We start from the raw sequence: 144,179 nt of genomic DNA, 5'->3' as shown, positions 1-144,179 counted from the left end.
TTACAGTAAAGAGTCCATAGTCTCACCGCTCTTACAGTAAAGAGTCCATAGTCTCACTGCTCTTATAGTAGAGTCCATAGTCGCACTGCTCTTACAGTAAAGAGTCCATATTCTCACTGCTCTTACAGTAAAGAGACCATAGTCTCACTGCTCTTACAGTAAAGAGTCTCATAGTCTCCCTGCTCTTACAGTAAACAGTCCATAGTCTCACTGCTCCTACGGTAAAGAGTCTCATAGTCTCTCTGCTCTTACAGTAAAGAGTCCATAGTCTCACTGCTCTTACAATAAAGAGTTTATAGTCTCACTGCTCTTACAGTAAAGAGTCCATAGTCTCACTGCTCTTACAGTATAGAGTCCATAGTCTCACTGCTCTTACATTTCAGAGTCCATAGTCTCACTGCTCTTACAGTAAATAGTACATAGTCTCACTGCTCTTACAGTAAAGAGTTTACAGTCTCACTGCTCTTACAGTATAGAGTCCATAGTCTCACTGCTCTTACAGTAAACAGTCTGTAGTCTCACTGCTCTTACAGTAAAGAGTCCATAGTCTCACTGCTCTTACAGTATAGAGTCCATAGTCTTACTGCTCTTACAGTAAAGAGTCTCATAGTCTCTCTGCTCTTACAGTAAAGAGTCCATAGTCTCACTGCTCTTACAGTAAAGTGTCCATAGTCTCACCGCTCTTACAGTAAAGAGTCCATAGTCTCACTGCTCTTACAGTAAAGAGTCCATAGTCTCACTGCTCTTACAGTATATACTCCATAGTCTCTCTGCTCTTACAGTAAAGAGTTCATAGTCTCACAGCTCTTACAGTAAAGAGTCCTTAGTCTCACTGCTCTTACAATAAAAAGTGTATAATCTCTCTGCTCTTACAGTAAACAGTCCATAGTCTCACTGCTCTTACAGTACAGAGTCCATAGTCTCACTGCTCTTACAGTAAAGAGTCCATAGTCTCACCGCTCTTACAGTAAAGAGTCCATAGTCTCACTGCTCTTATAGTAGAGTCCATAGTTGCACTGCTCTTACAGTAAAGAGTCCATATTCTCACTGCTCTTACAGTAAAGAGACCATAGTCTCCCTGCTCTTACAGTAAACAGTCCATAGTCTCACTGCTCTTACAGTAAAGAGTTCATAGTCTCACTGCTCTTACATTTCAGAGTCCATAGTCTCACTGCTCTTACAGTATAGAGTCTCATAGTCTCTCTGCTCTTACAGTAAAGAGTCCCTAGTCTCACTGCTCTTACAGTAAAGAGTCCATAGTCTCACTGCTCTTACAGTATAGAGTCCATAGTCTCACTGCTCTTACAGTAAACAGTCCATAGTCTCACTGCTCTTACAGTAAAGAGTCCATAGTCTCACTGCTCTTACAGTATAGAGTCCATAGTCTCACTGCTCTTACAGTAAAGAGTCCATAGTCTCACTGCTCTTACAGTAGAGACCTTAGTATCTCTACTCTTACAGTATAGAGTCCATAGTCTCACTGCTCTTACAGTAAAGAGTCTCATAGTCTCTCTGCTCTTACAGTAAAGAGTCCATAGTCTCACTGCTCTTACAGTAAAGAGTCCATAGTCTCACCGCTCTTACAGTAAAGAGTCCATAGTCTCACTGCTCTTACAGTAAAAAGTCCATAGTCTCACTGCTCTTACAGTATATAGTCCATAGTCTCTCTGCTCTTACAGTAAAGAGTTCATAGTCTCACTGCTCTTACAGTAAAGAGTCCATAGTCTCACTGCTCTTACAGTAAAGAGTCCATAGTCTCACTGCTCTTACAGTAAAGAGTCCATAGTCTCACTGCTCTTACAGTAAAGAGTCCATAGTCTCACTGCTCTTACAGTAAAGAGTCCATAGTCTCACCGCTCTTACAGTAAAGAGTCCTTAGTCTCACTGCTCTTACAAAAAAAAGTTTATAATCTCTCTGCTCTTACAGTAAACAGTCCATAGTCTCACTGCTCTTACAGTAAAGAGTCCATAGTCTCACCGCTCTTACAGTAAAGAGTCCATAGTCGCACTGCTCTTACAGTAAAGAGTCCATATTCTCACTGCTCTTATAGTAAAGAGACCATAGTCTCCCTGCTCTTACAGTAAAGAGTCCATAGTCTCACCGCTCTTACAGTAAAGAGTCCATAGTCGCACTGCTCTTACAGTAAAGAGTCCATATTCTCACTGCTCTTACAGTAAAGAGACCATAGTCTCCCTGCTCTTACAGTAAAGAGTCCATAGTCTCACTGCTCTTACAGTAAAGAGTTCATAGTCTAACTGCTCTTACATTTCAGAGTCCATAGTCTCACTGCTCTTACAGTATAGAGTCCATAGTCTCACTGCTCTTACAGTAAAGAGTCCATAGTCTCACTGCTCTTACAGTATAGAGTCCTTAGTCTCACTGCTCTTACAGTATAGAGTCCACAGTCTCACTGCTCTTACAGTAAAGAGTCCATAGTCTCACTGCTCTTACAGTATAGAGTCCATAGTCTCACTGCTCTTACAGTAAAGAGTCCATAGTCTCACTGCTCTTAGAGTAAAGAGTTCATAGTCTCACTGCTCTTACAGTAAAGAGTCCATAGTCTCACTGCTCTTACATTTCAGAGTCCATAGTCTCACTGCTCTTACAGTAAACAGTCCACAGTCTCACTGCTCTTACTGTATAGAGTCCATAGTCTCACTGCTCTTACAGTAAACAGTCCATAGTCTCACTGCTCTTACAGTAAAGAGTCCATAGTCTCACTGCTCTTACAGTATAGAGTCCATAGTCTCACTGCTCTTACAGTAAAGAGTCCATAGTCTCACTGCTCTTACAGTATAGAGTCCATAGTCTCACTGCTCTTACAGTAAGCAGTCCGTAGTCTCACTGCTCTTACAGTAAAGAGTCCATAGTCTCACTGCTCTTACAGTATAGAGTCCATAGTCTTACTGTTCTTACAGTAAAGAGTCTCATAGTCTCTCTGCTCTTACAGTAAAGAGTCCATAGTCTTACTGCTCTTACAGTAAAGAGTCTCATAGTCTTTCTGCTCTTACAGTAAAGAGTCCATAGTCTCACTGCTCTTACAGTAAAGAGTCCATAGTCTCACCGCTCTTACAGTAAAGAGTCCATAGTCTCACTGCTCTTACAGTAAAGAGTCCATAGTCTCACTGCTCTTACAGTATATAGTCCATAGTCTCTCTGCTCTTACAGTAAAGAGTCCATAGTCTCACTGCTCTTACAGTAAAGAGTCCATAGTCTCACCGCTCTTACAGTAAAGAGCCCATAGTCTCACTGCTCTTACAGTAAAGAGTTCATAGTCTCACTGCTCTTACAGTAAAGAGTCCATAGTCTCACTGCTCATACAGTATAGAGTCCATAGTCTCACTGCTCTTACAGTATAGAGTCCATAGTCTCACTGCTCTTATAGTAGAGTCCATAGTCGCACTGCTCTTACAGTAAAGAGTCCATAGTCTCACTGCTCTTACAGTAAAGAGTCCATAGTCTCACTGCTCTTACAGTAAAGAGACCATAGTCTCACTGCTCTTACAGTAAAGAGTCTCATAGTCTCCCTGCTCTTATAGTAAACAGTCCATAGTCTCACTGCTCTTACAGTAAAGAGTCTCATAGTCTCTCTGCTTTACAGTAAAGAGTCCATAGTCTCACTGCTCTTACAATAAAGAGTTTATAGTCTCACTGCTCTTACAGTAAAGAGTTCATAGTCTCACTGCTCTTACAGTATAGAGTCCATAGTCTCACTGCTCTTACATTTCAGAGTCCATAGTCTCACTGCTCTTACAGTAAATAGTACATAGTCTCACTGCTCTTACAGTAAAGAGTCCACAGTCTCACTGCTCTTACAGTATAGAAACATAGAAACATAGAATGTGTCGGCAGATAAGAACCATTTGGCCCATCTAGTCTGCCCAATATACTGAATACTATGGATAGCCCCCGGCCCTATCTTATATGAAGGATGGCCTTATGCCTATCCCATGCATGCTTAAACTCCTTCACTGTATTTGCAGCTACCACTTCTGCAGGAAGGCTATTCCATGCATCCACTACTCTCTCAGTAAAGTAATACTTCCTTATATTACTTTTAAACCTTTGCCCCTCTAATTTAAAACTGTGTCCTCTTGTGGTAGTTTTTCTTCTTTTAAATATGCTCTCTTCCTTTACCGAGTTGATTCCCTTTATGTATTTAGCAGTTTCTATCATATCCCCTCTGTCTCTTCTTTCTTCCAAGCTATACATATTAAGGTCCTTTAACCTTTCCTGGTAAGTTTTATCCTGCAATCCATGTACTAGTTTAGTAGCTCTTCTCTGAACTCTCTCTAGAGTATCTATATCCTTCTTGAGATATGGCCTCCAGTACTGCGCACAATACTCCAAGTGAGGTCTCACCAGTGTTCTGTACAGCGGCATAAGCACTTCACTCTTTCTACTGCTTATACCTCTCCCTATACATCCAAGCATTCTGCTGGCATTTCGTGCTGCTCTATTACATTGTCTTCCCACCTTTAAGTCTTCTGAAATAATTACTCCTAAATCCCTTTCCTCAGATACTGAGGTCAGGACTGTGTCAAATATTCTATATTCTGCCCTTGGGTTTTTACGCCCCAGGTGCATTATCTTGCACTTATCCACATTAAATTTCAGTTTCCAGAGTTCTGACCATTCTTCTAGTTTTCCTAAATCCTTTTCCATTTGGCGTTTCCCTCCAGGAACATCAACCCTGTTACATATCTTTGTGTCATCAGCAAAAAGACAAACCTTACCATCGAGGCCTTTTGCAATATCACTTATGAAGATATTAAACAAAATCGGTCCCAGTACAGATCCCTGCGGAACCCCACTGGTAACATTACCTTGTTTTGAATGTTCTCCATTGACTACAACCCTCTGTTGTCTGTCACTCAGCCACTGCCTAATCCACTCAACAATATGGGAGTCCATGCTCAATGACTGCAGTTTATTGATAAGTCTTCTATGTGGGACAGTGTCAAAAGCCTTACTAAAATCTAGATATGCGATGTCTACTGCACCTCCACCGTCTATTATTTTATTCACCCAGTCAAAAAAATCTATAAGATTTGTTTGACATGATCTCCCTGAAGTAAACCCATGTTGTTTTTCATCTTGCAATCCATGGGATTTTAGATGTTCCACAATCCTATCCTTTAATAGGGTTTCCATTAATTTGCCTACTATTGATGTCAGACTCACTGGTCTATAGTTGCTCGATTCCTCCCTACTACCTTTCTTGTGAATGGGCACGACATTTGCCAATTTCCAATCTTCCGGGACGACTCCTGTTACTAATGATTGGTTAAATAAATCTGTTAACGGTTTTGCCAGCTCACCACTAAGCTCTTTTAATAATTTTGGGTGTATCTCATCAGGCCCCTGTGACTTATCTGTCTTCACCTTAGACAGCAAACTTAGAACATCTTCCTCTGTAAAGATACATGCATCAAACGATTTAATAGTCATTCTTTCTAGTGGAGGTCCTTCTCCTTTTTCTTTTGTAAAAACTGAACAGAAGTATTCATTAAGGCAGTCGGCTAGCCCTTTATTCTCTTCTACATACCTTCCGTCCTTTGTTTTTAATTTAGTTATTCCTTGTTTTAATTTCCTTTTTTCATTTATATATCTGAAGAATGTCTTATCCCCTTTTTTCATAGACTGAGCTAGTTTTTCTTCTGCCTGCGCTTTAGAAGTTCTTATAACTTGCTTGGCCTCTCTCTGCCTAATCTTGTAGATTTCCTTATCTTCATTGCTCTGGGTTTTTTTATAATTACAAAATGCTAGCTTTTTATTTTTAATGATTTGGGCCACTTCTGCTGAGTACCACATTGGTCTCCTCCTTTTTTTGCTTTTACTGACAAGTCTAATGCAATTTTCTGTTGCCTTCAATAATGCACCTTTTAAGTAGTCCCATTTCTCCTGGACTCCATGTAATCCGTTCCAGTCTGATAAGGACTCATTTATGACTAATTTCATTTTTGAAAAGTCTGTTTTTCTAAAATCTAAAACTTTTGTTTTTGTGTGGTGGGACTCTTTCACAGTTCTTATATTAAACCACACTGACTGGTGATCACTAGATCCCAAGGTTTCGCCTACAATGACATCATATACCGAATCCCCGTTTGTGAATACCAAATCCAAAATGGCCTCCCTCCGGGTTGGCTCCTCAACCACTTGTTGTAGAGATAACCCCAGTAGGGAATTTAGAATATCTGTACTCCTGGTAGAACTTGCTATTTTGGTTTTCCAGTTTATATCTGGAAGATTGAAATCTCCCATAATGATAACGTCTCCTTTCATTGTCATTTTAGCTATTTCTTCAACTAGTAGATCATCTAGTTCTTTAACTTGACCAGGTGGTCTATATATCACACCTACACGAGTTACTGCATGGTTAGCAAACCATAGTCTCACTGCTCTTACAGTAAGCAGTCCGTAGTCTCACTGCTCTTACAGTATAGAGTCCATAGTCTTACTGTTCTTACAGTAAAGAGTCTCATAGTCTCTCTGCTCTTACAGTAAAGAGTCCATAGTCTTACTGCTCTTACAGTAAAGAGTCTCATAGTCTTTCTGCTCTTACAGTAAAGAGTCCATAGTCTCACTGCTCTTACAGTAAAGAGTCCATAGTCTCACCGCTCTTACAGTAAAGAGTCCATAGTCTCACTGCTCTTACAGTAAAGAGTCCATAGTCTCACTGCTCTTACAGTATAGAGTCCATAGTCTCACTGCTCTTACAGTAAAGAGTCCATAGTCTCACTGCTCTTACAGTAAGGAGTCCATAGTCTCACTGCTCTTACAGTACAGAGTCCATAGTCTCACTGCTCTTACAGTATAGAGTCCATAGTCTCACTGCTCTTACAGTAAAGAGTCCATAGTCTCTCTGCTCTTACAGTAAAGAGGTCATAGTCTCACTGCTCTTACAGTAAAGAGTCCTTAGTCTCACTGCTCTTACAATAAAAAGTTTATAATCTCTCTGCTCTTACAGTAAACAGTCCATAGTCTCACTGCTCTTACAGTAAAGAGTCCATAGTCTCACTGCTCTTATAGTAGAGTCCATAGTCGCACTGCTCTTACAGTAAAGAGTCCATATTCTCACTGCTCTTACAGTAAAGAGTCCATAGTCTCACCGCTCTTACAGTAAAGAGTCCATAGTCTCACTGCTCTTACAGTAAAGAGTCCATAGTCTCACTGCTCTTACAGTATATAGTCCATAGTCTCTCTGCTCTTACAGTAAAGAGTTCATAGTCTCACTGCTCTTACAGTAAAGAGTCCTTAGTCTCACTGCTCTTACAATAAAAAGTTTATAATCTCTCTGCTCTTACAGTAAACAGTCCATAGTCTCACTGCTCTTACAGTAAAGAGTCCATAGTCTCACCGCTCTTACAGTAAAGAGTCCATAGTCTCACTGCTCTTATAGTAGAGTCCATAGTCGCACTGCTCTTACAGTAAAGAGTCCATATTCTCACTGCTCTTACAGTAAAGAGTCCATATTCTCACTGCTCTTACAGTAAAGAGTCCATAGTCTCACTGCTCTTACAGTAAAGAGTCCATAGTCTCACTGCTCTTACAGTATATAGTCCATAGTCTCTCTGCTCTTACAGTAAAGAGTTCATAGTCTCACTGCTCTTACAGTAAAGAGTCCTTAGTCTCACTGCTCTTACAATAAAAAGTTTATAATCTCTCTGCTCTTACAGTAAACAGTCCATAGTCTCACTGCTCTTACAGTAAAGAGTCCATAGTCTCACTGCTCTTATAGTAGAGTCCATAGTCGCACTGCTCTTACAGTAAAGAGTCCATATTCTCACTGCTCTTACAGTAAAGAGTCCATAGTCTCCCTGCTCTTACAGTAAACAGTCCATAGTCTCACTGCTCTTACAGTAAAGAGTTCATAGTCTCACTGCTCTTACATTTCAGAGTCCATAGTCTCACTGCTCTTACAGTATAGAGTCTCATAGTCTCTCTGCTCTTACAGTAAAGAGTCCCTAGTCTCACTGCTCTTACAGTAAAGAGTCCATAGTCTCACTGCTCTTACAGTAAAGAGTCCACAGTCTCACTGCTCTTACAGTATAGAGCCCATAGTCTCATTGCTCTTACAGTATAGAGCCCATAGTCTCACTGCTCTTACAGTATAGAGTCCATAGTCTCACTGCTCTTACAGTATAGAGTCCATATTCTCACTGCTCTTACAGTATAGAGTCCATAGTCTTACTGGTCTTACAGTAAAGAGTCCATAGTCTCACTGCTCTTACAGTAGAGTCCATAGTCTCACTGCTCTTACAGTGTAGAGTTCATAGTCTCACTGCTCTTACAGTAAAGAGTCCATAGTCTCACTGCTCTTATAGTAAAGAGTCCATATTCTCACTGCTCTTACAGTAAAGACTCCATAGTCTCACTGCTCTTACAGTATATAGTCCATATTCTCACTGCTCTTACAGTAAAGAGTCCATAGTCTCACTGCTCTTACAATATATAGTCCATATTCTCACTGCTCTTACAGTAAAGAGTCCATAGTCTCACTGCTCTTATAGTAAACAGTCCATAGTCTCACTGCTCTTACAGTAAAGAGTCCATAGTCTCGCTGCTCTTACAGTAAAGAGTCCATAGTCTCACTGCTCTTACAGTATAGAGTCCATAGTCTCACTGCTCTTACAGTAAAGAGTCCATAGTCTCGCTGCTCTTACAGTAAAGAGTCCATGGTCTCGCTGCTCTTACAGTATAGAGTCCATAGTCTCACTGCTCTTACAGTAAAGAGTCCATAGTCTCACTGCTCTTACAGTGAAGAGTCCATTGTCTCACTGCTCTTACAGTAAAGAGTCCATAGTCTCACTGCTCTTACAGTAAAGAGTCCATAGTCTCACTGCTCTTACAGTAAAGAGTCCATAGTCTCACTGCTCTTACAGTAAAGAGTCCATAGTCTCACTGCTCTTACAGTAAAGAGTCCATAGTCTCACTGCTCTTACAGTAAAGAGTCCATAGTCTCACTGCTCTTACAGTAAAGAGTCCATAGTCTCACTGCTCTCACAGTAAAGAGTCCATAGTCTCACTGCTCTTACAGTAAAGAGTTCATAGTCTCACTGCTCTTACAGTAAAGAGTCCATAGTCTCACTGTTCTTACAGTATAGAGCCCATAGTCTCACTGCTCTTACAGTAAAGAGTCCATAGTCTCACTGCTCTTACAGTAAAGAGTCCATAGTCTCACTGCTCTTACAGTAAAGAGTCCATAGTCTCACTGCTCTTATAGTAAAGAGTCCATAGTCTCATTGCTCTTACAGTAAAGAGTCCATAGTCTAGCTGCTCTTACAGTAAAGAGTCCATAGTCTCACTGCTCTTGCAGTAAAGAGTCCATAGTCTCACTGCTCTTACAGTATAGAGTCCATAGTCTCACTGCTCTTACAGTAAAGAGTCCATAGTCTCACTGCTCTTACAGTAAAGAGTCCATAGTCTCACTGCTCTCACAGTAAAGAGTCCATAGTCTCACTGCTCTTACAGTAAAGAGTCCATAGTCTCACTGCTCTTACAGTAAAGAGTCCATAGTCTCACTGCTCTTACAGTATAGAGCCCATAGTCTCACTGCTCTTACAGTAAAGAGTCCATAGTCTCACTGCTCTTACAGTAAAGAGTCCATAGTCTCACTGCTCTTACAGTAAAGAGTCTATAGTCTCACTGCTCTTACAGTATATAGTCCATAGTCTCACTGCTCTTACAGTATAGAGTCCATAGTCTCACTGCTCTTACAGTAAAGAGTCCATAGTCTCACCGCTCTTACAGTAAAGAGTCCATAGTCTCACTGCTCTTACAGTAAAGAGTCCATAGTCTCACCGCTCTTACAGTAAAGAGTCCATAGTCTCACTGCTCTTACAGTAAAGACTCCATAGTCTCACTGCTCTTACAGTATATAGTCCATAGTCTCACTGCTCTTACAGTATAGAGTCCATAGTCTCACTGCTCTTACAGTAAAGAGTCCATAGTCTCACTGCTCTTACAGTATATAGTCCATAGTCTCACTGCTCTTACAGTATAGAGTCCATAATCTCACTGCTCTTACAGTAAAGAGTCCATAGTCTCACTGCTCTTACAGTAAAGAGTCCATAGTCTCACTGCTCTTACAGTATAGAGTCCATAGTCTCACTGCTCTTACAGTATAGAGTCCATAGTCTCACTCCTCTTACAGTAAAGGGTCCATAGTCTCACTGCTCTTACAGTATAGAGTCCATAGTCTCACTGCTCTTACAGTATAGAGTCCATAGTCTCACTCCTCTTACAGTAAAGAGTCCATAGTCTCACTGCTCTTATAGTAAAGAGTCCATAGTCTTACTGCTCTTACAGTAAAGAGTCCATAGTCTCACTACTCTTACAGTAAAGAGTCCATAGTCTCACTGCTCTTACAGTATAGAGTCCATAGTCTCACTGCTCTTACAGTATAGAGTCCATAGTCTCACTGCTCTTACAGTATAGAGTCCATAGTCTCACTGCTCTTACAGTAAAGAGTCCATAGTCTCACTGCTCTTACAGTAAAGAGTCCATAGTCTCACTGCTCTTACAGTATAGAGTCCATAGTCTCACTGCTCTTACAGTAAAGAGTCCATAGTCTCACTGCTCTTACAGTATAGAGTCCATAGTCTCACTGCTCTTACAGTATAGAGTCCATAGTCTCACTGCTCTTACAGTAAAGAGTCCATAGTCTCACTGCTCTTACAGTATAGAGTCCATAGTCTCACTGCTCTTACAGTATAGAGTCCATAGTCTCACTCCTCTTACAGTAAAGGGTCCATAGTCTCACTGCTCTTACAGTATAGAGTCCATAGTCTCACTGCTCTTACAGTATAGAGTCCATAGTCTCACTCCTCTTACAGTAAAGAGTCCATAGTCTCACTGCTCTTATAGTAAAGAGTCCATAGTCTTACTGCTCTTACAGTAAAGAGTCCATAGTCTCACTACTCTTACAGTAAAGAGTCCATAGTCTCACTGCTCTTACAGTATAGAGTCCATAGTCTCACTGCTCTTACAGTATAGAGTCCATAGTCTCACTGCTCTTACAGTATAGAGTCCATAGTCTCACTGCTCTTACAGTAAAGAGTCCATAGTCTCACTGCTCTTACAGTAAAGAGTCCATAGTCTCACTGCTCTTACAGTATAGAGTCCATAGTCTCACTGCTCTTACAGTAAAGAGTCCATAGTCTCACTGCTCTTACAGTATAGAGTCCATAGTCTCACTGCTCTTACAGTATAGAGTCCATAGTCTCACTGCTCTTACAGTATAGAGTCCATAGTCTCACTGCTCTTATAGTATAGAGTCCATATTCTCACTGCTCTTACAGTATAGAGTCCATAGTCTTACTGGTCATGGTCTTACCTTCTTGCTGTTCTCCTTCGTTTGACATGTGCTGGCGGCCATCTTGGTTTCTGGGTTTCTTGTAGCCTCCCACCCTGCGGCTCCTCCTTCCCACTGGGAGGAGCTGGATGCCTAGCTCATATATATAGGAGGTCTGTGGCTTCAGTTCCTTGCTTGGTCCTCCTGTGTTCACATGCTTCTGGACTGCTGCTGCTTCTGGTTCCTGATCCTGGTTTCGTCCGACTACCCTGCTGGTTCCTGATCCTGGTTTCGTCCGACTACCCTGCTGGTTCCTGATCCTGGCTTCGTCTGACTACCCTGCTGGTTCCTGATCCTGGCTTTGTCTGACTACCCTTCTGGTTCCTGACCTCTGGCTTCGCAAAGACTCTGCTTCGGTTTCGCCATCCGTTTGGACTTTTGCTTTACAGCTTTATTTTCAATAAAGCCTTCTTATTTTCACTTATCTCTGTTGTACGTCTGGTTCATGGTTCCGTGACATTAGGACCAAGCCATGAATTCTGACGGTACAGGGCCATCCTCGCTACCCACGCTGGTTGCCAGACTTGATCAGCAGGATCACCTGTTGGGTCGGTTCGCTGTGGCGTTGCAAACCTTGCTTGAACGCACGGCTCATTTCGCTCCCGTTGCCGATGGGTCGGTTGTCGCTCCTGGGCCCGCTCCTACTGCCGCTCCGGTTGTTGCGCCAGAGTCTACCCCGACACCTGTTGTTGCACCTGCGGTGTTTCGGGGTAGGACCGGTTCTGCCCCTCTTCCACAGCGCTTTGGGGGAGAGCCAACTCAGTGCCGAGGTTTCCTTAACCAGGTGGGCATTTATTTCGAGTTGCTGCCACATGCCTTTCCCACTGAGAGATCAAAGGTGGGCTTCTTGATCTCGCTGCTCTCGGACAAGGCCTTGGCCTGGGCCAGCCCTTTATGGGAGAACAACAATCCGGTGGTTGCCGAGTTTTCCGGTTTTGTTGCTTCTCTTCGGAAGGTATTCGATGTGCCGGCTCGTGCTGCCTCTGCTGCGAAGCTCCTTATGTCCATCAGACAGGGTTCACGATCCGTAGCTGAATACGCCATTGAGTTTCGTACCCTGGCAGCAGAGGTGGGCTGGAATAATGAGGCTCTGGTCGCTGCTTTCTCTCATGGTCTCTCGGATGCCTTGAAGGATGAGGTTGCAGCTAAGGACCTACCAGTGGAGCTCGAGTCTCTTATTTCTTTCCTGATTTTGATTGACACCAGACTCAGGGAGAGACCTTCCTTTAAGGAGAACCTGCGGAGGTCTTCTAACAGATTGGTGCCTACGTTTGCTGTCCCACCCGTGCCTCCCTCTCCTCCCACGCCTCCTGGGGATGACTTGTCTGGGGGTGAACCCCTGCAGCTGGGGTTTGCTCGCCTGTCCGAGGGGGAGAGGGTACTCCGGAGACGCGAGGGCCGATGCATGTACTGTGGTCTCGGTGGGCATTTTCGGTTGGCATGTCCGAACCGTCCGGGAAACGCTCGCACCTGAGATCCTGTCGGGGGCAGATCTTGGGTGGAGTCTCCTCGTCCCCGGTTTCCCGTGTTGACAAACCACTGATCACTGTTGTCCTCTCCTGGGTCGGGGGCTCGGTGACGACCCAGGCGTTGGTGGACTCTGGTGCTGGTGGTTTGTTCATTGATAATGTGTTCGCTGCTGCCAATTCCATTCCTCTGCAGGCTCGAGGTTCCCCACTGGCTCTTGAGGCGATAGACGGCAGACCCCTTCTGCCGCCACATGTGACTCATGAGACCCTTCCAGTGGGGATAGCCATTGGTGCCGTTCACAGAGAGTCGGTCTGCCTCCAGGTTATTTCGTCTCCACACTACTCGGTGGTCTTGGGGTACCCCTGGCTCCGGAAGCATAATCCGACTTTCGATTGGAGATCGGCCGAGATCCTCTCGTGGTCACCGCAGTGTGGGGCTAGTTGCATCCATGGGTCTGTCAAGTTGCTGTGTACTTCCTCGGACTCTCTGTTGCCTCCTGAATACGAGGAGTACCGGGATGTATTCGATAAGGTGCGCGCGGTTGCCCTACCTCCGCACCGCCCATACGATTGTGCCATAGAGTTACAATCTGGTGCCGTTCCTCCTCGTGGCAAAGTCTATCCACTGTCGGTAGCGGAGAATGAGGCCATGGAGGAGTACGTAAGGGAGGCGCTTTCACGCGGACACATTCGCAAATCCTCGTCCCCGGCAGGGGCTGGATTTTTCTTTGTGAAAAAGAAGGGCGGTGAGTTGAGGCCTTGCATCGATTACAGGGGTCTCAATCGCATCACGATCAAGAACGCTTACCCGATACCCTTGATTTCCGAGCTGTTCGATCGCCTTAAAGGGGCCACGGTCTTTACCAAACTCGACCTGAGGGCGGCATATAACCTGGTAAGGATCAAGGCGGGCGATGAGTGGAAGACCGCGTTTAACACCAGGACCGGTCATTATGAATCCTTGGTTATGCCCTTTGGGTTGTGCAATGCGCCCGCAGTCTTTCAGGAATTCATCAACGATGTTTTCCGTGACCTGTTGCAGCAGTGTGTGGTGGTCTATTTGGATGACATCTTGGTATATTCTGAATCCATGGAGGCCCACATTCTGGATGTCAGACGAGTGTTGCAACGGTTACGAGAGAACAAGCTGTTCGGTAAGCTTGAGAAATGCGAATTTCACCGATCCCAGGTAACCTTCTTAGGTTACATCATTTCCGCTGAGGGGTTCTCCATGGATCCTGAGAAGGTTTCGGCTGTCTTACAGTGGCCCCAGCCCAGTGGTCTTCGTTCCCTGCAGCGCTTTTTGGGCTTCGCCAATTATTATCGGAAGTTCATCAGGGACTTTTCCATGCTAGCCAAGCCTCTCACGGATCTGACCAGGAAGGGCAGTAATTCCCAGGTCTGGCCGCTCGAGGCCATCCGAGCTTTTGAGGCTCTAAAGTCCGCCTTTGTGTCGGCTCCGATTCTGTCGCATCCCAACCCTGGGTTGCCCTTTGTCCTCGAGGTGGACGCGTCTGAGACGGGAGTAGGCGCCCTTCTGTCTCAGCGTAGAACACCAGAGGGTCCTCTGCTTCCTTGTGGGTTTTACTCCCGGAAACTGTCTTCCGCGGAGTGCAACTATCATATTGGTGACAGGGAGTTATTGGCCATCGTGCAGGCCCTTAAAGAATGGAGGCACTTGCTCGAGGGTTCGGTGGTTCCGGTCCTCATCCTGACGGACCACAAGAATCTGACCTACCTTTCTGAGGCCAAGAGATTGACACCACGTCAGGCCAGATGGGCTCTGTTCTTGTCACGTTTTAATTACGTGGTCTCCTACCTACCCGGTTCCAAGAACATCAGGGCGGATGCCTTATCACGGCAGTACTCCGAGCTGTCCAGGGAGGAGTCGATTCCGACTTCGGTCATACCTCCGAATCAGATCTTGGCCGCCATTCGCACCAGCCTGACCTCTCCCCTGGGTGAGCAGATTTTGGCGGCTCAATCTGGTGCTCCCTCTGGGAGACCCAACGGCAGATGTTTTGTGCCTGAGGAGTTGCGCACTCGGTTGTTGCGAACCTACCATAACTCCAAGACCGCGGGGCATCCTGGAAAGAATCAGCTGTCCTGGGCTGTTTCACGTCTGTTCTGGTGGCCTTCCCTACGTTCCAACATCGCCGCATATGTAGCGGCATGCTCCGTTTGTGCCCAGAGTAAGTCCCCTCGGCACCTTCCGTTGGGCCTTCTGCAACCCATAGCCACCGGGGAGCGCCCATGGTCACACCTGGGGATGGATTTCATTGTGGACCTCCCTGCATCCCGAGGCCATACGGTCATTCTCATGATTGTGGATCGGTTTTCCAAAATGTGCCACTGTGTTCCTCTCAAGAAGTTACCCTCTGCACAAGAGTTGGCCACGATTTTTGCCAGGGAGGTCTTCCGGTTGCACGGTTTGCCCAAGGAGATTGTGTCGGATCGGGGGAGTCAGTTTGTGTCCAGGTTCTGGCGCGCCTTTTGCTCCCAGTTGGGGATTCATCTCTCCTTCTCCTCGGCCTACCACCCTCAGTCCAATGGGGCCGCAGAACGATCCAATCAGGCCTTGGAGCAATTCCTTCATTGCTATGTCTCCGATCACCAAGACAATTGGGTTGACCTCCTGCCTTGGGCTGAGTTTGCCAGGAACACGGCGGTGAACTCTTCCTCTGGGACGTCTCCCTTCATGGCCAATTATGGGTTCCAACCTGCCGTGTTACCGGAGGTATTCTCTCCCCAGGATATTCCGGCTGTGGAGGATCACCTTTCCGTCCTACGTGCTTCTTGGGTACTGATCCAGAAGTCCCTTGAGGTCTCTGCGCAGCGCCAGAGACTCCAGGCTGATCGCAGACGAGCGCCTGCTCCTTCCTACCAGGTCGGAGACCGTGTATGGTTGTCCACCCGCAACCTCAACCTTCGAGTGCCCACTCCCAAGCTGGCGCCTCGCTTTGTTGGTCCCTTCCGAGTGCTTCGCAGGGTAAACCCGGTAGCCTATGCCCTTGCGCTTCCTCCTGGCATGCGGATCTCCAACGTGTTTCATGTCTCCCTGTTGAAGCCACTGGTGTGTAATCGTTTCACTTCCTCGGTTCCTCGGCCTCGTCCGGTCCAAGTGGGTAATCGTGAGGAGTATGAGGTGAGCAATATCCTGGACTCACGCCTGGTCCGCGGTCGGGTGCAGTTTTTGGTCCATTGGCGTAGTTATGGTCCAGAGGAGCGTTCCTGGGTTCTCTCCGCAGATGTCCATGCTCCTGCCTTGCTCCGAGCCTTCCACGCACGCTTCCCTCAGAAACCGTTCTTTACTCCGCGGAGGAGGGGCCCTTGAGGGGGAGGTACTGTCATGGTCTTACCTTCTTGCTGTTCTCCTTCGTTTGACATGTGCTGGCGGCCATCTTGGTTTCTGGGTTTCTTGTAGCCTCCCACCCTGCGGCTCCTCCTTCCCACTGGGAGGAGCTGGATGCCTAGCTCATATATATAGGAGGTCTGTGGCTTCAGTTCCTTGCTTGGTCCTCCTGTGTTCACATGCTTCTAGACTGCTGCTGCTTCTGGTTCCTGATCCTGGTTTCGTCCGACTACCCTGCTGGTTCCTGATCCTGGTTTCGTCCGACTACCCTGCTGGTTCCTGATCCTGGCTTCGTCTGACTACCCTGCTGGTTCCTGATCCTGGCTTCATCTGACTACCCTTCTGGTTCCTGACCTCTGGCTTCGCAAAGACTCTGCTTCGGTTTCGCCATCCGTTTGGACTTTTGCTTTACAGCTTTATTTTCAATAAAGCCTTCTTATTTTCACTTATCTCTTGTTGTACGTCTGGTTCATGGTTCCGTGACACTCACTGCTGTTACAGTAAAGAGTCCATAGTCTCACTGCTCTTACAGTATAGAGTCCATAGTCTCACTGATCTTACAGTAAAGAGTCCATAGTCTCACTGCTCTTACAGTAAAGAGTCCATAGTCTCACTGCTCTTACAGTATAGAGCCCATAGTCTCACTGCTCTTACAGTATAGAGTCCATAGTCTCACTGCTCTTACAGTAAAGAGTCCATGGTCTCGCTGCTCTTACAGTAAAGAGTCCATGGTCTCGCTGCTCTTACAGTATAGAGTCCATAGTCTCACTGCTCTTACAGTATAGAGTCCATAGTCTCACTGCTCTTACAGTAAAGAGTCCATAGTCTCACTGCTCTTACAGTAAAGAGTCCATAGTCTCACTGCTCTTACAGTAAAGAGTCCATAGTCTCACTGCTCTTACAGTAAAGAGTCCATAGTCTCACTGCTCTTACAGTAAAGAGTCCATAGTCTCACTGCTCTTACAGTAAAGAGTCCATAGTCTCACTGCTCTCACAGTAAAGAGTCCATAGTCTCACTGCTCTTACAGTAAAGAGTCCATAGTCTCACTGCTCTTACAGTAAAGAGTCCATAGTCTCACTGCTCTTACAGTATAGAGCCCATAGTCTCACTGCTCTTACAGTAAAGAGTCCATAGTCTCACTGCTCTTACAGTAAAGAGTCCATAGTCTCACTGCTCTTACAGTAAAGAGTCCATAGTCTCACTGCTCTTATAGTAAAGAGTCCATAGTCTCATTGCTCTTACAGTAAAGAGTCCATAGTCTAGCTGCTCTTACAGTAAAGAGTCCATAGTCTCACTGCTCTTGCAGTAAAGAGTCCATAGTCTAGCTGCTCTTACAGTAAAGAGTCCATAGTCTCACTGCTCTTGCAGTAAAGAGTCCATAGTCTCACTGCTCTTACAGTATAGAGTCCATAGTCTCACTGCTCTTACAGTAAAGAGTCCATAGTCTCACTGCTCTTACAGTAAAGAGTCCATAGTCTCACTGCTCTTACAGTAAAGAGTCCATAGTCTCACTGCTCTTACAGTATAGAGCCCATAGTCTCACTGCTCTTACAGTAAAGAGTCCATAGTCTCACTGCTCTTACAGTAAAGAGTCCATAGTCTCACTGCTCTTACAGTAAAGAGTCTATAGTCTCACTGCTCTTACAGTATATAGTCCATAGTCTCACTGCTCTTACAGTATAGAGTCCATAGTCTCACTGCTCTTACAGTAAAGAGTCCATAGTCTCACCGCTCTTACAGTAAAGAGTCCATAGTCTCACCGCTCTTACAGTAAAGAGTCCATAGTCTCACCGCTCTTACAGTAAAGAGTCCATAGTCTCACCGCTCTTACAGTAAAGACTCCATAGTCTCACTGCTCTTACAGTAAAGAGTCCATAGTCTCACCGCTCTTACAGTAAAGAGTCCATAGTCTCACTGCTCTTACAGTATATAGTCCATAGTCTCACTGCTCTTACAGTATAGAGTCCATAGTCTCACTGCTCTTACAGTAAAGAGTCCATATTCTCACTGCTCTTACAGTAAAGAGTCCATAGTCTCACTGCTCTTACAGTATAGAGTCCATAGTCTCACTCCTCTTACAGTAAAGAGTCCATAGTCTCACTGCTCTTACAGTATAGAGTCCATAGTCTCACTGCTCTTACAGTATATAGTCCATAGTCTCACTGCTCTTACAGTATAGAGTCCATAGTCTCACTGCTCTTACAGTAAAGAGTCCATAGTCTCACTGCTCTTACAGTAAAGAGTCCATAGTCTCACTGCTCTTACAGTATAGAGTCCATAGTCTCACTCCTCTTACAGTAAAGAGTCCATAGTCTCACTGCTCTTACAGTATAGAGTCCATAGTCTCACTGCTCTTACAGTAAAGAGTCCATAGTCTCACTGCTCCTACAGTAAAGAGTCCATAGTCTCACTGCTCTTACAGTAAAGAGTCCATAGTCTCACTGCTCTTACAGTATATAGTCCATAGTCTCACTGCTCTTACAGTATAGAGTCCATAGTCTCACTGCTCTTACAGTAAAGAGTCCATAGTCTCACTGCTCTTACAGTAAAGAGTCCATAGTCTCACTGCTCTTACAGTATAGAGTCCATAGTCTCACTCCTCTTACAGTAAAGAGTCCATAGTCTCACTGCTCTTACAGTATAGAGTCCATAGTCTCACTGCTCTTACAGTAAAGAGTCCATAGTCTCACTGCTCCTACAGTAAAGAGTCCATAGTCTCACTGCTCTTACAGTAAAGAGTCCATAGTCTCACTGCTCTTACAGTATAGAGTCCATAGTCTCACTGCTCTTACAGTATAGAGTCCATAGTCTCACTGCTCTTACAGTAAAGAGTCCATATTCTCACTGCTCTTACAGTATAGAGTCCATAGTCTTACTGGTCTTACAGTAAAGAGTCCATAGTCTCACTGCTCTTACAGTAGAGTCCATAGTCTCACTGCTCTTACAGTGTAGAGTCCATAGTCTCACTGCTCTTACAGTAAAGACTCCATAGTCTCACTGCTCTTACAGTATAGAGTCCATAGTCTCACTGCTCTTACAGTAAAGAGTCCATAGTCTCACTGCTCTTACAGTATAGAGTCCATAGTCTCGCTGCTCTTACAGTAAAGAGTCCATAGTCTCACTGCTCTTACAGTAGAGTCCATAGTCTCACTGCTCTTACAGTATAGAGTCCATAGTCTCACTGCTCTTTAGTACAGAGTCCATAGTCTCACTGCTCTTACAGTAAAGAGTCTATAGTCTCACTGCTCTTACAGTATAGAGTCCATAGTCTCACTGCTCTTACAGTATAGAGTCCATAGTCTCACTGCTCTTATAGTATAGAGTCCATATTCTCACTGCTCTTACAGTAAAGAGTCCATAGTCTTACTGGTCTTACAGTAAAGAGTCCATAGTCTCACTGCTCTTACAGTAAAGAGTCCATAGTCTCACTGCTCTTACCGTAAAGAGTCCATAGTCTCACTGCTCTTACAGTAAAGAGTCCATAGTCTCACTGCTCTTACAGTATAGAGTCCATAGTCTCACTGCTCTTACAGTAAAGAGTCCATAGTCTCACCGCTCTTACAGTATAGAGTCCATAGTCTCACTGCTCTTACAGTAGAGTCCATAGTCTCACTGCTCTTACAGTAAAGAGTCCATAGTCTCACTGCTCTTACAGTAAAGAGTCCATAGTCTCACTGCTCTTACAGTAAAGAGTCCATAGTCTCACTGCTCTTACAGTAAAGAGTCCATAGTCTCACCGCTCTTACAGTAAAGACTCCATAGTCTCACTGCTCTTCCAGTATATAGTCCATAGTCTCACTGCTCTTACAGTATAGAGTCCATAGTCTCACTGCTCTTACAGTAAAGAGTCCATAGTCTCACCGCTCTTACAGTATAGAGTCCATAGTCTCACTGCTCTTACAGTAGAGTCCATAGTCTCACTGCTCTTACAGTAAAGAGTCCATAGTCTCACTGCTCTTACAGTAAAGAGTCCATAGTCTCACTGCTCTTACAGTAAAGAGTCCATAGTCTCACCGCTCTTACAGTAAAGACTCCATAGTCTCACTGCTCTTCCAGTATATAGTCCATAGTCTCACTGCTCTTACAGTAAAGAGTCCACAGTCTCACTGCTCTTACAGTAAACAGTCCATAGTCTCACTGCTCTTACAGTAAAGAGTCCATAGTCTCACTGCTCTTACAGTATAGAGTCCATAGTGTCACTGCTCTTACAGTATAGAGTCCATAGTCTCACTGCTCTTACAGTAAAGAGTCCATAGTCTCACTGATCTTACAGTAAGGAGTCCATAGTCTCACTGCTCTTACAGTAAAGAGTCCATAGTCTCACTGCTCTTACAGTATAGAGTCCATAGTCTCCCTGCTCTTACAGTAAAGAGTCCATAGTCTTCCCTGGTAAGGATCACTCTCGTTGTCTACTCACATTAGACAATTTTCCTTGGTTATTGTAGTTTTTGGGGTTCTGAGTTCCTTCTCTGGACTCCTGTCTCTCACAGATACGTTTACGAGACTGTTTGACAGTCAGTTCATATTCATATGTGTGCAATCAGCTGGAAACTGCAAGATTCATTTAGTTATAGCGGTAGTAGCCATAATGGCGGTCTACAAGTGTTAGTCTAGTCAACAATGATGGTCCTTCTCTGGATGATTCTGAGTTTCATCGCCCTCGAGCAGCCCATCATTCCCAGTACACGGGCTAATCCCACAGACCATTTCATCATCACAGGAACCTTTTTTCAAGACTGTGGAATTTTCTAGCTGCCACTTCAGAAAATCACCAACCAGCATACCATTCAGCTAATACAAAAGGATGATAAGAAATGGTAGCACAACACTGTAAGGCTCCATATAACAGGTTCATACAGAAGGGATACCACCTCAGAATGATCACCAAAGAACTTCTAGGCTGACCTAAGCACAGTGTCTTCAAGATTTTACTCCTCCCTGCACTTTCTCTGGATTCTCATCCCTCCCTGCACTTTCTCTGGATTCTCATCCCTCCCTGCACTTGGATTCTTATCCCTCCCTGCACTTTATCTGGATAATCACCCCTCCCTGCACTTTCTCTGGATTCTCATCCCTCCCTGCACTTTCTCTGGATTCTCATCCCTCCCTGCACTTTCTCTGGATTCTCATCCCTCCCTGCACTTTCTCTGGATTCTCATCCCTCCCTGCACTTTCTCTGGATTCTCATCCCTCCCTGCACTTTATCTGGATTCTCATCCCTCCCTACGCTTTATCTGGATTCTCACCCCTCCCTGCACTTTCTCTGGATTCTTATCCCTCCCTGCACTTTTTCTGGATTCTTATCCCTCCCTGCACTTTCTCTGGATTCTCATCCCTCCCTGCACTTTCTCTGGATTCTCATCCCTCCCTACGCTTTATCTGGATTCTCACCCCTCCCTGCACTTTCTCTGGATTCTCATCCCTCCCTGCACTTTTTCTGGATTCTTATCCCTCCCTGCACTTTCTCTGGATTCTCATCCCTCCCTGCACTTTATCTGGATTCTTATCCCTCCCTGCACTTTCTCTGGATTCTCATCCCTCCCTGCACTTTCTCTGGATTCTCATCCCTCCCTGCACTTGGATTCTTATCCCTCCCTGCACTTTCTCTGGATTCTCATCCCTCCCTGCACTTGGATTCTTATCCCTCCCTGCACTTTATCTGGATTATCACCCCTCCCTGCCCTTTCTCTGGATTCTCATCCCTCCCTGCACTTGGATTCTTATCCCTCCCTGCACTTTCTCTGGATTCTTATCCCTCCCTGCACTTTATCTGGATTCTTATCCCTCCCTGCACTTTATCTGGATTCTCATCCCTCCCTGCACTTTCTCTGGATTCTTATCCCTCCCTGCACTTTATCTGGATTCTTATCCCTCCCTGCACTTTATCTAGATTCTCACCCCTCCCTGCACTTTCCCTGGATTCTTATCCCTCCCTGCACTTTATCTGGATTCTCATCCCTCCCTGCACTTTATCTGGATTCTTATCCCTCCCTGCACTTTATCTGGATTCTCATCCCTCCCTGCACTTTCTCTGGATTCTTATCCCTCCCTGCACTTTCTCTGGATTCTCATCCCTCCCTGCACTTGGATTCTTATCCCTCCCTGCACTTTCTCTGGATTCTCATCCCTCCCTGCACTTGGATTCTTATCCCTCCCTGCACTTGGATTCTTATCCCTCCCTGCACTTTCTCTGGATTCTTATCCCTCCCTGCACTTGGATTCTTATCCCTCCCTGCACTTTATCTGGATTCTGATACCTCCCTGCACTTTATCTGGATTCTCATCCCTCCCTGCACTTTATCTGGATTCTCATCCCTCCCTGCACTTTCTCTGGATTCTCATCCCTCCCTGCACTTTCTCTGGATTCTCATCCCTCCCTGCACTTTCTCTGGATTCTCATCCCTCCCTGCACTTTCTCTGGATTCTTATCCCTCCCTGCACTTTATCTGGATTCTCATCCCTCCCTTCACTTTATCTGGATTCTCATCCCTCCCTGCACTTTCTCTGGATTCTCATCCCTCCCTGCACTTTATCTGGATTCTTATCCCTCCCTGCACTTTATCTGGATTCTCATCCCTCCCTGCACTTTATCTGGATTCTCATCCCTCCCTGCACTTTCTCTGGATTCTTTTCCCTCCCTGCACTTTAACTGGATTCTCATCCCTCCCTGCACTTTATCTGGATTCTCATCCCTCCCTGCACTTTATCTGGATTCTCACCCCTCCCTGCACTTTCTCTGGATTCTTATCCCTCCCTGCACTTTCTCTGGATTCTCATCCCTCCCTGCACTTTATCTGGATTCTCATCCCTCCCTGCACTTTATCTGGATTCTTATACCTCCCTGCACTTTCTCTGGATTCTCATCCCTCCCTGCACTTTCTCTGGATTCTCATCCCTCCCTGCACTTTATCTGGATTCTCATCCCTCCCTGCACTTTATCTGGATTCTTATACCTCCCTGCACTTTCTCTGGATTCTCATCCCTCCCTGCACTTTATCTGGATTCTCACCCCTCCCTGCACTTTATCTGGATTCTCATCCCTCCCTGCACTTTATCTGGATTCTCATCCCTCCCTGCACTTTCTCTGGATTCTTATCCCTCCCTGCACTTTCCCTGGATTCTTATCCCTCCCTGCACTTTCTCTGGATTCTTATACCTCTGTGTGCTATTTCTGGATTTTTCTTCCACTGTTGGAGATGTATTATTATGATATATAACTCCGGCTTGCAGCATCTTGCATTGCTTTTTTCTGGATATTTTATTGCTCGTAACCTCTAGGGGGTGCAGAGGTAGCGGTCACTTCTGGGCCCAGGGACCTAAAGAGGAAGTACGAAGGCTATGTGCTCCCATGGCCACAAAGCTCTGCGGGAAGGGGGGCCCAATCTGAACTTCTGCCCCAGGGCCCATGAGCGGATAGCTACGCTGTATCCTTCATTCTGATTGGCTTGTATCCAGGTTGATTCTCCTTGGTGCTCCCATCTCTCGCTCCGTCAGTACTCACTCTTCCCTCATTCTTCCTGTGCTGAGGCTAAGCGTGTCCTCTCTGCTGTTTTTTTGAGGCGTCTCTGAGACAGCCTTTCTGTGTGGAAATTGACCTGCCGTGAGGATTCTGAAATGTCAGTTCTTTTCTGCAGTTTTCACCTTTTTCAATGCAAAGGGTAAGATCTCCGGCAAAACCGCATGAAATCCGTACGAAAATCTGCAAGTAACGCCCAGGAGTTTTGGTGCGGATTTGGTGTAGAAACACACAGAAATCCGCCCGGAAATCTTTGGGGAGTTCCTGTAAATAGCCTTACCGGTCCGGTTACTAGAGGCACTTGTGCCTTGGTGCCTCCCACGCCTCATCACACTAGCATAGCCAGTCACCACGGTGCCCGTCCCCTGCCGGAGTGCAGCCTGTGACAGGCATCGGCTATGGCGCGGCACTATTTCATGGTAACCATTATATGATGGTCCACCGGCACAATCTGCCTCAGCATCATCCCCACACGAGCAAAGCTTCTCATACATCACAGGTCATGGACATGTGAGTGGGGGGTTCAGGGGTGACCTGCTATAGATCTGACCATGGTATTATGGGGACACTGGGCTGCAGCACCTATACACTGCATCAGGAGAATGATGAACATATGAGGGGGCCACAACCACCCAGGGCCCTTATGAGACCATTGTGACATAGATGTAACATTTGCTGAGAATTCCTGCTCTGAACGAGGGAGAGAGAGACACTCGTGAGCTCAGAGTCCAGCATCTCTAACCACGAAGAGCGGAAATGATTAATGATAATGTGAGAGCTTCCAACCACTTATCACTGGAGACACTTCTCCTCACGCCTCGTGTCGGTCTGCTGGCTGTGGACCATTATGTCTTTCTATAATTATGACACACGCCAAGAGCAATCTAAGACTCCTGTAAGACAGATGCCCTCACTCCTATGCTGAGCTGTGTGAATGGAGAGAACCTCTGCCTGGATGCTCCAAGTGGGCAGGACACTTACCACACACTGTAGTTCTGCACAGGCGCTGAAGAAAGAAAACAATCAGAAATGTTTTATTAACACCAATTGTAAAGCTGATTCAGGCTTCATCTTGGGACACCGTCTACCATAGCACCACAGATCCGGCCCCCTGTAATTAGTGATACTGGTACAGTCATTGTGTCCAAGAAGAGATGGACCGGATGTCTGTAGGACTATTCTATGACTGATGGCGTCTCCCACCGTCCCCTTTACGATTCAGAAACATGAGTAACTGTAAAATGTAGGGGCAGTGGGATCCAAGCTGGAGGTGCTTCATGGGATTGCCTTCTCACAAATGTATGGAAGACTAAGGGAGCAATGGGCATCATTCCAAAGATCACCAAACTCCATCTGGCCACAGTCCTCGCCTCCACCAAGACCATGGCCGAACCACTCATCCGGCTGATTATCATCCCAAAATCTGGAAAAGAGAAGCTTAATGAAGACCATGCTGAGCAAACTCTAAACTCTAAGCATAGGACCAAAATAACCCTCAGAACCAGTGGTAAAAAGGACAAAACATCAGGAACTTAACCCCATGACCAGGAAGTGAAGGTTAACTGTAGTGAGGGAAGAAAGTAAAAGATCGTACTTAGATGTAGAGTTATACAAAGTTCCATCCACCCATGTCCATTCTCCATCCACATCTGTCAATCCGATCCATGTAGATAATCCCCTTGTCAATGTGCTCATCGCATTCTATGTCAGCAGAAACCGAGAACATAGGATGAGAAATAAAAACTAAACATAGTCCTGTCCCATCACCTGAACCATGATCTCAAATAAGCTCCTTCTCCATATCTACTGATCTTATAGTAATCTATCCACCAACCACTGATCCCCCATATCTACTGATCTTATAGTCATCTATCCACCAACCACTGCTCCTTCTCCAGATCTACTGATCTTATAGTCATCTATCCACCAACCACTGTTCCTCCATATCTACTGATCTTATAGTCATCTATCCACCAACCGCTGCTCCTTCTCAATATCTACTGATCTTATAGTCATCTATCCACCAACCACTGCTCCTCCATATCTACTGATCTTATAGTCATCTATCCACCAACCACTGCTCCTCCAGATCTACTGATCTTATAGTCATCTATCCACCAACCACTGCTCCTCCATATCTACTGATCTTATAGTCATCTATCCACCAACCACTGCTCCTCCATATCTACTGATCTTATAGTCATCTATCCACCAACCGCTGCTCCTTCTCAATATCTACTGATCTTATAGTCATCTATCCACCAACCACTGCTCCTCCATATCTACTGATCTTATAGTCATCTATCCACCAACCACTGCTCCTCCATATCTACTGATCTTATAGTCATCTATCCACCAACCACTGCTCCTCCATATCTACTGATCTTATAGTCATCTATCCACCAATCACTGCTCCTCCATATCTACTGATCTTATAGTCATCTATCCACCAACCACTGCTCTTCCATATCTACTGATCTTATAGTTATCTATCCACCAACCACTGCTCCTCCATATCTACTGATCTTATAGTCATCTATCCACCAACCACTGCTCCTCCATATCTACTGATCTTATAGTCATCTATCCACCAACCACTGCTCCTTCTTCATATCTGCTGATCTTATAGTCATCTATCCACCAGCCGCTGCTCCTTCTCAATATCTGCTGATCTTATAGTCATCTATCCACCAACCACTGCTCCTCCATATCTACTGATCTTATAGTCATCTATCCACCAACCACTGCTCCTTCTCCAGATCTACTGATCTTATAGTCATCTATCCACCAACCACTGCTCCTTCTCCATATCTGCTGATCTTATAGTCATCTATCCACCAACCACTGCTCCTTCTTCATATCTGTTGATCTTATAGTCATCTATCCACCAACCACTGCCCCTCCATATCTACTGATCTTATAGTCATCTACCCACCAACCACTGTTCCCCTGTATCTAATGACGGTATAGTCATATATCCCACCCATCTCCATATCATACTGTGGTCTTGTCCTCGTTTTACCTGCTCCTCTTCATTGTTTATCACCACCAGATGTGCCTCTTGTTTTTCACAGTCTTTCTTGGCGTTTGACCAGGTCTTGAATTTCTTAGCGATATAGTAGCATTTCAGAGACTGATGTGTCCATCCTTTGCTGCACAGGGTTTCCTGGGATTCTGACGTTCATATATCTTTCATTAAATATTTGTAATTCCTTAGTACAGCACAATGTTACTGCAATGCCTGGTGGTGACCGGACAAATCAATATCTGTCACGGCTGTGTCATGGTCTGGTGTAGTGGACCATGACACTTTTGCCGTGCATGCTTGTTGCTGGTGGCAACATGTTGTTGTGCATGTTTTGACACTTCCCCTTTATGTTGTGTGTCCCTTCCCATCCTGGTGTGTTCGGGGTTAAGATGTGTGCTTGGTGGATCTGGGTGTGGCCTCTGGCTCTTCTTATACTGTGCTGTAAGCCTGAAGGTCAGTTGGTTGTTTGACTGCATATGTGTAGGAGCTCTGCTCCTGTCTGGATGTCTATGCTTACCTGTGTGAGGGCATCCTAGTTGGACATCGTTTGTCTCCCTGGTCTCCTTTCCCTTCCTCACCTGTGATGTTGGTGTGGTTCATGTTGGGGTTTAGTTGTCTATGTCTTGTCTGGTGTTCCATGTCAGGTCGGTTTGGTGTTGGGATCTGCATGGATGTTTGATATTTTCCCCAGTCTGTTGTTGAACCATAAGTCTGTTTGCAGTGCTGCCTGGAGCTTCCATGCATCTGGTGTTCGCACGGAGGTCCGGGTAGATGTTTAGCGCCGTCTTTCCATCTTTGCTGCGGCAGGTAAGTGTTGGTTGTTGCTAGTGTTCTGTTGTCACACTGTGTACTTACCTGCCATTCAGTTGCTGACTATGGTCTTTTCCCTTCTGTTATTAGGCCTGTGGGAGACTCCAATTTATCCGTGTCGTGGATGAATCGGCCGTCTTATTCCTGACTTCCATATTGCAGGGACCGATAGGGTCAGTAGGGCCCAGGTTCGAGAGTATGAGCCCCCTACCATCGAGGGCGGCTCATACAGTCAGGAGGTCAGGGATAGGATTAGGGAGGCTATAGGAGGTGACCTGCTCCCTATCCCTGTTTTCAGGCTTAGTAACAGTTCCCATTATACGGTGGGGGTTTCCCCACTCCCCATCCTGACAATATCAGTATGCCATATCTCCATGCTCCTGCGCACAGAGCTCTGCCTGCCCCCCCCCCCCCCCCCCCCCCAATGTGTCCTGTTCTGTGATCCCTCCTTCCTAATTAACCCCTCCACTGCTGTCGCTGGATGGCACCTATATTTCTAGGCTGCCTGTCAGGACCAGATGTCAGCTGTCTACAGGAAAGGTAAGTGTCCATGTGTAGAAATAGGTGTATAACTATGGGTATGTTCGGATGTGTGTATGTGTATGTATGTATAAGAGGGGATTGGATTCAGCTGTTATTTCAAGTCAAGAACATGATTTTATCTTGGGGACACAGAGGAAACTACCAGTTTTCTACTGTCTCCCCAAGGTCCATAAATGCATGCTGAGACCACCTGGTAGACCGATAGTCTCAGGTATAGGTTCTATATCTTCAAATTTGTCAAAATATATTGACGTACAGCTTCAACCGATTGTGAAAAAAACTAGCTCATATATTAAAGACACTACTCATATCATACAAACATTAGAAGAACTGACAGTAGAACCAGAGTGGATTATGGGAACACTCGATATACAATCTCTATATACCATAATCGATCACCAACAAGGGATGTCAGCGATTCGAGAACAAATAAAAAGAGATGGTATAATAGGCGAGAAACACACAGAGTTTATTATAGAGGGTATTGGGTACATTTTAGCCCACAACTATTTTTATTTTGAGGGCCAGTTTTACCTACAGAAATGTGGAACCGCCATGGGGACCAGATTCGCCCCGAGTTATGCAAATTTATTTTTTGCAGAATGGGAAGAAACCACCATCAAACCCAAACTCGGGGTGGATCTGGCCCTATGGCGTAGATTCATAGACGATATCATTTTTGTTTGGAAAGGCAATAGAGAGACACTGGAAATATTTCTGAATGAGCTAAATATTAACTCAATGAACCTAAAGTTCACCTCCAATATTATGGAAATGGTTGAATTCCTGGATCTAAAAATCAGGAAAGAGGGCAATAAATATATATGTAGTACATTTACCAAACCGACATCTAAAAATAGTTTTATTCAGTTCTCCAGCTGCCATCTGCCAAACTGGCTGATCAATATCCCTGTTGGCCAGTTTGGTAGAATTAAGAGAAATTGTACACAAGAAGGTGATTTTGAGATGGAAGCTGTAAAAATGAAGAATCAATTTTTAAATAGACAATACCCAGAGAAAATTTTAGACGAAGCATTAGAAAAAACAAGAAATAAAGATAGACAAACTTGGTTCCAGGAGAAAGAACTAACAAGTAAAAAGACACAAGAAGGAGGCATGATTAATACTAGAATGATACTTCCCTTCAGTAATAATTATAAGAGATTGCAGAAAATCATCAGAGCCCATTGGCATCATATTTTGAGTGATCGGGTGATCGGCCATTTAATGCCCACTGGGCCTCTTTTAACATTTACGAAAGCCCCTAACTTGGGACTTAAAATAGCCCCATCAATCAAAAAACCAACAAAACAGGTCAATACAACCATGGATACCTGGATCAATTTAAAAGGTTTTTTTAAATGTGGCAGGTGCATGGCCTGTAAGATCTCCCCGACACCGAGGAAAACATCAACAATTGCCTCCACACAGAATAGATATAAATGGGAGATAAAAGAATGTCTGACCTGCAATACCGCTGGTGTTGTCTACCTGATCCAATGCCCTTGTAAAAGACAGTATATAGGACGTACCAAACGCCCCCTGAAAACCAGACTGGCCGAACACATCTCTAATATCCGTAAGGGATATGAGAAACATTGTCTCTCAAGACATTATAGAGATGTTCACAATAAGGATCCGTCCAGTCTGGTTTTCACGGCATTGGAGAAGGTGGACATACACTGGCGTGGTGGGAACTACATCAAACAGATGTCTAGGATGGAATCAAGACGCATCTATGAGTTCGGATCTATGCTACCAGCCGGCTTAAATGCAGACCTCGAGATTTTTGGATTCTTGTAGGCTGGGTGCCCCATATCCGACTCACACGCCGCAGTTGGGTCGTTTATCGACACTGCGTCGTGGACTCGGTCTGGGGCCCCCAGCCCCCACACATCCAATTAATATGACATTCAATCAATATGTCTCTTGTTGCACATCTACTTCGCATTCATCTGTCATTCAATCAGCCCTGACCAGTGGAATTGACGATGATATAAAAGGGACATGGTTTTAACATAATGGTCGATCATGTCTCTGGGGTCCATACTAGATCCCCAATAAATATTCAGTCATGTTCTGTTGGACACATCCAATATGACATACCTATGTTTTATTTTATATAATTTTAAACGTTTTATGGAATTTTATGTATTTTATGTATTTATATTGAAATTATTCATAGTTTATCATATATGTTCACCTTTGGGATGGTCAGAACAAGAGATGACAAACTGAACTGACCTGGATATTATAGAAAACATTATTGTTAATGAAATAATTGCTCAAGATGTTTTATCTTTGTTAAACAATCAGATATAACAAAATGCTTTCTTACTTTAAGTTCACATGTAACAGCAGAATTGTATAGCACAGAAAACGCATATATGCTCAATAAAACCGCATGAATACCGCATGCAGAGAAATTGGAAAACGCATTCCAAAATGGAAATCCAGGAATCCACAATTTTGGTGTGACATTCAGGATATAAAAGGTGGAGGTCCACAGGTGTCAAGGCACCACTGAGGAAGGGAAGGCTAATTCCCGAAACGCGTCTGGGCCGGACACCTGTGAGCAGCACCTCCGTGATCATTAGCGTGGCCACGCTACTTCCAACTGCAGCCGCAGTCAACCCTATAGGAACAAACAAACACAGACCGAAGAGGTAACTTCTTTGTTCCAGCCGGAGGATTATCACACACGGACGCATCAAGTCCCGCTCCAACTCCCGCGTTAGTTCGGGACAAGCAGCGTGAACAGTGTGAAGCGTGATGCCGGTATTAACCTGCACCGCTTGCGACCGAGTCCACGACTAACCTGCACCGTCAGCCGTTTGTGTGAATAGGAAGGAAGGTAAGAACCATTCCTCCCCAAAGGATTGACTCTCATCGTAAGGTATGATCAATACCTATAGCTATTAAGCTTGTGTTTAATCCTACTGCACCGACAACCCTGCGGAGGAGACAAGCAATACTATCCTAACCATACCTTGGCTATTTATCTGTGCTTGATGTGTCCCATATATGGGATAAGGATTGACAATCATATTTGAGGATTGACACTTTGGAATTGACACTCTGACAGTGGATTTGTGCTTAGTCACCTGCTGTGGCAGTCCACACTGCTCGGATAATACAAACACTTCATTTTAAGTGTGGAAATTCAACATATTGATTCCCATTGGTGATTATAATTCATGTTATGTTTTATATTTGAATTGGTTTTATGACTAGTACATGTATCAATAAATTGATTTAATTAAATTTTATCAAGTCCAAGTGCTTGAGTGCTCACCCACTATCTTTTTATTTATTTACTATACAACCAGAGGGTGGGTGTCCCTCTATTTTGGGTTGGCAGCACCTGACTCCATAATCCGCTTGAAGTGAGCCACCATATTGTATTAATATATATATATATATATATTATAATTAGTGAGTGCGTGTATGACTGCGTCATTAAGTGGGGGGGCGTACAGAAATTTGCTGTGGGGCAGCGTGTGATTGATATGGGTATAGTGTGATATGTGCGCAGCGTGTGACTGATAAGGGTATCATCTGGAGTGTGATATGGGTGGAGTGTGTGATGAATATGTGTGGGGTGCGACAGGGCCGGTGTCAGCACCCAGCATACCCGGGCAAGTTCCGGGGCCCACTGCTCCTTGGGGGGCCCACTGAGCTGCTATGAGCACTTCCATCAATGACACTGCTGTCATTTCACTTACGCAGCACCCCTCTGGTGGGCCCTCTGATAGTCACATGGCTGCTGCAGAGCTTCAGACACGCCCCCTCTACACAGGACACGCCCCCTCTACACAGGACCTGCTGCCTGAGGAGAGAGACCGCAGGGCTGGAGCAGAAGTGTGAACACAGGTTGTCAGTGAGTCTGCACTGTGACTGTCTCTTCTCTGGGAGTCTGCGCTGTGACTGTCTCTTCTCTGGGAGTCTGCGCTGTGACTGTCTCTTCTCTGGGAGTCTGCGCTGTGACTGTCTCTCCTCCTGTGAGTCTGCGCTGTGACTGTCTCTCCTCTGGGAGTCTGCGCTGTGACTGTCTCTCCTCTGGGAGTCTGCGCTGTGACTGTCTCTTCTCTGTGGGAGTCTGCGCTGTGACTGTCTCTTCTCTGTGGGAGTCTGCGCTGTGACTGTCTCTTCTCTGTGGGAGTCTGCGCTGTGACTGTCTCTTCTCTGTGGGAGTCTGCGCTGTGACTGTCTCTTCTCTGTGGGAGTCTGCGCTGTGACTGTCTCTTCTCTGTGGGAGTCTGCGCTGTGACTGTCTCTTCTCTGTGGGAGTCTGCGCTGTGACTGTCTCTTCTCTGTGGGAGTCTGCGCTGTGACTGTCTCTTCTCTGTGGGAGTCTGCGCTGTGACTGTCTCTTCTCTGTGGGAGTCTGCGCTGTGACTGTCTCTTCTCTGTGGGAGTCTGCGCTGTGACTGTCTCTTCTCTGTGGGACAGGAGGGGGGAAGACTCTTCGAGCTGCTGCTGGATGCTGTTTCATGCTATGTAGTTGTCTTACTGCCTCACTAAGCAGTTTGCCTCCATGACACCTGCCCCCCCCCCCATATCCTGTCCTCTCTCCTCCTCATGGGGCCCCCGCCGTCTCCTTTCCTCCCTCATGTATCCAGAGCTCCTGTTCCACCCTCCGATCTTCTGTTGCTGCCCTGCACAGACCTCCTGCCCCTACTTCTTGTATGAATCCCCCTCAGAGCCCCTTCCACCTACTTGCTGTGTCCACTTCTCCTGTTTATCCAGGGCCCCGGGGCCCCTGTCTCACTCCTCTGCCTCTCATTATGGTGGCATCTGAACCGCATTCACCATAAGGACCTTCTAACGTCACGGGGTCATGTGACTGTGCCCCCCACCCTGTACTGTGCCCCCCACCCTGTACTGTGCCCCCCACCCTGTACTGTGCCCCCCAATACTCTGCATTGTGCCCTCTTACCACACCCTGTGCAGTGCCCCTAGTCATTCCCTGTACTGTGCCCTTTTATCCGGTCGCGGTACGGCGGTGTTATCCGGTCGCTGTGCGGCCATAACTGTAACCCTTTCCCTGCCCACGCCATCCTTTTTTAGACCTGGCATGAGCAGGAAAAATATGCAGATTGCGGTGCTAAGGAGCTTAGCGCCACAATCTGTGTCAGAAATGCACCGAACACGTATTTCTATATAATAAATGACCCCCTAATTGTATCATCATTCGGGGTAGGGCTAATCTCGTTATATTATATAGATCCTAGTGCATTATACTGCGCCCTGTATTTCCCAGTAGATAATGATCCTTGGGGGCACAGTCCTCACCCCGGACCCCCAGGACCAGGCAGCGCTCTGTCAGTACATGGCGGCCTCCCCTCCGCCGTGTACTGGGGCTGATTCTGACACTGGGTCCACGTCCTATTTGTACCGTCCGTTTAATGTCTGCGTTACCAGATGCCTCAGACTGATGGCGCACCGCGGCGTCCGGTCACCGTACAGTTCCATCGTAGAAAAAACTATTACGTTAACGTCTGCATTTTTTACTGGACTCTGCAGGATACAAAACCGTGGAGCGCTGCACATGTGTATACATCAAACCGCTAGGAAAAACGTGATGTGAACCCACTGGGGGAGGGGGGGGGACGTACTAAAAGGTTCAGTTCTAGCTCCATCCCTGCACGGCCCCTTCTCTCCCCGGCCCCGCGGTGACGTCATGACGTGGAGGAGAGAAGGAGCGCGGGGAGCTGCGGTAAGTGACTGACAGGACCGCCTGCGCTCCAGCAATAATGGGTATGTGAGGGGGCCACTGGGGGATCATTACACTGTGAGGGCCCTTACACAATATAATGACCCCCAGTGAACACCATACAGTATAATGACCCCCAGTCGCCCCCCATTCAATATAATGACCCCTAGTGACCACCATACAGTGGGGCCACTGGGGGTCATTATTCTGAATGGGGGGCGACTGGGGGTCATTATACTGTGTGAGGTGGCATTGAGGGGGTCATTATACTGTGTGAAGGGCCACTAGTGGTCATTATACTGTATAGGGGCCACTGGGGGTCATTATACTGTGTGGGAGCCCCAGGGGGACATGTAAGTGTAAAAAAAAAAGGCCTCAAGGGGGCCCACTGGGATTTATCGCCCAAGGGCCCACAGGACCCTGGGGTGCAATACAGGTAAATGTGTGATTCTGATGACTGGAACGTAGCACAGGTGTAAAGTGTTATTGACATTGGCGGGTGGGGTGTGATATGGGTGGCGTGAGACATCAACGGGATATATAATAAGATCGGTGGCGTGTGATATGGACTCACCATTTCTGTTTTCTAGGGAATCAGCCAATCTGCCCACAGCGCTGAGGACCCTCTGAACGTCGCTCTCCAGAGAACCTACTGTATAAATGAAGAAGAGGGAACATTACATAGCATGGAGGGGCCCCGGGGCCAAGCTCTCCCATCTGCCCTAATCCTGCCCTTCCCCATATAATAGGCCGCACAGTGTAATACAGAGGCCGCACGGTGTAATATCACACATGTAATACAGAGGCCGCACAGTGTAATATCACACATGTAATACAGAGGCCGCACAGTGTAATATCACACATGTAATACAGAGGCCGCACAGTGTAATATCACACATGTAATACAGAGGCCGCACAGTGTAATATCACACATGTAATACAGAGGCCGCACAGTGTAATATCACACATGTAATACAGAGGCCGCACAGTGTAATATCACACATGTAATACAGAGGCCGCACAGTGTAATATCACACATGTAATACAGAGACCGCACAGTGTAATATCACACATGTAATACGGAGGCCGCGCAGTGTAATATCACACATGTAATACAGAGGCCGCACAGTGTAATATCACACATGTAATACAGAGGCCGCACAGTGTAATATCACACATGTAATACAGAGGCCGCACAGTGTAATATCACACATGTAATACAGAGGCCGCACAGTGTAATATCACACATGTAATACAGAGGCCGCACAGTGTAATATCACACATGTAATACAGAGGCCGCACAGTGTAATATCACACATGTAATACAGAGACCGCACAGTGTAATATCACACATGTAATACAGAGGCCGCACAGTGTAATATCACACATGTAATACAGACACCGCACAGTGTAATATCACACATGTAATACAGAGACCGCACAGTGTAATATCACACATGTAATACAGAGACCGCACAGTGTAATATCACACATGTAATACAGACCGCACAGTGTAATATCACACATGTAATACAGACACCGCACAGTGTAATATCACACATGTAATACAGAGGCCGCACAGTGTAATATCACACATGTAATACAGAGGCCGCACAGTGTAATATCACACATGTAATACAGAGGCCGCACAGTGTAATATCACACATGTAATACGGAGGCCGCACAGTGTAATATCACACATGTAATACGGAGGCCTCACAGTGTAATATCACACATGTAATACAGAGGCCGCACAGTGTAATATCACACATGTAATACAGAGGCCTCACAGTGTAATATCACACATGTAATACAGAGGCCTCACAGTGTAATATCACACATGTAATACAGAGGCCGCACAGTGTAATATCACACATGTAATACAGAGACCGCACAGTGTAATATCACACATGTAATACAGAGGCCGCACAGTGTAATATCACACATGTAATACAGAGACCGCACAGTGTAATATCACACATGTAATACAGACGCCGCACCGTGTAATATCACACATGTAATACAGAGGCCGCACAGTGTAATATCACACATGTAATACAGAGGCCGCACAGTGTAATATCACACATGTAATACAGACGCCGCACAGTGTAATATCACCCATGTAATACAGAGGCCGCACAGTGTAATATCACACATGTAATACAGACGCCGCACAGTGTAATATCACCCATGTAATACAGAGGCCGCACAGTGTAATATCACCCATGTAATACAGAGGCCGCACAGTGTAATATCACACATGTAATACAGAGGCCGCACAGTGTAATATCACACATGTAATACAGAGACCGCACAGTGTAATATCACACATGTAATACAGAGACCGCACAGTGTAATATCACACATGTAATACAGAGGCCACACAGTGTAATATCACACATGTAATACAGAGGCCGCACAGTGTAATATCACACATGTAATACAGAGGCCGCACAGTGTAATATCACACATGTAATACAGAGACCGCACAGTGTAATATCACACATGTAATACAGAGACCGCACAGTGTAATATCACACATGTAATACAGAGGCCACACAGTGTAATATCACACATGTAATACAGAGGCCGCACAGTGTAATATCACACATGTAATACAGAGACCGCACAGTGTAATATCACACATGTAATACAGAGACCGCACAGTGTAATATCACACATGTAATACAGAGACCGCACAGTGTAATATCACACATGTAATACAGAGGCCACACAGTGTAATATCACACATGTAATACAGAGGCCGCACAGTGTAATATCACACATGTAATACAGAGGCCGCACAGTGTAATATCACACATGTAATACAGAGGCCGCACAGTGTAATATCACACATGTAATACAGAGGCCGCACAGTGTAATATCACACATGTAATACAGAGGCCGCACAGTGTAATATCACACATGTAATACAGAGGCCGCACAGTGTAATATCACACATGTAATACAGAGGCCGCACAGTGTAATATCACACATGTAATACAGAGGCCGCACAGTGTAATATCACACATGTAATACAGAGGCCGCACAGTGTAATATCACACATGTAATACAGAGGCCTCACAGTGTAATATCACACATGTAATACAGAGGCCGCACAGTGTAATATCACACATGTAATACAGAGACCGCACAGTGTAATATCACACATGTAATACAGAGGCCGCACAGTGTAATATCACACATGTAATACAGAGGCCGCACAGTGTAATATCACACATGTAATACAGAGGCCGCACAGTGTAATATCACACATGTAATACAGAGGCCGCACAGTGTAATATCACACATGTAATACAGACACCGCACAGTGTAATATCACACATGTAATACAGAGGCCGCACAGTGTAATATCACACATGTCATACAGAGGCCGCACAGTGTAATATCACACATGTAATACAGAGACCGCACTGTGTAATATCACACATGTAATATAGAGGCCGCACAGTGTAATATCACACATGTAATACAGAGACCGCACAGTGTAATATCACACATGTAATACAGAGGCCGCACAGTGTAATATCACACGTGTAATACAGAGGCCGCACAGTGTAATATCACACGTGTAATACAGAGACCGCACAGTGTAATATCACACATGTAATACAGAGACCGCACAGTGTAATATCACACATGTAATACAGAGACCGCACAGTGTAATATCACACATGTAATACAGAGGCCGCGCAGTGTAATATCACACATGTAATACAGAGGCCGCACAGTGTAATATCACACATGTAATACAGACGCCGCACAGTGTAATATCACACATGTAATACAGAGGCCGCACAGTGTAATATCACACATGTAATACAGAGGCCGCACAGTGTAATATCACACATGTAATACAGAGACCGCACAGTGTAATATCACACATGTAATACAGAGGCCGCACAGTGTAATATCACACATGTAATACAGAGGCCGCACAGTGTAATATCACACATGTAATACAGAGACCGCACAGTGTAATATCACACATGTAATACAGACACCGCACAGTGTAATATCACACATGTAATACAGAGACCGCACAGTGTAATATCACACATGTAATACAGACACCGCACAGTGTAATATCACACATGTAATACAGAGGCCGCACAGTGTAATATCACACATGTAATACAGAGGCCTCACAGTGTAATATCACACATGTAATACAGAGGCCGCGCAGTGTGATATCACACATGTAATACAGAGACCGCACAGTGTAATATCACACATGTAATACAGAGGCCGCACAGTGTAATATCACACATGTAATACAGAGGCCGCACAGTGTAATATCACACATGTAATACAGAGGCCGCGCAGTGTAATATCACACATGTAATACAGAGGCCGCACAGTGTAATATCACACATGTAATACAGAGGCCGCACAGTGTAATATCACACGTGTAATACAGAGGCCGCACAGTGTAATATCACACATGTAATACAGAGACCGCACAGTGTAATATCACACATGTAATACAGAGACCGCACAGTGTAATATCACACATGTAATACAGAGGCCTCACAGTGTAATATCACACATGTAATACAGAGGCCGCGCAGTGTAATATCACACATGTAATACAGAGGCCGCACAGTGTAATATCACACATGTAATACAGAGACCGCACAGTGTAATATCACACATGTAATACAGAGGCCGCACAGTGTAATATCACACATGTAATACAGAGGCCGCACAGTGTAATATCACACATGTAATACAGAGGCCGCACAGTGTAATATCACACATGTAATACAGAGGCCGCACAGTGTGATATCACACATGTAATACAGAGGCCTCACAGTGTAATATCACACATGTAATACAGAGGCCGCGCAGTGTGATATCACACATGTAATACAGAGGCCGCACAGTGTAATATCACACATGTAATACAGAGGCCGCACAGTGTAATATCACACATGTAATACAGAGGCCGCACAGTGTAATATCACACATGTAATACAGAGGCCGCACAGTGTGATATCACACATGTAATACAGAGGCCTCACAGTGTAATATCACACATGTAATACAGAGGCCGCACAGTGTAATATCACACATGTAATACAGACGCCGCACAGTGTAATATCACACATGTAATACAGAGGCCGCACAGTGTAATATCACACATGTAATACAGAGGCCGCACAGTGTGATATCACACATGTAATACAGAGGCCTCACAGTGTAATATCACACATGTAATACAGAGGCCGCGCAGTGTGATATCACACATGACTATGTTCATGTCTCCCCCGGTCGACCCCTCCCGTTACCTCTCGTTATTGCCGTCATTATCTTCTCCACAGACGAGCTAATGTCCTTCAGGTGTTTATCTGGGAATTAATATCACAAAAAACTCATTATTTCCCGGATGTCAGCTGACACCACGACCGTATGGCTATTTCAGTGTTTTGCGGTCCGTTTTTCACCGATCCGTTGTTACGTTTTTTTTTTCGTTGTTTCCATTTCTGTTACGTTTTTATCTGTTCCGTTTTTACATATTTCATATACAGTAATTACATAGAAAAAATTGGGCTGGGCATAAAATTTTCAATAGATGGTTCTGCAAAAAAACTGAACGGATACGGAAGACATAGGACTCCTGCACACAACAGTTTTTTTTCCCCCCGTTTACTGGCCGTTTTTTGCGTTCCTTATACGGAACCATTCATTTCAATTGTTCCGCAAAAAAAAAACGGAATGTACTCCGTATGCATTCAGTTTCCGTATTTCCGTTTTTCTGTTCCGTTTAAAGATAGAACATGTCCTATAATTGCCCGCAAATCACGTTCCGTGGCTCCATTCAAGACAATGGGTCCGCAAAAAAAACGGAACACATACGGAAATGCATCCGTATGTCTTCCGTTTCCGTTCCGTTTTTGGCGGAACCATCTATTGAAAATGTTATGCCCAGCCCAATTTTATCTATGTAATTACTGTATACTGTATATGCCAAACGGAACAGAAACGGAAACACAACGGAAACAAAAAACGGAACAACGGATCCATGAAAAACGGACCGCAAAACACTGAAAAAGCCATACGGTCGTGTGCAGGAGGCCATACGGATGCATTTTCGTATGTGTTTTTTTTTTTTTTTTACGGACCCATTGAAATGAAAGGTTCTGTATACGGAACGCACAAAACGGCCCGTAAACAGAAAAAAAAAACTGTTATGTGAAAGAGGCCTTGGGCTTCATACACACGACCGTTGGCGTCTGTGTGCGTCCCGCAATTTGCGGAACGGCCCGGACATCCATTAATATAACTGCCTATTCTTGTCCGCAAAACGCGGAACAAAGCAACAGATGCGGACAGTACACCCGAGCCGCAAAAACTGTGGCTCAGATGCGGACCAAAACTACGGCCGCGTGCATGAGGCCTTATATATATATATTTAGGCCGGGAACAAACTGAGGCCGCGGACACACCAACACTGAGGCCGCGGACACACCAACACTGAGGCCGCGGACACACCATCCGCCACACGCTTATATCTCTCACTCATCCTCTTCAGATTACCCTGAATCTTTTGCCAAATAGATGACAAAGACGAGGAAAATCTCTCCTCATCAGGTAAACCAGAAGACCCCTCTGCAGAGAATGTCTCAAACTGCGGATGGAACCCATATGCACCAAAAAATGGTGACTTATCAGAGGACTCCTGGCGACGGTTATTTAAAGCAAACTCAGCAAGGGACAAAAAAGAACACCAATCCTCCTCATTCTCTGCCACAAAACAGCGCAGATATGTCTCCAGATTCTGATTGACGCGCTCTGTCTGACCATTCGACTGCGGGTGAAAAGCAGAAGAGAACGACAACTGAACCCCCAAGCGAGAACAGAAAGCCTTCCAGAATCTGGAAACAAACTGCGAGCCCCTATCAGAGACTATGTCTGAAGGAATGCCATGCAATTTAACAATGTGATCAATAAATGCCTGCGCCAGTGTTTTAGCGTTGGGCAACCCAGGAAAAGGAATAAAATGCGCAATTTTGCTAAAATGGTCCACTACCACCAGAATCACAGTCTTCCCTGAGGAACGAGGCAGGTCCCTAATGAAGTCCATGGACAGATGCGTCCAAGGACGGGAAGGAATGGGTAATGGAAGGAGAAAACCTGATGACGACCACCCCTTCAGCCAAAATGGGACCCGGGTCTTCAAAGTTCCCCCCTCCCGGAAAACAAGGTGACAGGGCATCCGCCTTCACATTTTTAACCCCAGGGCGGATCGTGACCACAAAATTAAAACTGGAAAAGAATAAAGACCATCTGGCCTGTCTCGGGTTCAGACGCTTGGCCGATTCCAAGTAGGCCAGATTCTTATGGTCTGTGAACACGGTAATAGGGTGTCTGGCTCCCTCTAACCAATGGCGCCATTCCTCAAAAGCTAACTTGATGGCCAACAACTCCCTATCTCCCACATCGTAATTTCCCTCTGCAGAGGAGAGTTTCCTTGAGAAAAAGGCACACAGTCGCCATTTGGCAGGAGAGGGACCCTGAGACAAGACCGCACCCACACCCACCTCAGAAGCGTCCGCCTCAACTATGAAGTGTAGAGAAATATCAGGTTGTACCAAGATGGGAGCAGAAGCAAAACTCTCTTTGATAATAGAAAAGGCCTTAAGCGCTTCTACCGACCAGGAGAAAAAATCTACCCCATTTTTAGGCATATCAGTGAGTGGCTTAACAACAGAGGAATAATTCAAAATGAACTTTCTGTAATAATTGGCAAAACCCAAAAACCGCATCAGCGCCTTCTGATTCTCAGGAAGCTCCCGATCAAGCACAGCGCGGACCTTCTCAGGGTCCATGAGAAAACCAGAAGCGGAGAGAAGAAAACCCAGAAATTGAATCTCCGGAACCGCAAACACACATTTTTCCAGTTTAGCGTACAATTTATTCTCCCGCAGAATGAGCAAGACCTGATGTAGGTGGTCCCGATGAGTCTTGAATAAAAATCTAAATGTCATCTAGATACACCAGTACAAATTTCCCCATTAAATGATAAAAAATGCTGTTCACAAAATGTTGGAAGACGGCTGGAGCATTCATCAAACCAAAGGGCATAACCAAATTCTCGAAATGACCCTCAGGGGTATTGAAGGCCCTCTTCCATTCGTCCCCTTCCCTGACCCTGACTAGGTTGTATGCCCCTCTTAGATCCAACTTAGAAAAAACTTTAGCCACAACTTAGAAAAAACTTTAGCCCCAACAATCTGGTTAAACAGGTCTGGGATCAGAGGAAGCGGATATGGGTCACGAATCGTGATACGGTTCAGCTCCCTGAAATCCAGACAAGGTCTTAAAGAACCATCTTTTTTCTTAACAAAAAAACCCAGCGGCAACAGGTGACTTCGAGGGTCGGATGTGTCCCTTTCTCAGGCTCTCAGAGATATAAGTACGCATAGCGACTCTTTCAGGTTGGGAGAGATTGTATAAACGTGATTTTGGCAGCTTGGTGCCTGGGATGAGATAAATAGGGCAGTCGTACTCCCGGTGAGGGGGCAACTCCTGGACACCACTCTCGGAAAACACATCCGAAAATTCAGAGAGAAAAGATGGTACAGTCTTGGTAGAAACCTCTGAAAGAGACGCCGTGAGGCAATTCTCTCTGCAAAACTCACTCCAACCATTTATTTGCCTTACTTGCCAATCAAGGGTGGGGTTATGTTTAGTGAGCCAGGGTAGCCCCAACACTAGAGGAGTAGGTAATCAGCTTAGGACGAAACATGACATATCCTCAACATGAGTGTCACCCACAGTCAAACGGATATTGTGAACTATGCCCTTTAACGATCTTTAAGAAAGTGGAGCGGAATCGATAGCAAAAACAGGTATATCCTTTTCCAAAGTGCATACCTGGAAACCATGTGTTATAGCAAATTGATTATCAATGAGATTGACAGCTGCTCCACTATCTACAAAACTCTCACAATGTTCTTGCTGTCTAGCGCCACCCTGGCAGGTAGGACAAAACGGGAACTACAAGCAAACGGCAAACCTTCAATTTCCGCATTAACCTTGCCAATAGTAGCAAATGGAAAGTTTTTAGAGGGGTTTTTTCTTTTTGTTTCTTTATTATCCTCAGAAAACTCCATGAATCTCCTAGAGGGGCAAACATTTGCCAAATGATTTATACCCCCACAACAGAAACAAACCCTCCTCTGAGAGCTGAATCCTCTACTATCAGAGGCAAGCAAACCCAGCTGCATGGCCTCCTCCTCAGAGGGGATTGAGAGAGACTGAGACCCCTGCGCACTGAATGAGATAGCCCCACTGTCCTTGGACTGAATATGACATGAAGGAGTAGTCTCTCCTCTCTCTCTCTAAGACGCCTGTCAATACGAACAGCTAGAGACATGGCAGACTCCAACGAGGCTGGTCTCTCATGAAAGGCAAATGCATCTTTCAATCCCTCCGAAAGACCATGGCAAAATTGACTTCGGAGTGCAGCATCGTTCCAACCAGTATCAGCTGCCCATCTCCGAAATTCAGAACAATATATCTCTGCGGACTGTTTACCCTGGCATAAAAGACGCAGTTTAGATTCAGCCAGAGCAATACGATCCGGGTCATCATATATCTGCCCCATGGCTACAAAAAATTCATCCACCGATCGGAGGGGCCGTGCCCCCACCGGCAGCGAAAAGGCCCAAGACTGAGCGTTATCCCTGAGCAGCGAGATGATGATCCCCACCCTCTGCTCCTCATCACCAGAGAAATGGGGAAGTAGGCGAAAATGGAGTTTGCAAGCCTCTCTAAAGCGAACAAAATTCTCACTACCCCCGGAGAACGTATCCGGAAGCGAGATCTTAGGCTCAGAACAAACTCCATGAACGCAAGCAGAACCGGTCACCTGAAACTGAGAGACAGTTTTACGGAGATCTGCTTCCTCCAGTGAAAGACCCTGCATGCGGTCAATCAAGGCTGAAACCGGATCCATGCTTAAGACAGTATTGGCGGTTTATAATGTCACGGATGGTGTTGCAGGAAACAATAAGTAACAGATAAAGATCCGACTGACTTGATCTTAAACTAAGGAACATAAGGGTGAGCCCTTTAAAAGCTTTAGAGCTCTCCCTGACTGCTCAGCCCATGCAAAGATCTCTATGATAGATAATTGCATGCCCTCGTGCCTCGACTGTGTGACACCTGAAAACCCTATAATAGTGAGGGGACACGACCACCGGCTCCCTACACTTAATACGGAGGTAGTCAGGGTCACCTAGGATCAAGCCAACAGGAAAACACAAATAAATGAACAGACTTATCTGTAAAGGCAGCAGTTACAACATCTAGCAGTGAACACAATCCAGGAAGTTGTATAAACCGCAAAGTGATGCAGTATGGGAGGGAATATAAAGGGAGGCAATCACTGCTAATAGATGACAGCTGAGAGAGGGAAACGAGATGACAAAACGAAAGCAAAACAAAAGAACCTCAAGCAAGAGGTACTGAAGAACGTCTGTCAGAACTTCTCAGATATCTGGCGGTGACAGATGCACTTAGGTCAGGGACGCACTTAGGTCAGGGATGCACTTAGGTCAGGGACGGCTCTGCTGCAGCCGGACACTTCCTCTGCCAGTCAGGGGAATGTCAGCTCCAGTAAGCAGGAGAGCAGGGCAGACGGGTGCTGGTAATGGTTGACTCCATTATTAGGAAACAGATAGGGCGATCTGTCACAAAGACCGGGATCAGCCAACGCTGTGCTGTCTTCCTGGCTCTAGAGTTGGACACATCGCGGATCGGGTTGACAGATTACTGGGAGGGGCTGGAGAAGACCCAGCGGTCACGGTCCATATCGGAACCAATGACAAAGTTAGAGGAAGGTGGAGAGTCCTTAAAAATTATTTCGGGGATTTAGGTCAAAAGCTTAGGGCAAGGACCTCAAAGGTGACTCCGAAATACGACCGGTACCACGAGCCACACAAGAAAAGCAGCGGGAGATTAGGGAGGGGAACTAGTGGCTCCAGAACTGGTACAGGAAGGAGGGGTTTGGGTTCCTGGAGAACTGGGCCGACTTCTCTGTACAGGCTCCATCGTAGGAATGGGCTGCACCTCAATGGGGAAGAAGATGGCTAGAAGGTTGGAGGAGAGTTTAAACTAGGGACTGGGGGGAGGGGAACTATGTTATAGGAGGGGAAGTTAGTGGAGAGATAGACCAGGGGCGAGCTAGTGGGACTGGGGGGGTAATTACATTATAGGAGGGGAAGATATTGCAGATAGAGACTGGGGAGGAAGGGGGGGTAATGGGACTGGGGGAGAAATGGAAGGAGGGACTAGAACAGCTCAGAAGGAAAGGTGTAGGGTAAAAAATATACATAAACCTCTCAAATGTATGTATACTAATGGCAGAAGCCTGACTAATAAACCGGGGAACTGGAATTAGTGATGTGTGAGGAGTAGGGATGAGCGAACCCGAACTGTATAGTTCGGGTTCGTACCAAATTTTGGGGTGTCCGTGACACGTACCCGAACCCGAACATTTTCGTAAAAGTTCGGGTTCGGTGTTCGGCGCTTTCTTGGCGCTTTTTGAAAGGCTGTGTATCGGACCGTTTCAGCAGACAAGGGGTTAAAATCCGTTTAGGCGATGTGCCCCTTTCTGAGAGACAGGCCCAGCTACTGCAGAACACTAATGTCCCGAACTGGATACAAAGTAGCACTCCAACCTGGAACCTCACGAATAGCTGCTAGCAGACGAACAGGAATCAGCTTACACTTCTGGCAATCAGTCTCTAACAGCATACAGTGGATCCCCCCAATAACGAGACAAGGCTCCGTGTTGAGGGTCAAGCAGTGGTCTGAGGTGCTGGCACACCCAGCCTGGTTTTTATTACAGTTGTTTGCAAATACAGGTCCGCCCACAGGGAGGTATAAAACAACCAAGCCCATCTGGTGTACACGCCCCTAGGGGACCAGAATGAAGACTTGTGACATAGGACAGATATGCAGCACTGTAGGATACACAGAGACAATACATCCCCACAATGCATCATGGTTTCCTCCTCTCTGCCCTGGAGACACCCGAGGCGTAATCCAATTATCTCTCAGGACAAAGAGAAATCGCCAATACACATGTTGGAACAACAGGACAGACATCACCATTTAAACACACAATGGGACAATGGCACAATAGAAACACACCCAGCATTTTCCTCCCAAGCTGACAAGTTACACTTATTATAAATTGTTACAACTTTGTGAGTTTACATTGGCCATACATATAACTTACATCAATTTAAACAGTATAACTTGGGGACAAACCTATCCAAAATTCACATGAATCGGTTCAGGGGTTTAAAAGTTAGTATGGGCCATAATCCTGAGGCAAGAGGCTGATAAACAGGCCTCTCCAAAACCCAGTGGCGAGGTTGGTTTCGCCACACATCTCCCCCCCCCAGGGAAGACTAACCAGATACCTGACCTCACGCCGGTCGGTACCTGAGTTAGTCTGGCAGCCCACCCACAACCCAATACTGGACCTGTTGCATTTGGTAGCCTGTCTCTGTCCAGTGAGTCCACCAAGGTTATGTTGGAAGCTGGTACTCCCGGTCTCTGTGTTGCTCCCTGGCTTAGAGTCTGGTTGTTGGAGGGGGAGACCGACTGTCTCTACCCCCTGTGCTGTAAGTGCAGAGACCACGGTCCCATCTGCACTGTTGTGGGGGTTACTGTCTCCCCCTGGTGCGTTAATGTCACAGCCAGACAGTGTTAAGTGCTGTTTATGTATTTATGATTATCTCTTTTCTGGATCCAGGTGACCCTGACTCCCTCCGTGTCAGTGTAGGGAGCCGGTGGTCGTGTCCCCTCACTATTGTAGGGTCTTCAGGTAATAGATAGCCGAGGAACGTGGATATGCGCCCATCCACCTTTGGGGTGTTCGCATAGGCTGAGCAGTGAGGGAGAGCGGCAGATCTATTGCAGGGGTCTCCCTTTGTTCCTTAGTTGTGGATCCAGAGAGACATTGTTTATATGGTTTTGTCTTGTTTCCTGTACACCATCCGTGACATTATCAGCCGCCAAAACCGTCTCAAGCATGGATCCGGTTTCACTTTTGGCTGAACGCTTTCAGGGTCTTGCTTTGGAGGTAGCTGATCTCCGTAAGACTTTTTCTCAGTTTCAAGTGACCGGTTCAGCTTGCGTTCATGGAGTTTGTGCTGAGCCTAAGATCTCGCTCCCGGATACGTTCTCCGGGGGTAGTGAGAATTTTGTGCGTTTTAGAGAGGCTTGCAAACTCCATTTTCGCCTTCTTCCCCATTCTTCTGGTGATGAAGAACGGAGGGTGGGGATCATTATATCACTGCTCAGGGGTAACGCTCAGTCCTGGGCCTTTTCGCTGCCGGAGGGGGCACGGCCCCTCCGTTCAGTGGATGAATTCTTTTTAGCCCTGGGTCAGATATATGATGATCCGGATCGTATTGCTCTGGCTGAGTCTAGACTACGTCTGTTATGCCAGGGTAAACAATCCGCAGAGATATACTGCTCAGAATTTCGGAGATGGGCAGCAGATACGGGTTGGAATGATGCTGCACTCCGAAGTCAATTTTGCTATGGTCTTTCAGAGGGATTGAGAGATGCATTTGCCTTTCATGAGAGACCTACCTCCTTGGATTCTGCTATGTCTCAGGCTGTTCGTATTGACAGGCGTCTTAGAGAGAGAGGAGAGATCTCTCCTTCCTGTCATACTCAGTCCCGGGACAGTGCAGCGGTCTCATTCTGTGCACAGGGGTCTCAGTCGCTGTCAGCCCCTTCTCAGCAGGAGTCCATGCAGTTGGGGTTGATTGCCTCTGACAATAGAAGATTCAGCCCGCATGGGAGGGTTTGTTTTTGTTGTGGAGGTATAAATCATCTGGAAAATGTTTGTCCCTCAAGGAGATTCAGGCAGTTTTCTGGGAGTAATAAAGAGACAAAAAGGAAAAAATCTTTTAAAAATGTTCCGTCTGTTACTATTGGCAGGGTTGAGGCGGAAATTGAAGGTTTTCCGTTTGCTTGTAGTTCCCGTTTTGTCCTGCCTGCTAGGGTGGCGCTAGAGAGCAAGAGCATTTTTTGTGAGATTTTTGTGGATAGTGGAGCAGCTGTCAACCTCATTGATAATCAATTTGCAATAACTCATGGTTTCCAGGTGTGCACTTTGGGAAAGGATATTCCTGTTTTTGCTATTGATTCAGCTCCACTTTCTCAGAAATCATTAAAGGGCATAGTTCACAATATCCGTTTAATTGTGAGTGACGCTCATGTTGAGGATGTGTCATGTTTCGTCCTTAGCGGTTTGCCTACTCCTCTAGTGTTGGGGCTACCCTGGCTCACTAAACATAACCCCACCATTGATTGGCAAGCGAGGCAAATAAATGGTTGGAGTAACTTTTGCAGAGAGAATTGCCTCATAACATCTGTTTCTGAGGTTTCTACTAAAACTGTACTACCTTTCCTCTCTGAATTTTTGGATGTCTTCTCTGAGAGTGGAGTTCAGGATTTGCCCCCGCACAGGGAGTACGATTGCCCTATTAATCTCATCCCAGGTGCCAAGCTGCCTAAATCTCGTTTATACAATCTCTCCCAACCTGAGAGGGTCGCTATGCGGGCTTATATCTCTGAGAGTCTGAGAAAAGGACACATACGACCCTCGAAGTCACCTGTTGCCGCTGGTTTTTTCTTTGTTAAGAAAAAAGATGGTTCTTTAAGACCTTGTCTGGATTTCAGGGAGCTGAACAGTATCACTATTCGTGATCCTTATCCGCTTCCTCTGATCCCGGACCTGTTTAACCAGGTTGTTGGGTCTAAAGTCTTTTCCAAATTAGACCTAAGAGGGGCATACAACCTGGTCAGGGTCAGAGAAGGAGACGAATGGAAGACGGCTTTCAATACCCCTGAGGGCCATTTTGAGAATTTGGTTATGCCTTTTGGTTTGATGAATGCCCCAGCCGTTTTTCAGCATTTCGTCAACAGCATTTTTTATCATTTAATGGGAAAATTTGTATTGGTGTATTTGGATGACATTTTGATTTTTTCTCCTGATTTCAAGACTCATAAGGAACACTTACGTCAGGTCTTGCTCATCCTGCGGGAGAATAAATTATACGCGAAACTGGAAAAATGTGTGTTTGCGGTTCCAGAGATCCAATTTCTGGGGTTTCTTGTCTCCGCTTCTGGTTTTCGCATGGACCCCGAGAAGGTCCGCGCTGTGCTTGAGTGGGAGCTTCCTGAGAATCAGAAGGCGCTGATGCGTTTTTTGGGCTTTGCTAATTATTACAGGAAATTTATTTTGAATTATTCCTCTGTTGTTAAACCACTCACTGATATGACCAGAAAGAGGGGAGATTTTTCTTCCTGGTCGGTAGAGGCGCGTAAGGCCTTTTCTAATATCAAGGAGAGTTTTGCTTCCGCTCCCATCCTAGTACAACCTGATATTTCGTTACCCTTCATAGTTGAGGTTGATGCTTCTGAGGTAGGGGTGGGTGCGGTCTTGTCTCAGGGTTCCTCTCCTGCCAAATGGCAACCGTGTGCCTTTTTCTCGAAGAAACTCTCCTCCGCAGAGAGAAATTATGATGTGGGAGATAGGGAATTGTTGGCATTCAAGTTGGCTTTTGAGGAATGGCGCCATTGGCTAGAGGGAGCCAGACACCCTATTACCGTGTTTACTGACCATAAAAATCTGGCCTACTTGGAGTCAGCCAAGCGTCTGGACCCGAGACAGGCCAGATGGTCTTTGTTCTTTTCAAGGTTTAATTTTGTTGTTACGTTCCGCCCTGGGGTTAAGAATGTGAAGGCAGATGCCCTGTCACGTTGTTTTCCGGGAGGTGGGAATTTTGAAGACCCGGGTCCCATTTTGGCTGAAGGTGTGGTGGTCTCTGCTCTTTTTCCTGAATTGGAGGCAGAGGTGCAGGCAGCCCAGTCAGAAGCTCCTGATCTTTGTCCTCCTGGGAGGTTGTTTGTGCCTCTCGCTTTGAGACACAAGATTTTTAAAGAACACCACGATACGGTCCTTGCTGGGCACCCGGGGGCAAGAGCCACACTGGATCTCATTGCTCGGAGATTCTGGTGGCCTGCGCTTCGTAAGTCGGTTGAGGGTTTTGTGGCAGCTTGCGAGACTTGCGCTCGTGCCAAGGTCCCTCATTCACGGCCATCAGGTCCTCTCCTTCCTTTGCCCATTCCTTCCCGTCCTTGGACACATCTGTCCATGGACTTCATAACGGACTTGCCTCGTTCCTCGGGAAAGTCTGTGATTCTGGTGGTGGTGGACCGTTTTAGCAAAATGGTGCATTTTATCCCTTTTTCTGGTTTGCCCAATGCTAAGACGCTGGCGCAGGCATTTATTGACCACATTGTCAAATTGCATGGGATTACTTCAGACATAGTCTCTGATAGGGGCACGCAGTTTGTTTCCAGATTCTGGAAGGCTTTCTGTTCTCGCTTGGGGGTTCGGTTGTCATTCTCTTCTGCTTTCCATCCGCAGTCGAATGGCCAGACAGAGCGCGTCAATCAGAATCTGGAGACATATCTGCGCTGTTTTGTGGCGGAGAATCAGGAGGATTGGTGTTCTTTTTTGTCCCTTGCTGAGTTTGCTTTAAATAACCGTCGTCAGGAGTCCTCTGATAAGTCACCATTTTTTGGTGCATATGGGTTTCATCCGCAGTTTGGGACTTTCTCGGGAGAGGGCTCTTCTGGTTTGCCTGATGAGGACAGATTCTCCTCGTCTTTGTCATCTATTTGGCAAAAGATTCAGGATAATCTAAAGAGCATGAGTGAGAGATATAAGCGTGTGGCGGATAAGAGACGTGTGCCTGGTCCGGACCTGAATGTTGGTGATCTGGTGTGGTTGTCTACCAAGAATATCAAATTGAAGGTTCCTTCCTGGAAGTTGGGTCCTAGGTTTATTGGGCCTTACAAGATCCTGTCTGTCATCAATCCTGTTGCCTACCGTCTTGATCTTCCTCAGACTTGGAAGATCCATAATGTTTTTCATAAGTCCTTATTAAAACCTTATGTTCAACCTATTGTACCCTCGCCTTTGCCTCCTCCTCCGATTATGGTTGATGGAAATCTTGAATTTCAGGTCTCTAGGATTGTGGATTCTCGTCTTGTCCGCGGTTCCCTCCAGTACCTCGTTCATTGGGAGGGTTATGGTCCTGAGGAGAGGATGTGGGTCCCAGTGACGGACATTAAGGCCTCTCGTCTCATCAGGGCTTTCCATAGGTCCCATCCTGATAAGGTGGGCTCTGAGTGTCCGGAGTCCACTCCTAGAGGGAGGGGTACTGTCACAGCCAGACAGCTGAGAAGCGCTCATAGGAGCTTTTCAGATCCTCCTCCTTGAATTTCTTTGTTTTGGTTTAGTTTCTCATCTCGTTAGTCTATCTCAGCTGTCATGCAGTCTGACTGATTGCTACCCTTTAAATTCCTCCCCATAATGCAGTAGTGTGCGGCTGATACAACTTCCTGGAGTGTGTGTGCATGCTGTTCCCAGTTCCCAGTTCCCAGTCGCCTGCAAGTTAAGTGCTGTTTATGTATTTATGATTATCTCTTTTCTGGATCCAGGTGACCCTGACTCCCTCCGTGTCAGTGTAGGGAGCCGGTGGTCGTGTCCCCTCACTATTGTAGGGTCTTCAGGTAATAGATAGCCGAGGAACGTGGATATGCGCCCATCCACCTTTGGGGTGTTCGCATAGGCTGAGCAGTAAGGGAGAGCGGCAGGTCTATTGCAGGGGTCTCCCTTTGTTCCTTAGTTGTGGATCCAGAGAGACATTGTTTATATGGTTTTGTCTTGTTTCCTGTACACCATCCGTGACAGTTAAGCTGCCACTGGGGAGAGGGGGTAACAAGCTCCTCTCCCATACATACTTCCAGCCGCTGGGGAGGGCGACCGACCGTCTCCGCTCCCAATACAGTGTCCTGCTGCTGGGGAAAGGAGACTGGGCTCTCTATTCCCTGCTGGACACTCTGCCGCTGGGGAATGGAGACTGGGCTCCCAATTCCCAAAAAATCACTCTGCTGCTGGGGGGCAGGAACAACTACCTCTGCCCCCTGTAACTCAGCCTGCCGCTGGGGAGGGAGGACGCTGCTCTCCTCTCCCTGCATTTCACACTGCCTTCCCGGCATATCACTCTGCTGCTGGGGGGCAGGAACAACTACCTCTGCCCCCTGTAACTCAGCCTGCCGCTGGGGAGGGAGGACGCTGCTCTCCTCTCCCTGCACTTCACACTGCCTTCCCGGCATATCACTCTGCTGCTGGGGGGCAGGAACAACTACCTCTGCCCCCTGTAACTCAGCCTGCCGCTGGGGAGGGAGGACGCTGCTCTCCTCTCCCTGCACTTCACACTGCCGCTGGGGAATGGAGACTGGGCTCCCAATTCCCTGCAATTCACACTGCCGCTGGGGAATGGAGACTGGGCTCCCAATTCCCTGCTGGACACTCTGTCGCTGGGGAGAGGAGACTGAGCTCCCTCTGTCCCGCAACTGTAACTTCCGATGGAGGTCCACCCAACGTGGCAGCTGACCATCACCTTCTGCCCGGTATAGTAGGGTCTTGAACACTAGACTCCTCACGAACTTCACGTATTTCTCAGCTGGATTGGGTACGAAGAAGTTCAGCCGCAACCACATCATACGGTCAAATTCCTCCACAGAGTATCTGTACTCCACTGCTGGTTCCATCCTGGTGCTTTTAGGGTCGCTGTACTGAGACATGAGTTGCCCTTAAGTTGTAAAATCCAAAGAAATGGTGTCTCCTGTAGCTGTCCTTTTGGCTGTAGGAACGATCCCGCCACTGCCACCAATGTAACAGACCGTTTCAGCAGACAAGGGGTTAAAATCCGTTTAGGCGATGTGCCCCTTTCTGAGAGACAGGCAAAGCTACTGCAGAACACCAATGTCCCGAACTGGATACAAAGTAGCACTCCAAACTGGAACCTCACGAATAGCTGCTAGCAGACGAACAGGAATCAGCTTACACTCCTGGCAATCAGTCTGTAACAGCATACAGCGGATCCCCCCAATAACGAGACAAGGCTCCGTGTTGAGGGTCAAGCAGTGGTCTGAGGTGCTGGCACACCCAGCCTGTTTTTTATTACAGTTGTTGCAATTACAGGTCCGCCCACAGGGTATCACGGTCGGCGTGGCTATCACATACGTGACACAGAGGGAGGGAACGAGGAAGCCCTGCCCAAGTGAGAGGGAAGATGGTGACCCCTGACTCACCTGGCGGCTGGCACCTGGCTGCCCTGACGTCCCTAGACGGGTTCCTCACCCGTACGCCGATCACGTGCCTAAAGCCCTGGCTTTCCCTGAGCTGAGCCCTAGGTAGTGAACAGGGCGATGGGAACACTAGTCCGCACCACTAACTCTAAGGGAAATCAGACAACACGGACTCAACATATATTCCCAGGTGGGTGACGACAGGAGACAACAATAAGCCCAACAGGGATCCGGAGGGTAGCTCTCAGGAACGACAACCAGGATAACCACTCCAGTGGGTCAGTATAGATGTCCAGGCAGGAAGCTCTATAACTGGCAACTAGAGAAGTGTGAGGGGAGAATATAAGGAGGTAGGGAGTGGCAGACAAGAAACAGCTGAGGAGGAGAAGCTACGGATCCCTGAGAGAGACAAAAAGGATAGCAAGGCAAACACAGAAAACAATCACTAAGAAACAACGTGATCTTTAGATATAGAGCGCGCAGCCACCCGCTGCGACTTCCTGACCCCGGGTATAACGGAGTCAGACGTGGCTCTTGATACCCTCGTGACAGTACCCCCCCTTTCACGAGGGGCCTCCGGACACTCAGGACCAGGTCTCTCCGGATAAGAGGCATGGAAAGTCTGAATTAACCTGTTGGCGTTTACCTCTGACGCTGGAACCCACATTCTTTCCTCGGGACCGTAACCCCTCCAATGCACCAGATACTGAAGAGAGCGGCGGACCCGACGAGAATCAACAATTCTGGCTATTTGAAACTCCAGATTACCAGCCACAATGACAGGAGGAGGTGGCAGCGGCGATGGTTCTAGAGGTGGAACATACTTCTTGAGTAACGATTTATGGAAGACGTTATGGATCTTAAAAGTCTGAGGTAGCTCCAGGCGAAAAGCCACAGGGTTAATGACGGCTACTATTTTATAGGGACCAATGAACCTAGGACCCAGTTTCCAAGAAGGAACCTTCAACTTAATATTCCTAGTAGACAACCACACATAGTCATTCACTCCTAGGTCCGGACCTGGCGACCGTTTCTTATCGGCCATGCATTTATATTTACCACTCATCTTTTTCAAGTTAACTTGCACCTTCTGCCATACCGATGAAAGAGATGAAGAAAACCTTTCCTCTTCGGGAACCCCAGAAGACCCCCCCTCTTTGAAAGTACAAAATTGGGGATGAAAACCGTATGCACCAAGGAATGGTGACTTGCCAGTGGACTCCTGATAATGATTATTTATGGCAAACTCAGCTAACGGTAAATATGATGACCACAACTCTTGGTTTTCAGACACAAAACACCTTAAATATGTTTCTAGGTTTTGGTTGGTACGCTCAGTCTGTCCATTCGACTGAGGATGGAAAGCTGAGGAAAAGGACAAGTGAACCCCCAAACGGGAACAAAAAGCTTTCCAAAACTTAGAAATAAACTGGGTTCCCCGATCCGAAACCACATCGGAAGGGACCCCGTGAAGATTCACGATTTCACTGATAAACACCTGAGCGAGAGTTTTAGCATTAGGAAGTGCGGGTAGCGCAATAAAGTGTACCATTTTGCTAAACCTGTCTACTACTACCAAGATAACAGTTTTACCCGCCGACAACGGTAAGTCAGTGATGAAATCCATTGACAGATGTGTCCATGGCCTATTGGGGATGAAAAGTGGCAATAAAGACCCTGCTGGACGTGTATGAGAGACTTTCGCGCATGCACAAGTAGAACAAGTAGACACGAAATCCATTACATCCTGACGCAACCTTGGCCACCAAAAACGACGAGATAAAAGCTCCAAGGTTGCTTTACTACCCGGGGGTCCAGCAAGTGCCAAATTATGATGTTCTTTTAATAATTCAAGACGCAGGTTTAACGGTACAAACAATTTCTCTGAGGGGCAAGAGGCCGGGGCGTCCCCCTGGGCCTCTAACACCTTTCCCTCTAGAACAGAGTGTACAGCAGAGACAACCACTCCTCTTTGTAAAATAGGTACCGGATCACAAACATTACCCCCTCCAGGGAAACTACGAGATAATGCGTCTGCCTTGGTATTTTTTGCCCCAGGACGATAGGTGATTACAAAGTTAAATCTGGTAAAGAATAGCGACCACCTAGCTTGTCTAGGGGTGAGGCGCTTAGCCGATTCTAGGTACAGAAGGTTCTTGTGATCCGTAATCACCGTGACGGGGTGGATTGCTCCCTCTAAGAAGTGACGCCACTCTTCAAGCGCCAGTTTAATCGCCAACAATTCCCTATTTCCAATATCATAATTCTTCTCCGCAGAAGATAATTTTTTGGAAAAGAAAGCGCAAGGACGCCATTTGCCAGGAGACGGACCCTGAGACAATACAGCTCCCACTCCCACCTCTGACGCATCTACCTCGACAATAAAAGGCTGGGAGACATCAGGTTGAATTAGAACAGGTGCCGAGGTAAACCTCTCCTTTAGAGAGGAAAATGCATCTTTAGCGGCGTCAGACCATTTGGAAAAATCCGTCCCCTTCCTAGTCATATCGGTAAGGGGTTTAACGATCACAGAATAATTTTTAATGAACTTTCTATAGAAATTAGCGAAACCCAAAAACCGTTGTAGGGCTTTAAGGTTCTCAGGAAGATCCCAATCTAAAATTGCCTGGACCTTCCCAGGATCCATACGGAAACCTGAAGCAGATAATAGATATCCCAGGAACTGTAATTCCTGAACAGCGAAGACACATTTTTCAATTTTCGCATATAATTTATTCGTCCGTAGGACCTGCAGTACTTGCCTGACATGCACCTCATGTGTTTTCAGATCAGCCGAATAAATTAAGATATCATCTAGGTATATGACTACAAACCTGCCGATGAGATGACTAAAAATATCATTAACGAAATGTTGGAAGACAGCAGGAGCATTGGTCAGACCGAAAGGCATAACTAGATTTTCATAATGCCCCTCAGGGGTGTTAAACGCTGTCTTCCACTCATCCCCTTCCCTGATACGAATCAGATTGTAGGCCCCCCTAAGATCAAGTTTGGAGAACCACCTAGCACCCGCAATCTGATTAAAAAGGTCAGGAATGAGAGGAAGAGGGTATGGGTCTCGGATGGTTATCTGGTTTAGCTCACGGAAATCTAGGCAAGGACGCAGGCCCCCATCTTTCTTTTTAACAAAGAAAAACCCTGCAGCCACGGGTGAAGAAGAGGGTCTGATGTGTCCCTTAGCCAGACTTTCGGAGATATAATCTTTCATGGCTTGTCTCTCCGGACCCGAAAGATTATATAACCTGGTCTTGGGTAATTTTGCCCCGGGAATCAGGTTAACCGGGCAATCATAAGGACGATGAGGTGGTAACTTCTGACAACCCTTTTCAGAAAAAACGTCCTCAAAGTCCGAAATAAATGTAGGTAGGGAAGCTATGGAGGCGACTAAGCAATTGTTATTTAGGTAATTCTCTCTGCAATGCTCACTCCACTCCAATATCTCCCTGGCCTGCCAATCCACCACTGGATTGTGCGCTACCAACCAGGGAAGACCCAATACCACAGGAGAGGGAAGGCCCTCCAGAACGTAACATGCAAGACACTCATTATGGTGGTCCCCTACCCGAAGGTGTAAATTACGAACAATGTGGGTGAGGTTTCTCTGAGACAGAGGAGCAGAATCTATAGCGAATACGGGAATAGGTCTCTGCAGCGTACAGAGAGACAAACCCATAGTGCGGGCAAAATGGGCATCTATCAAGTTTACCCCTGCTCCACTGTCTAGAAAAACAGAAATAGACTCCGTCTTAACACCAAAAACAATGACCGCTGGTAACACAAATTGAGATGTTCGTATGGAGGAAACGTATACCCCCCGGCTGACATCCTCCGCACAGCCCGGGGTTAGTAGTTTTCCGACTGTCTTTTGTTTTTGAGAAAGGAGGGACAGACATTAATGAAATGACCCCTCCCCCCACAGAAAAAACAAGCCCCCCCCCTGCGGCGAACCTCAGGAGGACGGACCTGACGAGAAGTTCCGCCTAGCTGCATAGGCTCATCTAAGTCAGTACAGGCTGACTGTTGCTTGGGAGAGGTAACCAATTGCTCCGGAATTTTCGATTTCTCCCTAAGACGTCTATCTATTCTGATAGAGAGGGACATAACAGCATCCAGGGAAAGGGGGGTCTCATACAGCGCCAGAGCATCCTTAACCCTTTCAGATAACCCAGAGCAGAACTGACTCCTGAGAGCCGGGTCGTTCCACTGAGTATCCGTAGCCCACCTACGGAACTCTGAGCAATATTCCTCTGCTGACCGATCTCCCTGTAGGAGTCTCCGTAACTTCGACTCAGCCAGGGCGACTCGGTCAGGGTAACGAGAACGCCCAGGATTGCGGATCCCCCTGAAGCAGGGAAATGACAATCCCTACCCGCTGTTCTTCATGACCTGAGGAGTAAGGGCGCAACTTAAAATATAATTTGCAGGCCTCACGGAACGTCGCAAATTTGTCCCTTCCCCCAGAAAATCTGTCGGGAAGAGCAACCTTGGGTTCAGTGACAACCTGGTTACCCGTAGCAACCGCTGGGGGTGCGGTCTGCTGCATTTGCTGCTGTTGTTGGAGAACAGACGCCTTCAATCCTGCCACCTCCAAAGACAGGCCTTGAAGCTGTTCTGCCAAGGCATCAATAGGATCCATATTGGATTCTAAGTAGAGAGAGGGAAAAAAAAACAACAAACAAAAAATTAAAAATTTTTATTTATTTTTTTTTTTCTCAAAAAGTAAGGGCCAGTTATAATATCACGGTCGGCGTGGCTATCACATACGTGACACAGAGGGAGGGAACGAGGAAGGCCCTGCCCAAGTGAGAGGGAAGATGGTGACCCCTGACTCACCTAGCGGCTGGCACCTGGCTGCCCTGACGTCCCTAGACGGGTTCCTCACCCGTACGCCGATCACGTGCCTAAAGCCCTGGCTTTCCCTAAGCTGAGCCCTAGATAGTGAACAGGGCGATGGGAACACTAGTCCGCACCACTAGCTCTAAAGGAAAACACCAAGGGGAGGACAGACAATACAGACTCAACATATAATCCCAGGTGGGTGACGACAGGAGACAACAATAAGCCCAACAGGGATCCGGAGGGTAGCTCTCAGGAACGACAACCAGGATAACCACTCCAGTGGGTCAGTATAGATGTCCAGGCAGGAAGCTCTATAACTGGCAACTAGAGAAGTGTGAGGGGAGAATATAAGGAGGTAGGGAGTGGCAGACAAGAAACAGCTGAGGAGGAGAAGCTACGGATCCCTGAGAGAGACAAAAAGGATAGCAAGGCAAACACAGAAAACAATCACAAAGAAACAACGTGATCTTTCGATATAGAGCGCGCAGCCACCCGCTGCGACTTCCTGACCCCGGGTATAACGGAGTCAGACGTGGCTCTTGATACCCTCGTGACACAGGGAGGTGTAAAACAACCAAGCCCATCTGGTGTACACGCCCCTAGGGGACCAGAATGAAGACTGTGACATAGGACAGATATGCAGCACTGTAGGATACACAGAGACAATACATCCCCACAATGCATCATGGTTTCCTCCTCTCTGCCCTGGAGACACCCGAGGCGTAATCCAATTATCTCTCAGGACAAAGAGAAATCGCCAATACACATGTGGATATAACAGGACAGACATCACCATTTAAACACACAATGGGACAATGGCACAATAGAAACACACCCAGCATTTCCTCCCAAGCTACACTTATTATAAATTGTTACAACTTTGTGAGTTTACATTGGCCATACATATAACTTACATCAATTTAAACAGTATAACTTGGGGACAAACCTATCCAAAATTCACTTGAATCGGTTCAGGGGTTTAAAAGTTAGTATGGGCCATAATCCTGAGGCAAGAGGCTGATAAACAAGCCTCTCCAAAACCCAGTGGCGAGGTTGGTTTCGCCACAGGCTGAAAAGCAGCCAATCAACAAGCGTCATACTACTTGCCCCAAGAGGCCGTCACAGCCTTGCCTACTATTGGCATGGCTGTGATTGGCCAGTGCAGCATGTGACCCAGCCTCTATATAAGCTTGGGTCACGTAGCGCTGCACGTCACTCTGCTGATACAAGCGTAGGGAGAGGTTGCTGCTGCGACGTTAGGGCGAGATTAGGCAGATTAACTCCTCCAAAAGACTTAAGTCAGTGATCGATCTACAGCTGTGGATCATTGAAGTGCTGATATTGAATTGCTCACTGTTTTTAGGCTGCCCAGAGCGTTTTTCAGTCACTTTTTTCTGGGGTGATCGGCGGCCATTTTGTGGCTTGCTTGTGCGCCAGCACAAGCTATCACCAAGTGCATTTAACCATCAATAGTGTGGTTATTTTTTGGCCATATACTACATCAGGGGCAAGCTGAGCCTGTCACCCATCGCCTAAAAAATAGTCCTCACATTTATATTAATCCAAATCTGTCATTACTGTTTTAGCTGGTCAAGTTATTTTTAGTGACCATCAAAGCACAGTTTTTGTTCTGGGTTGAAAAACTATTCCCAAATTTGCAATTCTCAAAATTAGTGGTTTCTGCTGTATCAGGCCTACTTTAAATCTATCCCTAAAAGGGTATATTAGATTCAAGGTGCCGATAGGGTAATTCTCAAGAACTTCACACACACGCTACAGTGCAGATCCAAGTCTAATTCTGTCCGTAAACGTATACCTGTCATCCAGCGCCTAAAAAATAGGCCTCAAATTTATATTCAGCTAAATCTGTCATTACTGCTGTGCCTGTATTAGTGTAATACGGTACCTAAATAGATAGCCAGATAGTGTTAGGTGTCTGTAAAAAAAGGCCTGAATTTGAATTCAATACATTGGCCCGAATAATATTTTTCTTATTGTGGTGAACGGTAACAATGAGGAAAACATGTAGTAAGGGACACGGACGTGGACATGGTCGTGGTGGTGTTAGTGGACCCTCTGGTGCTGGGAGAGGACGTGGCCGTTCTGCCACAGCCACACGTCCCAGTGTACCAACTACCTCAGGTCCCAGTAGCCGCAAGAATTTACAGGGATATTTTGTGGGGCCGAATGCCGTTCTAAGGATGGTAAGGCCTGAGCAGGTACAGGCATTAGTCAATTGGGTGGCCGACAGTGGATCCAGCACGTTCACATTATCTCCCACCCAGTCTTCTGCATTAAGCGCACAGATGGCGCATGAAAACCAAGCCCATCAGTCTGTCACATCACCCCCATGCATATCAGGGAAACTGTCTAAGCCTCAAGTTATGCAGCAGTCTCTTATGCTGTTTGAAGACTCTGCTGCCAGGGTTTCCCAAGGGCATCCACCTAGCTCTTCACCAGCGGTGGAAGAGATAGAATGCACTAACGCACAACCACTTATGTTTCCTGATGATGAGGACATGGGAATACCACCTCAGCACGTCTCTGATGATGACGAAACACAGGTGCCAACTGCTGCGTCTTTCTGCAGTGTGCAGACTGAACAGGAGGTCAGGGATCAAGACTGGGTGGAAGATGATTCAGGGGACGATGAGGTCCTAGACCCCACATGGAATGAAGGTCGTGCCACTGACTTTCACAGTTCGGAGGAAGAGGCAGTGGTGAGACCGAGCCAACAGTGTAGCAAAAGAGGGAGCAGTGGGCAAAATCAGAACACCCGCCGCCAAGAGACTCCGCCTGCTACTGACCGCCGCCATCTGGGACCGAGCACCCCAAAGGCAGCTTCAAGGAGTTCCCTGGCATGGCACTTCTTCAAACAATGTGCTGACGACAAGACCCGAGTGGTTTGCACGCTGTGCCATCAGAGCCTGAAGCGAGGCATTAACGTTCTGAACCTTAGCACAACCTGCATGACCAGGCACCTGCATGCAAAGCATGAACTGCAGTGGAGTAAACACCTTAAAAACAAGGAAGTCACTCAGGCTCCCCCTGCTACCTCTTCTGCTGCTGCCGCCTCGGCCTCTTCTGCTGCTGCCGCCGCCTCGGCCTCTTCCTCCGCCTCTGGAGGAACGTTGGCACCTGTCGCCCAGCAAACATGGGATGTACCACCAACACCACCACCTGCGTCACCAAGCATCTCAACCATGTCACACGGCAGCGTTCAGCTCTCCATCTCACAAACATTTGAGAGAAAGCGTAAATTCCCACCTAGCCACCCTCGATCCCTGGCCCTGAATGCCAGCATTTCTAAACTACTGGCCTATGAAATGCTGTCATTCAGGCTGGTGGACACACACAGCTTCAAACAGCTCATGTCGCTTGCTGTCCCACAGTATGTTGTTCCCAGCCGGCACTACTTCTCCAAGAGAGCCGTGCCTTCCCTGCACAAACAAGTGTCCGATAAAATCAAGTGTGCACTGCGCAACGCCATCTGTGGCAAGGTCCACCTAACCACAGATACGTGGACCAGTAAGCACGGCCAGGGACGCTATATCTCCCTAACTGCACACTGGGTAAATGTAGTGGCGGCTGGGCCCCAGGCGGAGAGCTGTTTGGCGCACGTCCTTCCGCCACCAAGGATCGCAGGGCAACATTCTTTGCCTCCTGTCTCCTCCTCCTCCTACTCAGCTTCCTCCTCCTCTTCTTCCACCTGCTCATCCAGTCAGCCACACACCTTCACCACCAACTTCAGCACAGCCCGGGGTAAACGTCAGCAGGCCATTCTGAAACTCATATGTTTGGGGGACAGGCCCCACACCGCACAGGAGTTGTGGGGGGGTATAGAACAACAGACCGACGAGTGGTTGCTGCCGGTGAGCCTCAAGCCCGGCCTGGTGGTGTGCGATAATGGGCGAAATCTCGTTGCAGCTCTGGGACTAGCCGGTTTGACGCACATCCCTTGCCTGGCGCATGTGCTGAATTTGGTGGTGCAGAAGTTCATTCGCAACTACCCCGACATGTCAGAGCTGCTGCATAAAGTGCGGGCCGTCTGTTCGCGCTTCCGGCGTTCACACCCTGCCGCTGCTCGCCTGTCTGCGCTACAGCGCAACTTCGGCCTTCCCGCTCACCGCCTCATATGCGACGTGCCCACCAGGTGGAACTCCACCTTGCATATGCTGGACAGACTGTGCGAGCAGCAGCAGGCCATAGTGGAGTTTCAGCTGCAGCACGCACGGGTCAGTCGCACTGCGGATCAGACCCACTTCACCACCAATGACTGGTCCTCCATGCGAGACCTGTGTGCCCTGTTGCGCTGTTTCGAGTACTCCACCAACATGGCCAGTGGCGATGACGCCGTTATCAGCGTTACAATACCACTTCTATGTCTCCTTGAGAAAACACTTAGGGCGATGATGGAAGAGGAGGTGGCCCAGGAGGAGGAGGAGGAAGAGGGCTCATTTTTAGCACTTTCAGGCCAGTCTCTTCGAAGTGACTCAGAGGGAGGTTTTTTGCAACACCAGAGGCCAGGTACAAATGTGGCCAGACAGGGCCCACTACTGGAGGACGAGGAGGACGAGGAGGAGGTGGAGGAGGATGAGGATGAAGCATGTTCACAGCGGGGTGGCACCCATGCAGCTCGGGCCCATCACTGGTGCGTGGCTGGGGGGAAACACAGGACGATGACGATACGCCTCCCACAGAGGACAGCTTGTCCTTACCTCTGGGCAGCCTGGCACACATGAGCGACTACATGCTGCAGTGCCTGCGCAACGACAGCAGAGTTGCCCACATTTTAACGTGTGAGGACTACTGGGTTGCCACCCTGCTGGATCCCCGGTACAAAGACAATGTGCCCACCTTACTTCCTACACTGGAGCGTGATAGGAAGATGCGCGAGTACAAGCGCACGTTGGTAGACGCGCTACTGAGAGCATTCCCAAATGTCACAGGGGAACAAGTGGAAGCCCAAGGCGAAGGCAGAGGAGGAGCAAGAGGTCGCCAACGCAGCTGTGTCACGGCCAGCTCCTCTGAGGGCAGGGTTAGCATGGCAGAGATGTGGAAAAGTTTTGTCACCACGCCACAGCTAACTGCACCACCACCTGATACGGAACGTGTTATCAGGAGGCAACATTTCACTAACATGGTGGAACAGTACCTGTGCACACCCCTCCACGTACTGACTGATGGTTCGGCCCCATTCAACTTCTGGGTCTCCAAATTGTCCACGTGGCCAGAGCTAGCCTTTTATGCCTTGGAGGTGCTGGCCTGCCCGGCGGCCAGCGTTTTGTCTGAACGTGTATTCAGCACGGCAGGGGGCGTCATTACAGACAAACGCAGCCGCCTGTCTACAGCCAATGTGGACAAGCTGACGTTCATAAAAATGAACCAGGCATGGATCCCACAGGACCTGTCTATCCCTTGTGCAGATTAGATATTAACTACCTCCCCTTTACCATATATTATTCTACTCCAGGGCACTTCCTCATTCAATACTATTTTTAATTTCATTTTACCATTATATTGCGGGGCAACCCAAAGTTGAATGAACCTCTCCTCTGTCTGGGTGCCGGGGCCTAAATGTGTGACAGTGGCCTGTTCCAGTGGTGGGTGACGTGAAGCCTGATTCTCTGCTATGACATGAAGACAGATTCTGTGCTGACATGAAGCCAGATTCTCTGTTACGGGACCTCTCAGCTCTGCCTGGGTGCCTGGGCCTAAATGTGTGACAGTGGCCTGTTCCAGTGGTGGGTGACATGAAGCCTGATTCTCTGCTATGACATGAAGCCTGATTCTGCGCTGACATGAAGCCTGATTCTCTGTTACGGGACCTCTCTCCTCTGCCTGGGTGCCGGGGCCTAAATATGTGACAGTGGCCTGTTCCAGTGGTGGGTGACAAGAAGCCTGATTCTCTGCTATGACATGAAGACTGATTCTGCGCTGACATAAGGCCAGATTCTCTGTTACGGGACCTCTCTCCTCTGCCTGGGCCTAAATGTGTGACAGTGGCCTGTTCCAGTGGTGGGTGACATGAAGCCTGATTCTCTGCTATGACATGAAGACAGATTCTCTGCTGACATAAGGCCAGATTCTCTGTTACGGGACCTCTCTCCTCTGCCTGGGTGCCTGGGCCTAAATGTGTGACAGTGGCCTGTTCCAGTGGTGGGTGACGTGAAGCCTGATTCTCTGCTATGACATGAAAACAGATTCTGTGCTGACATAAGGCCAGATTCTCTGTTACGGGACCTCTCTCCTCTGCCTGGGTGCCGGGGCCTAAATGTGTGACAGTGGCCTGTTCCAGTGGTGGGTGACGTGAAGCCTGATTCTCTGCTATGACATGAAGACAGATTCTCTGCTGACATAAGGCCAGATTCTCTGTTACGGGACCTCTCTACTCTGCCTGGGTGCCTGGGCCTAAATGTGTGACAGTGGCCTGTTCCAGTGGTGGGTGACGTGAAGCCTGATTCTCTGCTATGACATGAAGACAGATTCTGTGCTGACATAAGGCCAGATTCTCTGTTACGGGACCTCTCTCCTCTGCCTGGGTGCCTGGGCCTAAATGTGTGACAGTGGCCTGTTCCAGTGGTGGGTGACGTGAAGCCTGATTCTCTGCTATGACATGAAGACTGATTCTGTGCTGACATGAAGCCAGATTCTCTGTTACGGGACCTCTCTCCTCTGCCTGGGTGCCGGGGCCTAAATATGTGACAGTGGCCTGTTCCAGTGGTGGGTGACAAGAAGCCTGATTCTCTGCTATGACATGAAGACTGATTCTGCGCTGACATAAGGCCAGATTCTGTGTTATGGGACCTCTCTCCTCTGCCTGGGCCTAAATGTGTGACAGTGGCCTGTTCCAGTTGTGGGTGACATGAAGCCTGATTCTCTGCTATGACATGAAGACAGATTCTCTGCTGACATAAGGCCAGATTCTCTGTTACGGGACCTCTCTCCTCTGCCTGGGTGCCTGGGCCTAAATGTGTGACAGTGGCCTGTTCCAGTGGTGGGTGACGTGAAGCCTGATTCTCTGCTATGACATGAAGACAGATTCTGTGCTGACATAAGGCCAGATTCTCTGTTACGGGACCTCTCTCCTCTGCCTGGGTGCCGGGGCCTAAATGTGTGACAGTGGCCTGTTCCAGTGGTGGGTGACGTGAAGCCTGATTCTCTGCTATGACATGAAGACAGATTCTGTGCTGACATAAGGCCAGATTCTCTGTTACGGGACCTCTCTCCTCTGCCTGGGTGCCTGGGCCTAAATGTGTGACAGTGGCCTGTTCCAGTGGTGGGTGACGTGAAGCCTGATTCTCTGCTATGACATGAAGACAGATTCTGTGCTGACATAAGGCCAGATTCTGTGTTACGGGACCTCTCTCCTCTGCCTGGGTGCCTAGGCCTAAATGTGTGACAGTGGCCTGTTCCAGTGGTGGGTAACGTGAAGCCTGATTCTCTGCTATGACATGAAGACTGATTCTGTGCTGACATGAAGCCAGATTCTCTGTTACGGGACCTCTCTCCTCTGTCTGGGTGCCGGGGCCTAAATATGTGACAGTGGCCTGTTCCAGTGGTGGGTGACATGAAGCCAGATTCTCTGCTATGGCATGAAGAGACTGATTCTCTGCTGACATGAAGCCAGATTCTTTGCTATGGCATGAAGAGACTGATTCTCTGCTGACGTGAAGCCAGATTCTCTGCTATGGGACCTCTGTCCAATTGATATTGGGTCATTTTTATTTTTTTTATTTTTATTTTAATTCATTTCCCTATCCACATTTGTTTGCAGGGGATTTACCTACATGTTGCTGCCTTTTGCAGCCCTCTGGCTCTTTCCTGGGCTGTTTTACAGCCTTTTTAGTGCCCAAAAGTTCGGGTCCCCATTGACTTCAATGGGGTTCGGGTTCGGATCCCGAACCCGAACATTTCCGGGAAGTTCGGCCGAACTTCTCGAACCCGAACATCCAGGTGTTCGCTCAACTCTATCAGTGATACCTGCACGTCCCATGATTGGAGACAGGATCCCTCAAACAGCACCGTTTCCGGATATATCGCTGACAAGGTGTGATGAGGAGCGCGCTGCAGTATGGTGTCCAGAGTAAAGTGGTAGAGATATATGGCTCCAAAAGGACGGTTTAAATGGGCTGCCGGAAGGAGGGGGGCATGGAGCTTATTGCGTCACTGAAGCCAATTCCTCCAATGATGATCAGTGATGTGGTATGATGCCGTATCAAGTAGGTCGCGTGACTGTTGTCAAGTGCAATGTTGTGATATACCACATGATCATTTCTGTAAGGTCCTCTATACACCATCGGAAGCAAAATCAGAGAAGTGGACGAGCTGGGTGAGTTTTATTTATATATATATAAATAATACGTTTAATATATGAGTAGCAGGATGATGTAGCTGGCCAGCTAAGACCTGCCCTAGGTTGCTAATATAGCTTATATGTGTATACAGCTAGACCTGTCCTAGGCTGCTAACATAGCTTATATGTGTATACAGCTAGACCTGTCCTAGGTTGTAGTATAGCTTATATGTGTATACAGCTGGACCTGCCAATAACCTTATTACAGTTCCTATGTTTGTGTGTTAAAGACAAAAGCAGAGTTATTTACAGTGACTTCATGTTTGGATGTCATATAACTGTTATATATTGTGTTCACAGAAGCAGAAAAAGATAATATGCCTTTAAGATTCATTTTGTAATGTAAGGTAAGCTCAGTGACACAGCAGAAACAACAGAAAGCATAGTGTTAATCTGTTGTTGCTGGGCAGGAGTCTAGACCAATCACAGCCAGCTTCTTACACACAGCAGGAGTCTTGGCCAATCCAAGCCAATCTAACACTCCGCCTGTGTGGGAAATTCCTCTAGCTGGAATCATTACACCAGAGAAGAGGAGCTGAACAGACATTCACTCCACTAAGAGCTGTGTTTTATGGAAGCAAGAGGCCAAAATAGGTATAATGTTCCTATTGTTAATGTAGTGATTAGAACTGTATTCTGAACTAGTTATAAGTTTATTTACAGTTCCACCAAACAAATTGAAAATTGCATACAAACTGCGAACTGCTCCTACTAGATCATAAGCAATTGTATAGAGCAAACTGCAAACCAAGTTGAGCAAGCAGAACTATTAGTTAGACCTCAGATATACAGTACAGACCAAAAGTTTGGACACACCTTCTCATTCAAAGAGTTTTCTTTATTTTCATGACTATGAAGGCATCAAAACTATGAATTAACACATGTGGAATTATATACATAACAAACAAGTGTGAAGAAACTGAAAATATGTCATATTCTAGGTTCTTCAAAGTAGCCACCTTTTGCTTTGATTACTGCTTTGCACACTCTTGGCATTCTCTTGATGAGCTTCAAGAGGTAGTCCCCTGAAATAGTCTTCCAACAGTCTTGAAGGAGTTCCCAGAGATGCTTAGCACTTGTTGGCCCTTTTGCCTTCACTCTGCGGTCCAGCTCACCCCAAACCATCTCGATTGGGTTCAGGTCCGCTGACTGTGGAGGCCAGGTCATCTAACGCAGCACCCCATAACTCTCATTCATGGTCAACTAGCCCTTACTTTCAAAGTTTTCCCAATTTTTCGGCTGACTGACTGACCTTCATTTCTTAAAGTAATGATGGCCACTCGTTTTTCTTTACTTAGCTGCTTTTTTCTTGCCATAATACAAATTCTAACAGTCTATTCAGTAGGACTATCAGCTGTGTATCCACCTGACTTCTCCTCAATGCAACTAATGGTCCCAACCCCATTTATAAGGCAAGAAATCCCACTTATTAAACCTGACAGGGCACACCTGTGAAGTGAAGACCATTTCAGGGGACTACCTCTTGAAGCTCATCAAGAGAATGCCAAGAGTGTGTGTGGCGAAAATAACCTCGCCACTGGGTTTTGGAGGGGCCTGGTTGCCAGCCTCTTGCCCCAGGATTATGGGCCCTCTCATCAGCCCATGCAAAACTTAAACCCCATGGCGATTTGACTGTTTGTGGCATCTGAGCGCTCAGATCCAAGCTATCTGGGGACATGTGGGGTTTTGAGGTGTGTGACAGAACCATCTATCTGTGTAATTGTATTGTATGTTATGTGATGGTACCCAGATAGCTAATTTTATTGTATTTGTGTATTCTGAGTGCTATTCACCTAATGATATGCACTCAGACTTGAGCTATCTGGGAATATGTTAAATGTCTGTGTTTGCTGTGAGGGTGTGACATTGTGTGTTTGGGTGGTGATTCCTGTCCTGTTGTCCGCACTTGTGTATTGGTGATTTCCCTTTGTCCTTAGAGATAATTGAATTACTCCTCGGGTGTCTCCAGGGCAGAGAGGAGGAAACCATGATGCATTGTGGGGATGTGTTGTGTCTGTGTATCCTGAGTGCTACGTATCTGTCCTGTGTCACAGTCTTCCATCTGATCCCCTAGGGGCGTGTACACCAGATGGGGACCTGCATAAATACGGGCAGGTAGCCCTCAATAAAGAGTTCCTGTGTTTACACTCAACATAGAGCCTCGTCTCATGTGTGTGGGGATTGCTATACTTGTATACTCTCCTGGCTATTACTCCTAGCTCTTGTATGAGCTGTTCCTGGTTCCTGTGGTGGTATCGGTGTCGAGCGGAGTGCTTGGAGTCCTCGGGAGGCACTGGGAGCATTTATCAACGAAGGTACCCGGTCAGGGTGCTAGGAGATCCTTTACATTGGTGGCAAGCGGCGGGATCGTTCCCACAGCCAGAAGGACAGCTACAAGAGACACCATTCCATGGATTTTACAATTTGAGTGCAACGCATGTCCCAGTACAGCGACCCTGACAGCACCAGAATGGAAACAGCAGTGGAGTACAATGAGGGTGTCATGGATGACCGAGATGCAGTCCGCAAAGGCATCTGGTACCAGGTAGTGGGTATTGTGGAGTATATGCGGGACGAGAGACTCCCCACGGAAGACCAGCGGTTGCAGAAGCGAGTAGCCCTGCGGCTGCCCTTCCTGGGAGAGCAGCCCCGGGAGGAATGGGTAAAGGAATTGGAACTCCTAGCATGGCAGGAGCTATGGCTGGAAGATGCCTACCAGGCGATCTGGTGGTATGGGGCACAGTACCTACCCATGACAGCTGAGCATGACAAGCCGGAGGGAGAGGAGTTTGATGGTCCTGGCTTATTATGGGAGACTTTTTCAGAGCTGGAGTTTGGGAGCCCTACACAAGCCCGGTTCCGTGATCTCTTGGAATGGAGGGAGAGCAGGTATGACTGGGACGACACTCATGAGATTGAACAGGACCTGGTCCACCTGGTGACCCGGGAGATGGAGCTGGAACAGGGCTACCAACAGCTGTTCCACTCCAGTGAGAAGGCTCAGCAGGAGAGCAGAGTATCAGACCCAGGTCCAGAGCCCTTCAGCTGGGAGGATATTGTGTATGTTTACAGGGAAGAACCCCAGGTGGCCGGTGGAGATGGGACCCAGGTCTCTCCACCGGTCCTGCAGGGAATTGGGAGCCCAGTCTCCATTCCCCAGCGGCAGGCGGAGTTACAGGGGGCAGAGACAGTCAGTCCTGTCCCCCAGCGGCAGAGTGTCATACAGGGAACAAAGAGCCCAGTCTCCTTTCCCCAGCAACAGGACACTGTATTGGGAGCGGAAACAGTCGGTCTCCCTCCCCAGAGGCTGGAAGTATGTATGGGAGAGGAGCTTGTTACCCCCTCTCCCTATTGGCAGTGTGAATTGCAGGGAATTGGGAGCCCAGTCTCCATTCCCCAGCGGCTGGGTGATTTACAGGGAATTGGGAGCCCAGTCTCCATTCACAAGCGGCCGTGTGATTTATTGGGAATTGGGAGCCCAGTCTCCATTCCCCAGCGGCCGTGTGATTTATTGGGAATTGGGAGCCCAGTCTCCATTCCCCAGCGGCAGGCGGAGTTACAGGGGGCAGAGACAGTCGGTCCTGTCCCCCAGCAGCAGAGGGTCCAGCAGGGAATAGAGAGCCCAGTCTCCTTTCCCCAGCGGCCGTGTGATTTATTGGGAATTGGGAGCCCAGTCTCCATTCCCCAGCGGCAGGCGGAGTTACAGGGGGCAGAGACAGTCGGTCCTGTCCCCCAGCGGCAGAGTGTCCAGCAGGGAATAGGGAGCCCAGTCTCCTTTCCGCAGCAACAGGACACTGTATTGGGAGCGGAGGCGATCAGTCGCCCTCCCCAGCGGCTGGAAGTATGTATGGGAGAGGAGCTCGTTACCCCCTCTCCCCAGCGGCAGCTTAATGCACCAGCGGGAGACAGTAAGCCCCACAACAGTGCAGATGGGACCGTGGTCTCTGCACTTACAGCACAGGGGGTAGGGACAGTCGGTCTCCCCCTCCAGCAGCAGAGCTGGGTATCCAAAGGGGAGACAGTCGGTCTCCCCCTCCAACAACCAGGCTCCAACCAGGCTTCTTCCGTGGTAGCGCTGGCACCAGGGCAGAGTACCGCTGATCCCTGCCCACAAAGCAACCTCCACTCCAAGCCAGGGAGCAACACAGAGACCGGAAGTACCAGCTACCAACATAACCTTGGTGGACTCACTGGACAGAGACAGGCTACCAAATTCAACAGGTCCAGTATTTGGTTGTGGGTGGGCTGCCAGACTAACTCAGGTACCGACGGGCATGAGGTCGGGTATCTGGTTAGTCTTCCCTGGGAGGGGGAGATGTGTGGCGAAACCAACCTCGCCACTGGGTTTTGGAGGGGCCTGGTTGCCAGCCTCTTGCCCCAGGATTATGGGCCCTCTCATCAGCCCATGCAAAACTTAAACCCCATGGCGATTTGACTGTGTTTGTGGCATCTGAGCGCTCAGATCAAAGCCATATGGGGACATGTGGGGTTTTGAGGTGTGTGACAGAACCATCTGTCTGTGTAATTGTATTGTATGTTATGTGATGGTACCCAGATAACTAATTTTATTGTATTTGTGTATTCTGAGTGCTATTCACCTAATGATATGCACTCAGACTTGAGCTATCTGGGGATATGTTAAATGTCTGTGTTTGCTGTGGGGGTGTGACATTGTGTGTTTGGGTGGTGATTCCTGTCCTGTTGTTCCCACATGTGTATTGGTGATTTCCCTGAGAGATAATTGGATTACTCCTCAGGTGTCTCCAGGGCAGAGAGGAGGAAACCATGATGCATTGTGGGGATGTGTTGTGTCTGTGTATCCTGAGTTGCTACGTATCTGTCCTGTGTCACAGTCTTCATTCTGGTCCCCTAGGGGCGTGTCCACCAGATGGGGACCTGCATAAATACGGGCGGGTAGCCCTCAATAAAGTATTCCTGTTTTTACACTCAACACAGAGCCTCGCCTCATGTGTGTGGGAATTGCTATACGTCAAAGAAAAAAATAAGGGGTTGGGTCAGCACAACCTGCTGCAGGTGCAGATCACTATGGCGAAATACATATACAAACGGAAAATGCAAATGTGATCGCACACTACATCCAGCACTCTGCCCTCCATGCTGGATGAGACATTGGTTTATATTTTGGCCAAAGCATAGTAAGCCACTCACCGCGTCAAGGCTGTCTCATGAGTGGTCCCTAACTCTTGTTCCTACCTGTTCATGGGCCATGACAGCCACATAAAATCCAGGGAATGCAGGTCAGCATGCAAGCCAAGTACACTTTGCTTGTAACCCCGTCCGGTGCCATTACAGCTTTCATCGGATCCAGGGATGCAAGTACCAACATGCATGCTGAACCTACCATATACTTCTCCTGGAGCCAGATGGCCAATGGTAGGTTCTATACAAGCAGACTCAGTTTTATACTGACTTTAAAACCAGCCTCAAGGACAGATTAACTGGTCAGGTGTGCAATGACTCCAAGGAGATCGCCACGCCTCCAATATATACTACAAAGAAAAAAATAAGGGGTTGGGTCAGCACAACCTGCTGCAGGTGCAGATCACTATGGCGAAATACATATACAAACGGAAAATGCAAATGTGATCGCACACTACATCCAGCACTCTGCCCTCCATGCTGGATGAGACATTGGTTTATATTTTGGCCAAAGCATAGTAAGCCACTCACCGCGTCAAGGCTGTCTCATGAGTGGTCCCTAACTCTTGTTCCTACCTGTTCATGGGCCATGACAGCCACATAAAATCCAGGGAATGCAGGTCAGCATGCAAGCCAAGTACACTTTGCTTGTAACCCCGTCCGGTGCCATTACAGCTTTCATCGGATCCAGGGATGCAAGTACCAACATGCATGCTGAACCTACCATATACTTCTCCTGGAGCCAGATGGCCAATGGTAGGTTCTATACAAGCAGACTCAGTTTTATACTGACTTTAAAACCAGCCTCAAGGACAGATTAACTGGTCAGGTGTGCAATGACTCCAAGGAGATCGCCACGCCTCCAATATATACTACAAAGAAAAAAATAAGGGGTTTGGTCAGCACAACCTGCTGCAGGTGCAGATCACTATGGCGAAATACATATACAAACGGAAAATGCAAATGTGATCGCACACTACATCCAGCACTCTGCCCTCCATGCTGGATGAGACATTGGTTTATATTTTGGCCAAAGCATAGTAAGCCACTCACCGCGTCAAGGCTGTCTCATGAGTGGTCCCTAACTCTTGTTCCTACCTGTTCATGGGCCATGACAGCCACATAAAATCCAGGGAATGCAGGTCAGCATGCAAGCCAAGTACACTTTGCTTGTAACCCCGTCCGGTGCCATTACAGCTTTCATCGGATCCAGGGATGCAAGTACCAACATGCATGCTGAACCTACCATATACTTCTCCTGGAGCCAGATGGCCAATGGTAGGTTCTATACAAGCAGACTCAGTTTTATACTGACTTTAAAACCAGCCTCAAGGACAGATTAACTGGTCAGGTGTGCAATGACTCCAAGGAGATCGCCACGCCTCCAATATATACTACAAAGAAAAAAATAAGGGGTTGGGTCAGCACAACCTGCTGCAGGTGCAGATCACTATGGCGAAATACATATACAAACGGAAAATGCAAATGTGATCGCACACTACATCCAGCACTCTGCCCTCCATGCTGGATGAGACATTGGTTTATATTTTGGCCAAAGCATAGTAAGCCACTCACCGCGTCAAGGCTGTCTCATGAGTGGTCCCTAACTCTTGTTCCTACCTGTTCATGGGCCATGACAGCCACATAAAATCCAGGGAATGCAGGTCAGCATGCAAGCCAAGTACACTTTGCTTGTAACCCCGTCCGGTGCCATTACAGCTTTCATCGGATCCAGGGATGCAAGTACCAACATGCATGCTGAACCTACCATATACTTCTCCTGGAGCCAGATGGCCAATGGTAGGTTCTATACAAGCAGACTCAGTTTTATACTGACTTTAAAACCAGCCTCAAGGACAGATTAACTGGTCAGGTGTGCAATGACTCCAAGGAGATCGCCACGCCTCCAATATATACTACAAAGAAAAAAATAAGGGGTTGGGTCAGCACAACCTGCTGCAGGTGCAGATCACTATGGCGAAATACATATACAAACGGAAAATGCAAATGTGATCGCACACTACATCCAGCACTCTGCCCTCCATGCTGGATGAGACATTGGTTTATATTTTGGCCAAAGCATAGTAAGCCACTCACCGCGTCAAGGCTGTCTCATGAGTGGTCCCTAACTCTTGTTCCTACCTGTTCATGGGCCATTGCTATACGTGTATACTCTCCTGGCTATTACTCCTAGCTCTTGTAAGAGCTGTTCCTGTTCCTGGTTCCTGTGGTGGTATCGGTGTCGAGCGGAGTGCTTGGAGCCCTCGGGAGGCACTGGGAGCATTTATCAACGGAGTTACCCGGTCGGGGTGTCAGGAGATCCGTTACAGTGTGCAAAGCAGTAATCAAAGCAAAAGGTGGCTACTTTGAAGAACCTAGAATATGACATATTTTCAGTTGTTTCACACTTGTTTGTTATGTATATAATTCCACATGTGTTAATTCATAGTTTTGATGCCTTCAGTGTGAATCTACAATTTTCATAGTCATGAAAATAAAGAAAACTCTTTGAATAAGAAGGTGTGTCCAAACTTTTGGTCTGTACTGTACCTCTCAGAGAGATCATAAAGTGCTTAAAGCGGACCTTTCACTTGTAAAAACTATGTGAACTAAGTATGCTGCCATGTAGAGCGGCGCCCGGGGATCTCACTGCACTTACTATTATCCCCGGGCGCCGCTCCGTTCTCCCGTTATGCCCTCCGGTACCTTTGCTCCTTAAGTTATAGTAGGCGGTGTCTTCCCTTGTCCTGTGGGCGTCTCCTTCTCCTAGGCTGCAGTGCTGGCCAATCGCAGCGCACAGCTCACAGCCTGGGAGGTTTTTCTCAAATCCGGGTCTGCATGGCCACGGGGAGCGCCAGAGGGAGGACTGAACTACGAGTACTCCTACCCCTCTTAGGACCACAGCCACCATTCCCATCCTCCAATCCCCCTCCTAGGCTCGCTGCATTAGTATCTACGATCCAAAACCCTTTGGTTTTAGCTGTCTGTAGACATCACTGACTGTCTATGGTCACACATCCCTGACCATTATCACCATGGGTGCTTACCACGCTGTGTGGTCCCCACCATTATTGCAGATGATTCTCACCACTTGGGTCACTCTTACCATGTACTGACAGATGCTCTATGTCGGATCTTACTGCCGCACTCAGATTCTGAATCTTGAAGTTCTTCTCAGTCTGGTTGACTGCATGTTCTATAAGAGAAGGACAATCAGTGTTCGCACCCTCATTGAGAGACCTTCTCAGGGTGAATTGGGAGAGGGGGCAGTGAATGGGCACAGTTAGTACTGGTCAACCACTTGACTCTCTAGTGCACCATCTTTCCCAGGTTAGATCTGTTCTGTTCAGTCTGGGATGTGCCTCACCGGTAGTACATGTCCCAGTGGTTGTGTGATGAGGCCCGGATCACAACCACCGATCTGCCATATAAGAGCCTAGACTACATCACCTCAGAGGTCAGTGACAAAGAAAGAGCGGCTCAGCTCTGCTACTAAGGTCCTGCGGTGTAGATGTAGGGGCGTTTTGTATGTGCATAGTGTGAGTGCATAGGTCAGAGAGTGTTGTGTAGTGCGAGTGTGCAGGAGACTGTGTGTTGTGTAGTGTCAGTGTGCAGGAGACTGTGTGTTGTGAAGTGTGAGTGTGCACTGTGTAGTGTGAGTGTGCAGGAGAGTGTGTGTTGTGAAGTGTGAGTGTGCGCTGTGTAGTGTGAGTGTGCAGGAGAGTGTGTGTTGTGTAGTGTCAGTGTGCAGGAGAGTGTGTGTTGTGTAGTGTCAGTGTGCAGGAGAGTGTGTGTTATGTAGTGCGAGTGTGCAGGAGAGTGTGTGTTGTGTAGTGTCAGTGTGCAGGAGAGTGTGTGTTGTGTAGTGCGAGTGTGCAGGAGAGTGTGTGTTGTGTAGTGTCAGTGTGCAGGAGAGTGTGTGTTGTGTAGTGCGAGTGTGCAGGAGAGTGTGTGTTGTGTAGTGTGAGTGTGCAGGAGAGTGTGTGTTGTGTAGTGTGAGTGTGCAGGAGAGTGTGTGTTGTGTAGTGTGAGTGTGCAGGAGAGTGTGTGTTGTGTAGTGTGAGTGTGCAGGAGAGTGTGTGTTGTGTAGTGTGAGTGTGCAGGAGAGTGTGTGTTGTGGAGTGTGAGTGTGCAGGAGAGTGTGTGTTGTGTAGTGTGAGTGTGCAGGAGAGTGTGTGTTGTGGAGTGTGAGTGTGCAGGAGACTGCATTGTGTAGTGTGAGTGTGCAGGAGAGTGTGTGTTGTGGAGTGTGAGTGTGCAGGAGAGTGTGTGTTATGTAGTGTCAGTGTGCAGGAGAGTGTGTGTTGTGTAATGCGAGTGTGCAGGAGAGTGTGTGTTATGTAGTGCGAGTGTGCAGGAGAGTGTGTGTTGTGTAGTGTGAGTGTGCAGGAGAGTGTGTGTTGTGGAGTGTGAGTGTGCAGGAGAGTGTGTGTTGTGTAGTGTCAGTGTGCAGGAGAGTGTGTGTTATGTAGTGCGAGTGTGCAGGAGAGTGTGTGTTGTGTAGTGTGAGTGTGCAGGAGAGTGTGTGTTGTGTAGTGTGAGTGTGCAGGAGAGTGTGTGTTGTGGAGTGTGAGTGTGCAGGAGACTGCATTGTGTAGTGTGAGTGTGCAGGAGAGTGTGTGTTGTGGAGTGTGAGTGTGCAGGAGAGTGTGTGTTGTGTAGTGTGAGTGTGCAGGAGAGTGTGTGTTGTGTAATGCGAGTGTGCAGGAGAGTGTGTGTTATGTAGTGCGAGTGTGCAGGAGAGTGTGTGTTGTGTAGTGTGAGTGTGCAGGAGAGTGTGTGTTATGTAGTGTGAGTGTGCAGGAGAGTGTGTGTTGTGTAGTGTGAGTGTGCAGGAGAGTGTGTGTTGTGTAGTGTGAGTGTGCAGGAGAGTGTGTGTTGTGTAGTGTCAGTGTGCAGGAGAGTGTGTGTTGTGTAGTGTGAGTGTGCAGGAGAGTGTGTGTTGTGTAGTGTGAGTGTGCAGGAGAGTGTGTGTTATGTAGTGTGAGTGTGCAGGAGAGTGTGTGTTGTGTAGTGTGAGTGTGCAGGAGAGTGTGTGTTGTGTAGTGTCAGTGTGCAGGAGAGTGTGTGTTGTGTAGTGTGAGTGTGCAGGAGAGTGTGTGTTATGTAGTGTGAGTGTGCAGGAGAGTGTGCGCTGTGTAGTGTGAGTGTGCAGGAGAGTGTGCGCTGTGTAGTGTGAGTGTGCAGGAGAGTGTGTGTTGTGTAGTGTGAGTGTGCAGGAGAGTGTGCGCTGTGTAGTGTGCAGGAGAGAGTGTGTTGTGTGCTGTGTAGTGTGCAGGAGAGTGTGTGTAGTGTTAGTATGAGTACTATTACTCCCTCTCCATGGTCTCCCGCTAGCCCACAATGTGCTCGGAATACTCAACTTTCCTGACGTACGCACGCCGTGACCTGATGCGCTGTGTGACGTCAGGCGCAGAGCAGTGCGGAACGATGGAGTGTCGGCGGTGCCCCTGCTGGAAACGTAAGTTGGTGACACCGAGGGGGTGGGGGCGCGACTAAGGCCGGGCGCCTGGAGTGCACAGCATCAAAGCAACCAATGACGCTGTGCACTCTGTGTCAGGAGGAGGGCAGGCTGGGCTTTCATGGACCGTGCGTCTGTGGTTTAACTGAAGAGTGGCCCGGCCTTAGGGGAGAGATGATGGCACAAGGGGAGCAGAGACGATGGCACAAGGGGGCAGAGATGATGGCACAAGGGGGAGAGATGGCACAAGGGGGAGAGATGGCAGAAGGGGAGCAGAGACTATGGCACAAGGGGGCAGAGACGATGGTACAAGGGGGAGAGATGATGGCACAAGGGGAGCAGAGACGATGGCACAAGGGGGAGAGACAATGGTACAAGGGGGGAGAGACAATGGCACAAGGGGGGAGAGACAATGGCATGAGGGGGAGTGGAGCTGATGGCACTGAGGTGGGGGAGAGCTGATGGCACTGGGGTGGGGGAGAGCTGATGGCACTGGGGTGGGGGAGAGCTGATGGCACTGGGGTGGGGGAGAGCTGATGGCACCGGGGGATAGTGGAGCTGAAGGTACTGGGTGGGGGAGAGCTGATGGCACTGCGGTGGGGGAGAGCTGATGGCACTGGGGTGGGGGAGAGCTGATGGCACTGGGGTGGGGGAGAGCTGATGGCACTGGGGGATAGTGGAGCTGAAGGTACTGGGTGGGGGAGAGCTGATGGCACTGGGGTGGGGGAGAGCTGATGGCACTGGGGGATAGTGGAGCTGATGGCACTGGGGTGGGGGAGAGCTGATGGCACTGGGGGATAGTGGAGCTAAAGGTACTGGGTGGGGGAGAGCTGATGGCACTGCGGTGGGGGAGAGCTGATGGCACTGGGGTGGGGGAGAGCTGATGGCACTGGGGTGGGGGAGAGCTGATGGCACTGGGGTGGGGGAGAGCTGATGGCACTGGGGGAGTGGAGCTGAAGGTACTAGGTGGGGGAGAGCTGATGGCACTGGGGTGGGGGAGAGCTGATGGCACTGGGGTGGGGGAGAGCTGATGGCACTGGGGTGGGGGAGAGCTGATGGCACTGGGGTGGGGGGAGAGCTGATGGCACTGGGGGAGTGGAGCTGAAGGTACTAGGTGGGGGAGAGCTGATGGCACTGGGGGATAGTGGAGCTGAATGCACTGAGGTAGGGAGAGCTGAAGACACTGGGGGAACGGAGCTGATGGAACTGGGGGATAGTGGAGCTGATGGCACTGGGGTGGGGGAGAGCTGATGGCACTGGGGGAGTGGAGCTGAAGGTACTGGGTGGGGAGAGCTGATGGCACTGGGGGATAGTGGAGCTGAATGCACTGAGGTGGGGAGAGCTGAAGACACTGGGGGAACGGAGCTGATGGAACTGGGGGATAGTGGAGCTGATGGCACTGTGGTGGGAGACAGCTGATGGCACTGAGGGGGACGAACGGTGTTGGGGACTGATGGCAGGTGGTCTGATGAGTTTTTATAAAGGAAAACAGTCTATTAATTCATTTTTTCTTATTAGAGTACTCGATTAATCATAAAAATAATCGGTAGAATACTCGATTACTAAAACAATCCTTTACTGAAGCCCTATTGTGTAGTGTGAATATACAGGTGAGAGTATGCTTTGGATCTCAAAAACTGACCGTCTTGTCTTTCCTCATCTACTAACCCACCTAAACTCGATATTTTAATTTCGGTCTGCAGCACTGCCATAACTCCGGGGCAGCACGCCTGCTGTCTTGGGGTCATGTTTGACTCGGATCTTTCCTTTGTTCTCCATATCAATCACTTGCTCGTTGTTGTAATATCTCCAGAATCCGCCCTTTTCTTACAGTAGAAACGGCCAAAACTCTTGTTTTTGCCTTGATTCATTATCGTCTTGACTACTGTAATTTATTACTAATTGGTCTCTCTCTCAATAACCTCTCCCCCTTCAGTCTGTCCTAAATGCTGCAGCCAGGCTCCTCTATCCATCCAACCGCTGCACTGATGCTACTAGTCTGTGCCAGTCACTTCACTGGTCGCCCATCCACCACAGAATACATTTCAAACTTCTCACCCACAAAGCTCTCCACAGTGCTGCACCTCCATACATCTCCTCCCTCATCTCCATCTACCACCCTACCCGTGCTCTCCACAGTGCTGCACCTCCATACATCTCCTCCCTCATCTCCATCTACCACCCTACCCGTGCTCTCTACAGTGCTGCACCTCCATACATCTACTCCCTCATCTCCATCTACCACCCTACTCGTGCTCTCCACAGTGCTGCTCCTCCACAGCACTCCTCCCTCATCTCCATCTACCACCCTACTCGTGCTCTCCACAGTGCTGCACCTCCATACATCTCCTCCCTCATCTCCATCTACCACCCTACTCCTGCTCTCCACAGTGCTGCGCCCCCATACATCTCCTCCCTCATCTCCATCTACCACCCTACTCGTGCTCTCCACAGTGCTGCACCTCCATACATCTCCTCCCTCATCTCCATCTACCACCCTACTCGTGCTCTCCACAGTGCTGCGCCCCCATACATCTCCTCCCTCATCTCCATCTACCACCCTACTCGTGCTCTCCTCAGTGCTGCACCTCCATACATCTCCTCCCTCATCTCCATCTACCACCCTACTCGTGCTCTCCACAGTGCTGCTCCTCCACAGCACTCCTCCCTCATCTCCATCTACCACCCTACTCGTGCTCTCCACAGTGCTGTACCTCCATACATCTCCTCCCTCATCTCCATCTACCACCCTACTCGTGCTCTCCACAGTGCTGCACCTCCATACATCTCCTCCCTCATCTCCATCTACCACCCTACTCGTGCTCTCCACAGTGCTGCGCCCCCATACATCTCCTCCCTCATCTCCATCTACCACCCTACTCGTGCACTCCACAGTGCTGTACCTCCATACATCTCCTCCCTCATCTCCATCTACCACCCTACTCGTGCTCTCCTCAGTGCTGCACCTCCATACATCTCCTCCCTCATCTCCATCTACCACCCTACTCGTGCTCTCCACAGTGCTGTACCTCCATACATCTCCTCCCTCATCTCCATCTACCACCCTACTCGTGCACTCCACAGTGCTGTACCTCCATACATCTCCTCCCTCATCTCCATCTACCACCCTACTCGTGCTCTCCTCAGTGCTGCACCTCCATACATCTCCTCCCTCATCTCCATCTACCACCCTACTCGTGCTCTCCACAGTGCTGTACCTCCATACATCTCCTCCCTCATCTCCATCTACCACCCTACTCGTGCTCTCCACAGTGCTGCACCTCCATACATCTCCTCCCTCATCTCCATCTACCACCCTACTCGTGCACTCCACAGTGCTGTACCTCCATACATCTCCTCCCTCATCTCCATCTACCACCCTACTCGTGCTCTCCACAGTGCTGCACCTCCATACATCTCCTCCCTCATCTCCATCTACCACCCTACTCGTGCTCTCCACAGTGCTGCACCTCCATACATCTCCTCCCTCATCTCCATCTACCACCCTACTCCTGCTCTCCACAGTGCTGTACCTCCATACATCTCCTCCCTCATCTCCATCTACCACCCTACTCGTGCTCTCCACAGTGCTGCACCTCCATACATCACCTCCCTCATCTCCATCTACCACCCTACTCCTGCTCTCCACAGTGCTGCGCCCCCATACATCTCCTCCCTCATCTCCATCTACCACCCTACTCGTGCTCTCCACGGTGCTGCACCTACATACATCTCCTCCCTCATCTTCATCTACCACCCTACCCCTGCTCTCCTCAGTGCTGCACCTCCATACATCTCCTCCTTCATCTCCATCTACCACCCTACCCCTGCTCTCCACAGTGCTGCACCTCCATACATCTCCTCCCTCATCTCCATCTACCACCCTACTCCTGCTCTCTACAGTGCTGCACCTCCATACATCTCCTCCCTCATCTCCATTTACCACCCTACTCGTGCTCTCCACAGTGCTGCGCCCCCATACATCTCCTCCCTCATCTCCATCTACCACCCTAATCGTGCACTCCACAGTGCTGTACCTCCATACATCTCCTCCCTCATCTCCATCTACCACCCTACTCGTGCTCTCCACAGTGCTGCGCCCCCATACATCTCCTCCCTCATCTCCATCTACCACCCTACTCGTGCACTCCACAGTGCTGTACCTCCATACATCTCCTCCCTCATCTCCATCTACCACCCTACTCGTGCTCTCCTCAGTGCTGCACCTCCATACATCTCCTCCCTCATCTCCATCTACCACCCTACTCGTGCTCTCCACAGTGCTGTACCTCCATACATCTCCTCCCTCATCTCCATCTACCACCCTACTCGTGCACTCCACAGTGCTGTACCTCCATACATCTCCTCCCTCATCTCCATCTACCACCCTACTCGTGCTCTCCTCAGTGCTGCACCTCCATACATCTCCTCCCTCATCTCCATCTACCACCCTACTCGTGCTCTCCACAGTGCTGCACCTCCATACATCCCCTCCCTCATCTCCATCTACCACCCTACTCCTGCTCTCCACAGTGCTGTACCTCCATACATCTCCTCCCTCATCTCCATCTACCACCCTACTCTTGTTCTCCACAGTGCTGCACCTCCATACATCTCCTCCCTCATCTCCATCTACCACCCTACTCGTGCTCTCCACAGTGCTGCGCCCCCATACATCTCCTCCCTCATCTCCATCTACCACCCTACTCGTGCTCTCCACAGTGCTGCGCCCCCATACATCTCCTCCCTCATCTCCATCTACCACCCTACTCGTGCTCTCCACGGTGCTGCACCTCCATACATCTTCTCCCTCATCTCCATCTACCACCCTACCCCTGCTCTCCACAGTGCTGCACCTCCATACATCTCCTCCCTCATCTCCATTTACCACCCTACTCGTGCTCTCCACGGTGCTGCACCTCCATACATCTCCTCCCTCATCTCCATCTACCACCCTACTCGTGCTCTCTACAGTGCTGCACCTCCATACATCTCCTCCCTCATCTCCATTTACCACCCTACTCGTGCTCTCCACAGTGCTGCGCCCCCATACATCTCCTCCCTCATCTCCATCTACCACCCTACTCATGCTCTCCGCGGTGCTGCACCTCCATACATCTCCTCCTCATCTCCATCTACCACCCTACTTGTGCTCTCCACAGTGCTGCACCTCCATACATCTCCTCCTTCATCTCCATCTACCACCCTACCCCTGCTCTCCTCAGTGCTGCACCTCCATACATCTCCTCCCTCATCTCCATCTACCGCCCTACCCCTGCTCTCCTCAGTGCTGCACCTCCATACATCTCCTCCCTCATCTCCGTCTACCACCCTACCCCTGCTCTCCACAGTGCTGCACCTCCATACATCTCCTCCCTCATCTCCATCTACCACCCTACCCCTGCTCTCCTCAGTGCTGCACCTCCATACATCTCCTCCCTCATCTCCATCTACCACCCTACTTGTGCTCTCCATAGTGCTGCACCTCCATACATCTCCTCCCTCATCTCCGTCTACCACCCTACTCGTGCTCTCCACAGTGCTGCACCTCCATACATCTCCTCCCTCATCTCCATCTACCACCCTACCCCTGCTCTCCTCAGTGCTGCACCTCCATACATCTCCTCCCTCATCTCCGTCTACCACCCTACCCCTGCTCTCCACAGTGCTGCACCTCCATACATCTCCTCCCTCATCTCCATCTACCACCCTACCCCTGCTCTCCACGGTGCTGCACCTCCATACATCTCCTCCCTGATCTCCATCTACCACCCTACTCCTGCTCTCCACAGTGCTGCACCTCCATACATCTCCTCCCTCATCTCTGTCTACCACCCTACCCCTGCTCTCCTCAGTGCTGCACCTCCATATACAGTCTTGTGAAAAAATTAGGACACCCTTTGAAAGCATGTGGTTTTTTGTAACATTTTTAATAAATGGTTATTTCATCTCCGTTTCAACAATACAGAGAGATTAAAGTAATCCGACTAAACAAAGAAAACTGAAGAAAAGTCTTTTCAAGATCTTCTGTAAATGTCATTCTACAAAAATGCCTATTCTAACTGAGGAAAAAGATAGGACACCCTTGCCCCTAATAGCGAGTGTTACCTCCTTTGGCTGAAATAACTGCAGTGAGACGGTTCTTGTAGCCATCTACCAGTCTTCGACATCGGTCTGAGGAAATTTTACCCCACTCCTCAATGCAGAACTTTTTCAGCTGTGAGATGTTTGAGGGGTTTCTTGCACGTACAGCCCTTTTCAAGTCACCCCACAGCATCTCAATGGGATTCAAATCTGGACTTTGACTTGGCCATTCCAGGACTCTCCATTTCTTCTTTTTCAGCCAATCTTTGGTTGATTTACTAGTATGTTTTGGGTCATTGTCATGTTGCATGGTCCAGTTCCGCTTCAGCTTTAATTTTCTAACTGATGGTCTCACATGTTCTTCAAGCACCTTCTGATACACAGTAGAATTCATCGTGGATTCTATGATGGTGAGCTGACCAGGTCCTGCTGCAGCAAAGCAGCCCCAAACCATGACACTTCCACCTCCATGCTTCACAGTTGGTATGAGGTTCTTTTCTTGGAATGCTGTGTTTGGTTTACGCCAAACATGTCCTCTGCTGTTGTGTCCAAATAATTCAATTTTGGACTCATCTGTCCAAAGAACATTATTCCAGAAGTCCTGGTCTTTGTCAACTTTATCGCTGGCAAATGTCAGTCTGGCCTCGATGTTTCTCTTGGAAAGCAAAGGTTTCCTCCTTGCACACCTCCCATGCAAGTTAAACTTGTACAGTCTCTTTCTGATTGTAGAGGCATGTACTTCTACATCAACAGTAGCCAGAGCCTGCTGTAGTTCTCGAGATGACACTTTAGGGTTTTTGGATACCTCTTTTAGCATCTTGCGGTCTGCTCTTGGGGTGAACTTGCTGGGGCGACCAGTCCTGGGCATGTTGGCAGTTGTTTTGAAAGCCCTCCACTTGTAGACTATCTTCCGGACAGTGGAATGGCTGATTTCAAAATCTTTTGAGATCTTTTTAAATCCCTTCCCAGACTCATAGGCTGCTACAATCTTTTTTCTGAAGTCCTCTGACAGCTCTTTTGCTCTCACCATGGTGCTCACTCTCACTTCAACAGTCAGGAGCACACCAAACTAAATGTCTGAGGTTTAAATAGGGCAAGCCTCATTCAACATGCAGAGTAACGATCTACTAATTATGTGCACCTGGTGTGATATACCTGTGTGAGATCTGAGCCAATTTAAGAGGGAATACATGTGAGGGTGTCCTATCTTTTTCCTCAGTTAGAATAGGCATTTTTGTAGAATGACATTTACAGAAGATCTTGAAAAGACTTTTCTTCAGTTTTCTTTGTTTAGTTGGATTACTTTAATCTCTCTGTATTGTTGAAACGGAGATGAAATAACCATTTATTAAAAATGTTACAAAAAACCACATGCTTTCAAAGGGTGTCCTAATTTTTTCACATGACTGTATCTCCTCCTCATCTCTGTCTACCATCAAACAAAATGAAGTACAGACTCCAGCCTGGATACAAGATGAGATACGCCCTCTAGCCTGGATGCAAGATGAGATATAGCCTCTAGCCTGGATACAAGATTAGATAGGGCCTGTAGCCTGGCTACAAGATAAGACATGGCCTCTAGCCTAGATACAAGATGAGATACAGCCTCTAGCCTGGACACAAGATGAGATACGGCCTTTAGCTTGGATGCAAGATGAAATACGGCCTCTAGCCTGGATATAACATGAGATATGTCCTCTAAGCAGAATACAAGATGAAATACAGCCTCTAGCCTTGATACAATCTGCCTTTTGCCCTCTCTACTCTACAGAAACTGCCCTTATTAATGTGTCTATCGATCTCCTGACAGCAAAAAGGAATGGCGACTATTCTCTATTGATTCTTATGGATCTCTCTGCAGCGCTTGATATGGAAGACCATACACTCCTCCTCACACTACTCCAGTCAATTGGCCTTAAGGGCACTGCTCTCTGCTGGTGACCTTCCTATCTCTATGTCTGTTCCTTTAGTGTATCATTCGTTGTTGGGGTTCCTCAGGGTTCAGTCTAGGGTCCTCTACGCTTCTGACTTTGGATTTCAGTACCATCTGTATGTTGACTACACCCAACTTTACATGTGTATTGAGTGTGTGTGTATTGTGAGTGTGTGCTTTGAAGTGTTTATTTTTGTACTCACGTGACACAACCACAAGGATGACGATGAGGAGCAGGACACAGAGTGTAGACAGGGCACAAAGGAGGATGGATGAAGGTTGTCGGATCCATTGTCTTAGTATTATCACAGCTGCAGGGAACAGATAGACAGGTGAGCTGACAATATGACCAGGCAGAAGATTCAGGGGTTTACATAACTGGATGACATCGGTGCCCCCTTAGTAAAGGGCTTAACAACCCACATCTACAGTTGTTGCCATGTCCACTTAACCCAGAAAGAAAGAAAAAATAGAGGCAGCATCCCAGATAGTGAAAAAAGATTGGTGTTTTTAATCCATCAATAGCAATCAAGTGACTGACAGCCCAGATTCATGCAATGTTTTGGCTATTCCTTAGTCTTCTTGAAGCAAGAAGGCTAAGGAATAGCCGTAACATTTCACAGTACCCCTGCTCCAGGGCACTACAGCTATCACCATTTTTACATGTCTTCTTTTCTCTAGCAGCTAAGATCTAATTTACCATTTGGGCAACCTCCACATGTCTCCTGTCCTCCAGCAGCCCAGATCTAAGCTAGCATCACCTCTACATTTCTTCGTCTTGTGTCCTTCAGGAGCTGAGATTTAGGCTACATCCTTCAGATGCTAAGATCTAAGCTAACATCACCACCACCTCCATGTCTCCTGTCCTCCAGCAGCTGAGATTTAAGCTAGTACCACTTCTACATGTCTTCTGTCTTCCAGGAGCAGAGATCTAAGCTACCACCACCATATTTCCTTCTTTCTCTCAGTCACTCTTACCTTTTCCCTTGTTTCGGAATGTGGAGAATGCGTCATCTTGGCGATCATGGAAGGCTTCGAATTCATGGTCCATGTCCTGTGAGAGGAATGACAGGCTAGTAGCTGTAGATGTCTTGGTAGTTGGAAGATGATGTCCAGGTGGGTGACAGGATAAATGGAGGAAGGCAATGGCTAGGCTATATAGATATTCAGTTTCCAGACTGGGGAGAGTAGTTCTTATTTTTATTGTCTATTGAAATGATGGATTGTACTGAGGTACCCGGTGCCAATGAGGAAGTGTGTGGAAGGAGATCATTAGGTTTGGAAGAGGTCGGACAATATGACTGGTTTCCTAGTGAGATCTGTCTCCTGCAAACACACCATTCAAGCAAGGTTGGTTTTATCTAAGTTACAGACCATTTATAAGTGTGTGATTCTGCCCACTAGAGACTGTAACTGCCAAGCTGTGTGCAGACTAGAAGCTTTAACCACCATGCTGTGTACCCACTAGAGACAGGAGCTACCAAGCAGTGTTCCCACTAGAGACTGCAACTGCCAAGCTGTGTGCAGACTAGAAGCTTTAACCACCAAGCTGTGTACCCACTAGAGATAGTAACTGACAAGCTATGTGTCCACTATAGACAATAACTGCCAAGCTGTGTGCCTACTAGAGACTGTAACTGCCAAGCAGTGTTCCCACTAGAGACAGTAACTGTCAAGCTGTGTGCAGATTAGAGACAGGAGCTACCAAGCAGTGTTCCCACTAGAGACAGTAACTGACAAGCTGTGTGCAGACTAGAGACAGTAACTACCAAGCTGTGTACCCACTAGAGACAGGAGCTACCAAGCTGTGTACCCACGAGAGACTGTAACTGCCAAGCTTTATGCAGACTAAAAGCTTTAACCACCAATCTGTGTGCCCACTAGAGACAATAACTGCCAAGCTGTGTTCCCACTAGAGACTGTAACTGCCAAGATGTGTGCCTACTAGAGACTGTAACTGCCAAGCTGTGTACCCACTAGAGACAGGAGCTGCCAAGCTGTGTGCCAACTAGAGACTCTAACTGCCAATTTGTGTGCCCACTAGACAGAGTAACTGTCAAGCTGTGTGTCCACTACAGACTGTAACTGCCAAGCTGTGTGCCCACTAGACACAGTAACTGCCAAGCTGTGTGCCCACTAGACACAGTAACTGCCAAGCTGTGTGCCCACCAGACACAGTAACTGCCAAGCTGTCTTTTCACTAGAGAATGTAACTGCCAAGCTGTGCCCACTAGAGACTGTAACTGCCAAGCTGTGTGTCCACTAGACACAGTAAATGCCAAGCTGTATGTCCACTAGAGACTGTAACTGCCAAGCTGTGTGTCCACTAGAGACTGTAACTGCCAAGCTGTTCCCACTAGAGACTGAAACTGCCAAGCTGTGTGTCCACTAGAGACTGTAACTGCCAAGCCGTGTGTCCACTAGAGACTGTAACTGCCAAGCTGTGTGTCCACTAGAGACTGTAACTGCCAAGCTGTGTGTCCACTAGAGACTGTAACTGCCAAGCTGTGTGCCCACTAGAGAGAGTAACTGCCAAGCTGTGTGCCCACTAGAGAGAGTAACTGCCAAGCTGTGTTCCCACTAGATACAGTAACTGCCAAGCTGTGTGCCCACTAGATACAGTAACTGCCAAGCTGTGTGCTCATTAGAGACAGTTTCTGCCAAACTGTGTGCTCACTAGAGACAGGGTTGCGGGTTTAGGGGGATATCAATGTTAAATATTGTACTTTCAAAATCCTTTTGTACTCTGGAATGCTTCGGCACGGGGTGGTTACTGACATTTTTGTATGCTATGAAAACTCAATAAAAATGATTTGATGTAAAAAAAAAGAGACAGTAACTGCCAAGCTGTGTGTCCACTAGACACAGTAAATGCCAAGCTGTATGTCCACTAGAGACTGTAACTGCCAAGCTGTGTGTCCACTAGAGAGAGTAACTGCCAAGCTGTGTGCCCACTAGAGAGAGTAACTGCCAAGCTGTGTTCCCACTAGATACAGTAACTGCCAAGCTGTGTGCCCACTAGATACAGTGACTGTCAAGCTGTGTGCTCATTAGAGACAGTTTCTGCCAAACTGTGTGCTCACTAGAGACAAGGTTGCAGGTTTAGGGGGATATCAATGTTAAATATTGTACTTTCAAAATCCTTTTGTACTCTGGAATGCTTCGGCACGGGGTGGTTACTGACATTTTTGTATGCTATGAAAACTCAATAAAAATGATTTGATGTAAAAAAAAGAGACAGTAACTGCCAAGCTGTGTGCCCACCAGAGACTGTTACTGCCAAGCTGTGTGCCCACTAGAGACTGTAACTGCCTCAATAAGTGCCCCTCGTTGGAACTATTCTGCTTGCTGCCTCAGAGAGAGTGTTGTTCCTCCGAAGTGTGCCGTGCCCACCTCCATTACTGTGTCAATGATCTGGATGTGGATCTTCCAGATGCCATCTGGACCTGGTTTAATCCCTCACGTTTACCTCTTTACATTCAGGTTACACTTAGGACGCATTTGAATTGTAATAGTTCTTATGTTGTCAAAAGGAGTTAATGTGCAGAGTGCAATCTCCAGTACATAGGGTGCACCTCGCGACCCCTGAAGAAAAGCGTCGGTGAACACATCACAGGCGCACGTTCAGACCATCCAGTTCCCAGTCAGAGACTGTCAGGTGCATCCTTGCACTTTACACACTCACCAGGGCAATGCTGGCAGGCAGAAGTGAGTCAGCCAGCGGGAGGTGGAGACCTGAGGGAGTTACTGGATTTTTCCTTTGCAATCAGTTAGACGTTATGGAATGAACTATATGGACTTGTATCATCATCATTAGTGTCTTTTGTGTTTGCAGCATTCAGACTCCAGAATGCGGCCACCATTGCTGCTGGGGTAAGTGGGTGAATATGTAATTGAAGTGAGAACCTTTGTGACATCATCACATGAGTAAGCTCGTGGATTCACTTTCAAATATTTGGCCACAATTAAGGACACATTGAATGTCCGAAACGCGTCAGCTCTTTAATAATGTGCACACTTTTAAAACTTTTTAATGGAAGATACGCTTGTTGGACTTCTTTTCCTATGGATCATTTTTGAGGTTGGTTAGGTTCAGGGGGTTAGGTGGTTGGAACTGGAGTTTGAGGGGTGGTGGGTAGGGATTAACTAAAGATCCAAGATAGAAGTGGTTGGGTGGATTACCTGAAGCTCAGGGCTGCAGATGGTTGGTTAGGTTAGCTGGAGTTCTGGAACAGAAGTAGTTGGGTAGTTATCGGAGTTAGATGGTTGGGCAGATTATCAGACATTCATGGGTGAAGGTGATTGGGTAATTTAGCTAGAGATCCAGAATGGAGGTGGTCTGGTAGGTAAACCAAAGTTTGAGGGATGTGGTGGATAGTTATCTGGAGATCCAAGATGGAAGTGGTTGGGTCGATTACCTGAAGTTCAGGGCTGCAGTTGGTTTGGTAGTTTTCAGAATGGAAATATTTGGGTAGGTTAAGTGAAGGCTGATGGTTGGGTACATTACCTGAAGTTCAGAAGGAAGGTGGTTGGGTAGGTCTCCTGGCATTTCAGGGAGTAGATTACCTGAAGTTCAGGAGGGAGGTGGTTGGGTAGGTTTCCTGGTGTTTCAGAGAGTTGATTACCTGAAATTCAGGAGGAAGGTGGTTGGGTAGGTTGTCTGGTGTTTTAGGGAGTAGATTACCTGAAGTTCAGGAGGGTGGAGGTTGGGTAGGTTTTCTGGCGTTTCAGAGAGTTGATTACCTGAAATTCAGGATGGAGGTGGTTGGATAGGTTTCCTGGCATTCAGGGAGTAGGTTACCTGGAGTTCAGGAGGGAGGTGGTTGGGAGGTTAGATGGCATTCAGGGCAAGTGCAGTGGATGGCAAGGTCACCTGGAATCCAGCCTAAATGGGTATTCTGGTTTCATGAATTTGATGGTATGTCCTCAGGATAGGTCTTCAATTTCAGATTGGTAGAGGTCAGCTGGCCTGAAGAGGACGCAGTCCCTGGTCAGTGGGGGTGCAGAGGGTTAGACCTCCAGGCTTACATTGGTGACCTATTCTGAGGAAATGTTATCAATTTCATGAAACCAGAATTCCCCTTAAACACTTATTACAGCCATATTACCAAAAAACAAAAACACACATGTATAATTATGACATATTTTATTAAATGACATCATAAAAGACAACATATATATAAATAATTGAAAGTATGAATAAATATATAGCAGCAATGCAGTTAGCGCTGCGAATAAGCAGCTCCCCAGTAGGTACACAAGGTAAAAAAATCCCCCCTCAGGAGTAATCATTATGGCTTAACAGCAAAGTGCATGAAAGACATAAGGGACTCCTCCAAAACCGAAGGAGGAAGTCCATTTCAAATGATACAGGTAAAAACGGCAAAGGTTACATAAGCCAAAAGGGTAAAAGAGATAAAGGCATGGGAAACCAATTGCATATATTACAACGCCAAATAACAACAAATACCGGATCAATACCTGATAGTGTAGAATGAGGAGATAAAGCCTAAACCTCTAGGGAGCGCACCCCGACGCGCGTTTCGCTCCACTTTCTCAAGGGGCATGTCTAACCTGTCTTCCTGATCTTCTAATACCCGTGTTACAGGACATTGTAAGGAACATGGACACATGTACTGCTGTCACTAAAGATTTGGTAAAGCTCATGAGAGAACTATCATCTGCAGAAAACTATGATGAAGTTAAAGTAAGAAGTAGAATGAACGAGCTTTTTATGACAGACTATGCTAGGTCCTTGGGTGGAACCACAAAGGAAAAGGAAGCTGAAAAGGATGCACAACGCCATCAAATGGAAGCTGAAATGGAGGCCCAGCACCATCAGATGGAAGCTGAATTGAAAAGTCTGGAAAGGCAAAAAGAAGTTAAGATCATAGAAGCCAGACTCAGAGTACACGAAGGGGATATGAATCAGAGTCGTCATAGGTTCAAATCTGTACTAAGTGAAGAAGCAGACTCCTACTTTCCTACATACTGCCAGGAGAATGGAAGGAAAGCTCCAGCACTTAGTGAGGAAATAAGTCATTACCCTTCCATCCCTGCTCAGAAAGACAAAGAGAGGCCTAGTCCAGTGTTAGGAAAAAGGTGTGAATTTACCCTCTATCTCTACCGGAAAAGAAGAAGAAAGGGAGTCACCTAATTCAGAACTAAGTGAGAAAATAAAATCGGATGATTCTATTCCTAGATGTCACGGCAATGCTCAGGAGAGTGTTACAACCATTGTCCCAGCAAGACCACAGAGAACAGTCCTCGCTAGACTTCCCGTTCCGGAACCCACTGTATTTCCAGGAGACGTACTGAAGTTCATAGAGTGGAAGGCAAGTTTCGAAATAATCATTGACCATCATTGCTTCAGTCCAATCGACAAGTTATTCTACCTTCAGAGATATGTTGGTGGAGAAGCCAAGGAAGTTTTTGAAGGTAACTTCTATAGAAAAGACGAAGAAGCCAACAAACAAGCTTGGGAAAAATTGAATTCAAGATATGGTCATGCTTTCTTAGTACAAAGAGCTTTTAGAGAGAAACTGAATAACTGGACTAAAATAGGTCCTAAAGAGCACTTCAGACTCCGAGTACGGTGACTTCCTGCAAGCATGCAGCAATGCCATCCCACATACTGCATACTGAAAATTGCGACCAAATTCAGCAAGTGAACTATTAGTTAGACCTCAGATATACCTCTCAGAGAGATCATAAAGTGCTTAAAGGGGTTGGCCACCAGAAGTATAAAAAACAATAAAGTGCTTAAAGGAGTTGGCCACCAGAAGTATAAAAAACAATAAAGTGCCCAGACAATAACTAAAGCCAAGAGGAATTTGTATCCTGACAGATATACTGTATATATACAGTTGTGTTCAAAATTATTCAACCCCCAATGCTGTAAAGGGTTTTAGGGAATTTAGTGTACATTTGTAATTGTGTTCAGAATGAAATCTTACAAGGACTTTTTAAAGAACCAAATGCAACTAAAATGACATCAATTGTTTTTGTAATACAGTATTAAATGCTTTTTTTTGTGATTTCTTCATTGACACATTTATTCAGCCCCTTAAAGACTACCACTCTTAAGAACAGAGGTTCATTCAAGTGTTTTCGATCAGGTATTGTAAACACCTGTGGATGTCAAGGAGCAGCAATCAAGCATAATAAGCCCCAATTAGGCCGATGTAAAAGGACTGTGATACTCAGCTCCTTCTAGACATTTACTGGTGTGTTTACAAACATGGTGAAGTCAAGAGAATGGTTCAGGAAGACAAGAGAAGAGGTGATTTCTCTTCACAGGAAGGGCAATGGCTATAAGAAGATGCAAAGATGTTAAACATACCAAGAGACACCATAGGAAGCATCATTCGCAAATTCAAGGCAAAGGGCACTGTTGAAACGCTACCTGGTCGTGGCAGAAAGAAGATGCCGACTTCGACTGCTGTGCGCTACCTGAAGCGCAAAGTGGAGAAAAGTCCCCGTGTGACTGCTGAGGAACTGAAGAAAGATCTGTCAGATGTGGGCACTGAAGTTTCAGCTCAGACAATAAGGCGCACACTGCGTAATGAAGGCCTCCATGACAGAACTCCCAGGCGCACCCCCTTGCTGTCTCCAAAGAATAAGAAGAGTCGACTGCAGTATGCCAAAAGTCATGTGGACAAACCACAAAAGTGTTCTGTGGACTGATAAAACTAAATGAGAACTGTTTGGGCTCATGGATCAACGCTATGTTTGGAGGAGGAAGAACAAGGCCTATGAAGAAGAGAACACCTTGCCTACTGTGAAGCATGGCGGGGGGTCAAACATGCTTTGGGGCTGTTTTGCTTCTACAGGTACAGGGAAGCTTCAGCGTGTGCAAGGTACCATGAATTCTCTTCAGTACCAGGAGATATTGGATGAAAATGTCATGCAGTCCGTCACAAACCTGAGGCTTGGGAGACGTTGGACCTTCCAACAGGACAATGATCCCAAGCATACCTCCAAGTCCACTAGAGCATGGCTGCAGATTAAAGGCTGGAACATTGTGAAGTGGCCATCGCAGTCACCAGACTTAAATCCGATTGAGAACCTCTGGTGGGACTTAAAGAAAGCAGTTGCAGCGGGCAAGCCTAAGAGTGTGACTGAACTGGAGGCTTCTGCCCATGAAGAATGGGCGAAGATACCCGTAGATCGCTGCAAGACACCTGTGTCAAGCTATGCTTCACGTGTAAAAGCTGTTATAACTGGAGAAGGATGTTGTACTAAGTACTAAGATTGAATGTCACTTGGGGGTTGAATAAAACTGATAATGATGTGAGCACAGAAAAGACATTTGTGGTTATTTCATTATAAATGTTATGTTATATTTGTCTGACTTACAAGATGAAATGATCAAAATCAATGTCAAACTGGGGCCAAAACACTCCATTTCAGTGGGGGTTGAATAATTTCTAACACAACTGTATATCATTCGGCAGAGCGTGCTCCCATTAATGAGAGGCGGTGTGGGCGGAGCAGCTGCAAAGTGAAAGTAAAAATCCCAGCATGCATCACAGCAAGCGTCTCCGGGGGAGCGGTCACATGACATCTCTGCTCCTTGTGATGTCATAGAGACACCAGCACCTCAGGTGTCCTCTCATCAGTGCTTTAGCATACCTCCCAACTTTAGAATAGAAGGAAGAGGGACACTACGTGCCCAAGGCTACTTTCACACTCCGTCATGGATCTGCAAAAACGGTTCTGTTACCATAATATAACCGCATGCATCCGTCATAAACGGATCCATTTGTATTAGGTCTTCTATAACCATAACGGATCCATCTTGAACACTATTGAAAGTGAATGGGGGACGGATCCGTTGTCTATTGTGCCAGAGAAAACGGATCCGTCCCCATTGACTTACATTGTGTGCCAGGACGGATCCGTTTGGCTCATTTTCATCAGGCGGACAGCGTTTTGGTGTCCGCCTCCAAAGCGGAATGGTGACGGATCGGAGGCAAACTGATGCATTCTGAGCGGATCCTTTTCCATTCAGAATGCATTAGGGCAAAACGGATCCATTTTCGACATACCTCCCCCAGTACCAGGACCGCCACTGAAATCCGGGACTGTCCTGCCGGATACTGGAAGGAGGTATGGCATTAGGCCTCATGCACATGATCATAGCCTGCCTGTGCCTGTATTGTGGCCAGCGAACAGGGGGTCTGCAATATACAGGCACCAGCCGTGTGATGGGTCGGAAGTCCGAAAGATACGGTGTGGTGCGGAATGGAAGCGCAGATCGGAAACCTATGGAGAGCCTTCATGGGCTCCGCACTGCGAAAAAGTACTGTCGGATGCAGATTGCAGACCCCCCGCTGATTCTCCCAGGTGAATACTAATGAGCGCTTCCATTATGGAAGCGCTTATTAGTACCAAAAGACCAGGAAGTGATGAACGCTCTGTACTCACCACTTCCTGGTCCTCGGCTGTCGGCTGTGAGGCGCTCTGTGACCTCACGCTGTGCGCGCCAGTTCAGAGCACAGTCGACTGAGGAGAAAGAAAATTGCAGGCGGCGTCCAGGAGCAGGAGAGGTAAGTGGATTTTTATTTTATAAAAAATGTGGCTGCTGGGGGCATAATGGGGGCTAATTGGAGGCATATGGGGGCTAATTGGAGGCATATGGGGGCTATGGGGCTAATTGGAGGCATATGGGGGCTAATTGGAGGCATATGGGGGCTATGGGGCTAATAGGAGGCATATGGGGCTAATTGGAGGCATATGGGGGCTAATTGGAGGCATCATGGGGGCTAATTAGACTATTAGAGGCATATGGGGGCTAATGAGGCATATGGGGCATAATGGGGGCTAATTAGAGACATAATGGGGGCTAATTAGGCATATGGGGGCTAATAAGAGGCATAATGGCTTATAATAGGGGCTAATGAGGCATAATTGCTTATAATGTGGGCTAATGAGGCATAAGGGCTGATATGGGGGCTAATGAGAGGCATAAAGGCTGATACGGGAGTGATGAGAGGCATAATGGGGGCTAATGAGAGGCATAATAACAGTGTCTTCCACAGATGCCCCATAACAGTGTGTCTTCCACAGATGCCCCCATAACAGTGTGTCATCCACAGATATCCCATAACAGTGTGTCATCCACAGATGCCCCATAACAGTGTGTCTTCCACAGATGCCCCCATAACAGTGTGTCTTCCACAGATGCCCCATAACAGTGTGTCTTCCACAGATGCCCCATAACAGTGTGTCATCCACAGATGCCCCATAACAGTGTGTCTTCCACAGATGCCCCATAACAGTGTGTCTTCCACAGATGCCCCCATAACAGTGCGTCATCCACAGATGCCCCCATAACAGTGTGTCTTCCACAGATGCCCCATAACAGTGTGTCTTCCACAGATGCCCCATAACAGTGTGTCTTCCACAGATGCCCCCATAACAGTGTGTCTTCCACAGATGCCCCATAACAGTGTGTCTTCCACAGATGCCCCATAACAGTGTCTTCCACAGATGCCCCCATAACAGTGTGTCTTCCACAGATGCCCCATAACAGTGTGTCTTCCACAGATGCCCCATAACAGTGTGTCTTCCACAGATGCCCCATAACAGTGTGTCTTCCACAGATGCCCCATAACAGTGTGTCTTCCACAGATGCCCCCATAACAGTGTGTCTTCCACAGATGCCCCCATAACAGTGTGTCTTCCACAGATGCCCCATAACAGTGTGTCTTCCACAGATGCCCCATAACAGAGTGTCTTCCACAGATGCCCCCATAACAGTGTGTCTTCCACAGATGCCCCCATAACAGTGTGTCTTCCACAGATGCCCCATAACAGTGTGTCTTCCACAGATGCCCCATAACAGTGTGTCTTCCACAGATGCCCCATAACAGTGTGTCTTCCACAGATGCCCCATAACAGTGTGTCTTCCACAGATGCCCCCATAACAGTGTGTCTTCCACAGATGCCCCCATAACAGTGTGTCTTCCACAGATGCCCCATAACAGTGTGTCTTCCACAGATGCCCCATAACAGTGTGTCTTCCACAGATGCCCCATAACAGTGTGTCTTCCACAGATGCCCCATAACAGTGTGTCTTCCACAGATGCCCCATAACAGTGTGTCTTCCACAGATGCCCCATAACAGTGTGTCTTCCACAGATGCCCCATAACAGTGTGTCTTCCACAGATGCCCCATAACAGTGTGTCTTCCACAGATGCCCCATAACAGTGTGTCATCCACAGATGCCCCATAACAGTGTGTCTTCCACAGATGCCCCCATAACAGTGTGTCATCCACAGATGCCCCCATAACAGTGTGTCTTCCACAGATGCCCCATAACAGTGTGTCTTCCACAGATGCCCCATAACAGTGCGTCATCCACAGATGCCCCATAACAGTGTGTCTTCCACAGATGCCCCATAACAGTGTGTCTTCCACAGATGCCCCCATAACAGTGTGTCATCCACAGATCCCCCATAAGTGTGTCATCCACAGATGCCCCCATAACAGTGTGTCTTCCACAGATGCCCCCATAACAGTGTGTCTTCCACAGATGCCCCATAACAGTGTGTCTTCCACAGATGCCCCATAACAGAGTGTCTTCCACAGATGCCCCCATAACAGTGTGTCTTCCACAGATGCCCCCATAACAGTGTGTCTTCCACAGATGCCCCATAACAGTGTGTCTTCCACAGATGCCCCATAACAGTGTGTCTTCCACAGATGCCCCATAACAGTGTGTCTTCCACAGATGCCCCCATAACAGTACGCCTGCGCACTGACGAGAGACAGAAAGAAGGGGAAAGAATCCGCGGAAGCAAGCAGAGGAGGTACAGCAGACGACTGAATAGCTTCTTTTGTAAGTAAATAGTTTTATTATAAATGTATCCCTGCAGACCGCAATTCTCTCGTATTTTGTAATCTTATTTATATTTACTTATTTTGTTTTTGCCCCCACATTTTTGACTGTGGTATCTTTGTGCCCCCCCTATATATTGTTCCTAGAGTCACCACTGCCGCGGGCACTGCCAGCCTGACTGTCACGACCGTCACTGGCAATTTTACTTGCATCCCTTTTCTCTAAAGGGGCGGTCCTAGGGGTGGGTAGGGTCGTGGCCAGGGGAGGGGGGGCGAGTTCCACCACCTTTTCTCTGAGAACAAAAGCCCTGTATATATATATATATATTTATATGTACACATACTTAGGCTCCATTCACACATCCGCAATTCCATTCCGCATTTTGCGGAACGGAATTGCGGACCCATACATTTCTATGGGGCCGCACGTCGTGCGGCCCCGATCCGGAATTGCGGACCCACACTTCCGGGTCCGCAATTCCGATCCTGAAAAAAATAGCGGACAAGAATAGGCATATTCTCTTAGTGCCGGCAATGTGCGGTCCGCAAAATGCGGAATGCACATTGCCACTGTCCGTGTTTTGCGGATCCGTGGATCCGCAAAACACACACGGATGTGTGAATGGACCCTTAGACATAAATACATACACACACACATACAGATACATACACACATATATATATATACACATACGGTCAGTGCCCATGCATTGCGGACCGCAATGTATATACACATATAAATATATTAAACACGTGTGTTATATTTTGTGTATAAATAAGTATGTATGTGTATATATATATTTGTGGTCAAGGCTCCGGGAGGAGCACTGGACGAAGGTGAGAGAACTAATTACTGTTGACCCTAAATTGGCTAGTGGTGTGCCTTTAGCCATGTACGCGGGTAAGCCAAGAAAAGGGGGCAAAACATGAATTTAGGCAGTTTATTAAATAAGAAATTTACAGAACCAAGTTTGAAAAAGCTTTGGCGATCTCGACCTGCGGATGTGGAATGTAGCAGGAAAAACATGAAGATTGCCATCGTCCCATTTTACGTATAATATGAGCTGGGACGCCGTGTTTGGATGCCGCGGATGCGGCCCCGATCCGGAAGGAGTGCCCGGATATGGAGGCAACGTGGAACCCTAGACCTGAAGCTAGAGAGCAGATATGTTTGATGAACTGTGCGGAAGAGAGCGAGAGCACGGGAAATGGCAGCAGGGGACTGTCGGGATTTCTATCACAGAGTGGAGAGCAGTCGGTTTAGCACTACCACTGGGCACCAGGGATTGAAAGTTTTAAAATACTCGACCTGAACCGGTGGACCGACCTGGGAGGTTTTAGAAGTGGGTAGGAGGAAAATGAAGTGATCAAGTCTATGGTGGAGCTGACTGATTGCTGGGCCTAGATGTTGAGCTGAGGTGCAGCAAAACTCCCCTGGTCTGAGGAACCCATAAAAGATGAGGTAGAGGGCAGCCTTAAGGATCAAGCTTTTGAATGGCCCAAAAGGATTACCATCTAGGGCGGCAGAAATCTTTTGAAATAATTCCCCTGTGACTGGTTGTCTGGTGGGAGTGGATGGAGAGGAGAGCTTCTGAATGCCTCTCAAGACTGCCTTGACAGCCTGGGAAGAAAAGAAGGAGATGTGACTGGGATGGTTGATCATGTAGTGATGCTGGATGCCCGCTAGATAGAGTCTGATGGTGTTGTGAGACAATCTGAGCTCTTTATGGCAGTACGCCAAGAAAGCCAGGATGAACGGGACTTTGTCCTTGTCCCCCCTAGGATGAAGGCGTGAGAATTGTTTGAAAGTGTTCCACCCGGTTTGATAGTTCCTAGCTGAGTTGGCCGAGAGTGACTTGCGGATGAGACCGTGGGCTACCGAAATGTAAGTATTTAATCCATGATCAGGGCTTCGAACCCTGGAGGGTTGATTCCGATTCTCCGAGCTCCTGGCATGATCTGAAAAAATAAATTGAAATTTAACCAGGAAAGGGCATTGGCTGCAGTGTTCTTCTTACCCTCTATGTGCCTACAGATGATGTGGAAATTTAGCTGCAAGGAAAACCAGGTAAGTTTGCGAACTAGATGCATAACCTTGGGGGAACTGAACCTACCTCTGGCGAGGATGTCGACTACCGCTTGATTATCCGTCATGAAGCATACTGGCATGTTTTTCCATGACTGACTCCAGACATGAGCAGCCGCTACAATGGGGTAAACTTCGAGCAGGGGAGAGGATTTGGCATCCTCCTGGTCCGAAGAGATTTGCGAGGGCCAAGGACCAGCAAACCACTGGTCCCCGCAAATGGCTCCAAACCCGAGGGATGCAGCAGCATCAGAAAACACCAGGGGGAGGCGTCATTCCAGTGAGGGACAAAAAGTGAGATGCCGTTCCAGCTGGACAAGAAGACTGACCACATGGCCAGATCTGCCAACGCATCGCGTTCTAGATGAATGAGGGAATGCTGGTCTGAGGCTGTTGGAAGGAGTCTGAGTAGCCCGGAGATGAACGATCTGCCCTGCGGCATGATCCTGGCGGCAAAGTTGAAAGACCCCAACAAAGATTGGAGTTCCAGCTTTGACACTGTTCGAGTACCCACGAACCTGGCCACTGAGTCCTTGAGCCTGATTAATTTGTCCAGGGGAAGTCTGGCCTCCATTTTGATGGTATCTAGGGTGATACCTAAGAAGGTGATTACCTTGGAAGGACCCTCAACCTTTGAGGGGGCTACTGGGACGTTCAGGTTGCTGAACAGGCTGAGTAGGCTATCCAACCTATCTGGAATGTGATTAGCCTGCTCGATGAGCAAGAAATCATCCAAATAATGGATTACCCTCGGACAATGGGCATGATTTACCAGGATCCAGTGAAGTGCTTGGGCGAACTGATCAAAGAGCCAGGGGCTGCTCTTTGATCCGAATGTCAAGCGGGTGGCAAAATAATACTGTTCTTTCCATTTAATGCCATAAAACTTCCACAGGTGTGGCAGGATTGGCAGCAGCTTAAAGGCATCCGAAATGTCTGCCTTTGACAACCAAGCTTCTGCTCCAACCTGTAGGATTAGCTGTATGGCTTCGTCCAAAGAAGAGTACTGCATGGAGTACTCTTCTGACGGGACCAGAGAATTGAGACTAGGGGTGCTGGATGCATGAGGAGCAGACAAATCGTAAATTAGTCTTTTTTTATTTGAAGATTTTTTTGATACTAAGTCTATGGGACTAACAGGGTGCACGAGGAAGGGAGATTCAGAAAATGGACCAATCATGAAGCCCTTCCGTAATTCTGCATTCAACAGTTCGTCAACCGCCACAGGGTCTGCCAAGGATGATAGGAGGTTGGGGCATTCCCAAGTGACCCACGGAAGGGTGACTAACCCTGTGTGAAAACCCTCGGAAAAAACATTCTTAAAGAACAGGACAAAATCAGGGTCATGGTGGTCTTGAAGAAGGGAGAGTAATAGGTCAATGTTGATGTCGGCTAGTCAGGAGCGTTTGGCCGTTCGCTGGGAACAGGAGGACTGGGGGTGGGCCCTAAAACAGATGGAGCAAATATGTAGCGCTTTGCAATTATCGTAACTGCAGAAGGCTAAATTGAAATTATTGCAAATTTGGTTTTTGCCTAGGAAGGTGATGGGACGCCCAAGTTTATCCGTAAATGGGTTGGGTTTTTGCGCTCCAGTGTTGGTGGTTGGCCTGGAAGGGGGGGGGGTTTGGTGACGTGGGGGCACCAGTCGGATGAGTGAAGGACTGACTGGCAGTTAAAACATGCTGGGGCTTTCTGGCCGGCAAAATGCCTGCAAAAGAGCTCCATATCAAGGACGGCCCAATTTGTGACGTGCTGATACTGGAGAAAGGCCGCTGCTGCCTTCGCTGAAAATGACCGGTGATAATCATAAAAAGCGAAACCGCCGTATTTGTAACCTAACTCAGTGATTCTATACATGTATATGTCTAACTCTTCCCTTCGGTGGGGGTGCGCGGAGCACACGATATCCCGGTATAGGCTGAAGGTTAGCATGAATTCAGGGATGGAGAGTTTCCTATTGAGGCGGGCGTCCTTAGACCTAAGCATGACAGACACATCACCGCAGGCAATCGTCTTGTTCTCAATTGTGTCGTGGGTAGAAATAAGGATAGCCGCCAGATTGATGTCCTTCCCTGCCAAAATATCTCGCCTGATACTTTCTGGCACGAAGAAGGCGGGGGCGATGTCGGGAGTGCTGAGACCTGTACCTGGGGCGGTGGACCGGGAAGTAGAAAGAACGGATTCGGGTTCTGGGGAAGGAGGAGACGTGGAATCCCTGTTTTCGATGGCCTGAAGCCTGGTATCAATGTCAGAAATTGATGACGCTAGATTATTGATGGTGGCGTGGAGTTGGGTCAGGGATAATTGGATGGAGGACATGGACACCTGCTCGTCGGAGCCCCTGGGTGGATCAGGAAAAAGCAATCGATACAGCTCGGCTTTTCGCGCGGAAGCAGAGTTGCGGATCCCCTTTTTTTTTAAGTTCGGTAATTAACTTGGGGATAGTCCAATTTCTGTATGATGCACGGCTGGCTGGTTCGGAGATTGCTGACTCTGGAATAGACATTGAATCTTCTATGTCGGAGACGTGGGACATGGTACCGCTGTGAGTGTGGGCACACCGTTCGAGACGGACCCTGTTTTACTTACCTGGACCAAGGAAGGGTTAGAACGGAACTTTTAGAAAATGACTGCCCGCAGTTGAAACGCCCGGGTATGGCCGCGAAGAGGGTGAAAACTTCTCACACGCCCAGAACATTCCGATAGGGGGACTTACGTGAGTGACGATCAGGGAGAGATGAAAGACCTGAACGAGGAGAAAAGAAACGACAACCTGAGCGTGTCAGGAAATTCACGAAAAGTTTAGACCGTGCAGGATGATCGGGCTTGGAGAACAGGGACGCGCCTGGGGCTGGTGCTGAAAAGAGAGACGAGGGGAAAGTGCTGGGGAGACGAGTAACCTTGTGCCATAGGTGACGTGATGAGTGGACAGAAGGCGTACCTGGAGTAGCGGTCTGAGTTGAATGGAACAGGCGGAAAACATAGACTGGACCGGTGGACGAGACGACGTGACCTGAGCGTGTCAGGTAGTAGACCACAAGACGACCTGAACGTATCAGTTGGACAAAAACACCAACGACCCCGAGCGTATCGGGCAGAGGAACGCGGTACGACCTGAAGGATATCAGGCGACGGAAATGACAAGACCTGAAGGAATCAGGTGAAACAAACGTTTCCTGAGCGTATCAGGTAGGAAATAAACATGACCTGGTGTATTGGAAGTGTCAGGCCCCGTGACATGACCGAGTGCCGAGACGCATCGGGTGACGAAAAACCCCACTGGATGCCAGCCTCGGACTGAAAATGTGGCAGGCAGTGGGGCGACATGACCTGTGTGTAACGGGCAACGGAGAGCAACAGGACCCGAGCGTAACAGGTAAAGAAAAAGACATGAACTGACCGTGACAGGCACAAGACTGGGTGTGACAGGAAAATAGAAAAGACATGACCCGGGTGCTGACAGGCAGTGGAGGGAACCATCCTGAGCCAGGAAAACAAAAAAAACAAAGGCATGACTGGCGTGATAGGCAGTAGGAGACGACATGAGAAAAGTAGAAGAAGAATTTGGGCTTGACAGGACAGTAGGAGGAGGCATGACCTGGGCGACGCGAGTCGAGCCCAAAAGACAAACGGACAGTGACGTGACTTGGTATGACGCACAACGAGCAACGAGATGACCTGAACGTATCAGGCAACAGGACACGGAGAGGACCTGAACGTATCAGGCAACAGGACATGAAGAGGACCTGAACGTATCAGGCAACAGGACATGAAGAGGACCTGAACGTATCAGGCAACAGGACACGGAGAGGACCTGAACATATCAGGCAACAGGACACGGAGAGGACCTGAACATATCAGGCAACAGGAAAACGGAGAGGACCTGAACGTATCAGGCAACAGGACACAGAGAGGACCTGAACGTATCAGGCAACAGGACATGAAGAGGACCTGAACGTATCAGGCGACAGGACACGGAGAGGACCTGAACGTATCAGGCGACAGGACACGGAGAGGACCTGAACGTATCAGGCAACAGGACATGAAGAGGACCTGAACGAATCAGGCAACAGGACACGAAGAGGACCTGAACGAATCAGGCAACAGGACACGAAGAGGACCTGAACGAATCAGTCAACAGGACACGAAGAGGATCTGAACGTATCAGGCAACAGGACATGAAGAGGACCTGAACGGATCAGGCAGCAGGACACAAAGAAGACCGGATACGTCAGATGACAGGAGGAACGAACCCAGCCTGTGCGTGACAAGTAGACAATGTTGGTGCGGTAAGTGATGTAAGTACGATGAGGACCGAGGAAGGTACCCATGCTGATAAGTGACGTGAAAAATATTATTATTATTATTTTTATTTATTTTTTTATTTTTATTTTTATTTTCCTGTGGCCGTGTAAGTGCTGTTTAACGAGGCGTAGCATGGAAAGACCGACTGGAGGGTCCTCCACTGGGCCATACCCGCGGATCCATGGCACTTGGACCCAGGGGAGGTCGCCCAATGAGACAAATGGGAACCCAGGGCATCCGTGGATGCTACGACTCATAAAACGGTGAGGTGCCCGATGAGATATAGTGTGGCAGCTGACCTGGCCACAGCAAACACAGGGAGGAAGGAGAGGAACCTGGGGAGGGGCTAGATACTTAAAACAATACCTCCGGTCAGAAAGCTTCCAGCCAGACTCTGGTAATGAGGCCTGATTGCGCCACTGACTATATAATTATACAAAACCCACAACCACTCAGCGGAGTGGAACAATATATCGCACTGAACTGTGTTGCGAGACCTCCTAAACACATATCCCAGAGGGCAGACCTCTCATTGCCGCAGAATGACACTAAGCAATCAAAGTCTACATAACCCTGAGAAGTGCAGGAGCAGGGGAGACTGAAGATCTGAAGTGATGGAAAACGGAATGTCCCTGGATTTGCATGTGGCCATCTGTAGTATACGGGAGTTGTAATACCCGTTACTACCAAAGGTCACTTGGTGTGCTGTCGTCCCACCTTAATATTGGGGAGTTGTTGTATGTCAGTTTTATAAAATGTAATGTAATGTGTGTATTTTCCTGTCATTGAAACTTGCACTTACAGGCCTGCTAGGGGTGTCATTCCTACTTCTAGTCCATAGAGGGAGCTAGGGAGCCCTAGTTATATAAAGCCCAGTCAGGGAAGTGCAAGGGAGACGGAGTCTAGTGTCTGTAATCTACAGTTGGAGTTTAGACAATGTCTGAGACAAGTCCAGGCCTGAAGCCTGCTGTCCAGGAGAAGATTTGCAGCGTACTCAAGTTGTGTGTAGTAGGTGTTTCTGGGTGATGTAGTGCAATATACACTAACCTGGTACAGCTGACTCTCTGCAAGGGCAGGTATAGGTAGAAATAGTTCGTGACGCCAGTGCCAAGTAAACGGTGGCACGCCGTTTGCGGATGCAGGAATAAATTGAGGAAACGTAGTATTAAAACAGCACTCCAACTTTAGTAGTTTTCCAGCAGAGACAATAGTGGAATCGCAGTTCCTTGGCATACAGTCGATTTTGCAATTCGGTCGATGCAGGCAATTCAGTTACAGCAAGGTAATTACAGAGTGTTGAACACAGGACTTGCAGCACAGGAGCTAGCACTCTAATTCTGTCTGATCCTGGAATATAGCATATCTTCACCAAGGCCCATTAACCTAGTTCTGGCTTTATATCCTTGGCTATAGCTTTAATCAGTACCTCCTCTGTCTTTCTGAGTACCTCTTGCTTTCCTGATCTTTGCCTCTGTCTCTCTCAGCTTCTGGAAACTTCCTCAGGCTCTAGAAACTTCTGAGCTGTGGTCTAGACTGACTTCTGCACTCCACACTAGATCAGGTTACACTGACTTTCCCTTCCTTGTCTGGCCCTTATATAAACTAGGGCTCCCTAGCTCCCTCTAATGCCTAAGAGCTGGAATGACACCCCTAGCCGGCCTGTACTTGCAAGTTTCATAGCAACAGGGAAATACATGCATTACATTACATGACATTTTATAAAACTGACATAACAACTTCCCCATAATTAGGAGGGACGACAGCACACCAAGTGACCTTTGGTAGTGACGGGTATTACAGTTCCCGTACACTACATACCCCACTGCTTTAAGCTGAGTACGACCTCGTACTCCATCATGGGTCGCCCAACTGGAATCTCTACCTGAAATAGAAAATAGAGACATGCAGGCATACATACATGTAATTCATCTGCATTTACATTTGCATCAGGTCCAATTGGCAAAGGTGCAGGGTAGTGACAAGGGGCGTCGTTCTCTTCTCCTCAGGATAGTGAATGGAACGGGGGCGCTGACCTGGCACAGCGTAACATTAGAACCAGGATAGTCCATGACAATGAATAAGTCCATGATAGAACAGCAAAATGGATAAAACAGTATAAAAGTTCTTGGAGGCTCAAAGAACAAACATGAGTCCGTACCCAGGCTATTTCTTATTAAATCACAGAGGCTCTCATGCGGTGGAGTCCATCTCTGGGCACATTTCCTTAGTATGAAGTTGCACAATAAAATGACAGCATAATAACGGAACTACCCAGGAGTTTCCCGTGGGTGTATCACAGGCAAGGGCTCACGTGGAGGAGTCCATTCTTGCGCACAAATGTCAAGTAAGGTATTGCCCGTGGCAACTGTTTGGGAGGAGACACCACCAGAATAATCAAAGTCTCCTAAACGGACTGGTGGGCGTCCCCTGGTCATCCGGGTAGACCTTCTCAAAACAGGGGTCTCCTCTTCCCTTAGCAACGAGGTAGAAGGGAGAGGAGCAACAGGAGGGTCTCCATCCGTGAGACCTCGGTCAGGAACAACTGGAACAACAGGAACAACAACATCCACGAGAGGGGGAACTGGATCCGGAGCATCTTGAACCGGCTCTTCTGGAGGTGAAGCTACAGTAGGTGCCGGAGCAGGCACCAGCAAGTTCAACCAAGGTGTCAGAAGCCAATGCATGGGATCCGCGTCATACCTCAGATTACTAACAGCCTGCATAGGATCCTCGGGCTGTATTGCTGACTCCGACACAGGATACTCAGATCCAGAACTCTCGTCACTAGGTTCTGGTGTCAGGCAGATCTTTAACCGGTTTCGGTGTACAATTTGGGATCCCTTGCCTTCCCGGGTGATCTCATAAGTGTGAGTTCCAACATTTGGGATTGCAGTGACAACATAAGGACTTCGTTCCCACTTACTGTCCAATTTGCTGGTACGACGGTTATTCTTTAACCATACCACGGCCCCTATGGTCAAGGGTTCTGCATGGGCTGCCTGATCATAGTCTCTCTGCTGTCGGTCTCTAGCAAAGTCCATACGTTCCTGAACAATGGCTTTGGCTGCGTCCAATCGCCTTTGGTGCTCAGCAACCCAGTCGGTGTTAGGTAATGGGTTAATGCAATCAGGTACATGTATGTCCAATGAATGATCAGCAGGCAATGTCCCTTGGCGCCCAAACATCAAATAAAAGGGGGTATACCCGGTGGAACAATGTATGGTATGATTGTATGTGAACATGAGCTGTGGCAACAGACTGGGCCAATCTCCTCTGTTCTCAGGAGGCACGGCCCTCAGCATCTCTATCAAGGTCTGATTCATTTTTTCACATAATCCGTTACCTTGAGGATGGTAGGCCGTCGTCCGGATCTTCTTACAGTTGTGTAAGCGGCACAGTTCATGGAACAGATGGGACTCAAAAGCAGGTCCTTGATCGGTGAGGATCTTTTCTGGACATCCATAGGGCAGGAGGAAGTGCTTCCAGAACATTTCGGCTGTAGTCTTGGCTGTCTGGTCTCTCACAGGCACTGCTACAACAAACTTTGTGAAATGGTCAATAATAGTCATGGCATAAGCATACCCTGAGCGACTAGGCTCCAGTTTTACATGGTCGATGGCGACAAGTTCAAGAGGACGGGTACTTACAATGGGTCTCAGTGGTGCCCTCTGATCATGGTGCTCACTTCGTTTCAAGGCACAGGCTACACACTCTCGACACCACTTCTCCATGTCTTCTCTCATGCCTACCCAGTAAAACCGCTGGCGGATAGTAGCTTCAGTCTTTTGGACCCCAAAGTGACCGGATTGATTGTGGTACATCTCCAACACCATACCTGCATCTCGTCGGGGTATGAGAATCTGGTGTACTCTCTCGTTGGACACTGGGTCTAGACTTCTCCGTAGCAATAGGCCCTTTTGTATGAAGAGTTGATGGCGCTGTCTCCACAATTTGATGAGTTCAGGATCTGCACTCTTACGCCGGATCCTCTCAGGGGCTCTGCCACTAGTAATGAAGTCCAACAACTCACCCAGCACTCTACTTTCAGACTGTAGTTTCACCCACCTTTCTTCTTTAGGATCAGGCCTACTGGAGGGTGAAGGAACTGCAGCTCTGTTATTGGTAGCTCGAGCCTGATCCTGTTGAGCAAATTTGTTATAGAAAGCCGGCATCTCTACATCTTCCCAAGCATCTCGCACATCATCAGGAGCTGTCTCTGTGGGAAGCCTGGATAAAGCATCAGCATTATCATTAGTACGTCCAGCACGATACTTTACAGAGAAATTATAGTTGGCAAGGCGAGAGGCCCATCTCTGCTCCAAGGCCCCCAATTTAGCTGTATTTAGATGCGCCAGAGGGTTATTGTCAGTGAATGCAATGAACGGGGTGGCGGCTAGATAATCCTTGAATTTTTCTGTCACCGCCCACACTAATGCCAGGAACTCTAGTTTGAAGGAACTATAATTCTGGTCATTTTTCTCAGCTCCTTTCAGGGAGCGGCTTGCGTATGCTATCACTCTCTCTTTTCCCTCTTGGATCTGGGCTAACACAGCTCCCAGGCCTCGCTTGCTAGCATCGGTATAAAGATGGAAAGGCTTGCTATAATCTGGATAACCTAACACAGGAGGCTCGGTCAGTTTCTTTTTTAGCAATTGGAACGCTATCTCTCTTTTCTCATTCCACTCAATGGGCACAGGAGTTCTAGGACTCTTTTTGGGTTGCCCCCTCAAGAGTTCCTGGATAGGATCAGCTATTTGAGCAAAATGGGGGATAAAACGTCTATAGTAGCCGGCAAAACCAAGGAAACTCCTCACCTCTTTGACGGTAGTAGGAACCGGCCAATTACGGACAGCTGCTAATTTATCAGGGTCAGGTTGCACTCCCTCTCCGCTTACTATATGCCCCAGGTATCTTACTGCAGGTTTGAGCAGGTGACACTTGGATGGCTTTACCTTCAAGCCATATTTGATAAGGATTTCAAATACTTCTGCCAAATGTTTCAGATGGTCCTCATATGTTTTTGAGTACACAATGACGTCATCAAGATACAGCAGCACTGTTTCGAAGTTTTTGTGACCCAAACACCGTTCCATTAGTCTCTGGAAAGTTCCTGGGGCATTACATAGCCCGAACGGCATACAATTGAATTCGAACAGGCCCATGGGAGTAGTGAAGGCAGTCTTTTCTCTATCTGCAGGGGCCATGGGTACTTGCCAGTAGCCACTGGTCAAGTCCAATGTGGAGAAATAGGCAGAGGAGCCCAGAGCAGTTAGTGACTCCTCAATGCGGGGCAGTGGGTATGCATCTTTGTGGGTTATTTGATTAATTTTCCTATAATCCACACAGAAACGGATACTACCGTCCTTCTTCTTTACAAGAACCAGGGGTGCAGCCCACGGACTACGGCTGTCCCGGATCACATTAGAGTCTTTCATTTCTTGGATCATTTCCTTTACAGTCTGATATGAAGTAGGTGGTAAGGGTCTGTATCTCTCCTTGATAGGAGGATGAGAGCCAGTAGGTATGGTGTGTTGTATGACACTAACCTCTCCATAGTCAGTAGCATGCTTACTGAAGGCCTGGTGGTGCTCCTTGACAAGCTGTAGAATCCCTTCTTGTTGATGTTGGGGGGTAGTCTCGTCCCCTACATGGAGCTCTTCCCACCAGGGCACTTGTGGCTGGGTCACCGGCGAACATCTGCTGTCTGCAGCTGGCGGCTTTTCTGTCACTGGAAGACGAATGATGTCTTGGAAGGACACCTGGGACAGCTGGGCAACAGGGCAATGCTTAGTAAGCGCAACAGGATGATTACTCAGATTAATCAGACGGACAGGTACTTTACCTTGGGAGACGTTCACCAGGCACTTGGCAGCTCTCACATAAGGATAATCCTCCATCTGGAGTGGTTCCACCAGGGCTGGATAATCTCGGCCTTCGACTCCCAGGACAGCACGACACCACAAAAGAGTTTGAGAATTAGGAGGCAAAGTCACAGGCTTAATATCACGGATCCTGGCAGTACAAATTTCTCCTTTCCCATTAGCAAACCTCTGCTGGGCACTTAACACTGTAATAGTCTTTTGAATCACCCTCCTGGATGCAGAGGAAGCAGTGGGCAAAGTCTGATGTAATACAGCAAGTATTTCTGAATAACAGTTTTTGAAAACATTGGTGCCTAGAATGACAGGATGTCCTCCTCTGTCACCGGCCTGTACTACGATCACTCCCTGTTGAGGCAGGGTTACTTCTCCCACCTGCAGGGTGGGTTCCCAGTATCCATGAACCTTTACTGGTTTGCCATTGCTGGCGATAATTTCCACCCAGGATTCAGGCGGTTGGGTCAACTGGTTGGTGTCCCAGAACTTTTCAAATGCAGGCAGCTGAATAGTAGTGACCTGAGACCCAGTATCTAATAGGGCTTCAAAGGGGATCCCGTTGATCTCTATATTGATTTTAGGATGGGATCCTACATAACGTGGCATCCAATTTGGATCCTCTGGACCTAGTGTTCTACCTCCCGAGGGTTGGTCCTCAGCCTCAGGGGTTGCCCGTTTAACTGCCAGCACATGGATTCTGTGTGTCCCAGCTTTTTGCAGTATGTGCACACGGGCTTCTTGCGACCTCTATTACGCCTCCCAGGATCCCTGGGGTGAGTCTCTTGGTAAGGAGGTGGGAACGGCCTAGGAGGTGACAGGAATTCTTCATCTAGCCTTATGGGTTTTTCCCATTCCTCTATTTTTCTGCACACTTTCTCTAGACTTTTAGTGAGGTGATTTACTTGCTCTGTCAGCATGGCAATAGTATCAGTAGCTGACACTTGAACAGCTTGGCCGGCCCCAGCTCGGTTAGTGATAAGTGGTTTTACCCTGCAGGCTGATGACTCAGATAGGGCGCTCAACTCAGGAGATACTGTGGACCCCAGAATTTTTATAGCCAGTTCTTTAAAGTCCAGAAAGGCACTGTTAGGGTGCTGGGCGGACAGCATCTTTAACTGGGTCCTTATTTGTTCACTAGACACCCCGTTGATAAATTGTTCCCTCAGGGTCTGGTCCCGGTTATCAGCCTCTTTGGGATCTATCTGGATTACAGCCCCTAAAGCCTCCTGCAGTGATAGGGCATAGTCACGGAGGGACTCACCGGGCTTCTGTCTCTTGCCAAAGAAGTGCATCTTTATCTCTGAGGCAGTCCTAGTCTCAAAAGTGGCTCTGAGGCGGGTGAATATCTGTTCTAGAGTGCTCCGCTCAGTAGCAGGCCAGGATAACACTTCCCTGCGGGCAGCTCCCTCCAGTTGCGCCAGCAGGATTTCCATTTGCTGGTCGGCATTTATAGGGTATAATCGGAATAGTGCCAGCAACTTTTCTTCAAAGTCCCGTAGGGTATGGGTCTCTCCCCTGTAGCGAGGGAACCATGGGGCCCCGAAATAATAAGGCATGGTAAAGGGCATCATGCTGGGGGCTGTCGGTTGATTAGGAGCCGCAAGCTCTCCTGGGGCCGGCTGCTCAGGCACTCCTGGCTCTGACATGGTAGTCTATTTAGAGGTGGCCGCTGGCGACTAAAGGGGCCGGAACAATCCCCTTCCCTCCGGTTACAAGTGCTTACCGGTATCGCTGGTCTTGCGCAGGCCCAGTCTCGCGAGGTTCCGGACGTCCTGAGACCGCGGTGACGCAGGAGAAGCAGGGCCGCAGCGGTGCGATGATGAAGAGGGGCGGGACTCTCTGTGTCTTTGCAGGGATCCGCCCACGAAAGTCCTCAGCGGCGCGGGAAACTTTAGTCCAGGCAGCCGGTGGCCATCTTTAGCAAAACGCTGTCCATTCACTGACAGCAAGCAGGATTGCAAAAAGTCCACAAAACCACATTCCAATGCGGCGGTTTTCTTCCTCTGTGCAGCGCAATACTGCACAGCGCTTTTTAGAGGTTTTTGGGACACTTTGGGTATGATTTTCAGTCCACAAAGTCCACTTGAATAAAACAGGTAAATTGTCACTTTGGTCACAGGGCAACTGTATAAGGCACAAAGTTCACGCTTCTTGCACTAGAAAGCGTGCGTATCCTGTTCGTGGAACGCCAAAAGAGAGGTGCAGCGTACTCAAGTTGTGTGTAGTAGGTGTTTCTGGGTGATGTAGTGCAATATACACTAACCTGGTACAGCTGACTCTCTGCAAGGGCAGGTATAGGTAGAAATAGTTCGTGACGCCAGTGCCAAGTAAACGGTGGCACGCCGTTTGCGGATGCAGGAATAAATTGAGGAAACGTAGTATTAAAACAGCACTCCAACTTTAGTAGTTTTCCAGCAGAGACAATAGTGGAATCGCAGTTCCTTGGCATACAGTCGATTTTGCAATTCGGTCGATGCAGGCAATTCAGTTACAGCAAGGTAATTACAGAGTGTTGAACACAGGACTTGCAGCACAGGAGCTAGCACTCTAATTCTGTCTGATCCTGGAATATAGCATATCTTCACCAAGGCCCATTAACCTAGTTCTGGCTTTATATCCTTGGCTATAGCTTTAATCAGTACCTCCTCTGTCTTTCTGAGTACCTCTTGCTTTCCTGATCTTTGCCTCTGTCTCTCTCAGCTTCTGGAAACTTCCTCAGGCTCTAGAAACTTCTGAGCTGTGGTCTAGACTGACTTCTGCACTCCACACTAGATCAGGTTACACTGACTTTCCCTTCCTTGTCTGGCCCTTATATAAACTAGGGCTCCCTAGCTCCCTCTAATGCCTAAGAGCTGGAATGACACCCCTAGCCGGCCTGTACTTGCAAGTTTCATAGCAACAGGGAAATACATGCATTACATTACATGACATTTTATAAAACTGACATAACAACTTCCCCATAATTAGGAGGGACGACAGCACACCAAGTGACCTTTGGTAGTGACGGGTATTACAGTTCCCGTACACTACATATTCCCTCCTGAATTCCCATATGCAGAAGCAGGAACATCTTAGCCTAAGGGCCTGAGGAACTATTCAGAAGCTAGGAGAGACTGAGGCAAAGATCAGAGGAGCCAGAGGTACTGAGAGAAACAGAGGAGGTACTTATTTCAGCCATAATCAAGGATATAAAGCCAGACTTAGGTTAATGGGCCTTGGTGAAGAATTGCTACATTCCAGGATCAGACAGAGTTAGAGTGCAAGCTCCTTTGCTGCAAGTCCTGTGTTCAACACTCTGTAATTACCCTGCTGTACTGAATTGCCTGCATCGACCGAATTGCAAAATCGACTGTATGCTGAGGAACTGCGTTTCCAATATTGTCTCTGCCTGCAAACTACTAAAGTTGAAGTTCTGTTTTAACACCACGTTTCCTCAAATTATTCCTGCATCCGCAAACGGCGTGCCACCGTTTACTTGGCACTGGCGTCACGAACTATTCCTACCTATACCTGCCCTTGCAGAGAGTCAGCTGTACCAGGTTAGTGTATATTGCACTACTACACTCAGAAACACCTACTACGCACAACTTGAGTACACTGCACCTCTCTTTTGGCGTCACGAACAGGATGCGCACGCTTTCTAGTGCAGGAAGCGTGAACTTTGTGCCTTGTGCAGGTGCCCTGTGACCAAAGTGACAATTTTCCTGTTTAATGAAAGTGGACTTTGTGGACTGAAAATCGTACCCAAAGTGTTCCAAAAACCTCTAAAAAGCGCTGTGCAGTGTTGCGCTACCCAGAGGAAGAAAATCGCCGCATTGGAGTGTGGTTTTGTGGACTTTAAACATTCCTGCTTGCTGTCGGTGAACAGACAGCGTTTGTACCTAAAGATGGCCGCTGAGCTTGCTGAATTTACTGCTGCGTCACCTTCATCCCGAAAAGGCGGGAAAAGTTGGCGCCTTTCTGAGGAAGAAGCGGGAAGAAGGTCAAGGGCAGGCGCCACGGCTTATCTGGACATTTGCATGTCTGCCAGCATGGACACCGCCCTCCATATACTGGAATACCTGGGGGGCGGCTCCCCAGTGCAGGGGGAGGAGCTGGCTACTGTAATTGACGCGACCCTATCGCTCTCCTCAGTAGGATCGAGCATGTTGGATTGTGAGCAGAGTGTTGCTGCAGCGTCCACACCTGTAATTGAAAAGATGACCGACACCGGTGTAGAGCCAGAAGAGGCTCCACCGGCCTACGCTCCGGGACCGGAGCAACCCGCCTGCCGCACCAGGGAGAAAGAACCCGAGCCCTACTATGGCTCGTGGAGGGACTTTTTCCAGCCATCGTTCAAATGGTCTTCCCTGATGGCGGAGATTCGAGAGGCCGCTATCAAGCGGAATACCAAGACTAAGATCGTGTATGAAGAATTGACCAAGACCATCCACGAGAAGCATACGCACACCCAACCCCGCCTGGAAAGGAGAAAGGGAGTGGTGCTGTCATTTGACAAATCCCGTGGCTACGGGTTTATTCAGGACTATCTAACTGGCAGAGACCTCTATGTCAATCGAAGGTCTGTCAAAAGAGACTACCTCCCTTCGTACCAGCACAGCCTCCGCGAGGGAGAGGAAGTGGAGTACACCCCTGCCGAAAGCCTGCGAGGCCCTTATGCGACTGCTGTGACCCGTCCGAAGCGAGGACCTGAGGATTGGGAGGCAGAAGAGGGAGAAGACTACTCTGGCTGCGAGCGAGAACCGGAACGCTCTCCAGAGCCGGCCCATCACGCCTTTCAGGAGCGGAGCTCCTTCATTGGGCCGAATGTCTTCTGGCAGCCAACCGTGTTGGAAAAATGGGTGAGTCCCTACCCTTCCCCCGAGCTGCCTCGTCGGGAGAAGACAATATCTGAGCTGGAGCAGTTAAAAGGACTTAGTGCTACCTTTCAAAATATCCGGATGGGACGGAGACCAGATGCAAGTCCAGAACCTGAAAAGGCAGAGTCTGCGTCATCGGTGACTGTACCTGCGCCGGCGGCGCCAGCAGAGAACAGCGACTCCGACACAGAGAGCATAGGTGAGCAGATCGTCCGGCTGGAGGAGAAGTTGCGTAAGACCTACACCGCCAGGATCCGGACGCCGCCGAGGAAGGATGAGGTAAGGGTGCCTGTCACCACCCGCCGACCGCCTTCTGTTGTCACCGCTCCGTCAGTGCCCCAGACCGGACCCGCGATTGCCGTAAACTGCTGTACCCAGAGCACCGGACCGCTTGCTGCGGCGGTGCCAAGCACGTCACACCCTGCAGTGATCATGCCAGGGCCGGCACGGTCCACCAGAGGGTTCACCCCTAGGCCTATGGGGCCAATACCTATTAGGGGCCCCTTTACCCTACAGCTGCCCCCTGATACAGTTATGTGGGCCCATCCTCCTGTAGAGGACTACTACAGACGATACTTGCCAGCAGAGCCAAGTGGTTATGATGTGCCACTGTGATCAGCCTGCTAGGCCTTTGATTTATTTCTTCTGAAGTTTCATGTTAACCCTTCCAGGACAGGAGTCCTATGTTTCCTGGTCCTTTGTTGCGGCTGCCAGTTTGTCCACGGCTCAGTGGTAGGTGTTGACCACTGAAATCACAAAGTCAGCAAGGCCAGGCTTGTTTCCAGGACCTCCTGCCTGCTTTTGTTACCCCACGTCAAGTTGTGCCTGTTCCTTTGTTGCACCTTTTACCTTTCACCCCCTTTTCAGGTTGATCAGGGGTATTACAGCACTTGTCTTGCTGTCATTTTATTGTGCAACTTCATACTAAGGAACCGTGCCCGGAGACAGACTCAAAAGGACCTGAGCCTCTGAGATTCTTACTCTTTTAAAGTATTGTGCCCAGAGATGGACTCCACCGCATGAGAGCCTCTGTGATTTATTAGGAAAATAACCTGGGTACGGACTCATGTTTGTTATTTGAGCCTCCAAGAACTTTTATACCGTTTTCTACTGTTTTATCATGGACTTATTCATTGTCATGGACTATCCTGGTTATAATGTCACGCTGTGCCAGGTCAGCGCCCCCGTTCCATTCACTATCCTGAGAGAAGAGAACGACGCCCCTTGTCACCACCCTTCACCTTTGCCAATTGGACCTGATGTAAATGTAAATGCAGATGAATTACATGTATGTATGCCTGCATGTCTCTATTTCTGTTTCAGGTAGAGATTCCAGTTGGGCGACCCATGATGGAGTACGAGGTCGTACTCAGCTTAAAGCAGTGGGGTATGTAGTGTACGGGGACTGTAATACCCGTCACTACCAAAGTGTCACTTGGTGTGCTGTCGTCCCACCTTAATATTGGGGAGTTGTTGTATGTCAGTTTTATAGAATGTAATGTAATGTGTGTATTTCCCTGTCACTGAAACTTGCACTTACAGGCCGGCTAGGGGTGTCATTCCTACTTCTAGTCCATAGAGGGAGCTAGAGAGCCCTAGTTATATAAAGCCCAGTCAGGGAAGTGCAAGGGAGACGGAGTCTAGTGTCTGTAATCTACAGTTGGAGATTAGACAATGTCTGAGACAAGCCCAGGCCTGAAGCCTGCTGTCCAGGAGAAGATTCCCTCCTGAATACCCATATGCAGAAGCAGGAATACCTTAGCCTGAGGAACTATTCAGAAGCTAGGAGAGACTGAGGCAAAGATCAGAGGAGCCAGAGGTACTGAGAGAAACAGAGGAGGTACTTATTTCAGCCATAATCAAGGATATAAAGCCAGACTTAGGTTAATGGGCCTTGGTGAAGAATTGCTACATTCCAGGATCAGACAGAGTTAGAGTGCAAGCTCCTGTGCTGCAAGTCCTGTGTTCAACACTCTGTAATAACCCTGCTGTACTGAATTGCCTGCATCGACCGAATTGCAAAATCGACTGTATGCTGAGGAACTGCGTTTCCAATATTGTCTCTGCCTGCAAACTACTAAAGTTGGAGTGCTGTTTTAACACCACGTTTCCTCAAATTATTCCTGCATCCGCAAACGGCGTGCCACCGTTTACTTGGCACTGGCGTCACGAACTATTCCTACCTATACCTGCCCTTGCAGAGAGTCAGCTGTACCAGGTTAGTGTATATTGCACTACTACACCCAGAAACACCTACTACACACAACTTGAGTACACTGCACATCAAGCAGGCAGCGGAGTAGCCATATGATGTTCAGGAAAGAACTTGTGGCGTGAAGTGTGAGCCGTGAGTGAGATGATGCGGTGCACCCGGCTGGCAGCGGCCGCCCGTGACACCAGACATGGCTGAAAAACTATAGCACCAGAGCTAAACTTACCGATGCAGCAGAGGAGAGCGTGCCGCCGCAACACCGCTCACGCTGAGGAAGCTGGAACCGGAAGTCGCGCAAGGATGACATCACGCACCACGAAATGCCGACGAGCCTGGAGAGACCGTTCGGCAGGTAAATACCCTATGCCCCTCCCACAAATGCAGGCTGGGATCCAGCTGTATAAAGCAAACAACAGCACTCTCATTAGATGAAAATAGAAAAAAGATTATTCACCCATGTGGATGCGATGTTTGTGTGTATATATATATAATCCAAAAAGCAGGCAGCCCTCCAAGGTAAAGGTATATATATATACACACACACACACACACAAAATCATAGTTCCTGGCTAGATGTCCTGCTTTCCCTGTTGGTTGCACGGGGCGTGGCCTAATTGAACCGGTGGGCGTGGCTTAGTGGGTCGGCTGTGTGGCGATAGTGCAGGGGGGATGGGGATTGACTAAGTAGCTTCTGCAGTAGGGACTCGGAAGGTTTTTATCACAGCCATCTTCTGACAGGAATCAGCTGTTTGTAGAGGGAACAAGCAGCTGATTCCTGTCACAGTTGGAGCCGACCACTGACAGGAGCAGACTGCACATGCGCATGGACGAGCTTCCTCTCAAGCTCCTCCATGTCGCGTGCAGCTATGGACGAACTCAGCTGCAAGGTAGAGCTGGGCTGAGGGGGAGCGGCTTAGAACTGAGAGAGAAGCAGGCAGGAGTGTTTAATGAAGTATATTAGGTAGGGATGAGCGAACCCGAACTGTATAGTTCGGGTTCGTACCGAATTTTGGGGTGTCCGTGACACGGACCCGAACCCGAACATTTTCGTAAAAGTCCGTGTTCGGGTTCGGTGTTCGGGGCTTTCTTGGCGCTTTTTGAAAGTCTGCAAAGCAGCCAATCAACAAGCGTCATACTACTTGGCCCAAGAGGCCATCACAGCCATGCCTACTATTGGCATGGCTGTGATTGGCCAGTGCACCATGTGACCCAGCCTCTATATAAGCTTGGGTCACGTAGCGCTGCACGTCACTCTGCTCTGATCAGTATAGGGAGAGGTTGTAGCTGCGACGTTAGGGCGAGATTAGGCAGATTAACTCCTCCAAAATACTTCATTCTGTGATCGATCTGCAGCTGTGGATCATTGAAGTGCTATTATTGACTTGCTCACTTTTTTGAGGCTGCCCAGAGCGTTTTTAGATCACTTTTTTTCTGGGGTGATCGGCGGCCATTTTGTGACTTGTGGTGCGCCAGCACGAGCTATCACCAAGTGTATTTAACCATCGATAGTGTGGTTATTTTGTGCTATATCCTACATCAGCTGCAGGCTGAGCCTGTGTCACCGAAGTGCATTTAACCATCAACAGTCTGGTTATTTTTTGGCCATATACTACATCAGGGGCAAGTTGAGCCTGTGTCACCCAGCGCCTAAAAAATAGACCTGACATTTCTATTCAACCAAATCTGTACTGTTTTAGCTGGTCAAGTTATTTGTAGTGACCGTAAAAGCACTTATTTTTTTCTGGGTTGAAAAACTATTCCCAAATTTGCCATTCTCAAAATAACTAGTTTCTGGTATTTGAGGCCTACTTGAAATCTATCCCAAAAAGGATATCTTACATTGAAGGTGCTGATAGTGTCATTCAGAAAAACCTAAGACACACGCTAGCGTGCTGATAGAAGTCTGATTCTGTGATTAAACCTATAACTGTCACACAGTGCAAAAAAAAAAAACAGGTCTCACATCTCTATTTAACCAAATCTGCACAGTTTTAGCTGGTCAAGTTATTTGTAGTGACCGTAAAAGCACATTTTTTTGTTCTGGGTTGAAAAACTATTCCCAAATTTGCCATTCTCAAAATTGTGGTGAACGGGAACAATGAGGAAAACATCTAATAAGGGACGCGGACGTGGACATGGTCGTGGTGGTGTTAGTGGACCATCTGGTGCTGGGAGAGGACGTGGCCGTTCTGCCACAGCCACACGTCCTAGTGTACCAACTACCTCAGGTCCCAGTAGCCCCCAGAATTTACAGGGATATTTGGTGGGGCCCAATGCCGTTCTAAGGATGGTAAGGCCTGAGCAGGTACAGGCATTAGTCAATTGGGTGGCATCCAGCACGTTCACATTATCTCCCACCCAGTCTTCTGCAGAAAGCGCACAGATGGCGCATGAAAATCAAGCCCATCGGTCTGTCACATCACCCCCATGCATATCAGGGAAACTGTCTGAGCCTCAAGTTATGCAGCAGTCTCTTATGCTGTTTGAAGACTCTGCTGGCAGGGTTTCCCAAGGGCATCCACCTAGCCCTTCCCCAGGGGTGTAAGAGATAGAATGCACTAACGCACAACCACTTATGTTTCCTGATGATGAGGACATGGGAATACCACCTCAGCACGTCTCTGATGATGACGAAACACAGGTGCCAACTGCTGCGTCTTTCTGCAATGTGCAGACTGAACAGGAGGTCAGGGGTCAAGACTGGGTGGAAGACGATGCAGGGGACGATGAGGTCCTAGACCCCACATGGAATGAAGGTCGTGCCACTGACTTTCAGAGTTCAGAGGAAGAGGCAGTGGTGAGACCGAGCCAACAGCGTAGCAAAAGAGGGAGCAGTGGGCAAAATCAGAACACCCGCCGCCAAGAGACTCCGCCTGCTACTGACCGCCGCCATCTGGGACCGAGCACCCCAAAGGCAGCTTCAAGGAGTTCCCTGGCGTGGCAGTTCTTCAAACAATGTGCTGACGACAAGACCCGAGTGGTTTGCACGCTGTGCCATCAGAGCCTGAAGCGAGGCATTAACGTTCGGAACCTTAGCACAACCTGCATGACCAGGCACCTGCATGCAAAGCATGAACTGCAGTGGAGTAAACACCTTAAAAACAAGGAAGTCACTCAGGCTCCCCCTGCTACATCTTCTGCTGCTGCCTCGGCCTCTTCTGCTGCTGCTGCCGCCGCCTCGGCCTCTTCTGCTGCTGCTGCCGCCGCCTCGGCCTCTTCCTCCGCCTCTGGAGGAACGTTGGCACCTGCCGCCCAGCAAACATGGGATGTACCACCAACACCACCACCTGCGTCACCAAGCATCTCAACCATGTCACACGGCAGCGTTCAGCTCTCCATCTCACAAAAATTTGAGAGAAAGCGTAAATTCCCACCTAGCCACCCTCGATCCCTGGCCCTGAATGCCAGCATTTCTAAACTACTGGCCTATGAAATGCTGTCATTTAGGCTGGTGGACACACACAGCCTCAAACAGCTCATGTCGCTTGCTGTCCCACAGTATGTTGTTCCCAGCCGCCACTACTTCTCCAAGAGAGCCGTGCCTTCCCTGCACAACCAAGTGTCCGATAAAATCAAGTGTGCACTGCGCAACGCCATCTGTGGCAAGGTCCACCTAACCACAGATACGTGGACCAGTAAGCACGGCCAGGGACGCTATATCTCCCGAACTGCACACTGGGTAAATGTAGTGGCGGCTGGGCCCCAGGCGGAGAGCTGTTTGGCGCACGTCCTTCCGCCGCCAAGGATCGCAGGGCAACATTCTTTGCCTCCTGTCTCCTCCTCCTCCTACTCGGCTTCCTCCTCCTCTTCTTCCACCTGCTCATCCAGTCAGCCACACACCTTCACCACCAACTTCAGCACAGCCCGGGGTAAACGTCAGCAGGCCATTCTGAAACTCATATGTTTGGGGGACAGGCCCCACACCGCACAGGAGTTGTGGCGGGGTATAGAACAACAGACCGACGAGTGGTTGCTGCCGGTGAGCCTCAAGCCCGGCCTGGTGGTGTGCGATAATGGGCGAAATCTCGTTGCAGCTCTGGGACTAGCCGGTTTGACGCACATCCCTTGCCTGGCGCATGTGCTGAATTTGGTGGTGCAGAAGTTCATTCGCAACTACCCCGACATGTCAGAGCTGCTGCATAAAGTGCGGGCCGTCTGTTCGCGCTTCCGGCGTTCACATCCTGCCGCTGCTCGCCTGTCTGCGCTACAGCGTAACTTCGGTCTTCCCGCTCACCGCCTCATATGCGACGTGCCCACCAGGTGGAACTCCACCTTGCACATGCTGGACAGACTGTGCGAGCAGCAGCAGGCCATAGTGGAGTTTCACCTGCAGCACGCACGGGTCAGTCGCACTGCGGATCAGACCCACTTCACCACCAATGACTGGGCCTCCATGCGAGACCTGTGTGCCCTGTTGCGCTGTTTCGAGTAGTCCACCAACATGGCCAGTGGCGATGACGCCGTTATCAGCGTTACAATACCACTTCTATGTCTCCTTGAGAAAACACTTAGGGCGATGATGGAAGAGGAGGTGGCCCAGGAGGAAGAGGGGTCATTTTTAGCACTTTCAGGCCAGTCTCTTCGAAGTGACTCAGAGGGAGGTTTTTTGCAACACCAGAGGCCAGGTACAAATGTGGCCAGACAGGGCCCACTACTGGAGGACGAGGAGGACGAGGATGAGGAGGAGGTGGAGGAGGATGAGGATGAAGCATGTTCACAGCGGGGTGGCACCCAAAGCAGCTCGGGCCCATCACTTATGCGTGGCTGGGGGGAAACACAGGACGATGACGATACGCCTCCCACAGAGGACAGCTTGTCCTTACCTCTGGGCAGCCTGGCACACATGAGCGACTACATGCTGCAGTGCCTGCGCAACGACAGCAGAGTTGCCCACATTTTAACGTGTGCGGACTACTGGGTTGCCACCCTGCTGGATCCCCGGTACAAAGACAATGTGCCCACCTTACTTCCTACACTGGAGCGTGATAGGAAGATGCGCGAGTACAAGCGCACGTTGGTAGACGCGCTACTAAGAGCATTCCCAAATGTCACAGGGGAACCAGTGGAAGCCCAAGGCAAAGGCAGAGGAGGAGCAAGAGGTCGCCAACGCAGCTGTGTCACGGCCAGCTCCTCTGAGGGCAGGGTTAGCATGGCAGAGATGTGGAAAAGTTTTGTCACCACGCCACAGCTAACTGCACCACCACCTGATACGGAACGTGTTATCAGGAGGCAACATTTCACTAACATGGTGGAACAGTACGTGTGCACACCCCTCCACGTACTGACTGATGGTTCGGCCCCATTTAACTTCTGGGTCTCCAAATTGTCCACGTGGCCAGAGCTAGCCTTTTATGCCTTGGAGGTGCTGGCCTGCCCGGCGGCCAGCGTTTTGTCTGAACGTGTATTCAGCACGGCAGGGGGCGTCATTACAGACAAACGCAGCCGCCTGTCTACAGCCAATGTGGACAAGCTGACGTTCATAAAAATGAACCAGGCATGGATCCCACAGGACCTGTCCATCCCTTGTGCAGATTAGATATTAACTACCTCCCCTTAACAATATATTATTCTACTCCAGGGCACTTCCTCATTCAATACTATTTTTAATTTCATTTTACCATTATATTGCGGGGCAACCCAAAGTTGAATGAACCTCTCCTCTGTCTGGGTGCCGGGGCCTAAATGTGTGACAGTGGCCTGTTCCAGTGGTGGGTGACGTGAAGCCTGATTCTCTGCTATGACATGAAGACTGATTCTGTGCTGACATCAGGCCAGATTCTCTGTTACGGGACCTCTCTCCTCTGCCTGGGTGCCTGGGCCTAAATGTGTGACAGTGGCCTGTTCCAGTGGTGGGTGACGTGAAGCCTGATTCTCTGCTATGACATGAAGACTGATTCTGCGCTGACATAAAGCCAGATTCTCTGTTACGGGACCGCTCTCCTCTGTCTGGGTGCCGGGGCCTAAATGTGTGACAGTGGCCTGTTCCAGTGGAGGGTGACGTGAAGCCTGATTCTCTGCTATGACATGAAGACAGATTCTGTGCTGACATAAGGCAAGATTCTCTGTTACGGGACCTCTCTCCTCTGCCTGGGTGCCTGGGCCTAAATGTGTGACAGTGGCCTGTTCCAGTGGTGGGTGAGTGAAGCCTGATTCTCTGCTATGACATGAAGACTGATTCTGTGCTGACATGAAGCCAGATTCTCTGTTACGGGACCTCTCTCCTCTGCCTGGGTGCCTGGGCCTAAATGTGTGACAGTGGCCTGTTCCAGTGGTGGGTGACGTGAAGCCTGATTCTCTGCTATGACATGAAGACAGATTCTGCGCTGACATAAGGCCAGATTCTCTGTTACGGGACCTCTCTCCTCTGTCTGGGTGCCGGGGCCTAAATGTGTGACAGTGGCCTGTTCCAGTGGTGGGTGACGTGAAGCTTGATTCTCTGCTATGACATGAAGACAGATTCTGCGCTGACATAAGGCCAGATTCTCTGTTACGGGACCTCTCTCCTCTGCCTGGGTGCCTGGGCCTAAATGTGTGACAGTGGCCTGTTCCAGTGGTGGGTGACGTGAAGCCTGATTCTCTGCTATGACATGAAGACTGATTCTGCGCTGACATAAAGCCAGATTCTCTGTTACGGGACCGCTCTCCTCTGTCTGGGTGCCGGGGCCTAAATGTGTGACAGTGGCCTGTTCCAGTGGTGGGTGACGTGAAGCCTGATTCTCTGCTATGACATGAAGACAGATTCTGTGCTGACATAAGGCCAGATTCTCTGTTACGGGACCTCTCTCCTCTGCCTGGGTGCCTGGGCCTAAATATGTAACAGTGGCCTGTTCCAGTGGTGGGTGACGTGAAGCCTGATTCTCTGCTATGACATGAAGACAGATTCTGTGCTGACATAAGACCAGATTCTCTGTTACGGGACCGCTCTCCTCTGTCTGGGTGCCGGGGCCTAAATGTGTGACAGTGGCCTGTTCCAGTGGTGGGTGACGTGAAGCCTGATTCTCTGCTATGACATGAAGACTGATTCTGTGCTGACATAAGGCCAGATTCTCTGTTACGGGACCGCTCTCCTCTGCCTGGGTGCCTGGGCCTAAATATGTGACAGTGGCCTGTTCCAGTGGTGGGTGACGTGAAGCCTGATTCTCTGCTATGACATTAAGACAGATTCTGCGCTGACATCAGGCCAGATTCTCTGTTACGGGACCGCTCTCCTCAGTCTGGGTGCCAGGGCCTAAATATGTGACAGTGGCCTGTTCCAGTGGTGGGTGACGTGAAGCCTGATTCTCTGCTATGACATGAAGACAGATTCTGTGCTGACATAAGACCAGATTCTCTGTTACGGGACCGCTCTCCTCTGCCTGGGTGCCTGGGCCTAAATATGTGACAGTGGCCTGTTCCAGTGGTGGGTGACGTGAAGCCTGATTCTCTGCTATGACATTAAGACAGATTCTGCGCTGACATCAGGCCAGATTCTCTGTTACGGGACCGCTCTCCTCAGTCTGGGTGCCAGGGCCTAAATATGTGACAGTGGCCTGTTCCAGTGGTGGGTGACGTGAAGCCTGATTCTCTGCTATGACATGAAGACAGATTCTGTGCTGACATAAGACCAGATTCTCTGTTACGGGACCGCTCTCCTCTGTCTGGGTGCCGGGGCCTAAATATGTGACAGTGGCCTGTTCCAGTGGTGGGTGACGTGAAGCCTGATTCTCTGCTATGACACGAAGACTGATTCTGTGCTGACATGAAGCCTGATTCTCTGCTATGGCATGAAGAGACTGATTCTGTGCTGACATGAAGCCAGATTCTTTGCTATGGCATGAAGACACTGATTCTCTGCTGACGTGAAGCCAGATTCTCTTCTATGAGACCTCTGTCCAATTGATATTGGGTCATTTTTATTTTTTTTATTTTTATTTTAATTCATTTCCCTATCCACATTTGTTTGCAGGGGATTTACCTACATGTTGCTGCCTTTTGCAGCCCTCTAGCTCTTTCCTGGGCTGTTTTACAGCCTTTTTAGTGCCCAAAAGTTCGGGTCCCCATTGACTTCAATGGGGTTCGGGTTCGGGACGAAGTTCGGTTCGGATCCCGAACCCGAACATTTCCGGGAAGTTCGGCCGAACTTCTCGAACCCGAACATCCAGGTGTTCGCTCAACTCTAATATTAGGAACTTCATTTTTTCCCTGCCTGCCACACTGTAGTGGAGAGTATTTAAAGAGTGGCCAACCCCTTTAAATAACTTAAAGTGAGAGTACAGATACTGAAGAGAGAAATATATCCACCATTTTATGTTGAATGACAAGATTGAACAGTTAAACCTCCATCTTATGCATACCGCCATTTTGTGATATCTTTTCAACACGTGTTATGTACATGGACTATCTGCTGCGGAGGCGGCAGTGTTATATATGAAGAAAAGTTGAAGTTAATAAAGAAGTTATTTCAAGCATTTAGTGTGCTCTTTAAACCTACTGTTTCCATAGAATGGCGCTAGAGGAATTACATAGTAACAGACAGTATGGTTAGACTAAAAGTCAGAGATATCAAAATTCTTCAAATGCCACAGCGCAAAAGGCACTTCATAGTGCTGCGCCTGCCACACTCCCCTCTCTCACTCTCACCTGGCAGCAGTTCTTCTCCTCTTTCACTCTTACCTGGCAGAAGTCCCTCTTCTGTCTCTTACCAGAAAGCATCCCTCCTCTTTCTCACTCTCACCTGCCAGTAGTCCATCCGCTCTCTTACTCTCACCTGGAAGCAGTCCCTCCTCTCTCTTACTCTCACCTGGCAGCAGTCCTTCTCTCCCTCATCTGGCGGCAGTCCCTCTCTCACTCTCATTAGGCAGCAGTCCTTCTCTCACTCTCACCTGGCAGCAGTCCCTACCCTCTCTCACTCTAATTTGGCAGCAGTGCCTCTTCTGTCCCTTACCAGGCAGCAGTCCCTCCTCTCCCTCACTCAGCAGTAGTCCCTCATCTTCCTCTCACCTGGCAGTAGTCTCTGATCTTCCTGTCACCTGGTAGCAGTCCCTCCCCTCTTTCACTCTCATCTAGCAGCAGTCCCTCTATCACTCTCACCAGGCAGCAGTCCCTCTATCACTCTCACCAGGCAGCAGTCCCTCTATCACTCTCACCAGGCAGCAGTCCCTCTCTCACTCTCACCAGGCAGCAGTCCCTCTATCACTCTCACCAGGCAGCAGTCCCTCTATCACTCTCACCAGGCAGCAGTCCCTCTCTCACTCTCACCAGGCAGCAGTCCCTCTCTCACTCTCACCAGGCAGCAGTCCCTCTCTCACTCTCACCAGGCCGCAGTCCCTCTCTCACTCTCACCAGGCAGCAGTCCCTCTCTCACTCTCACCAGGCAGCAGTCCCTCTCTCACTCTCACCAGGCAGCAGTCCCTCTCTCACTCTCACCAGGCAGCAGTCCCTCTCTCACTCTCACCAGGCAGCAGTCCCTCTCTCACTCTCACCGGGCAGCAGTCCCTCTCTCACTCTCACCAGGCAGCAGTCCCTCTCTCACTCTCACCAGGCAGCAGTCCCTCTCTCACTCTCACCAGGCAGCAGTCCCTCTCTCACTCTCACTCTCACTAGGCAGCAGTCCCTCTCTCACTCTCACCAGGCAGCAGTCCCTCTCTCACTCTCACCAGGCAGCAGTCCCTCTCTCACTCTCACCAGGCAGCAGTCCCTCTCTCACTCTCACTAGGCAGCAGTCCCTCTCTCACTCTCACCAGGCAGCAGTCCCTCTCTCACTCTCACCAGGCAGCAGTCCCTCTCTCACTCTCACCAGGCAGCAGTCCCTCTCTCACTCTCACCAGGCAGCAGTCCCTCTCTCACTCTCACTAGGCAGCAGTCCCTCTCTCACTCTCACCAGGCAGCAGTTTCTTCCCTCTCTCACCTTGCAGCAGTCCCTCCCCACTCTCACTATAATTTGGCAGCAGTGCCTCTTCTGTCCCTTACCAGGCAGCAGTCCCTCCCCTCTCTCACTCAGCAGTAGTCCCTCATCTTCCTCTCACCTGGCAGTAGTCTCTAAACTTCCTGTCACCTGGAAGCAGTCCCTCCCCTTTTTCACCCTCATCTGGCAGCAGTGCCTTCCCTCTCTAACCAGGCAGCAGTCCCTCTCTCACTCAACTGTAGTCCCTCATCTTCCTGTCACCTGGCAGCAGTTCCTCCCCTCTCGCTCTCACCAGGCAGCAGTCCCTCTCTTGCTCTCACCAGGCAGCAGTCCCTCTCTTGCTCTCACCAGGCAGCAGTCCCTCTCTCGCTCTCACCAGGCAGCAGTCCCTCTCTCGCTCTCACCAGGCAGCAGTCCCTCTCTCACTCTCACCAGGCAGCAGTCCCTCTCTCACTCTCACCAGGCAGCAGTCCCTCTCTCACTCTCACCAGGCAGCAGTCCCTCTCTCACTCTCACCAGGCAGCAGTTCCTCTCTCACTCTCACCAGGCAGCAGTCCCTCTCTCACTCTCACCGGGCAGCAGTCCCTCTCTCACTCTCACCGGGCAGCAGTCCCTCTCTCACTCTCACCAGGCAGCAGTCCCTCTCTCACTCTCACCAGGCAGCAGTCCCTCTCTCACTCTCACCAGGCAGCAGTCCCTCTCTCACTCTCACTCTCACTAGGCAGCAGTCCCTCTCTCACTCTCACCAGGCAGCAGTCCCTCTCTCACTCTCACCAGGCAGCAGTCCCTCTCTCACTCTCACCAGGCATCAGTCCCTCTCTCACTCTCACTAGGCAGCAGTCCCTCTCTCACTCTCACCAGGCAGCAGTCCCTCTCTCACTCTCACCAGGCAGCAGTCCCTCTCTCACTCTCACCAGGCAGCAGTCCCTCTCTCACTCTCACCAGGCAGCAGTCCCTCTCTCACTCTCACTAGGCAGCAGTCCCTCTCTCACTCTCACCAGGCAGCAGTTTCTTCCCTCTCTCACCTTGCAGCAGTCCCTCCCCACTCTCACTATAATTTGGCAGCAGTGCCTCTTCTGTCCCTTACCAGGCAGCAGTCCCTCCCCTCTCTCACTCAGCAGTAGTCCCTCATCTTCCTCTCACCTGGCAGTAGTCTCTAAACTTCCTGTCACCTGGAAGCAGTCCCTCCCCTTTTTCACCCTCATCTGGCAGCAGTGCCTTCCCTCTCTAACCAGGCAGCAGTCCCTCTCTCACTCAACTGTAGTCCCTCATCTTCCTGTCACCTGGCAGCAGTTCCTCCCCTCTCGCTCTCACCAGGCAGCAGTCCCTCTCTTGCTCTCACCAGGCAGCAGTCCCTCTCTCGCTCTCACCAGGCAGCAGTCCCTCTCTCGCTCTCACCAGGCAGCAGTCCCTCTCTCGCTCTCACCAGGCAGCAGTCCCTCTCTCGCTCTCACCAGGCAGCAGTCCCTCTCTCACTCTCACCAGGCAGCAGTCCCTCTCTCGCTCTCACCAGGCAGCAGTCCCTCTCTCGCTCTCACCAGGCAGCAGTCCCTCTCTCACTCAGCTGTAGTCCCTCATCTTCCTGTCACCTGGCAGCAGTTCCTCCCCTCTCGCTCTCACCAGGCAGCAGTCCCTCTCTTGCTCTCACCAGGCAGCAGTCCCTCTCTCGCTCTCACCAGGCAGCAGTCCCTCTCTCGCTCTCACCAGGCAGCAGTCCCTCTCTCGCTCTCACCAGGCAGCAGTCCCTCTCTCGCTCTCACCAGGCAGCAGTCCCTCTCTCGCTCTCACCAGGCAGCAGTCCCTCTCTCACTCAGCTGTAGTCCCTCATCTTCCTGTCACCTGGCAGCAGTTCCTCCCCTCTCGCTCTCACCAGGCAGCAGTCCCTCTCTTGCTCTCACCAGGCAGCAGTCCCTCTCTCGCTCTCACCAGGCAGCAGTCCCTCTCTCGCTCTCACCAGGCGGCAGTCCCTCTCTCGCTCTCACCAGGCGGCAGTCCCTCTCTCGCTCTCACCAGGCGGCAGTCCCTCTCTCGCTCTCACCAGGCGGCAGTCCCTCTCTCGCTCTCACCAGGCGGCAGTCCCTCTCTCGCTCTCACCAGACAGCAGTCCCTCTCTCACTCAGCTGTAGTCCCTCATCTTCCTGTCACCTGGCAGCAGTTCATCCCCTCTCGTTCTCACCAGGCAGCAGTGCCTCTCTTGCTCTCACCAGGCAGCAGTCCCTCTCTCGCTCTCACCAGGCGGCAGTCCCTCTCTCGCTCTCACCAGGCGGCAGTCCCTCTCTCGCTCTCACCAGGCAGCAGTCCCTCTCTCGCTCTCACCAGGCAGCAGTCCCTCTCTTGCTCTCACCAGGCAGCAGTCCCTCTCTCGCTCTCACCAGGCAGCAGTCCCTCTCTCGCTCTCACCAGGCAGCAGTCCCTCTCTCGCTCTCACCAGGCAGCAGTCCCTCTCTCGCTCTCACCAGGCAGCAGTCCCTCTCTCGCTCTCACCAGGCAGCAGTCCCTCTCTCACTCAGCTGTAGTCCCTCATCTTCCTGTCACCTGGCAGCAGTTCCTCCCCTCTCGTTCTCACCAGGCAGCAGTGCCTCTCTTGCTCTCACCAGGCAGCAGTCCCTCTCTCGCTCTCACCAGGCGGCAGTCCCTCTCTCGCTCTCACCAGGCAGCAGTCCCTCTCTCGCTCTCACCAGGCAGCAGTCCCTCTCTCACTCAGCTGTAGTCCCTCATCTTCCTGTCACCTGGCAGCAGTTCATCCCCTCTCGTTCTCACCAGGCAGCAGTGCCTCTCTTGCTCTCACCAGGCAGCAGTCCCTCTCTCGCTCTCACCAGGCGGCAGTCCCTCTCTCGCTCTCACCAGGCGGCAGTCCCTCTCTCGCTCTCACCAGGCGGCAGTCCCTCTCTCGCTCTCACCAGGCAGCAGTCCCTCTCTCACTCAGCTGTAGTCCCTCATCTTCCTGTCACCTGGCAGCAGTTCATCCCCTCTCGTTCTCACCAGGCAGCAGTGCCTCTCTTGCTCTCACCAGGCAGCAGTCCCTCTCTCGCTCTCACCAGGCAGCAGTCCCTCTCTCGCTCTCACCAGGCGGCAGTCCCTCTCTCGCTCTCACCAGGCGGCAGTCCCTCTCTCGCTCTCACCAGGCGGCAGTCCCTCTCTCGCTCTCACCAGGCGGCAGTCCCTCTCTCGCTCTCACCAGGCGGCAGTCCCTCTCTCGCTCTCACCAGGCGGCAGTCCCTCTCTCGCTCTCACCAGGCGGCAGTCCCTCTCTCGCTCTCACCAGGCGGCAGTCCCTCTCTCGCTCTCACCAGGCGGCAGTCTCTCTCTCGCTCTCACCAGGCGGCAGTCCCTCTCTCGCTCTCACCAGGCGGCAGTCCCTCTCTCGCTCTCACCAGGCGGCAGTCCCTCTCTCGCTCTCACCAGGCGGCAGTCCCTCTCTCGCTCTCACCAGGCGGCAGTCCCTCTCTCGCTCTCACCAGGCGGCAGTCCCTCTCTCGCTCTCACCTGGCGGCAGTCCCTCTCTCGCTCTCACCTGGCGGCAGTCCCTCTCTCGCTCTCACCAGGCGGCAGTCCCTCTCTCGCTCTCACCAGGCAGCAGTCCCTCTCTCGCTCTCACCAGGCGGCAGTCCCTCTCTCGCTCTCACCAGGCGGCAGTCCCTCTCTCGCTCTCACCAGGCGGCAGTCCCTCTTTCGCTCTCATCTGGCAGCAGTCCCTTCCCTCTCTCACCTTGCAGCAGTACCTCTCCTCTCTCACTCAGCAGTAGTCACTCATCTTCCTGTCACCTGGCAGTAGTCCCTCCAGTCTTTCGATCTCATCTGGCAGCATTTCTTCTTCTGTCCCTTACCAGGCAGCAGTCCCTCACCTCTCTCACTCTCACCTGGCAGCAGTCCCTCTTCTGTCCCTTACCAGGCAGCAGTCCCTCCCCTCCCTCACTCAGCAGTAGTCCCTCATCTTCCTCTCACCTGGCAGTAGTCTCTGATCTTCCTGTCAACTGGCAGAAGTCCCTGCCCTCTTTCACTCTCATCTGGCAGCAGTCCCTCTCTCACTCTCACCAGGCAGCAGTCCCTCTCTCACTCTCACCAGGCAGCAGTCCCTTCCCTCTTTCAGTCTCACCAGGCAGCAGTTCCTCTCTCCCTCTCACCAGGAAGCAGTCCCTCCTCTCTCTCACTCTCACCTGGCAGCAGACCCTCTTTTGTCTCTTACTAGGCAGCAGTCCCTCCCCTCTCACCGGCAGCAGTCCCTTCCCTCTCTCACTCACTTTCATCTAGTAGCAGTCCCTCTCTCTCTCTCTTACCAGGCAGCAGTCCCTTCCATCTCTCATTCTTACCTGGCAGCAGTTCCTTCCCTCTCTCACCTGGCAGCAGTTCCTTCCCTCTCTCACCTGGCAGCAGTCCCTCTTCAGTCTCTTACCAGGCAGCAGTCTCTCCCCTCTCTTACACCCACCTGGCAGCAGTCCATCCCCTCTCTCATGTGGCAGCAGTCCCTCTTCTGTCTCTCGCCAGGCAGTAGTCCCTCTACTGTCTCCCGCCAGGCAGTAGTCCCTCTTCTGTCTCCCGCCAGGCAGTAGTCCCTCTTCTGTCTCCCGCCAGGCAGTAGTCCCTCTTCTGTCTCCCGCCAGGCAGTAGTCCCTCTTCTGTCTCCCGCCAGGCAGTAGTCCCTCTTCTGTCTCCCGCCAGGTAGTAGTCCCTCTTCTGTCTCCCGCCAGGCAGTAGTCCCTCTTCTGTCTCCCGCCAGGCAGTAGTCCCTCTTCTGTGTCTCACCAGGCAGTAGTCCTTCTGTCTCTCACCTGGCAGTAGTCCCTATTCTGTCTCTCACCAAGCAGTAGTCCCTCTTCTGTCTCCCGCCAGGCAGTAGTCCCTCTTCTGTCTCCCGCCAGGCAGTAGTCCCTCTTCTGTCTCCCGCCAGGTAGTAGTCCCTCTTCTGTCTCCCGCCAGGCAGTAGTCCCTCTTCTGTCTCCCGCCAGGCAGTAGTCCCTCTTCTGTGTCTCACCAGGCAGTAGTCCTTCTGTCTCTCACCTGGCAGTAGTCCCTATTCTGTCTCTCACCAAGCAGTAGTCCCTCTTCTGTCTCTCACCAGGCAATAGTGCCTCTTGTCTCTGTCACCAGGCAGTAGTCCATTATCTGTCTCTCACCTGGCAGTAGTCCCTCTTCTGTGTCTCACCAGGCAGTAGTCCTTCTGTCTCTCACCAGGCAGTAGTCCCTCTTCTGTCTCTTACCAAGCAGTAGTCCCTCTTGTCTCTCTCACCAGGCAGTAGTCCATTATCTGTCTCTCACTAGGCAGTAGTCCTTCTGTCTCTCACCTGACAGTAGGCCCTCTTCTGTCTCTCACCAGGCAGTAGTCCCTTATCTGTCTCTCGCCAGGCAGTAGTCCCTCTTCTGTGTCTCACCAGGCAGCAGTCCCTCTCTCGCTCTCACCAGGCGGCAGTCCCTCTCTCGCTCTCACCAGGCAGCAGTCCCTCTCTCGCTCTCACCAGGCAGCAGTCCCTCTCTCGCTCTCACCAGGCGGCAGTCCCTCTCTCGCTCTCACCAGGCGGCAGTCCCTCTTTCGCTCTCATCTGGCAGCAGTCCCTTCCCTCTCTCACCTTGCAGCAGTACCTCTCCTCTCTCACTCAGCAGTAGTCACTCATCTTCCTGTCACCTGGCAGTAGTCCCTCCAGTCTTTCGATCTCATCTGGCAGCATTTCTTCTTCTGTCCCTTACCAGGCAGCAGTCCCTCACCTCTCTCACTCTCACCTGGCAGCAGTCCCTCTTCTGTCCCTTACCAGGCAGCAGTCCCTCCCCTCCCTCACTCAGCAGTAGTCCCTCATCTTCCTCTCACCTGGCAGTAGTCTCTGATCTTCCTGTCAACTGGCAGAAGTCCCTGCCCTCTTTCACTCTCATCTGGCAGCAGTCCCTCTCTCACTCTCACCAGGCAGCAGTCCCTCTCTCACTCTCACCAGGCAGCAGTCCCTTCCCTCTTTCAGTCTCACCAGGCAGCAGTTCCTCTCTCCCTCTCACCAGGAAGCAGTCCCTCCTCTCTCTCACTCTCACCTGGCAGCAGACCCTCTTTTGTCTCTTACTAGGCAGCAGTCCCTCCCCTCTCACCGGCAGCAGTCCCTTCCCTCTCTCACTCACTTTCATCTAGTAGCAGTCCCACTCTCTCTCTCTTACCAGGCAGCAGTCCCTTCCATCTCTCATTCTTACCTGGCAGCAGTTCCTTCCCTCTCTCACCTGGCAGCAGTCCCTCTTCTGTCTCTTACCAGGCAGCAGTCTCTCCCCTCTCTTACACCCACCTGGCAGCAGTCCATCCCCTCTCTCATGTGGCAGCAGTCCCTCTTCTGTCTCTCGCCAGGCAGTAGTCCCTCTACTGTCTCCCGCCAGGCAGTAGTCCCTCTTCTGTCTCCCGCCAGGCAGTAGTCCCTCTTCTGTCTCCCGCCAGGCAGTAGTCCCTCTTCTGTCTCCCGCCAGGCAGTAGTCCCTCTTCTGTCTCCCGCCAGGCAGTAGTCCCTCTTCTGTCTCCCGCCAGGTAGTAGTCCCTCTTCTGTCTCCCGCCAGGCAGTAGTCCCTCTTCTGTCTCTCAACAGGCAGTAGTCCTTCTGTCTCTCACCTGGCAGTAGTCCCTCTTCTGTCTCTCACCAGGCAATAGTGCCTCTTGTCTCTCTCACCAGGCAGTAGTCCATTATCTGTCTCTCACCTGGCAGTAGTCCATTATCTGTCTCTCACCTGGCAGTAGTCCATTATCTGTCTCTCACCTGGCAGTAGTCCCTCTTCTGTGTCTCACCAGGCAGTAGTCCCTCTTCTGTGTCTCACCAGGCAGTAGTCCTTCTGTCTCTCACCTGGCAGTAGTCCCTCTTCTGTGTCTCACCAGGCAGTAGTCCTTCTGTCTCTCACCTGGCAGTAGTCCCTCTTCTGTGTCTCACCAGGCAGTAGTCCCTTGTCTGTGTCTCACCAGGCAGTAGTCTATTATCTGTCTCTCACCTGGCAGTAGTCCCTATTCTGTGTCTCACCAGGCAGTAGTCCATTATCTGTCTCTCACCTGGCAGTAGTCCATTATCTGTCTCTCACCTGGCAGTAGTCCATTATCTGTCTCTCACCTGGCAGTAGTCCCTCTTCTGTGTCTCACCAGGCAGTAGTCCCTCTTCTGTGTCTCACCAGGCAGTAGTCCTTCTGTCTCTCACCTGGCAGTAGTCCCTCTTCTGTGTCTCACCAGGCAGTAGTCCTTCTGTCTCTCACCTGGCAGTAGTCCCTCTTCTGTGTCTCACCAGGCAGTAGTCCATTGTCTGTGTCTCACCAGGCAGTAGTCTATTATCTGTCTCTCACCTGGCAGTAGTCCCTATTCTGTGTCTCACCAGGCAGTAGTCCATTATCTGTCTTCCACCTGGCAGTAGTCCATTATCTGTCTCTCACCTGGCAGTAGTCCCTCTTCTGTCTCTCACCAGGCAGTAGTCCTTCTGTCTCTCACCTGGCAGTATTCCCTTATCTGTCTCTCACCAGGCAGTAGTCCATTATCTGTCTCTCACCTGGCAGTAGTACTTCTGTCTCTCACCTGGCAGTAGTACTTCTGTCTCTCACCTGGCAGTAGTCCCTCTTCTGTCTCTCACCTGGCAGTAGTCCCTCTTCTGTGTCTCGCCAGGCAGTAGTCCCTCTTCTGTGTCTCACCAGGCAGTGGTCCCTCTTCTGTGTCTCACCAGGCAGTAGTCCCTTGTCTGGCAGTAGTTCTGCTCTTCCAGTCTGTGATTTCTTCAGAAATCCACCCCCATTTTCGTCTGAAGGGAGTGGTTTATCTGGAAATCATGAGGTTTCTGGTCCTAGGTGTGACCCCTCCGTCCTCGGCGGTGAACCTGCGGTTCCCTGCTGGCCAGAGCAGTAATGCTGACTCAGGACACATGAGGAAATCAGAGCCAAGTGTGGGTCACTGCCATCACCATCCACAGTGTAACACAAGAGCTGGCACTCTAATGTCAAAGACATTTTTATGTTAACACGGTCAGAGAAAATCCAGATCAGAGAGAGCGGTGGATACCAAGTGTTTACTAGTGATTAGACAGATCCACATGAGACATCTGCATGTGACTGTCAGTAATCACCATTATATATTATTTATGCTCCAGTCACATCCAAAGCTGCTGTTACATCCTGCCGTGTACTCCACATATAGAGCTGCGTTCACAATTGTTACATTATGTATTATGCTCCAGTCATATCCAGAGCTGCTGTTACATCCTGCTACTATTTTTATGTAATTTCCAATGCTCCAGTCACCTCCATAGCTGCAATCTAAATTCTGCTGTTACATCCAGAGCTGCAGTCTAAACTCTGCTGTTGTACTGTTTTATACACCAGTCACATTCAGAGCTGCAGTCACATTTCTGCTGTTACTTCATGTTTTATACTCCAGTCACATCCAGAGCTGTGGTCACAATTCTGCCTTTATATCATGCCTTACACTCCAGTCATATCCAGAGCTGCAGTCAATATTCTGTTCATACTGCTTTTCTTATACTTTTGTCACATGCAAAGCTGCATCTACCTGCTGTGTGGTCATCTGAAGGCTGTGTGAATCACAGGTCAGCCAAGACGGGAGAGACATCTCTGGTCACTGTACAGCATCTCCTGGCAGACATCCCTCCTGACACCCTGTCCTCATACACCCACAGGAGAACTTTAGGTTGTCAGGTCCTGGGGTTTAGCTCTAGCACCTCCGTAGCTGTGGGTACAAGGCTGCAGAAAGCTCCTACCCCTCCTGTGATTCCTCCTGGACATATATTACATCCGTGCTCCCTGCACAGGTAACTGGGATGTATCAGATGCCCTTCAGGTATGACCTCAAAGGCCATATGAAGTAAAGAAATGTCCATGTGTGTGCTATCACAATGTCGTCATCAGCATCGCTGTACGACCTGTAGTCACAGCATCGCTGTACGACCTGTAGTCACCAGCATCGCTGTACGACCTCTAGTCACCAGCATAGTTGTACGACCTGTCTTCACCAGCATCGCTGTAAGACCTGTCATCACCAGCATCGCTGTACGACCTGTCTTCACCAGCATCGCTGTACGACCTGTAGTCACAGCATCGCTGTACGACCTGTAGTCACCAGCATCGCTGTACGACCTGTAGTCACCAGCATCGCTGTACGACCTGTAGTCACCAGCATCGCTGTACGACCTCTAGTCACCAGCATCGCTGTACGACCTGTCTTCACCATCATCGCTGTACGACCTGTAGTCACCAGCATCGCTGTACGACCTGTCTTCACCAGCATCGCTGTACGACCTGTAGTCACCAGCATCGCTGTATGACCTGTAGTCACCAGCATCGCTGTACGACCTGTCGTCACCAGCATCGCTGTACGACCTGTAGTCACCAGCATCGCTGTACGACCTGTCGTCACCATCATCGCTGTACGACCTGTCTTCACCATCATCGCTGTACGACCTGTAGTCACAGCATCGCTGTACGACCTGTAGTCACAGCATCGCTGTACGACCTCTAGTCACCAGCATCGCTGTACGACCTCTAGTCACCAGCATCGCTGTACGACCTGTAGTCACCAGCATCGCTGTACGACCTGTCTTCACCAGCATCGCTGTACGACCTGTAATCACCAGCATCGCTGTACGACCTGTAATCACCAGCATCGCTGTACGACCTGTCTTCACCAGCATCGCTGTACGACCTGTCTTCACCAGCATCGCTGTATGACCTGTAGTCACCAGCATCGTTGTACGACCTGTAGTCACCAGAATCGCTGTACGACCTGTAGTCACCAGCATCGCTGTACGACCTGTCTTCACCAGCATCGCTGTACGACCTGTAATCACCAACATCGCTGTACGACCTGTAATCACCAGCATCGCTGTACGACCTGTAGTCACCAGAATCGCTGTACGACCTGTAGTCACAGCATCGCTGTACGACCTGTAGTCACAGCATCGCTGTACGACCTGTAGTCACCAGAATCGCTGTATGACCTGTCTTCACCAGCATCGCTGTACGACCTGTAATCACCAACATCGCTGTACGACCTGTAATCACCAGCATCGCTGTACGACCTGTAGTCACCAGAATCGCTGTACGACCTGTAGTCACAGCATCGCTGTACGACCTGTAGTCACAGCATCGCTGTACGACCTGTAGTCACCAGAATCGCTGTACGACCTGTAGTCACCAGAATCGCTGTACGACCTGTAGTCACCAGAATCGCTGTATGACCTGTTGCCACCAGAATCGCTGTATGACCTGTCTTCACCATCATCGCTGTACGACCTGTAGTCACCAGCATCGCTGTACGACCTGTCTTCACCAGCATCGCTGTACGACCTGTAGTCACCAGCATCGCTGTACGACCTGTCTTCACCAGCATCGCTGTATGACCTGTAGTCACCAGCATCGCGGTACGACCTGTCTTCACCAGCATCGCTGTACGACCTGTAGTCACAGCATCGCTGTACGACCTGTAGTCACCAGCATCGCTGTACGACCTGTAGTCACCAGCATCGCTGTACGACTTGTAGTCACCAGCATCGCTGTACGACCTGTAGTCACCAGCATCGCTGTACGACCTGTAGTCACCAGCATCGCTGTACGACCTGTAGTCACCAGCATCGCTGTACGACTTGTAGTCACCAGCATCGCTGTACGACCTGTAGTCACCAGCATCGCTGTACGACCTGTCATCACCAGCATCGCAGTACGACCTGTAGTCACCAGCATCGCTGTACGACCTGTAGTCACCAGCATCGCTGTACGACCTGTAGTCACCAGCATCGCTGTACGACCTGTCATCACCAGCATCGGTGTACGACCTGTAGTCACCAGCATCGCTGTACGACCTGTCATCACCAGCATCGCTGTACGACCTCTAGTCACCAGCATCGCTGTACGACCTGTAGTCACCAGCATCGCTGTACGACCTCTAGTTACCAGCATCGCCGTACGACCTCTAGTCACCAGCATCGCTGTTCGACCTCTAGTCACCAGCATCGCTGTACGACCTGTAGTCACCAGCATCGCTGTACGACCTCTAGTCACCAGCATCGCTGTACGACCTCTCGTCACCAGCATCGCTGTACGACCTGTAGTCACCAGCATCGCTGTACGACCTGTCATCACCAGCATCGTTGTACGACCTGTAGTCACCAGCATTGCTGTATTACCTGTAGTCACAGGATCGCTGTACGACTTGTCATCACCAGCATCGCTGTACGACCTCTCGTCACCAGCATCGCTGTACGACCTGTAGTCACAGCATCGCTGTACGACCTGTCTTCATCACCAGCATTGCTGTACGACCTGTCTTCACCAGCATCGCTGTACGACCTGTAGTCACCAGCATCGCTGTACGACCTGTAGTCACCAGCATCGCTGTACGACCTCTCGTCACCAGCATCGCTGTACGACCTGTAGTCACCAGCATCGCTGTATTACCTGTAGTCACAGGATCGCTGTACGACCTGTCTTCACCAGCATCGCTGTATGACCTGTCTTCACCATCATCGCTGTACGACCTGTAGTCACCAGCATCGCTGTACGACCTGTAGTCACCAGCATCGTTGTACGACCTGTAGTCACCAGCATCGCTGTATTACCTGTAGTCACAGGATCGCTGTACGACTTGTCATCACCAGCATCGCTGTACGACCTCTCGTCACCAGCATCGCTGTACGACCTGTAGTCACAGCATCGCTGTACGACCTGTCTTCATCACCAGCATCGCTGTACGACCTGTAGTCACCAGCATCGCTGTACGACCTCTAGTCACCAGCATCGCTGTACGACCTCTTGTCACCAGCATCGCTGTACGACCTCTCGTCACCAGCATCGCTGTACGACCTGTAGTCACCAGCATCGCTGTACGACCTGTCATCACCAGCATCGTTGTACGACCTATAGTCACCAGCATCGCTGTACGACCTCTCGTCACCAGCATCGCTGTACGATCTGTAGTCACCAGCATCGCTGTACGACCTGTCATCACCAGCATCGTTGTACGACCTATAGTCACCAGCATCGCTGTATTACCTGTAGTCACAGGATCGCTGTACGACTTGTCATCACCAGCATCGCTGTACGACCTCTCGTCACCAGCATCGCTGTACGACCTGTAGTCACAGGATCGCTGTACGACCTGTCTTCATCACCAGCATCGCTGTACGACCTGTCTTCACCAGCATCGCTGTACGACCTGTAGTCACCAGCATCGCTGTACTACCTCTCGTCACCAGCATCGCTGTACGACCTGTAGTCACCAGCATCGCTGTACGACCTCTAGTCACCAGCATCGCTGTACGACCTGTCATCACCAGCATCGCTGTACGACCTGTCATCACCAGCATCGCTGTACGACCTGTCATCACCAGCATCGCTGTACGACCTGTAGTCACCAGCATCGCTGTACGACCTGTAGTCACCAGCATCGCTGTATTACCTGTAGTCACAGGATCGCTGTACGACTTGTCATCACCAGCATCGCTGTACGACCTGTAGTCACAAGCATCGCTGTACGACTTGTAGTCACCAGCATCGCTGTACGACCTGTCTTCACCAGCATCGCTGTACGACCTATAGTCACCAGCATCGCTGTACGACCTGTAGTCACCAGCATCGCTGTACGACCTGTAGTCACCAACATCGCTGTACGACCTGTAGTCACCAGCATCGCTGTACGACCTGTAGTCACCAGCATCGCTGTACGACCTGTCATCACCAGCATCGCTGTACGACCTGTAGTCACCAGCATCGCTGTAGGACCTGTCATCACCAGCATCACTGTATGACCTGTAGTCACAGGATCGCTGTACAACTTGTCATCACCAGCATCGCTGTACGACCTGTTGTGACCAGCATCGCTGTATGACCTGTAGTCACAGCATCGCTGTACGACCTGTGGTCACCAGCATCGCTGTACGACCTGTAGTCACCAGCATCGCTGTACGACCTCTTGTCACCAGCATCGTTCTACGACCTGTAGTCACCAGCATCGCTGTACAACCTGTAGTCACCAGCATCGCTGTACGACCTGTCTTCACCAGCATCGCTGTACGACCTGTCTTCACCAGCATCGCTGTACGACCTTCTTATTTTCACTTATCTCTTGTTGTACGTCTGGTTCATGGTTCCGTGACATTAGGACCAAGCCATGAATTCTGACGGTACAGGGCCATCCTCGCTACCCATGCTGGTTGCCAGACTTGATCAGCAGGATCACCTGTTGGGTCGGTTCGCTGTGGCGTTGCAAACCCTGCTTGAACGCACGGCTCATTTCGCTCCCGTTGCCGATGGGTCGGTTGTCGCTCCTACTGCCGCTCCGGTTGTTGCGCCAGAGTCTACCCCGACACCTGTTGTTGCGCCTGCGGTGTTTCGGGGTATGACCGGTTCTGCCCCTCTTCCACAGCGCTTTGGGGGAGAGCCAACTCAGTGCCGAGGTTTCCTTAACCAGGTGGGCATTTATTTCGAGTTGCTGCCACATGCCTTTCCTACTGAGAGATCAAAGGTGGGCTTCTTGATCTCGCTGCTCTCGGACAAGGCCTTGGCCTGGGCCAGCCCTTTATGGGAGAACAACAATCCGGTGGTTGCCGAGTTTTCCGGTTTTGTTGCTTCTCTTCGGAAGGTATTCGATGTGCCGGCTCGTGCTGCCTCTGCTGCGAAGCTCCTTATGTCCATCAGACAGGGTTCACGATCCGTAGCTGAATACGCCATTGAGTTTCGTACCCTGGCAGCAGAGGTGGGCTGGAATAATGAGGCTCTGGTCGCTGCTTTCTCTCATGGTCTCTCGGATGCCTTGAAGGATGAGGTTGCAGCTAAGGACCTACCAGTGGAGCTCGAGTCTCTTATTTCTTTCCTGATTTTGATTGACACCAGACTCAGGGAGAGACCTTCCTTTAAGGAGAGCCTGCGGAGGTCTTCTAACAGATTGGCGCCTACGTTTGCTGTCCCACCCGTGCCTCCCTCTTCTCCCACGCCTCCTGGGGATGACTTGTCTGGGGGTGAACCCATGCAGCTGGGGTTTGCTCGCCTGTCCGAGGGGGAGAGGGTACTCCGGAGACGCGAGGGCCGATGCATGTACTGTGGTCTCGGTGGGCATTTTCGGTTGGCATGTCCGAACCGTCCGGGAAACGCTCGTACCTGAGATCCTGTCGGGGGCAGATCTTGGGTGGAGTCTCCTCGTCCCCGGTTTCCCGTGTTGACAAACCACTGATCACTGTTGTCCTCTCCTGGGTCGGGGGCTCGGTGACGACCCAGGCGTTGGTGGACTCTGGTGCTGGTGGTTTGTTCATTGATAGTGTGTTCGCTGCCGCCAATTCCATTCCTCTGCAGGCTCGAGGTTCCCCACTGGCTCTTGAGGCGATAGATGGCAGACCCCTTCTGTTGCCACACGTGACTCATGAGACCCTTCCAGTGGGGATAGCCATTGGTGCCGTTCACAGAGAGTCGGTCTGCCTCCAGGTTATTTCGTCTCCACACTACTCGGTGGTCTTGGGGTACCCCTGGCTCCAGAAGCATAATCCGACTTTCGATTGGAGATCGGCCGAGATCCTCTCGTGGTCACCGCAGTGTGGGGCTAGTTGCATCCATGGGTCTGTCAAGTTGCTGTGTACTTCCTCGGACTCTCTGTTGCCTCCTGAATACGAGGAGTACCGGGATGTATTCGATAAGGTGCGCGCGGTTGCCCTACCTCCGCACCGCCCATATGATTGTGCCATAGAGTTACAACCTGGTGCCGTTCCTCCTCGTGGCAAAGTCTATCCACTGTCGGTAGTGGAGAATGAGGCCATGGAGGAGTACGTGAGGGAGGCGCTTTCACGCGGACACATTCGCAAATCCTCGTCCCCGGCAGGGGCTGGATTTTTCTTTGTGAAAAAGAGGGGCGGTGAGTTGAGGCCTTGCATCGATTACAGGGGCCTCAAACGCATCACGATCAAGAACGCTTACCCGATACCCTTGATTTCCGAGCTGTTCGATCGCCTTAAAGGGGCCACGGTCTTTACCAAACTCGACCTGAGGGCGGCATATAACCTGGTAAGGATCAAGGCGGGCGATGAGTGGAAGACCGCGTTTAACACCAGGACCGGTCATTATGAATCCTTGGTTATGCCCTTTGGGTTGTGCAATGCGCCCGCAGTCTTTCAGGAATTCATCAACGATGTTTTCCGTGACCTGTTGCAGCAGTGTGTGGTGGTCTATTTGGATGACATCTTGGTATATTCTGAATCCATGGAGGCCCACATTCTGGATGTCAGACGAGTGTTGCAACGGTTACGAGAGAACAAGCTGTTCGGTAAGCTTGAGAAATGCGAATTTCACCGATCCCAGGTAACCTTCTTAGGTTACATCATTTCCGCTGAGGGGTTCTCCATGGATCCTGAGAAGGTTTCGGCTGTCTTACAGTGGCCCCAGCCCAGTGGTCTTCGTTCCCTGCAGCGCTTTTTGGGCTTCGCCAATTATTATCGGAAGTTCATCAGGGACTTTTCCATGCTGGCCAAGCCTCTCACGGATCTGACCAGGAAGGGCAGTAATTCCCAGGTCTGGCCGCTCGAGGCCATCCGAGCTTTTGAGGCCCTAAAGTCCGCTTTTGTGTCGGCTCCGATTCTGTCGCATCCCAACCCTGGGTTGCCCTTTGTCCTCGAGGTGGACGCGTCTGAGACGGGAGTAGGCGCCCTTCTGTCTCAGCGTAGAACACCAGAGGGTCCTCTGCTTCCTTGTGGGTTTTACTCCCGGAAACTGTCTTCCGCGGAGTGCAACTATCAGATTGGTGACAGGGAGTTATTGGCCATCGTGCAGGCCCTTAAAGAATGGAGGCACTTGCTCGAGGGTTCGGTGGTTCCGGTTCTCATCCTGACGGACCATAAGAATCTGACCTACCTTTCTGAGGCCAAGAGATTGACACCACGTCAGGCCAGATGGGCTCTGTTCTTGTCACGTTTTAATTACGTGGTCTCCTACCTACCCGGTTCCAAGAACATCAGGGCGGATGCCCTATCACGGCAGTACTCCGAGCTGTCCAGGGAGGAGTCGATTCCGACTTCGGTCATACCTCCGAATCAGATCCTGGCCGCCATTCGCACCAGCCTGACCTCTCCCCTGGGTGAGCAGATTTTGGCGGCTCAATCTGGTGCTCCCTCTGGGAGACCCAACGGCAGATGTTTTGTGCCTGAGGAGTTGCGCACTCGGTTGTTGCGAACCTACCATAACTCCAAGACCGCGGGGCATCCTGGAAAGAATCAGCTGTCCTGGGCTGTTTCACGTCTGTTCTGGTGGCCTTCCCTACGTTCCGACATCGCCGCATATGTAGCGGCATGCTCCGTTTGTGCCCAGAGTAAGTCCCCTCGGCACCTTCCGTTGGGCCTTCTGCAACCCATAGCCACCGGGGAGCGCCCATGGTCACACCTGGGGATGGATTTCCTTGTGGACCTCCCTGCATCCCGAGGCCATACGGTCATTCTCATGATTGTGGATCGGTTTTCCAAAATGTGCCACTGTGTTCCTCTCAAGAAGTTACCCTCTGCACAAGAGTTGGCCACGATTTTTGCCAGGGAGGTCTTCCGGTTGCACGGTTTGCCCAAGGAGATTGTGTCGGATCGGGGGAGTCAGTTTGTATCCAGGTTCTGGCGTGCCTTTTGCTCCCAGTTGGGGATTCATCTCTCCTTCTCCTCGGCCTACCACCCTCAGTCCAATGGGGCCGCAGAACGATCCAATCAGGCCTTGGAGCAATTCCTTCGTTGCTATGTCTCCGATCACCAAGACAATTGGGTTGACCTCCTGCCTTGGGCTGAGTTTGCCAGGAACAAGGCGGTGAACTCTTCCTCTGGGACGTCTCCCTTCATGGCCAATTATGGGTTCCAACCTGCCGTGTTACCGGAGGTATTCTCTCCCCAGGATATTCCGGCTGTGGAGGATCACCTTTCCGTCCTACGTGCTTCTTGGGTACAGATCCAGAAGTCCCTTGAGGTCTCTGCGCAGCGCCAGAGACTCCAGGCTGATCGCAGACGAGCGCCTGCTCCTTCCTACCAGGTCGGAGACCGTGTATGGTTGTCCACCCGCAACCTCAACCTTCGAGTGCCCACTCCCAAGCTGGCGCCTCGCTTTGTTGGTCCCTTCCGAGTGCTTCGCAGGGTAAACCCGGTAGCCTATGCCCTTGCGCTTCCTCCTGGCATGCGGATCTCTAACGTGTTTCATGTCTCCCTGTTGAAGCCACTGGTGTGTAATCGTTTCACTTCCTCGGTTCCTCGGCCTCGTCCGGTCCGAGTGGGCAATCGTGAGGAGTATGAGGTGAGCAATATCCTGGACTCACGCCTGGTCCGCGGTCGGGTGCAGTTTTTGGTCCATTGGCGTGGTTATGGTCCAGAGGAGCGTTCCTGGGTTCCCTCCGCAGATGTCCATGCTCCTGCCTTGCTCCGAGCCTTCCACGCACGCTTCCCTCAGAAACCGTTTTTTGCTCCGCGGAGGAGGGGCCCTTGAGGGGGAGGTACTGTCATGGTCTTACCTTCTTGCTGTTCTCCTTCGTTTGACATGTGCTGGCGGCCATCTTGGTTTCTGGGTTTCTTGTAGCCTTCCACCCTGCGGCTCCTCCTTCCCACTGGGAGGAGCTGGATGCCTAGCCATATATATAGGAGGTCTGTGGCTTCAGTTCCTTGCTTGGTCCTCCTGTGTTCACATGCTTCTAAGACTGCTGCTGCTTCTGGTTCCTGATCCTGGCTTCGTCTGACTACCCTGCTGGTTCCTGATCCTGGCTTCGTCTGACTACCCTGCTGGTTCCTGATCCTGGCTTCGTCTGACTACCCTTCTGGTTCCTGACCTCTGGCCTCTCAAAGACTCTGCTTCGGTTTCACCATCTGTTTGGACTTTTGCTTTACAGCTTTATTGTCAATAAAGCCTTCTTATTTTCACTTATCTCTTGTTGTACGTCTGGTTCATGGTTCCGTGACACTGTCATCACCAGCATCGCTGTACGACCTGTAGTCACCAGCATCTCTGTACGACCTGTCTTCACCAGCATCGCTGTACGACCTGTAGTCACCAGCATCGCTGTACGACCTGTTGTCACCAGCATCGCTGTACGACCTGTAGTCACCAGCATCGCTGTACGACCTGTAGTCACCAGCATCGCTGTACGACCTGTCATCACCAGCATCGCTGTACGACCTGTAGTCACCAGAATCGCTGTACGACCTGTAGTCACCAACATCGCTGTACGACCTGTAGTCACCAGCATCGCTGTACGACCTGTAGTCACCAGCATCGCTGTACGACCTGTTGTCACCAGCATCGCTGTACGAC

The 144,179-nt window shown here is 49.1% G+C and overlaps 1 protein-coding gene across 1 annotated transcript; it reads right to left on the bottom strand.

Annotated features, from left to right (window-relative positions):
• Positions 1-24,710: 24,710 nt before the first annotated feature.
• On the bottom strand, positions 24,711-133,140 carry LOC120986719 (asialoglycoprotein receptor 1-like). Its single transcript, XM_040415426.1, has 10 exons — positions 133,134-133,140; positions 132,792-132,838; positions 85,852-85,927; positions 85,077-85,184; positions 74,502-74,591; positions 39,105-39,164; positions 34,367-34,444; positions 26,718-26,869; positions 25,290-25,396; positions 24,711-25,118 (listed from the first exon to the last, which is right to left on the bottom strand). The coding sequence occupies exons 3-10, from the start codon at positions 85,922-85,924 to the stop codon at positions 24,971-24,973; spliced, it is 816 nt and encodes a 271-aa protein (XP_040271360.1). The 5' UTR covers positions 85,925-85,927; positions 132,792-132,838; positions 133,134-133,140; the 3' UTR covers positions 24,711-24,970.
• Positions 133,141-144,179: the final 11,039 nt, after the last annotated feature.

Source organism: Bufo bufo, chromosome 1 (assembly GCF_905171765.1).
Source record: "Bufo bufo chromosome 1, aBufBuf1.1, whole genome shotgun sequence".
Classification (NCBI taxonomy): domain Eukaryota; kingdom Metazoa; phylum Chordata; class Amphibia; order Anura; family Bufonidae; genus Bufo; species Bufo bufo.
The sequence above is the reverse complement of the archived record's forward strand: the minus strand, read 5'-3'. Positions and strand labels throughout refer to the sequence as shown.

Coding starts and splice junctions, on each gene's coding strand:
- LOC120986719 (XM_040415426.1), bottom strand. CDS start 85,924: ATGGACCATGAATTCGAAGCCTTCCATGATCGCCAAGATGACGCATTC. Junction 74,592..85,076: donor CATCCTTGTGGTTGTGTCAC/GTGAGTACAAAA, acceptor CTTCTCTTATAG/AACATGCAGTCAACCAGACT. Junction 26,870..34,366: donor TTCCCTAGAAAACAGAAATG/GTGAGTCCATAT, acceptor TATGAACGTCAG/AATCCCAGGAAACCCTGTGC.